The sequence below is a fragment of the Carassius gibelio genome, chromosome B1 (assembly GCF_023724105.1).
Source record: "Carassius gibelio isolate Cgi1373 ecotype wild population from Czech Republic chromosome B1, carGib1.2-hapl.c, whole genome shotgun sequence".
Taxonomy (NCBI): Eukaryota; Metazoa; Chordata; class Actinopteri; order Cypriniformes; family Cyprinidae; genus Carassius; species Carassius gibelio.
Window position 1 is genome coordinate 15868949 of NC_068396.1, and position 144179 is coordinate 16013127.

General features: G+C 38.8%; 4 protein-coding genes and 1 pseudogene across 6 annotated transcripts in view; 3 read left to right on the forward strand and 2 right to left on the reverse strand.

Moving 5' to 3' along the window:
* Nucleotides 1–10502: 10502 nt before the first annotated feature.
* On the reverse strand, nt 10503–17816 carry LOC127949070 (fibrinogen gamma chain-like; annotated as a pseudogene).
* Nucleotides 17817–42689: 24873 nt separating this feature from the next.
* LOC127949611 (lecithin retinol acyltransferase-like) lies at nt 42690–44599 on the forward strand. The gene is made up of 2 exons (XM_052547047.1): nt 42690–43223; nt 44389–44599. Exons 1-2 carry the CDS (start codon nt 42705–42707, stop codon nt 44539–44541), a joined length of 672 nt encoding a protein of 223 aa, XP_052403007.1. The 5' UTR covers nt 42690–42704; the 3' UTR covers nt 44542–44599.
* A 5353-nt stretch (nt 44600–49952) lies between these two features.
* Nucleotides 49953–90168, reverse strand: LOC127949634 (microtubule-associated protein 9). 2 transcript variants are annotated; one of them, XM_052547069.1, is made up of 14 exons: nt 90038–90168; nt 89862–89945; nt 89602–89689; nt 88847–89437; nt 88380–88579; nt 87754–87850; nt 87549–87604; nt 86024–86094; nt 85244–85400; nt 57760–57849; nt 57515–57676; nt 53582–53727; nt 53226–53361; nt 49953–51250 (listed from the first exon to the last, which is right to left on the reverse strand). In XM_052547069.1, exons 2-14 carry the CDS (start codon nt 89934–89936, stop codon nt 51131–51133), a joined length of 1989 nt encoding a protein of 662 aa, XP_052403029.1. In that variant the 5' UTR covers nt 89937–89945; nt 90038–90168; the 3' UTR covers nt 49953–51130. The 2 variants fall into 2 exon arrangements, with proteins under 2 accessions (XP_052403029.1, XP_052403028.1); XM_052547068.1 differs by having other exon boundaries at nt 90028–90148.
* Nucleotides 90169–106556: 16388 nt separating this feature from the next.
* Nucleotides 106557–114830, forward strand: LOC127948466 (guanylate cyclase soluble subunit alpha-1-like). Its single transcript, XM_052544905.1, has 8 exons — nt 106557–107190; nt 107453–107511; nt 107926–108014; nt 108101–108816; nt 111155–111640; nt 112764–112907; nt 113546–113700; nt 114113–114830. The coding sequence occupies exons 1-8, from the start codon at nt 106957–106959 to the stop codon at nt 114267–114269; spliced, it is 2040 nt and encodes a 679-aa protein (XP_052400865.1). The 5' UTR covers nt 106557–106956; the 3' UTR covers nt 114270–114830.
* An 881-nt stretch (nt 114831–115711) lies between these two features.
* The window catches only part of LOC127949598 (guanylate cyclase soluble subunit beta-1), a 34162-nt gene continuing 5694 nt past the window's right edge, over nt 115712–144179 (forward strand). Inside the window, exons 1-12 of one of the 2 annotated variants that reach the window (XM_052547027.1) lie at nt 115712–115943; nt 116388–116461; nt 118506–118606; nt 118867–118985; nt 119489–119686; nt 121703–121933; nt 122041–122157; nt 122378–122511; nt 123441–123638; nt 135899–136136; nt 137877–138017; nt 143453–143636. In XM_052547027.1, coding sequence (XP_052402987.1) covers nt 115941–115943; nt 116388–116461; nt 118506–118606; nt 118867–118985; nt 119489–119686; nt 121703–121933; nt 122041–122157; nt 122378–122511; nt 123441–123638; nt 135899–136136; nt 137877–138017; nt 143453–143632 — 1734 coding nt within the window. In that variant the 5' untranslated portion in view covers nt 115712–115940 and the 3' untranslated portion in view covers nt 143633–143636. Of the gene's footprint in view, nt 115944–116387; nt 116462–118505; nt 118607–118866; nt 118986–119488; nt 119687–121702; nt 121934–122040; nt 122158–122377; nt 122512–123440; nt 123639–135898; nt 136137–137876; nt 138018–143452; nt 143637–144179 lie in introns of those variants that run through there. The other variant, XM_052547026.1, reaches the window with a different exon arrangement.

Here is a 144179-nt window from a genome sequence, read left to right on the forward strand (position 1 = left end):
ATGAACTCACTTATTTTCCATATAAAGCACAAGCTATTTTGAATATGAATATATGCAAACCTATCCAATTGTGGCTGAAAGTTTCCTGTGTGTTCGATTGTAGTTACACAATTGTATTATGACCTCGCATTTGAGTTAGAATGTTAATTGTTATTGATCATTTATAGGATAATTTATTAAGACATCTGATTAATCTGTTCATTCTTTAATATTATTGTACTCGTTCATTCGGGTGCTCATATCGCTCAAAGATATCGATTCAGCTTTTGTCACATTCTCGTCAGGTTATTACAGACAGAGGTAACTGAGTAATACTTTAGAGCTGGGTAGTTTACACCTCAATGGGAATAGAAGGTAATTTGCATGAAAGACCCTGGGAGAGGGTACAGCCATCACGGTAAGCAAAATATCTCTAAATTTTTCACATCTTTATGACCTTTTAGTTAACTTCTGTAGAAAATGAGACCATCGTTCCAGTCGCACTGAGACATTTAAAATGATACCAGACATGACTGTTAGTTCATTTGCATTGGCATTTTCATGTAATCATTTTGAGCAGGTTTAGTAGAAGGAACCGACCAGAAGGGAAGGAAGCTTCCTGCACTTCCACTCCGTGGGGCGCCTCGAAGATGCCTATGCTTGTTTGTATTCTGTTTCTCAGGAGATCAAGGTATCTGGTGTTCTTTTTTTGTCTTAACCATTTTAAAATATTGTGTGACCTGGGAGGTGGGCTGAGACCCCTAGTGCTTCCTGGCCCTCTGGTTTAGAAAGCTGATTAATTAATTATTGTATGTAGGAGAATGTAAACTGATGCTGACCTCACCTCACTGCTGTGATAATTCCTCCTCACCACTCCACCTCCACCTGCATTAAGTCTTTTAAGGAAATATCTCTAGGAGGCCACTTTTCCCCCAATAACTGGATTAAAATGATCAAAACATGCTATACTTAATATTTAAATAGAATATTTAGTTTTTATGAATTAACACTGAAAGTAAACTAGCATTTCATTAGCAGACCAGGGGTTTAAAAAAAACAGGTTAATAACCCCTTTGCTAATATAGATAGATAGATAGATAGATAGATAGATAGATAGATAGATAGATAGATAGATAGATAGATAGATAGATAGATAGATAGATAGATAGATTTTCACAACTAAACAATTGCTGCTCAAAAGTAGCCCCAAACTAGTCAAACTGCATTTCGAGGGGGGGTCCCCAGGTAAAAAACGTGCTCTGGGGGTAAAATACGCGTCTTTTGGCAGGGTTACTTGGTAAAAATATCCTTCGATATCCTTGCAATGCTCATTGCAGTTTACATTAGAACTGCACAATCAATTGTCAAACACCCACGCAAACTTATTCCTGAATGACAATGATTCATCTACATTTATTACAACTGTTTCACATTGCAAGTGTCAGTGGATCGTGAGAAGCAAGTTTTGTCACTGCCCATGTTAATGAATCATTCGTGATGCTGCTGATCCACAAAGTGCAACGCAAAAAGTCTTTTCAATCAATATAATCATTATTTCTGTGTGACAGGCATTTAAATGACAGAAGTACTGAGATAGAAGTTTATAGTTTGGGTATTAAAAAGGTATTCTTTACAGTAGCGATCAAAATGAAAGCATCTTAACCAGGGCCATTGCAAGTGTGTGTATGATAGATTGTGATGCTGTGCTCTGACATGCTTGCGCACAAATCATGGTCACACACATGCTCATAAGGATCTACTGCATAATAATAATATGAATAATAAAGTAATTAAATAGACTGCTAAAATGAGTTCTATTGGCTTGTAGACAGCTATATATGAAGAGTTCCAATGCAAAAGCCTCTAAGTGGCATCCAACATTTTCTTTAACATTATTTTATCATGTTCCTATGTTTATGTTCAGTTATTTTACTTTAATGGGAAAGAAAAGAAACTATTTACACTATTTGAAAATAACATTTTATTTTAATATGTGCAATCTCACTTTTGTATTCGTATGTGATTACACAAACGTCTATTGTCACATTTATTTATGATTTACATGAATCATTAGCCTATCGCATATTTTCAATTCAAAATTGTGAAATTTCATAAAAGGTTGAGTAGTTTGTATCACTAAATTGTCTATTACTGTCAGTCACTAAACATTTCTATCGTAAACCTTTCCTCTAATACAGTAGGCTACTTACATCTTTCCACAAACTCTTGTTGCATTGTGACACTGACGGTAAGACCCACATTCTTTGATTTGATTGGCCATCTTGATAATTTTGACAGTGACAAGTGCTGTTGGACCACTGAGGCAGACCAGCCTAGACCCCTGCATGGGCCTCAAATTTAAGCCCTCTCCCAAGATGCTCAGGCCTTAGCCCGGGACATGTCCGACATCTTATCAGAATTACCGGCCCGAGCCAATCTTTTTCTGCCCTTTTCCCAAAACAGCTAATACTACTGTTTCAGCTATTAAAATAATTACGTTTTTATGTAATGGTAAAGTGATTATATTTTGTTAAGTTATTTTTTTATTAATTAAAAAAAAAACCTTTTTTTTGTTTGTTAAATATAAGTTTTAGTTTTTTTTTAATGACCAAGTGGCCAGTGCCAGACAGTGAGCCTCTGTTTGATCAATTTAGCCTTCTCAAATCATCATGACTTGCCTGAAATAAAATCTATATATATAAAAAGTTTGTGCATGTTTAAACATTAAGATAAATGTGCTCACAAAACATTGTGCTTTTATAAAATAAAAAAATAATCATGATGCGATTTCTGTTGTCGTCTTGAAAAGGAGCACTTCAAAAAAATGAACTGAAACTCAGTTAATACATGCCTCATAGACATGACAAATATATCTATAGAAAGCTTTAAATGACTAACTAACAAAATAAAACAAATTTTTGAAAAAAACATTTTTCATTATAATCATAATCCGTAAATATGTACTTCTCTCTAAAGGCGTGTTGATGAAGAGGTGGCGAGTCAGGATCGGTAACTTCAACCTTGCAACACCGACTAACTATTTATTAGTAAATAATTCAAATATCTCCTTCCTATTTCCCCCTGACTCATTTATGGTATTTACTTTTGCCAATGCTTTGTGGCAAGTTTAAGCCTATTGCTTGCATTTGAATGCGAAACTGTTCGGCTGCACTGCCGGTGCACTGCCACTGCGGGACAATAAACACTGTCGAATCGCTCTTGACAGTCACATAGCATGGTCTCGTGTTGTTTCCACCAGCATGGCAATTTTTTCATCACTAATTGATGGATGTCTAAATTCTAAAAATAAGGAGAAGCCTAAAACTGACCCGAGGCCTGGCCCGCGTCTGAACTATGAAGTGAAAACCATTCCAGGGGCCTGTACCATGAAGCTGGATAAGGTGGCTAGCCAGCTATGTTTCAGCTTAGTTTCCACCAACCCTGGGTTTTAGGTACTATGAAAGTAGCTCGGCTTTAATCAGTGTTCATTGCCATGGTATCTTATGCTGCATGGCTAACCTGTGTTACGGATCACTCGGGAAACTGAGGAGTAACAGGGGAAGATGTTTATTAAGAGACACAATCAGAGGAGCAGGTAGTGAGGAGTGAATGGGAGTTTGGATCCGTGCAGGTAAGGCTGTGACTTCTTGAGGGAATGGTGAACCACACACACGCACTTCGGGGAATTGAGTCCTTCGGAGATAATCCTTAGAACTAGAGAGTAGAAGAGGAGTTAATCCTAATAGTAAGCATACACGAATGATCTTGTCGCGAACGTGACTGGATAATGAGTCCGTGTGTGTGGCTTTTATGGTGCAGCACTGATGAGAGGGAGATGAGGAACAGGTGGTGGTGATCTAGTATTCAGGTGAGGGTGTGTGCTGTGATTGTGTGGAGTAGTGTTGTCACGATACAAAAATTATTGTTTCGATACTGATACCTAGTCAAGAATTGCGATTTCGCTACTTTTTTGATACTTTTCCTTAAAAGGGAAGATACACTCAAATATCATTGATGTGCTTTATTTTAAAACCGGGACAACATTCTAATCATATAACACACTAATAAATGAACATATGAACAGCAGACATATTAAACATTTGAACAAAATATAAAATATAAAAAAATTAAATAGAGCAATGACATTCAAGGTAAAGAATAAATTTAGCAGCATTATCTCAGTTATCATAAGAAACGAGAGTAATACATTTATATTGATTCTGAACTTTGAATAAAAATATTAACAGCGATTATATTAAACAATGTTTAGGAACTAAGAAGATTAAATGTCAAAAGATAAATAATATCAATTTAAGCAATGGCATTCAAGTAAAAAAAATAAAATAAAATAAAATTTAGCAGCAATATCTCAGATATTGTAACTTATTCTGTCAGTTGTGTAAACTTTTCTTTCAGAGAAGAAAACTCAGCCAGTGAGCTTTAATGAGCGTCATCTTTATTGAGTGTCAACTTTTTCTACAGTCGTGGACTGGCGGCCACAGTATATCACTTGTGCTCGCACATGAAGCATAGTGATGCACGGGTCGGGGTTTTTTTTTTTTTTTTTTTAACCCGCGGGTCCCGCTTTTATGAAATTATTTGGCCCACCCCAGCCCGCAAATAAAGTAAAATTTTCTTTACCCACCCTACCCGCGCATCGGGGACATCACGGAAGATACGTTGCTACTAGACTCATATTTCTTGTTCACTGAAGTTCCTCCCTCCAGTCCACAGCAGCGCAGCGTAGCAACCTAGCTCGGTGCTATTGAGAATGAGAAGTTGTTGTCATAGCACAAAGCCCCTCCCTCGATATCAAGGTCTCCGCCATGTTGGAAGGATACCGGCGGCGAAACAGGATTATTTACATGTGTTGTTAAGAGTGCAGTTCTGCACTGTTTTACCATGCCTGGAAGTTACTGCTGCGTTAAAAACTGCTGCAGTACCTCACACGATACATATGGAAAACATAGGAACAATGGAATACAGGTTTTTTTTAGGTTACACCAAGCGCAAAAGAGCGGTATTTGGAGAAGCTCTCAAGCGGCACAGAGACCTGGACCATTTACCTCCATGCACACATATGGGCATTGGGAATTATATATTTTTTAGTTTAAGTTACTACACAATGCAGGAGTTTAAAAGCCACAAGTCTTTGGAAAGTTACGAGGCTTTCTGCTGTGGCTGGGTGAAGAAAACAGTGTTGTACTGGCCAAAGTAAGTTTATTCACATGCGTTATAGCGTATTGTAATTACATTGCATTTAGAATGCACTTCTTGACCAAAATGACAAAGTAATTAACTGCGACTGAACACTAGATTGTAACGAGATGTTCAATGTATACGAACGTTTCCAACATGTTTTGATGTAGGCTAAAGCTGTGTATGTTTAGTTATAATTTGATTTTAACCCAATGACACATACTGTACCAGGTTTTTTTGTTGGGGGCTGTAAAGTGGACAAACCAGTTCTGGGTTAGCTAGGGTAGTTAAATGTGTGATTGCGAGATGTAAATGTCCGGGTTAGATTAAAGCCATTAACAGCGTGAATGCAAAGTGACTTACATTGTAAACAATATAATTCCCAATGTCCATATGTGTGCACTGAGGTAAATTGTTTAGGTCTCTGTGCCACTGCAGGGAACTGCCTGAGAGCTTCTCCAAACACCGCTGTTTTGCGCTTGGTGTGAGCTTGTTCCTGTAAGGTCCCCTTTCTTTCGCCTTATGTTTTTGCATTGCTTTACTTTCTTCCTTTTCTTTCGCGTATTCGTAGATCCGTCTCGATCTGTTCCGCTGACAAAATAAATGCGCAAAAATGAAAGCGCTCTGAAATGTTTAGTCGCGCCTCAGTGAAGTTCTGAAGGCATTGCCCCTGGCAACAGATAGCGTATCCTGCCATCAGGGCTGACCGGCTCAGACCCCTCCCAAATCAACCCAAATCGGCACGTGACTCCTCAATCTCAATTAGCAGCGCGTGAGCAGCTCGTGAACAGCTCTGTGAACTGTTTAATCCTTTCAAAGAGTTACTCAAGATGTGACGGAGCATGTTATTTGTTGAATGTAGTGAACAAATCCGCCCTTCACTGAACGAGATCGCGAGATATTCTCATTCGTGAAGTTGAATGAACTGATCTCGTTCGTGAATGAAATGAATGCTATACAGGGTCAGTGAGCCAAGCATGTAAATCTCGATCAGCAATCAGCAGATACAAAGCGCAGCTATAGGTGCTGTGCAGATACGCTCGTTTTCATATTTAGCATACCCGATTAATTCCCGATTAATGTGAATATTTATAATGTTTTAATCCAAAATTGCTATAAAATTAAAGCCATATGTCTAAATAAGTTGTGTTCCAAATTTGAAGTTGATATAAAAAAAATGTAGGTTCATATGCAATTTTGTTTAGGCGTTATACCACAAAAAGCCACCGGGTGTCATTGAAACTCCATTGAATTTTTTGGATGCATTTGTTTGTCACAAATGTATCAATTTCTCTCTCAATATTATGTCTATGACACAATAACCACCAAATATGGAATCTTGAGACTCCGACCTTTCCAACGATATGTATTTTGTCAAGATTATGAAAAGTTTTGATTCTAAAAGACCATAATATATTTGGAATATGACCCCTCCCACTAAGGGGGAGGACCACGCTAAAATATTTTAAAGTACGATTTCCATGGTAACGCAGTGTCCGATATCAAAATGGTTTTCATAAGATGAATTTGGAGTATATAAGCTTTCAAATGATATATAATTTATGATGATTACTAAAACATGTGATAGGGGAAAAGGAAGCGGAGTAGATTTTTTGTGACAAAGGTCAGAACTCCTGTTATGATGTATATGTTTTGAGGTGCACTCTTTTTATAAATTAATCTTTTACTGTTCCTCCATAATTTTTAACAACAAAACGTGGTCAAATATCTATTTAGGAGTCTTAGACCTTTCCAACGATATATAGTTTGTCATGATTAGATTAGGATATAATTGTAATATATTGAAGTAAATTTAGGGGTCCCGTATACAGTGACATTTAACAGGTTAAAATGTTAATTATGCTAGAAAACCTCGTGCTTTGTTCATTTGAACAATTTATTTAAACTATTTAATGCAATTATGCACACATTTTAGTAAAGCCAAATCAGTTTAGTAAAGCCACTAATAACAGCCATCTCGCTGTTGTGCTTTTTTGCTGCGTGAAGAGAAAACACACAGACGTCCATAGGGAGGCACTGGAAGCATGCGTTGCACACACCAACATGAAATACATCTCTTTCAAATCTGGAACGCGGTCATTCTTTGAAGTATCGATACTAATAAATTTAGGAATCGTGACGTTTTTAATTTCCGAGAATCGCGATACTTTTGAAGTATCGGTGCACAGTGCAACACTAGTGTGGAGGTGGAACCTGGTGTGTTTGTTACAGTACCCCCCTCCCCAGGGCCCACTCCTGATGGAAGCTGGAGTTTATAAGTGACCGGATTTATCTGGTGGGTGATGGTGAACGGGCCAATGAATCTGGGACTGAGCTTGCGGCAAGGTAGACGCAGCTGGTACATCCACTCACGTACTTTCTGACATCCGAGGCCATGTTGGGCCACCAGAAGCGTTCCCGTAGCAACGAGAGGGTTTCATTGACCGCCGGGTGACCAGTGACAAGTGATGTATGTGTGGAGTGGATAAGTGGGGTGCGCCGTGTCCTGGGGATATACAAGTGTCCTGGTGGGCAACCCCATGGGGTGAAGTTAGGAGGTTCGGTAGGAGGAAGAGTCTCAGCTGACCAGGTAATAGGACTATGACCTTGTCCTGGAGGATGGGTTCTGGGTTTTCTGACTTTTCTTCGGGGGCGTAACATCTGGACAGAGCATCGGCCTTCACGTTTTTTACCCCTGAGCGGTAGGAGATAGTAAATTGGAAGCGGGTGAAGAATAACACCCAGCGGGCCTGTCTGGGGTTGAATCTCTTGGTAGCTCTAAGGTATTCCAGGTTCTTGTGGTCAGTGAGAACTTGAAACGGATGTTTGGCTCCCTCTAGCCAATGTCTCCATTCCTCCAGGGCAAGTTTGATGGCTAGTAACTCCCAATTCCTGATGTCATAGTTTACCTCCGCCGGGTTGAGTTTCCTGGAGAAGAAGGCACATGGATGGAGGCGGGTGGGAGTCCCCTGCTGCTGTGAAAGGACTGCTCCCACTCCGGTGGTTGAGGCGTCCACTTCCACTACAAATGGTTGATCGGGGTCCGGATGTACGAGGAGTGGGGTGGTCGTGAAGGCTTGCTTGAGGGCTTGGAAGGCTTCAGTGGCGGTGGGAGTCCAGGAGAGAGATTTGGGTTTCTGGCGGAGAAGGTCGATGGTATACCCAAGGAACTGCACTGAGGGCTGATGGAATGAACACTTCTCTGCTTTAAGATAGAGCTGGTAGTCCCTCAGGCGTTGCAGGACCTCCGCAACGTGGCACTGATGTTCTACCAGGCTGCGGGAGTAAATCAGGATGTCATCTATGTAAACTAGGACGGGCTTGTGGAGGAAATCCCGGAGCACCTCATGAATGAAATCCTGGAATACGGAGGGGGCGTTAACAAGCCCATTTGGCATGACGCAGTACTCATAGTGGCCAGTAGGGGTGATGAAGGTGGTCTTCCACTCGTCCCCCTCACATATCCGGATAAGGTTATACGCGCTGCGGAGGTCCAACTTGGTGAATACAGTGGCACCACGGAGATGTTCCAGGGCCGCTGGGACGAGGGGAAGTGGATACCGGAACTTTAGGGTTATTTTATTTAATGCTCTGTAATCGATGCATGGTCGCAAACCTCCATCCTTTTTAGCCACAAAGAAGAAGCTGGAAGCAGCAGGGGAGGTAGATGGGCGAATGTATCCTTGTGCCAGCGCTTCCTTGATGTAGTCCTCCATGGCCTTCTCCTCAGGGATGGATAGGGGATATATCCGTCCCTTTGGCACTGGTTCACCCAGCAGCAGATCAATAGCACAGCCCCACAGCCGGTGTGGAGGCAGCTTGGAGGCCCGCTTAGGGAAGAAAACATCACTGAAGGGGGCGTAGCACTGAGGAATGGTGATGGATTGGTTCTCGACAGGGCTCTCGATAGATGTGGAGTAGACTGGTAGTGGTTCGGGGGGATGTTCCACTGCGACAGGACAACCAGAGATACAAGATTGAAAACAAACCTCGCCCCACTTCAGGATCTCTCCTGTCTTCCAGGAGATAACGGGGTTATGCTGCTCCAACCATGGGCGCCCTAGGATGACGTCAGCGGTGGAGTCCTCCAGAACCAGCAGATGGATTTCCTCATGGTGCAGAAGTCCTGTTTGGAGGGAGATGGGACCCACACAGTGACGTTTGTAATTCTTGCTCAGCGGCTTGCCAGTGATTGTGTGGACCTGGTAAGCGGCCGGCGTGGCCGTGGTAGGGAGCTTGAGCTGACGGCAGAGGGCGCCGGAGATGAAGTTGCCGGCTGACCCAGAATCGAGCAGGGCGGAAACTGGAAGAGATAAATCAGCGTCAGTAAGTGTCACAACAGTGGTGAGTGGTTTCATTTGGTATCGTGAAGGGAGAATGGCACTCACCATGGGACGATCACGGGTACCTGCGGGAACCTGGGGGTAGGACAGACGAGGCGAGAGAAAAGGAGATGGAAGGTGGAGCGACAGAGACGAGAGAGGGGAGAGAGAAAAAAACAATTCCGGTTCCCAGACGCACTGCTGCTCGGCCCTCCACCAGCTGGGTGATCTCCTCCGCGGTGCCTGGCGGTGGTACAGGACGGCCCTTGGCGGACGGCACGACACTCCTCTGCCGCCCGGCTCCTCCGGTTTTGGGCAGTGGCAGGAGTCCCCCGTTCCCTGCTCCTCCGGATTCCTCCACAGCGGCGAGGGATCTTCAGCAGTGCGTCCCTCCTTCTCCCTGGCTTTGGCACCACTGCAATAATAATACGCTCCATAATCATCCGGAAGAAGGAGGCGGGAACCGGCGCACGATCAAAATTAAACTTTAATAATCCCAAAATAAACAAACCAGCGCATCAGCCCCTCACGGACGACTGATGCGCGCAAATAAAAAGCAAAACATAAAATATAGCCCAGGCCTGGTCCTCTCTCGTCCTTCACGGTCGTCGCTCCAGTTTTATATCCTTCCATCTCCTACGTGGGACTCGAAACCGGTGGTGGGTCGCATAAATAAATAAATACATGGGGTAAAAATACAGTACTAACAAGAAGGCACTTTGCTGTGTCGAAATAGCTGGCTTTGTATTTGATTAATGCACGACAGTACAGATTATGAAATCCTCTTACATCAGGAAACTTGGAGTGCAGATAACCCCCATGGCAATGTTCTATCATGATAGTGGGGCAATATTGGCTTACTGACCATGTGGTCCACAACTCCTAAACAGAGGTTTACACAACCACACTAAACCTGAATAAAAACACTGATGCACACCCACTCTCACATTTTTAATGGGGTGGATGTTTATATATTTTTATAATAAAAATCCTTAAAATTTTTTATTATAATAATGTTTCTCACTTCTATTTGACTACTTTGATCTATCAGATTGTAAGGAATTGTGCTAGTGGGCAAATAAAAGGCATGAAATAGAATTAATACCTTTTCTTTATTTATTTTTGTAACCAGATGATTTTAGAACTTTTATTTTTTTCCCTTTTTGGGCTTTTTATTTTTATTATTATTATTTTTTTTAGTTTATTTTTGTTAAAGTGTATTACAAAAATGAGCACTGGGATTTATTTAACTTATTGGAATTTCATTAATTTACTTACTATAGATTTTATGATGTTAGCTGGTTGAAGTTATGCATAATTTATTACTATAGTTATTTCTAAATGTAACCTGTGTAACAAGTAAACATTAAAATAAAGTGTTACCCAGTTTACCCAATTTATGAAGGTCTCATTACCAGTTCTCACAATAATTAAGTAAAGAAGACTACAGAATACCTTTTAGTTACAAAAGACAGGGAATTTTATTCATTCCGTGACAATGCAATATGTAAGACCAGTTGCAGTATAAGTAAGTTGATCATTAAAAAAATAAATAAAAAAAGACCCAATAAATTTTCCATAATGAATAGGCGTAAAATGGAAAATACCAGAAAAAAATGCCTTGCCCATGTCATGTACTTTTAGCTTCAAAATAACAAAATGATAGCTCAGAACAATGTGGGGAGCTTTGGTGAGGTCTTTATATGTCTCCCAGGCCTCCAAACTGCTTGGCACCACTATGCTGACCATCGGTTGATATTCTGTTGATGGGAATGATCTTCATGGTGGTCTCCTTCAGAGAATACCAGCGACTGTGCCATGTGGCCTAGATAATGCCATTGTCATATCCATTCTGTGTGTCCTTCTCTGTGTACTTGCCACCTGTGAAGACAGAAATAATACATCAGCAAAGAGACTCCTGCATGTATAGTACACTATCAGATACAAAAGCTGTCATTGGGGCAGTACCTTTTCAAAAGGTACACTTTGCACCTTTTAGGTACTAATATGGACTGTTTAGGTACAAAGGAGTGCCTTTTGAAATGGTACCACCCCAGTGACAGCTTTTGTACCTTTTTTTTCCTGAGAGTGTATAGACTGAATTTGTGAAGTCAGAATAGCTTACCCTGGTAGTATTTTCCGTTAAGATTAGCAGCATGGCAGCGGTTCATCCACCAGCCAGACCCTTCCTGGAAGTCACAGTTTTCATGGAACTTGTCGTTGTCTTTGTCAGGTGTACTGAACTGTATGCCATTGTGAGATGTGTAGAATTTGTCACTGGGATCATCACCAAAGTCATAACCATCAAAGGCATCACCAGCATCTCCACCAAAGTAATAAGAATAGGTCAAATGGTATGAATCAATTTCTGGTCCAAGTTTGAAAGTGGCATAGTCGGCATACCTAAGAAACAAGTTTAACAACATAAATTTAAGACAAACACTCCTGTTGATTGAGGTGCGCCCTGATGTTCAGCAGCATGTTTGATCTGACTGAAAATGTTATGCATTGTGAATTGGTAAGAATTAATTTTGTTTGCAAAAAAACAAAGTTCTGTTTGGTGACTGCAGATAAGGAAAACTTCTGCTTTGGGACTTCATGGATAATTCTTGCTCAGGTTTAACACCAAACGCATCCTTGTAAGTCAAGCCATAGAGCATAGTGCTAGAAAAGCTAAAGTCATGGATTCCCAGTAAATATATTTACTCATGAGAAGTATAACTTTGAAACCAATGCAAGTCAGTTTGTATAAAAGTGTCTACCACAAGGGTGCCAAATCCTGTTCCTGAAAATCTATCTTTCTTTTCAATGCTAACCCTGTTTCAACAAACCTGTCTGTAATTGCAAGTCTGCAAGTGTTCCTGAAGATAATAATTAGTAGGTCCGGGTGCATTTGATTATGGTTGGAGATGCACTTTAGAGGAAGGAAGAGGATTGAGCACCCCTGGTCTACCAAGTGTGTGAACGTAAAAATAGGTGATTTGTGAGCTCCCTTTGTGAAATTAAAACCTAAAATGTACAATATTAGGCAGAAATGTGTGTGAGAGTAAGGAAATCAGTTTTCCATGGTTCATTACTTTTTGTTGCCGTCCCAATCGACCATCTCAATTCTCAGTACATAAGGCACACTTGACTGAACAGACAGCAGATGTATCTTCTTATTCCCCAGCCAGAACTCTGTTCTGTCATCTGGTGAGAGGTACCCAAAACCTTCCTTATACTGCATCCATTTTTGTTGAAGTCAACACTGCCATCACGTCTCTGAAAAACATACAATCAATTTTGATCAATAAAGCTGCAACACCTTTGTAATTGCTTCTACTCACACAGTTCTGAGCAGTTTTCGAACAGGTAGCATAACAAGGACGTTAAAGATCATAGTCAGTCTTTAGTGACACCTTGATGTTAGGGTAGTGAAGTTTACCTAAACAGCTCTTACTAGCTGGACTACATTATACTCACCCTCCCTAAACCCCACTCCCATCTGAGTCACGGCACCAACATAATGTTCTTACGTGCACTTGTCTGAGCAGGATTTAAGCTAGCATCAGCCAGCACAAGAGGCTTCTTTTTTTTCTTAGTAATGCACTGATACCAAAAAGGCTGATATGATAATTCTTTAATATTTTCATATTATTATTACTCTCGGATAAATGGCTAAATACAAATGAATGAATGAATGAATAAATAAATAAATGATTTGATAAAATACATTATTAAATTATTTATTAAAATGAAAACTACAATCAATTGTTTTAAAAACTTTTTTCAAAAATATATATTTATCTCACGTAAATATTTGATTGTTCTTCATGAGCTATATGTAAGGTGGCCTTTTAGACCAAGTTCACACATACTCTGTTTGCAGTGGATATACAGTCCATGTGTGCACCACTTGGTAAGCGGTGCAGAGGCAGCACAGACTACAGTCTACTAATGATCCATGGATGTTTACTACAAACACAATATTTATCCGTTATTTTGATTTCAAATCCAAACATTGTTACTTGAAATGCTTTTTTTAGCATTGTGATTCTTTTCTTACACAGTACAGGAATACAATATTTTATAGATGTGTTTAAACACAATAAATATAAGAAACTCAAGAAAGCAAGTGGCTAGCTTGCTCAAGCAAGTGGCATACTGTTTAAACTACTTTTCTAATGTTATCACAACCATTAAAACTTACCTTTGACAGAAACAGTCAGCTCTACTGACTTTTATTTTGCATTTAAATCTTCATTACAACCAATCCTGTGGTTCATGATTTTTTTTTCCCTTTCCTCCACGAGTGCCATCTATGATTGCCTTGTTTATCGAAAAGTGCTCCATTCCTTTAAAACTAGACCAAAAGCCATGTTGACTGAGAAACACAGTAGACTTTAACAGAGTGGGGGAACTATGATGTCACTTCGTATGTGGATAAGTTGTTAGCATGACATGGATTATCGCAAAAAAAAACTCTGTGTTCAACCATAGTTCATGAAACTTACACATTTGTCCATCAAACTAATCTTCACAAAATAATATAACTTTGATTAATTTTGCCTAAATAAATGCGCCAGAACTTTAAAAGCTAAACCTATAACAAGGCTATAACAAACTGCAGCACCATTGTTGCTCGCCTTCGGCATCACCACGCTTCCCACAACTTTTCAAACTAATTTTTAATGTGTTCAGTGAAAAGGGTTTACTCTGAATATTAATTTTAATCCATGCTACATGAACCTTTTCATATAAACTGGAATAAATACAAATATAGAGCCAAACTAAAACTGAAATGAGACATTAATAATAAATAGTATAGTGAATAAATTAAATGATCATAAATAAAGGACATATGAAAGCACATACTTCTGTAAATGTCGAAATAAGGTGCATTAAAAGTCAATAAAACATTGCTAATATGAATATTTTAATTAAAATCGTGTCTCCATGTACTATTCAGTAAAATTCAAATGCATTTAATCTAATGTACTAAATAACAGCAGAGTGAGCATGTTTTTGGATTTGGTGTTATGTGTGTGTGCTGCGAGTGTGCATGAGTGCACATCTCCAGGAGAATGTGCCAGTGCTGGACAGTTAAACACTGGCAAGAATTAAAAATAAATTGCACTTTATTAACTTTAGTGACGATGCAACACTGTTTCGATTGTGCAAGTGACAATTGTGTCAACTGTGAAGCGTGCAGCTTGCTTATAGTGCAGACACTATGTGATTTGAAGTGAAGCCATTATAAAGAGAGAGCATGTGCGGTTGTTCACATTGCATTGTTTGTGAAATGATGTCTAACAGAAAGTTTATAAGTAACTTTATGAGTAATTTAATGAAGAAATATGAATTATACCTCACCTTCAGCATTATAATTATTTCACCTGTGCCAGAAAAAGACTTAGAAGATGCCTGTGACTGTCTGAATCTCCACAGTGTCTTTGCAGGGCTCTTTGCACATCTGGTCCAGCTGGACAGACATCTGCTTCAAATCGGTTATTCTTTTCTCATTAGCCTGTAGGATTGACTGCAGTTGACTGGGGAGGAAAAAATAAAACAATAATATATTAAAAAAGGCTATAAATGTCTATAGCCTAATGACATTTATTAAGCTATGACCATATTTAAGTGGTATAAAAAAGAAGAAAAATGCTCACTATATTTCATCTTCCTGAGCGAGAATACTCTTCTCAAATCGCGTTATATCATCAAGCATGCTTGTAGATTTTTTGATGTATGTGTCTGACAAAAAATGGTGGAGTTTCACATTTACTTTTCCACATATATACAAAGGCTGACATACAAAGACATACAAAGTCTTGAATATGCCCATTCAATGATAAGCATGTTTTACTTTTTGTTTTAAAATAAATTTTAACATGTTTTGGGAGGTATAAAAAGTTAATGGTGAAACAACTGTCCTGATATCATAATGAAGAAGCCTCTATAAGTATATTATCTTATTGTTTTCTTATATGGTCTTGTGGTGTGATCAACTTTCAGAACTACCCCCACCCCCTGAAAACGATATATATTAGAGAAGACCACCTCAGACCCTCATGACTGTGTGTCAAAGTCAATAAGTGTCTTAAAATAAAAGATAATTTTAGGTCATGAAATGTCACTCGCATAATCGTAATTTTTTGAATGACTAATTACTGAGCGTAAAATAAATAAATAAATAAATAACCTTTAAAATTATATTTTAAATAATATTAATATTAATGAGATCTTCCAAGACTACTGTAACCTCTGTACGTATTTTGCATTAAATAATTTTTAAATCCATAATTAATGATAAATTGCACTACCTGGTGATTGTTTTTGTGTTTGTGTTTCTGAGTCTTTCAAGTAGACCACTTTGTCCTGTGCTCCTCTGGTAAGGTTGACGATATCCTCCAAATCCTGTTCCAATTGACCCAGCTGTCTGTCCATATCAGGCATGTATCTCTGTAGGTAATCAGCAACTCCACATGTGGTTGGGCAGTATATCCCCTGAGGAAGAGAGAATGGAATGTTAATGTTAAAATAGTGACTGACCATAAAGCTTCTTAATTTAAAATATGTTAACCAGAGCAGATAGTCTATACTTACAAACCCATCATTCAGGTTACATATATCTTGTGCTGATGAACTGCCCCCTCTCATTTGCCTAAGATAATAAAAGGGAGAAAAGACAATTAGTAAAAAAAAATATATATATATAAAAATAAAATTGCTATTACAATAAAATAACACTTTTATGTTGCTCACCACTGATGTTAATGTGGACAGCAGCAGGATGGAAACAGCCACATGTATGTAAGAGGCCATGTTGGACCTGCAATCAGTCTGGTCCCTTGAGATTGTGAGTGACTGCTGACTGCTGCAGGATATTTATCCGATCAAGGTCCTGCTCAGAGATGGTGATAACGGTCCAGTATACAAATAAGAGCTACCACTCATTGTGTGACTCAGATCTAACCGTAAATTAACAGAGATTGATCAACATGTCCATTTTAATGCTGAGAACATGGTAATGAACATACATAAATGGGCATGAGACAATATATAAAATATTACAAGTAAATATTTAATTGCTTTGAATATTAATACTGTTGCTCAATACTTCTGTTTTCAGTGCCACAAACACCAGTACCAAAGGTAATCGACTTTGAACATGTTTTTACCAACTTAACCACTAGGGGATGTTGCACATCAAAAGTATAACATGGTCCTGATTTTTGTTACCAGAGAAGCAGTACACACATCAGCAACTGTTAAAAATATGACTTATACTTGACAATCAAATAAATGGGTAGAATTAATTAGTTTCACTAAGCTAACGTGGGTTCTGGATTTAGGGGTGGGAGAAGGTTTAAGCAGAAATGATTCAGCCTCATAACAAAATAAGCATCATTGTCTCAATGCAGAACTGAATGAAACAGAAACTGTTTAGTGTTCAGACAGAACTTGAATTCTCAGGGGCCCCATGGCCTAAAAATATTTTAAAAAAATGTAAATACCACAACAGAAAATCTAAGTTTGAACACTAAACGTTTATGAAAAATACAGTTGTTGTTGTGGTTTTTTTTTTTTTTTTGGTTTTCTAATAGAAATGGACACATATTTTTTTAAACCTGTAACCTATATGCTTAAATGAATGTTACTGTTTTACTAACAAAAGTATTGCTGCATGAAGGGTTTGGTGACAGACATCCAGCTGATCATCAAGCAAAGGCCAGCTCTGTTTTTCTTCTTAAACATCAGTAGCAGTAAAAGACATCTGAAACAAGACTGATCTAAATTTGAAAGTTCTGTTTATATATATATATAACTGCTGGATTCAGTGTCTGTGAATAAAAGGCTTAAAAAGAAAAAAGAAAACTAATCCAGAGTTGACCCAAGTAGGACCTGGAATTAAAGCTTCCTTCACTCAGATGAGTTTACTGGGGCAGTGGGTCTAGAGACTGACAAGACATTTTCTTCATTCTGTTTATTTTATGCTTATGTGTATCATGGAGCCCTGACTCTGCCAATAACATCATTAATGTGGCCAGGCTGTGATCTGATTTTATGGTGTGAAACCATATTGAACATGGTAGATGACAGATATAAGGCATGGCTGACCTGAGAGTCAACTTCTCTGTCTGTGAACTCAAATAACTCTGAACTCTGCCTGAACCATCTCTAAAAACCTGATGGAGAGCTGCTTCCATTTCACAAGTCTCCCAAACAATAGATAAGAAATGTCACCACTATTGAAGTGATCATGGGAGGTCGTTGACGTCTAAGCTGTACTGAAATGGAAAGTCGTAGGTCATTTTGAGGTTATGTACTAAAAAGACCTGAACTGAGATCTCTCCTCTTGTATACATACACCACAATAAAGTAAAGCTAACAGATATTCCTCGTTAATATGTTTGTGGGTTTTATTGTCTTGTATAGAATTATTGTATTGTGATGATTATCAGACCTTGTGGTGTAGAGCTAAACAGTAGCTCAGCAATACCCTATCAAGATCCAAACAACTATAATATTTTTAAAGTTTACAAATGTAGTAGTTTACATGGGGCCTTTACATAAGTGGAACAGGATGGATTAGATGAACACAGCTTCAGAAATGTTTGCAAGTGCATTTAGAAAAAATGGCTGGTGTAAATGCTATCTATCTGACACATCATATATGACACACAAAGTTTGAAAAACCTGTTGTACCCAGCCCAATGCATTTGTCATCTGAATGATAGTCTACACATTTTTTTAGCAAGTATATTATTAGTTTTAGAAAACATTTTCAAATGTCCCTCTTTTAGTACATACTGTATGTCTTGAACTGATATTTATAAAGGAAACACACACACACGCACGCACACACACACACACACACACACACACACACACACACACACACATATATATATATATATATATATATATATATATCAAGATAAACAATTACTAGTCTGAAGCAACTTACTGTAGTTTATATACGTTTTTGAAAAATGTATTTTAAAATATGAGCATTAAAGGGATAGTTCACCAAAAAAGAAAATTTGATGTTTATCTGCTTACCCCCAGGGCATCCAAGATGTAGGTGACTTTGTTTCTTCAGTAGAACACAAACAGAGATGTTGAACTCAAACCCTTGCAGTCTATCACTCTTATAATGGAAGTAAATGGGAATCATGGCTTTGTGAGTCCAAAGAGATACACAAATAAACACAAACACAAATAAAACCAAATTAAACACTGCAGCTCAAGACCGCATAGACAATTAATGTGTGAAGACACAAAACAATCGGTCTGTTAAGGAACTGAACAGTATTTATATTGTTCTCTGATTTTTATCGCAATGTCTGAACTGTCTGTCCTGAGTGCATTCTGAGTACGTTTTTTTTTTTTTTCAACAGACACCTGACCCGTCTTCCTCTTCTTCTTGCTTTACGGCAGATCACAGACTTATAAGTGCATTACCGCCACCTATCTCTCAAATGGAGCATTGACACTTCTAATTGAGATTGTAGATAGAGTGTCAATGGTTCATTTGAGAGATATTGAAGGACATTGCGGTGAAAATCAGAGGTAAAAAATAATATAAATACTGTTCAGTTTCTTCCACAGGCCAATGGTTTTGTGTCTTTGCACTTCAATGTATCATCATGAGCCTCAGTGTTTAATTTGGTTTTGACTGCAACGGTTTGAGTTCAAAATCTCTGTTTGTGTTCTACTGAAGAAACAAAGTCACCTACATCTTGGATGATCTGGGGGTAAGTGGATTAACTTTGTTCATAAATTGCATTTTATGTAAACCATCTGATCTACTATTATAAAGAGTTCACTCATTACATTTCAAGAATAATCAGTTTCATCTTACTTTTTAGCCATATAAATATAACAGCAGCTGCACCAAATTGAATATTTATGCTTATTTGGGGTTTTCTTAATACATTTGAAGCGCTCATTATTCTCCTGTTTCATGCTAAATGAGCTATTTTTCTTGAATTTGACTTTTCTAATTATTATTTCAGGCTCTACAATGTAAAAAATATAGATATATAATGCTTCTCATTGAAAATGTTAAATGTTTATGTGCATAGTCATGCTAAGCATCTCCTGTGATTAATTTCCTGAAGTCCTCTACTCTGTTCTCAACATTAAGGCACTCTGCTGATCCTTTTTTTTCATCAAGGTTGTAGCATTTGGACCTATCACACACAAACACACAATTGTTCATTAGATTGAATAATTGTAATTTATCATAATTTATTGTAATTATTTATATACATTGCTCTTTTGAGCTAATTTTCTACAAGCTTCTCAACAAAAAGTTTGTAAAAATGATTGGAAGAAACTAGCAATGAGAAAAAATAAAAATAAATGAATGCACAAAAACATCAGAGTTAAGTATAGTGCATTTCTCAAGAGTACTCTTATCTGGCATCCTGTAAATATGATCATATTGAATTTGTAAGTGGGAAGATTACAGCGAGGGCAGTGTAAGTTCAGCGGCCATCACTTCAAGTGTGGAACTGCAATGACCAGAGTTTCACATCTGCCCTTCTGACCTTAAAAACTGCCTGTTGATCCCAGCTGCAAAATATTCAACACAAAATAAATGGCTTTGAAAGTCACCATAGTGATTTCATAATAATTATTTATGCTACACAAAAGCCTTTTACAAATGAGTAAACAATGTAATTTAGACAGAAGACACTGAACGTGATCACAAATGCGTACATATTTTTATATAATGCATGTCCATTTTATTCCATCACAGGGCACTCTATTTTTTTTCCACTGATGTTTTAAAGGGGTCATATGATGTTGCTAAAAATGACATTATTTTGTGTATTTGGTGTAATGAAATGTGTTTATGTGGTTTAAGGTTCAAAAAACACATTATTTTCCACATAATGTACATTATTGTTTCTCCTCTATGACCCGCCTTTCTGAAACGCATAGTTTTTTACAAAGTTCATCATTCTGAAAAGCGAGGTGTGCTCTGATTGGCCAGCTATCCAGTGCGCTGTGATCGGCCACCTGCACAAACACAAAATACACAAAAATACACAAACTAGCTGGGGACTATCATCAGGTGCTGCGTAATATCACTGTGCCTGCTGCACTCATGGTACGGCAGCCAAGTTCCTTGATTATTACACCGGAATGAGAGTATAGTTTCTAGCCATATCAGCCAAGAAAATCGCAACTTTCCATTTTCTGTCGGTCTTAGTACACGATGTAACTACAGCAGAGTCAAGCTTTAAATAGGAAAAGTATTGTAACTGTTTGGTCATGTTAATGGTCTAATCAGATTCAATTACCTATCTTAGCTAAAAGTACTACCGCCAGACCCAGAGATCAGCTGAATGGATTCAAAAACGGTAAAACTGTTCAACTCTAAGGGGATTTGGAAAATTAGCCTAATTTCAGTGGAGTGTTCCTTTAATGAAATTAGCTTAAATGAAGAGTTATCACAGCAAACACCCTGTAGTAATAACACTAAACATACAGCACCTTTAAATCTGTTTTAGGGGCGATGACACATGTCCAGTTTTAGCTCAACAAGAAAAAACAAAGCTGGCCTATAATCAGCTACAGATACCTTAATAGATTTATGGAACCCTCCCTGATGTTACCATCTGTCCATATACTTTAGACCTTGTGATTACTTTATTATAGATACCTTCACATCTCCCAGTTTGTCAACTCAACTGGTAGCAGTCTTCCACAAAGTCAACAGTGTATCCATATAGGCAGACTTTGTGTGCTGAAATACAGCTGATTTAAAATTATGTTTAAATAATTTTATGCTGATGCTTAAAGGAATAGTTTGCTCATAAATGAAAATTTACTGAAAGTTTACTCTCAGGCAATTTAAAAGTATAGTTTGTAGGACATGCCATTAGAGGGCGCACTACCAAAACAATAACAACCGCGTGGCTTGATGAGCATGGAATGATGGGATGTGTTGTCTTCTAACACAATAATTGGGCATACAAAGCAAACTCGAGTTCAACGATTTGCATGAGTAGATTACATACAAAGTCAATGCAAAGACGCGATCAGACGCAATGCCCTGTCGTTTGGCGTGTATGCCCAATAATACTAATCTTGTTGATCAATATAATAGCTTTCAGTAAAGATATGAATCAAAACAACTAACCTGACGATTAAAACACAACTGAGATCAGCATCTCTTTCTAGTTGAAGTTTGTCGCAAAGCTCTCTCCATCTAGAAAATGCAACACCGATACTGATCCTCGCTCTTTCTCTCCTCTTGTCCCAAACCCTTCTTGGGTCGTTTGGTTGGACCATACGCTTACGTTTACGGGAGCTGTCCTTGTTGACAGAACCAGCGGCAGACAGTAAATAGTAATTATGTTCCATATATAAGTAACACAATCCACCATAAAACGTGCAAGAAGTAAATAAGGAACTGCTTGAAACAAGCTAATGGTTTGCTGGACACTAGACACTACTTCCACCTTTATCCACGACACTGTTGTCATGTGGTTTCTACATCAGTAAAGGCGGAAACAAAGGGTAACGTCATTGACAGGTGACTGCACTGCCATGTGTCACTGTTTAGAATGGGAATTTTTCTCATGATTTATAAGTAGTTGAAAACAAAAAGATATTAAATAAAGATATTGTTAGCAATCAGCTGGAAAAAATATATAACACTAGCCTAGTGGTTTTTGGATATTTTACTGCAAATTGTACCGTTAAGATTGTAGATGAAATTATTTCTTTTTCAGAACAGATTTTGAGAAATGTAGCATTATATCACTTGAGGAAAACAGGGGACTTTTACACTGGAGTATGCATTATTATGGATTATGTACTGATATTTTGGCCAAAAATGACTTTGAAAATGCCTTGATGGATTTGTTTATTACAGAAATGCAGCTTTTCACTTAAAGGGGTCATATGATGCGATTTCAATTTTTCCTTTCTCTTTGGAGTGTTACAAGCTCTTGGTGCGTAAAGAAGATCTGTAAAGTTACAAAGACTAAAGTCTCAACTGAAGAGATATTCAGTTAAGACTCAACCACAGCCTCCTAAAACGGCTTGTTCTAACCCGCTCCCTTCTGTCTACGTCATAATGTGTGAAGTTTGCATTATGCCACCCAAATGTTTACGCAAAGAAAGGAGTAACTTTGGTTCTCGCTGTACTATTGTTGCTGCCACCGCTGCAGTTGTGGAGATGGTGTGTGTCTCACTGTGAAAGCGAAACTACTTTGTTTAGCCTTTCAAAAGAGGACGATATCCACTTCATCATGCCTGGAGCTGACCGTGCTGGTCGCTGAGGAAATACATCAACTTCGCGCTGTGAAACACCCAATCGGCTTTCACCATGGACAAAGTCCAGCAGGGTTGCCCCCCAGGGACTCCTTCGTTAAATCCATCAGCCGCACCATTCTCAAGCCCACCGGCTGCCCCTCACTCAGCCCACATTCCTCAGTCTAGGCCGCAAGCCTAATTTCTCCAGACATGGCTTTATGTTTATGCAGCGCAATATGCAATGTGTAAAAAGACAGTATAAGTTATTATAATCAGTAATTATGTCACTAGAGCTGTAAACGAGTCAGTCTATTGTTTGTTATCTGGCTTGGCTTTTCAGTTATCTCTTCACAGCCGTTCGGTCACTGTACAGTTTGAGTACGTGAATTACTCCGGTATGCAGGATTGTTTTAACTCATAGGGAGTGTCAGCCACATAAAAAAGTTAACAGCTTAAGTCATTTGTGGATTAATGCTTATTGGAGACGTGAACCGTTTAAAACGATTCAGTACGATTTGGTGAACTGGTTCAAAAAGATCTGGTTACATTGAATGATTCGTTTGCGAACCGGATATCACTACACTGTTGTGTTTTGAACTCTCTCTCACAACAGACACGATAAGTCGTAGTTTTTGCTATTTTTGGACCAAAATGTATTTTCAGTGCTTCAAAAAATCTAACTGACCCTCTGATGTCACATGGACTACTTTGATGATGTTTTTCTTACCTTTCTGAACAGTATACCGTTCACACAGCTTCAATGGTGGGACTGAGACCTCTCGAACTAAATCTAAAATATCTTAAACTGTATTCCAAAGATAAACGGAGGTCTTACGGGTTTGGAACATGAGGGTAAGTTATTAATGACATAATTTTTATATTTGGCTGAACTAACCTTTAACATATCAGCAATCTAAATAGACATAGGCTCATTTGGCCTATATAGACTAACGCACCAATAAAAACAAGTTGTTTTTTTTTACAAATTAAATTGAGATAAAATTTAAATTAAGATGGGTATTTGGCAATAACGAAATTAAGATACAGGCTCCGCCGGATTTGCTTTACCACTAGAAGCTGACATTTAATAAAAGAATAATGCCAACATTAGCGTAAATACTCTGTCCACGTTATGCATTTAAGACTCAATGAATATTTAGTTATCATTTGAAAATCCTTTACTCATAGAGATTGGGCTGAGCCTACATGTTTTTGTGGAGGAACATTATTGTTCCACTGTAGATGTCTTTAGCTTGTTCCTGCGCACACTGATGGTGCGTCATTATTCACTCATTATTCTCATTATAAACATGGTCAAAACATTTCCACACCTTAGACTTTGCTTTAGTGGTGCAACCAAAATGTAATCACCAGAGGCAAGCCTCCGTTACACCTACTCAGCATCTTTTCGCATCTTTCTCGCGCTAATCGAAACACATCACATGACCACTGGTTTACCTCGCAAACCAGAGCGAAAGATTATATAAATTTGAGCTGTTTAGTTTATTTGAGCTGTTCAGAATCATGGTTGTTACAGAAGTCGTAAACTTACACAGTAATGGAAGCTCAAAAGGAGTAGGCTGAAGCAAGGAAGCTTATATGCGCCTACCCCTATGTGCAATACTCTCAGTACCCATGGATTTCCATTTGTATTCCCAAATGTAACTCAATAAATAACACTGCATTTAACAATATATATTACATTGATAAGGTTACCATAAAATGTGCAAAATTCAAGTATATAATTTTCATACCCAGGCACACATTACCACGAGCGTACACCTGTTTATGAGTTACATTTCCAACCATACTATCAGTAATATCGACGTTACAAATTGCAGCATTAGAAATGGTTAGAGCTTGTAGCTACATTCCACATCCAATGTATATTGTCACAAGCATATAGGGATAACTGTACAAACTGTGTTTGAGTTACAGGATACATCTATTGTGTCGTTATGTCATGAAGGATAACATTAATACCGAATCCTGTATACTACTAGAAAGTTTATACCCACTGTTAGCAAAAAACAATCATAACTGGCACAACTGACATGTCCAGTCTCCACATTATTCACTTCTTTCAATTATTATTATTATTATAGTAATTTTTGGTTAACCATATGTTCATTATAATTTTTATCAATTCTATAATTCAAGTATTAGAGTCAATAGTATCACATCACTAACACTATTGCGTAGAAACACTTTTTCTTGTACATATTTTGTCTTGTTATTACCTTGTTATAATTATCATCTCCATAGCAACTGGGTGTATGTCACGGGGTGACTTTGTAAGGGCGGAACGGAAAAAAAAACGACGGAGATTGGTTCCGCCCGGACCGTAATCCTCAAACACCGGATACTTCCGGGAAATCCGGGAAAAGAAATTAGGGGTTTATCGCTCGCAGGTGGTTAGATGAGCGGCGCGATCGCGGATTGGGCAGTATGAAGAGCAGGAGGAGGATAAAGAGGGCCTCAGAAACTGCAGAGAGGAGGTCTTTTATTCCAGCCGTTTCGGTGAGTGAGTTGGAGTGTTTGGGCGAGGGCAGCAGGGAGAAGGCGGAGGATATTGTTGGCTGGTGAAGACGGAGACAAGGATTCGTCAGAAACAGAAACTGGGCTGAGTATATTGGGATGTCTACTTAACTGTGAAATACTTTATGGACATGTGTAACAAACTTTGAGTGGTTGGAAACAGGAAGACTCACTGGAAGTAGCGCCGAAGGAGGCCCTTTCGACGGGTTATGTGACAGCTGGAGGAGTATCCAAGAGCTGGGAAGCAGCGGGGAAAAGAGGCCTCGTGTTAATAACGGTGTGAGTACCCTAAACCATCGTACAGCAACAATATCTTTTGGAGTGAACTATCTGTGAGCCTTCTTGTGAGTTTGTGGCATAGTGATTGTGCGGCCCCACTGTGGGTGAGGATTGTGGGTGAGCCGGGACCAGTGAGCGAAAGCAAGAATTTGGGGTGTCGTGTCGGTGACGCTTTAAAGGAATATTCGTTGCATCAGTCCTCTACGATTTCCAGGACGAGTCTAGAGTCAGATGGGGTTGTGACCCTAAATTCACCAAGAGTGTGTGGAGTGCAGTGGGTGAGTCTCTGTCCGTTGCTGTGAGTGTATGCACTGGAAAATTGCAGTGTGGTGCTGTATTTGTGTCGTCAACAACCACCTTTCAGGCCTGACGAAACCCTGTAAAAGAAGAGAGTGCCGAGGCGGGTGAAGAAAACATCTCAAATTATATGCCGTCGACGACACCTTACCTTTCTTCCCTACGTGGCAGTGGTGAGAAACAATTTCAAGTAAAAAAAAGTGGATGTAGTGGAAGTACTATCGTTGAGGAGTTGGTTGCTGTAGGATGAAATCAGCTGTGTGTGTGTGTATATTCTGCTGTGGAGTTCTTTAAAGGTTCGCCCCTGTCTAGACCTGTGCCCTGTTGGTTGGGAGAAAGAGGAGGAAAGCGTTCGACTCCCCAGTGTAACACGCCCCGGAGGAAACGATTTGCCTGTGTGTGTGATACCAGCGGAGGCCGTGTTCGGCCCGGCGCAGCAGCAGCTGCCTATTCACATTCCTATCAGCAGTTGGTTGAATCCTCAGAACAGGAACGCCTGACGTCTTTTCCTCAAGTGTCTGTGAGTTACACTCTCTTCCCGTTTCCCTGCAGATTCACCGTAAGCCTTATGCCCGAAGCTAAAGCCAGCATATTGTGTTGTACACCCGCCTGTATGCCCAAGTGAGGCCCCAGTTACCTTGATGTACTTACCTTATGCCCGAAGCTAAAGCCAGCATATTGTGTTGTACACCCGCCTGTATGCCCAAGTGAGGCCCCAGTTACCTTGATGTACTTACCTTATGCCCGAAGCTAAAGCCAGCATATTGTGTTGTACACCCGCCTGTATGCCCATGTGAAGCCCCAGTTACCTTTGATGTACTTACCTTATGCCCAAAGCTAAAGCCAGCATATTGTGTTGTATACCCGCCTGTATGCCCAAGAGAAGCCCCAGCTGTCTTGTCTATAGACTTACCTGTGTCCTGAGTAAAGAACCAGCGGCCCCTCTGTCCACAGTCTGTGCCCAAGTCCTGTTATATCTACCTGTATGTTCTTGTGCAAAACTAGTGGGGCCCTTTGAAGCATCTACCCACACGTTGACCCGGCACTCAGGATACGGAAACCGCGGAGCTTCCCCGTACGCTTCCCAGTACGGTGTCAGCTGGATCCCGTCAGCCATTGTACGCTCCACTTTCATCGGGACGACCGGGAGTCCAAATCCGCTGGGCCGACTCAGAGTTGTCGCGAGTAGCAGCAGGTATCCGCCGTGCATTCAAATCTCAAATACTGACCACTTGTTTGTCACGTCCAGGAAAGGAGGGGGCCCTGGACAGTCGCCCTGTAAGCCAGAACAAGGGACACTGGTGAATAAGCTGATTGTTGATATAGCCCAAAGGAAAAAGGAGTGAAGGGCTCACCTGAGATCTTCCGTGACGGAGCTTAAGAGACCCGAGACTGTTATTCCCCAAATCGGAGAATTGGATTTTAGCTTCCCTTCCCCCTTCCACAATAACCTTTTTTTAGTAATTTAATAAAGTGGTTTTAAGATTTAATTACTGGCGTTCTTGTGTGTCTGGTCATTGGGGTGTTCTTGGGACCTCCTCGAGGTGGAAACAAGGAAGGGGCGTGACTCACGACACCTGTGGTCCGCTCCGACCTGTGACATGTACATTTACAGCATTCATTTTGATGATGATGATGATGTGTACCCTGTCTTGTGTTCTGCATTAAAAAGCCAGGGCATGGGCTCGTTGGAAGTGGATCTCGGCCCCATCCACAGCAGGCCCGCCCAGCTACCCTAAATAATTGTCTTAGCGGGCAATGTTTATAACCTTTGCTTTGTGATGTCCTGCTTCGTCAATAAACAAGCTACAGGTAGTCCAAAATGCAGCAGCTAGAGTCCTTACGAGGTCAAGAAAATATGATCATATTACCCCAATTTTACAGTCTCTGCACTGGCTACCTATTAAGTTCCGTATCAGTTACAAATTATCATTACTTATAAGGCCCTAAATGGTTTAGCTCCTGCGTACCTAACTAGCCTTCTACCACGTTACAACCCATCACGCTCCCTAAGGTCACAAAACGCTGGACTTTTGGTAGTTCCTAGGATAGCAAAGTCCACTAAAGGAGGTAGAGCTTTCTCACATTTGGCTCCCAAACTCTGGAATAGCCTTCCTGATAATGTTCGGGGTTCAGACACTCTCTCTCTGTTTAAATCTAGATTAAAAACACATATCTTTCGCCAAGCACTCGAATAATGTATCTTTTATTTGTGAGTGTAGTTGCATCTGATCAAAGGTGCATTTTTATTCATTAGCTTGGGTTAAACTAATTTTACTTTGTTGGATCAGCAGCTATGCTAATGATGTCTCTATTTTGTTTCTATGTTTCGCCACGGTATTCACATCCCGTGGTAACTAGGATTTACACAAGCTCCAGTCTGGATCCAGAACACCTGAGAAGAGATGATGCTGACCCTCAGAGGACCTCAGATGATGCTAACCCTGAATCAACAAACAGAACTAACAATTATTGCTAAATGTGTGACTGAATCATATAATAACTTAATTAATAATATTGATAGTTCATCGTCTAGCTGACTACGTCTTGTATTATTATTATTATTTTTATTTTTTCTAAAATCCTGTCAAATGTGCACAAACTACTAGCTACTACTAAATATTGTAGAAACATAATTTTCTGTAAAGTTGCTTTGTAACGATTTGTTTTGTAAAAAGCGCTATACAAATAAACTTGAATTGAATTGAATTGATCCATTTAAAAAGACGATGTTTCATGAGCCAGTCTGGAGGAGGGAGCCCTTCACCCGACGGGTCCACGTCTCGTCTTCCCTAATTCTCTTTTGTCTATCGTGTGTCGTGATAGTAATGACAATGGTAATAAACAGCATTATTTTAACTCAATTTCCTCATTTTAATTATGACAGATCATGTGGAGACATTGGTGACAGTAGTTGTATCAGCACGATATGACATATTATACTCATTTTAATAGATAGTGACAGAAATCCTGCTTAGTGATTACTTCTGACATATTGCCTTAGGATACTTATCTTAAATAGTTTTTTGAATTGATGAACATTTACAGCACTTTTTAATTCATCCTTTAAATTTGCACCTGCACCTTAAAATTAAGCGTTCCCCGCAAATTATATCCGCCTTCTCTGTTGGTGAATAAATGTTGGATGTTGCTAGGAAGTTGGTTAGCTCTAGCTTTAAATACAATTAAAAGCACTTTGGGCCCTATTTTAACGATCTGAAACGCAAGTGTCAAAGCGCGAAGCGCAAGTAACTTTGTGGGCAGGTCTCGGCGCTGTTGCTATTTTCCCGGCGGGATAAATGGCTCTTGCGCCCGGTGCAAATCTAAAATGGGTTGGTCTGAAGTAGCTTCATTATTCATAGGTGTGGTTTGGGCGTAACGTGAAATAAACCAATCAGAACTTCATCCAACATTCCCTTTAAAAGCAGGTGCGCAAGTTCCATTATGGATTGCTATTATTATGGCGTATTTACCAGGTGCACGCCAGGAGAGGTTCACAGCCGAGGAGACTGATGTTCTTGTAAGAGCAGTGAAAGACAGAGAAGTTGTGCTGTATGGGGATGGGAGAAACCCACCCAAAATAGCGTCGGTTAAACAGGCGTGGGAGGAAATAGCCACAATTTGTCAGATGTCCTTATATACACATATGTCTTGCCACTATTTGGCCAATAGGTCTGATCCTTAATTACTACAATTAGCCTGAATAATTTGTAAGCTAGATTTATGCCTATTTTTTCACATCTTCGTGGCACACCACAATGATTTCCGTCATCTCACGTGTTAATATTTTTTAGTGTAACAATTTATGATTTGCAAAAATAACTGTTGCATCTGTGTAGATTACATGAGCAAAGTGTATGCGCGTTGTGCACGCTATACATTATGGTCAAGCATGCGCCCTTAAAATAGCATGATGAACAACGCGCAACGCGCCACTGACTTTAGACTAGGTTTTTTATGGTCAGTGGCGCAATTGTTTAATGGAACAGCAAAATAGCACCAGGGATTGTTTGCGCCGGAACACGCCTCCTTCAAGTTTTAGAAGGTTAGATTTTATAAACAGTGTGTTGGTATGGTCCCTGAAATCAACGTTGTGCACTATCCTAATAGCTTTTTTTTGTAGTTTAAATACGGTCTCTAGATGGCTACTGTAGGTATTTCCCCAAATCTCCGTGCAGTAACTGAGGTAAGGTAGTATAAGCGAATAGTACAAGATAAGGAGAGCTTGTTGGTCCAATAGATATCTACACTTGCCCATAATAGCAATATTTTTTGCTCATTTAGTACGTATGCTGTTTATTTGTGGTCTCCAGCTAATATTGTGTCTAAGAATCTAAGAATTGTGTCCAAGAATTTATACTCTTTTACTCTTTCTATTTCAACTTTATTAATTTTGATTTGAAAAGGAGGATACTGTACATCCTCCTTACGTTTACCAAATAACATCACTTTTGTTTTCATTATATTTAATGATAATTTGTTTTGATTGAACCATTTTTTAAGTTTTTCTAACTCCACTGTGATCTCATTCACAATTAGCTGAAGATTTTTGCCTGAGTATAAGATTGTGGTGTCGTCGGCAAATAATATAAATTTAAGTTTAGGCGATACATAGCACAGACCATTAATGTACAACAGGAGCAATATTGGTCCCAGTACCGAACCCTGGGGGACTCCATAAGTAATGCTCCTACACAGGGGCGGTGTTAGGGGTGGGCTAAGGGGGCTGGACCCCCGAATGTTTTTATAACCACCATGCCATCAATGAGTTTCATGCCCAATAAAGTAATTTATATTAGATTTTAAATAAATAAATAAATAAGTATCTCTTGACTACAGCGTCTGTCAATTTACGCGTTGTCATTCGCACCCGACGAAAACCGCCCACTAAGGCTAGTGCTTCTGACTGACATGGAAACTGGCCAACCATCGATGAGCTTCTGTACGATCCAGCCAATGAAATTAGATCTTTTGGAGGTAGGCGGTTTGTTGGCGTGTAGTATTTTACTAGATAAGTTTATTTGGAAATTAAAATGGATAATTAAAAATTCTTAAAAAATAAATAAATAAGTAAAACACCCCCAGTCAACACTTGAACGCCAAGATACAACAGCTTCAGGTATCTGTAAATTTGAATCATACTATTATATTTCTTTTTCGGTTTTAAATTGTGTCTGATTTAACGTTACATTTTGAACATCTAACAGTTAACGGTTACGCAGCAGTCTTTAGGACACACACACACACACAGAGCGGTTTTAAAGTTTGGTTAGCAGGGTATGTGACATACTTTTCGTGTCAGGGCAACAATGCAATAAACAAGATAATAAAAAAAGACATATTTCACAAAGGAAATGGTTCTGTGCTCTGCAGCAACACACAGCGATGTTTACTGAATAAATTTGCTTGAGTAAATGATTCACTGACCCATTCATAAAAACGGTTGCTTACTTTTTTTCCTGAATGAATCATCCATTATTAACGAATCCATTTATTAAATGACTGACCGACTCTTTAAGGCAGTGGCATGCCGCCACCTAGTGGCAAAGTACCATTCAATTTTTTTTCATAATTTCATATTTCTGTATTCCAAATTTTATATTTGATGGATTTTTCTGGGCTAAGCCCCGGATCTCCACTCGCCCTAGAACCGGCCCTGCTCCTACATCTTGACCTTTGCTTACCTACCTGTACAAATTGCTGTCTATCAGTTAAGTAAGACTTCACTCAGTTATATGCAATACCTCTTATCCCATTTTGTTGTAGTTTCTGTAAAAGTATTTCATGGTCTATAGTATCGAACGCTTTTTGGAGATCAATGAATATACACAGAGTACACTTTGCTGTCAATTTTGTCACTTATATATTCTATTAGATCAATTAATGCATGAGCAGTTTACCTATTTTTTCTAAAACCATATTGACTATCGTGAAGTAAACTATGGCTGCTAATAAAGCCATTCAGGCGTGCAACAAAAAGTTTTTCCAATATTTTTGATAATTGAGAAAGTATAGAAATAGGTCGATAGTTTGTGAACTGATGACTATTCCCGTTTTTGTAAATTGGAATGAACTTGCGATTTTCATGAGCTGAGGAACTTCTCCATTTAGAAAAGATGTGTTGCAGATATAGGTTAGAGGTGTTGCTATATTACATATTACTTTCTTAATTATGGCCATATCAAGGTCATTCCAATCTGTAGACTTTTTATTTTTACAATCATTGACTATCTTGATGATTTCATTCTCATTTGTTGCAGTCAAAAACATTGAGTGTGCAATTTTATTTGTGCAGCCAGCATAATTATAATCTGAGGTGACAATCTTTGATGCAAGTTCTGGGGCGATGTTAACAAAAAAATCATTAAATATGTTAACAAGTTTATCCATATTTGTTACTTTTTGGTCATTTTTTATCATGTAATCAGGAAACATGGCATATTTATAATCTTTATTAATTACATTATTCAATACTCCCCAAAGACTTTTCATATTATTTTTATTTTTCTCAATCAGATTTCTGTAGTACAGTTTCTTACAAGTTTTTATAATACTTATTAATTTATTTTTGTACTTTTTATATTTTACTTCCGACTCTTTCGTCCTTTTCCGTATAAAATTTGTATATATGTTTTTTTTTTTTTTACACGCATTTAACAATCCCTTTGTCATCCATGGACTTGTTTTATTCATCTGCGTATATGTATATGTTTTTACAGGGCAGTGTTGATCATATAAGTTATTAAATGTATTAACAAAATTATAATATGCTTTGTTTACATCATTTTCTCCAAGAACATCATCCCAATTTTGTTTGGACAGGCTTTGGTTAAGAGTATTTATTGACTGTTCAGATCTTAGTCTAATTTTCTTTGTTATTGTTTTACTCATCTTTTTTGTTTTTATTCTTTTTTCATAGGATATAAAAATTGGTAAGTGATCACTGATATCATTAACCAGCAATCTACTTAATATGTTAGTATTCTGAATATTTGTGAATATGTTATCAATTAAGGTAGCGCAGTGTGTAGTAATCCTTTTGGGGCGCGTAATTGTTGGATATAAAGAAAGACTGTACATAGTATCTATGAATTTTCCAGTGGGTCTATGCAATTTTGCTTTTAATAAATCTATGTTGAAATCCCCACATATAATTAGATCTTTATGATTCCTATTTATAAATAACCTTTCCATGTGATCAATAAACACTTCCATGTCTGCACCCGGAGCTTTGTAAATACAGGATATAAGCATTTTTTTCATTTTATCAGAAATTATCTCAACCGTGACACATTCAAACACATGATCTATTTCCATAGTCATACAATCAACCTTCTTAGCTTTCAATTCTTTTTGCACATAAAGTGCAACCCCCCCACCAGCTTTATGGTGTCTGTTCTGATTGTACATTTGAAGTTTAAAATTCCCATATTTGTTTTCATTTATCCATGTCTCTGATAGTGCAACTACATTGAATTTGACATCTAGTTTGTTCAAATATTCTTTAACATATTCAAAGTTTGCGTATAAACTGCAGCAGTTTAGGTGCTTTATTGACATACGATCTGCCTTATTTAATGTTTTAATTTGTTTGTCGCGATAATTTTTACATTTATGAGAGATAGAATTATAAAAATGTATATCAGGATCCACATTATTTAGCATATTCATTGGTTTGTGCTCCCCATTTGAAAATATTTCTAACTCTGAGTCCTGAATATCACTTGTATCTTCATTGTCAGATGAGGACGAGTCGTTAATTAGAATGTCTGTCATGGTGAATGAAAGTTTGGTTATCTGTTACCTTATCTGTACTGGTCCAGTTCAGAGCATTCCTTAATCAGCAGAACTTTAGCTTGTTCAGGAGATCCATTCAATTTGATGAACACCCTGCAATTGGATGTCCATGTTGCCTGGATCTTGTTTTCTTTGCGAAGTTGCCGTATGTGGCGAGTGGGGCGGGGCTGAGAGGCGTGGGAACGAGGAGTGAGGCCAAGTGTAGTGACTGAAGATAAGCTGCACCTGCGCCCCACCGCCAGTATCGAGTCCCACGTAGGAGATGGAAGGATATAAAACTGGAGCGACGACCATGAAGGACGAGAGAGGACCAGGCCTGGGACATTATTTTATGTGTTTGCTTTTTATTGTAAGGGAAACAGGTCAATTTAGCTCAAAGGGAATCATTTAAGATTTTAAAGGGAATTTGAACAGAATCACTGTTTCACGGCTGCTCACGGAGACGCGCCTGCGGTTCAGTGAACGAGCCGTTTAACATCAAATCTGCGCTGGATACTAATATCCAAACTATAGTGAAAACACTATCAATTAGCACAGTAACAAGATCGACAGTTTAAGACATTAACTTGTAAGCACAAAACACAAGATACTTCTCTTTTCAATATGAATAAGGCTTTATTAGATAAATCTAAGACATATAAACTAATCTAACACATAAACGCACGCACACACACATTCACACAAGTTGCAGGAAGGTCAAAAGTTAGGGAAAGATGAGTTTAAGAGAATGGAAATATGGAATCCCAAGTTAACAGCAATACGTTAAATTGCATAAACATGAACAACCATCAATCACGTAATTAGCGCTCGCATTGAGTTCCTCAATGAGGTTAAAATTATATTAGATACACCAGTAAAGGTCACAGTCTGGAGGTAAAGTTACTTGCATCTCCTGTGAAGAAGGAGCCTCGGTGAAAGGGCTATCCCGAGGTCGTTGATTGGCTGGAAGTTCAGTCTCTGAAGTGATGTCTTGGGAAGCCCGTGGTTGTTGGGCGTTGGCTGAAAGTGCAGAGTCGTGTTCGCTGGTTGAAGTTGAATGGACGTTACAAAACTTAACTCAGAACACGAAACTCTCAAACGGAAAAGAAAAGAAATAAAGTTTGACGAGACTAGGTTGTGTTCCTTCTCATAGTAGCAGCAGGCAGGCACGCTGGAACCGCGCTCAAAGAACAATGATGACTACCGCATGGCTAGATGCTACAAGCTAAAGCTAGGTAGCAAAGCTACAAGCTAAAAGCTAAGAGCAGGCATGACTGATAGCACAAGCAATGCTAGAACTAAAAGCCGACATGGCTAATAGCAGCAGCTAGACTAGAACTAAAAGCAGACTAAAAAAACAAGGCATGACTGATAGCACAAGCGATGCTAGGACTAAAAGCCGACATGGCTAATAGCAGCAGCTAGACTAGAACTAAAAGCCGACTAAAAGCAAAATTTCATGGGGTCCAAAGTATTTAAAACGTCCTTGTTGGCCACCCCTCGAATGTTGCCTTGACCAATCAGATATGTTCTTGGGGTGGGTATCATAAATCATTTGTTTATCTTACCAAGCATGTGGTTCTTGCCTCACAGGGTCTAATTTTGGACATGATTCCTATAACATGATTATGATATATTTTACAAATAAATGATTGTCAGGACAATATCAAGCAAGAAAATGCGATTATTTGAATACTAGACATGACTAGGTATCCTATAGTTATCAAAAGACATACACAATAAGTGATTATACATGATAGTCAAATGTGTGGGTTACACATAAATGAATATGGAGTTAAGCAATGGAATGATTCATTCATAAGTCTTTTTTGAGTTCATTCTGGTCCATATATAATGTATAAAAAGGGTTTCTTTGCCATTCTCTGGCAAAGGACTTTTCTGTGAAGACAAAGGTTTAAAGCCCTTCCCCCTTAGGAATTTCAGTCTGGTTTCACTGGCTGGGGGGGGAAGTCAATGCAAGTATTTAACTTGATCTCCTGGGTTTACATGTGATGTCCAGCGTTGCATTCCAATCACGAACAATACATTTGACAATCTCTTCTTCGAATTAAAATTGTCAATAATTGTTCTATTGGTGTTAATGTTGAAAGCTGTTGTGTGAACAAGTTGGTTGGTTGGTTATCTTGCTTGGTTCTTGTGGCACTAGAACTGATTTATGACTTCCTGAGGAATTCAGCTCATGTTTCAATGCACACAGCTCTGATAGACTCTTTGATTTGTCTGATTTGACTCATTTCTGCTACATTATTTATGCGCACCAGTCGTCCGTGAGGGGCTGGTGCGCCGTTTTGTGTTTATTTTGAATATTAAAAATTATGTTTTGATTGTGCGCCGGTTCCCGCCTCCTTCTTCCCGATGTATATGGAGTTTTTAATTGCGTTACAGTGGTGCCGAAACCCGGGAGAAGGAGGGACGCGCTGCTGAAGATCCCTCACCGCTGTGGTGAATCCGCGGTGCCCTCGAGCAGGCGAAGTATGTGCCGCCATGGACGCTCGAGGCGGTGGGCTGTAGCGAGTTGCCGGGGACGGGCGAGCTCGCTGCCGGCCGCCCACGATATGGAGGGGCGGCTGCCGTCCGTGAGGGAGCGGAGGATTTGGCGCCGTTCGCCAGGGGGCCGGAGCCTGCCGCCTCCGTGATGGAATCCGGAGGGGCAGGGAACGGGGGACTCCTGCCACTGCCCAAAATCGGAGGAGCCGAGGGCCGTCCAGTGCCACTGCCAGGCACCGCGGAGGAGATCACCCAGCTGGTGGAGGACCGAGCAGCAGTGCGTCTGGGAACCGGAATATTTTTTTTTTTCCTCTCTCCCCTCTCTCGTCCTTGTCGCTCCTCCTTCCATCTCCTTTTCTCATGCCTCGTCTGTCCTACCCCCAGGTTCCCGCAGGTCCCCGTGAGCGGCCCCCCCCGGAGGGAGGGAGGGGTGGGGGGTGGGAGTAGAGCGCAGTCTCGGGACTACCCCCCGGCCTGCGAGGGGCGATGGGGGTATGTGCGAGTGGGGCGGGGCCGAGAGGCGTGGGAACGAGGAGTGAGGCCAGGTGTAGTGACTGAAGATCAGCTGCACCTGCGCCCCACCGCCAGTATCGAGTCCCACGTAGGAGATGGAAGGATATAAAACTGGAGCGACGACCATGAAGGACGAGAGAGGACCAGGCCTGGGACATTATTTTATGCGCACCAGTCGTTCGTGAGGGGCTGGTGTGCCGTTTTGTGTTTATTTTGAATATTAAAAATTATGTTTTGATTGTGCGCTGGTTCCCGCCTCCTTCTTCCCGATGTATATGGAGTTTTTAATTGCGTTACACCGTGCTTGTCTGTTTTTCTTTCTCAAATGTTCGTTGATGTACACATTTGTCCCTTTCAGGTTTCTTCCTTGCTTGAGTAGTGCGATTTTTTGTTTCCTAGTTGCCAATCTCAGTATTATGCTTGGTTTGACTTGTTTGTCCCTGCGAGGCAGCGGGTGGCAGGCCTCAATATCCTTACTGTCCAAGACAATCCCTTTGCTATTCATGAACCGTACCACTTGTTGCTCCACTGACTCTAAGTCTTGGTCAGTTGGTTCGCCTCCACCTGACGCTACTGCTCTGGCATAGGAGCGCGGCTTGACATCCAGACCCCATATGATGAGGTCATTAATTCGTGTGTATTGCTCCAAATCCGCCAGTCGGTTTTCCAGGGTAATTATTTTTTGTTTTTTTTCTTTGTTTTGTTTTTTTTAATTCTTTCACTTCAAGCATCAATTCCATTATGGTCGTTTATTGCATTGAATTTTTTTGCATCTCAGCTGTCAAGGTGTTCAGAGAGATTTTTATGTTTTCCAATTCCTCCTCCATTATTGCGCTATTAGTTTTCCTCGGCATATCTCCGCATCGGGGGTATTGTACCCGGGACGACAGCGTTGTTGTTGTTATTACAGCCACCTATGTAGAAGGTACCGTAGTAGCACGAAGATCGCGCAGAGTAGTATGAGTTGTACAAGTTGGTTGAGTGCCTGTGATGAGTTGGGAATTTGTAAGTGTCCGTGTTATATCCACATTAAAAATCCCCAGGAAATGAAAATAATAATGTCCAAGCAAACGTAGAAAAGAGGCACGGTAGACGCTACGCAAACAACAAACAAAACAAAACAAAAAGTGCTAGCGAGACACGCGCAGCGTGCAACTTACTCTTAAGCCCGAACCAAACAAATCCGTTGGGTCCCATCGGGTTTGGGCAAAGATCTTCAGCTCTATATGTCACCACTGGATGCAACAAATGCATTGTATATAATGTGTTTTATTGTTTTTGTCATGTCGAGCCAGGCATCACACAGTATGTTAAGATACAAGGCATCAGTATATTATACAGTATATTAATGGGTGAACATTTCCGTCACATGCTTGAGGTATTCAGCCAATCACAACGCACTGGATAGCTGGCCAATCAGTGTATACCTCGCTTATCAGAACGATGAGAACGATGAGATTTGTAAACATCGACTCGTTTCAGAAAGGCAGTGCATAGAGGACCAACAATAATTACAATAAAGTACATTTTTTGGATAATATTGTTTTTTGAACCTTAAACCGCATAAACACACTGCATTACTACAAATACACAACATTATGTTCTTTTTAGCAATGTCATATGACCCCTTTAACAAGGTCTCAAAAAATGTTAACAAGAAATTAATCATGAGCGAGTAATATTTCTCCAAATGTTTTCTGATAAAGAAACAAACTCACCTTCATCTTGGATGGTCTGAGGATGGTAACATTTTCAATTAATTATGAATTCACTAGTTCACCCTTACATCTAATCTGAAGGCGAATAGTAGGCATATTTTGGCATGCTGTCCTGGGGGAGGGTTTCCGGGCCCGGAGCATAGTCCGAACCCAAATAACTCCCCCTATCCCTAATTTGGGATATATAGATTAGAAGTGAGGAGTTGGGGTGGAGGAGGGATGCCGAAAAACTGTCGTGGGACAGGAGGTAGGAAGATTGGATTTATATACATGCTTGTGTGCTAGTTAAGATGATTAGCTAAACGAGATGCACCTGTGCCAAATTGGATGATTACCTGATCGTGCTCCTCCCGAACTTTGTTAATAAAACCACATTTCACTGCTGCACCGGAAGGGAGAGTCTCTCTAGTGGCTGAGTACGTGGCGCGGTTTGGTGCATCTGATGGAGGGCTCCCGCTGCGACTGAAGGGAGCCAGCGGCTGTACTCCATCGGGAGGGAGATCCCTGGCCGCCATCGAGTATGCAACATAACTCGTACCGGGGGTTCACACTGTGACTGAAGGGAACAGTGGGTCTGCTGCACCTTAAGGGAGAGCCCCGTCAGATGCTGCATAGGCAATGAGATTCGAGCCGCGGTTTGGCGCATCGGATGAAGGGCTCCTAATGCAACCGAAGGGAGCCAGCGGCTGTACCCCATTGGGAGGGAGATCCCTAGCCACCGTTCAGCATGCAACATAACTCAGATGGGGGGTTCACACTGCGTCCGAAGGGAGCCGTTGGTCTGCTGCACCGGAAAAGGCGCCCTAGTCCGATGCTTAGAAGGCAAAGAGATGCGACTGATGGAGGGACTCCCGCTGCATCCGAAGGGAGCTGCGGATCTGCTGCACTGGAAGGGGGAGTCCCCCATAGCGGGTAAATGTGAGGCATGGTTTTACGTCTCGGAGGGTTCTCCCAGCCTCCGTAGGGGGTCCGCAACTCTGCATCGGGAGTGCTGCCCCGGAGGGGAGAGCCTTGATTGATGATAACTGAAATACGACTTTTGGAGGGACTGCTGCGTCCGAAGGGAACTGCGGCTCTGCGGCACCAGAAAGGCAAGTCCCCCTTGCGATGCTAGGCTTTGATGTGGTTTGATGTGTCTGATGGAGGGCTCTCACTGCGACCGAAGGGAGCCAGCGGCTCTATTCCCCCGGGAGGGAGAACCCTGCCCGCCCTTGAGCATGCAACATAACTCAGACGGGGGGATTCACCCTGCGACCGAAGGGAACCGTGGGTCTGCTGCACCGGAAGGGAGAGCCCTGTCAGATGCAGAATAGGCAAGAAGATTCGAGGCACAGTTTGATGCATCGGATGGAGGGCGCCTGCTGCGACCAAAGGGAGCCAGCGGCTCTATTCCCCCGGGAGGAAGATCCCTGTCCGCCGTTGAGCATGCAACATAACTCAGACGGGGGGTTCACCCTGTGACCGAAGGGAGCAGTGGGTCTGCTGTACCGGTAGGGGGGCCCCGTCCGAAGCAGAGTAGACAAGAAGACGCGACAGATGGAGGGACTCTCACTGCATCCAAAGGGAGCTGCGGCTCTGCTGCACTGGAAGGGAGAGTCCCTGTTGTGACTGGATATGAGGCATGATTTTAAGCATCAGATGGAGGGCTCTCATAGCGACCAAAGGGGGCCACGTTCCTGCTGAAGGGAGAGCCCTGTCCGATCCTGAACAAGCAGAAAAACGCAACAGATGGAGGGACTCTTGCTGCGTCCGAAGGGAGCTGCGGCTCTGCTGCACCGGAGGGGAGAGGCCGCCTTTCGACTGAATAAGAGGCCTGGTTTGATGCATCGGATGGAGGGCTCCCACTGTGACCGAAGGGAGCCAACGGCTCTGCTGCACTGGGAGGGAGATCCCCCGTCCACCGCCAAGCATGCATCATACTCAGTACGACAGACTGAAGAATGACCCTGCAACCGAAGGGAGCCGATGGGTCTGCTGCACCGGGAGGGGAGCCCCGTCCGATGCGGAGTAGGCAATGAAACATGACTGATGGAGGGACTCTCGCTGCGTCCAAAGGGAGCTGCGGCTCTGATGCACCGGAAGGGAGAGTCCCCCTTGTGACTGTGTACGAGGCGTGACTTTGATGCATCGGATGGGTGGGATGGATGGTGAAGCCGATGCAAATGATGATGATGGTGATTGAATTGGCTGTCTCGATGGTGGAGGTTAACGGAGACTTCGAGGCTTAGTTGTGTGCGTATCAGGCCTTGTTCGTCTTTGCCCGTGCGCTGAGGCCTGGGGCTCTCCGCTGCATCCGGGTTGAGAAGGAGGTGCCATGGGGCCAGCAGAGGAACGTGCTTTAGAGCCGGTGGCTTGCTGGGGAGCTTCTAGCTCATTGTCCGAAGGGAAAAGTTCGATTTCTGACATCAGGCAGACGAGTGAATGCCGAAAAACTGTCGTGGGAAAGGAGGTAGGAAGATTGGATATATATGCACGCTTATGTGCTAGTTAAGATGATTAGCTAAACGAGATGCTCTTGTACCAAATTGGATGATTACCTGAATGTGCTCCTCCCGAACTTTGATAATAAAACCACATTTATTCTAAACTAATTACATTACTTGATTTTATATTATAAACTTATACATATTATAAAGTGGTAACAATTGTAAATGCAATATAATTAAGTTTCTTGAATGAAAAAAAATACATTCACATTGTAAAAAAGAATAGGCTAGTGTTAATTGTTGTGGATAAAAATTCTCATAATGTTTTTTTTAAGGTGGCTTCTTTTCCTTTTTTCCTTGATTAGCCGCTGATATGTAGGTTAAATAGTACTTGGAACCAAAATTGTGGAGGAAGAATAGTGATTCTGATTTCATGCACTAGACTGGGCAAATGGTTCTAATGATTAAAAAATAAAGTGTGTCTGGACAAATCTGGCTACAAAATATTTCAAGATTATCCAATGACCTGATTATGGGAAAGAACTGCTATTACACACCACTGCTAATTAAGACCACTTCTTCTATTGACGCTTGCAGAAATCTTTTGGGTGATTAGGAGAGGCCTGGGAAGCCTGGGAAGACCAGTGTGTATGAGAACAGCAATTGTTATTGTTAGAGGATAATCAGCCCCTGACTCTAATTAAGGGGCTCATGTTTCACAGACTAGACTACAAAATCAGCTCAAATGGGACTTCAAAACATGTTTTGAGCAGAGAGGAATATGGTTCCGGATAAGCTTCTTCACATGTTTTGAAACTCAAAATCATACATAGACATGTAGTCTATGAAAACGTTTGTACTATTTAGTTGCCACAAAATATATGGATTTGAAAGCCTTTTTAATCAGTGATACATACAAATGTTTGATTTCTTTAGAATGTTCATTTACACTCACACAGTTGAGTTATGTGCAAAAAAATAAAATAAAATAAAAAGACAAAGCATTTTTATATACAGTCATGGACAACATTTTTGGCAGTGACACAAATGTAGTTTTTTGCAAAGTTTGTATAATAAGATGTTGTGGTTTTCCTTCTCATTGTTTCTATAGTATTGGTTAGAGTGATCAGATGCATTTATAAAAAAAAAAAAAACAAAAAAAAAACTCTCTGGATCTCGATCCCAAAGAGAACCTGTGGTCAGTCCTCAAAAGACAAGTGGACAAGCAGAAGCCCACAAATTGTGATCAACTCAGAGAACTAATAAGACAAGAATGGAATGCATCATTCAGGATTTGGCCAAGAAGCTTGTATCCAGCATGCCAGAGCGAATTACAGAGGTTATGAAGAACAAGGGTCAACACTGTACATTTTACATTTACATTACATTTAATCATTTATCAGACACTTTTATCCAAAGCGACTTACAAATGAGAACAATAGGAACAATCAGACCAACAAGAGAACAACAACAGTATACAAGTGCCATGACAAGTCTCAGTAAGTCTATCGCAGTAAAGATAGAAAAGGTTTGCATATATATATATATATATAGAGAGAGAGAGAGAGAGAGAGAGAGAGAGAGAGAGAGAGAGAGAGAGAGAGAGAGAGAGAGAGAGAATAGAAAATAATACATAATCTGTACATATTGAATCCTTATTGTTTTTATTATTATTGTTTGTTTGTTTTTTGCCAATAAAAGCTTTTAAACCTTAAGATATGATAACCATTTATTTTCAGTGTAATCAAGTGTTCAGCATTAAAGTGGTTTAGTGTGGGAATGTAACTTCCAGCCAATCAAAATGCAAGGACCTCCTTGGTCCTGAAGCACATGCTATATATAAATTCTCCATCAACTGTGAAGTCTGTGAAATCTACAAGTCATAAAAAATGCTAGACTCGCTGACGCTTCTATTTGAGAAATTCTTTCTTTTCTCAAACTTTAATATTTTTAAAAGTCTATGGCAGGAGGAGTCGGAGCGCGCGGTGAAATGGCCAGTGCTCAGGAGAGGAGATCTTCTGGGAGTGCAGCGCACTCTCTTCATTCATTACGGCATCTATTTGGGGGATAACAGGGTGGCGCACCTGATGCCTGATATCATGCCAGTATTAACCAAAAACAAGCAGCTGATCAAACCAGTCGTCACTAACAAAAGACTTATATTAGGCTGTATTTACCGAAACGCGAGTATACGTGTAGATTCAGCTGAAGATTTCGCGTATGGAGCTCAGATTATGGTTAATGATATGGATATGAAAATTAAGTGTCAAGCACTGGTGAGCGAAGTAGTCGCGAGGAGAGCAGAGAAACTGGTCGGCGACATTCCGTACAGTTTATTATGGAATAACTGTGAACATTTCGTGACATATTGCAGGTACGGGACACCTGTGAGCCATCAGACAGAGAAGGTGAGTGCGTCAAAAAAATGTTAACATAATTTTTTTTAATATCATAATACCCTACAAACTATGCTCTATTAAAATATCACAGAATTATTATTGGTAACAAAATATTGTAGGATTAATACAATGTTATGAAAATGTTAATATTGCTGTGCTATTTTAGGTTTTGATGCCATATGAAAACTGGGTTCAAACCCTTTCCAAAACTGTTTTTATTTTGTCCGTAGCTCGAACGTAACAAGTTATGGCTGAAGTTGGCTCATAGGCCTAGGAATTACATTTTGAGAATAATGGATTTAAAGCGACGAGTTTCACTTTCACTTCACGGGTTTAAGGAGAGCAGTCCATCAACGCTATACTGCATCTTTACACAAACACGTTACCCTGAAGAGGAAAGCTTCCCGTTGTTTACCATGGGCATACATTTCGATCACCCCTTGAATGTTTAGGTAGCATGAATACTGTAACTTGTAGTTTACATTTAGAAAGGCGAGCACAGCGCAAATGTTTCGCGCACCTATGCATAGACTTTTTCTCTTTACTAACTTCATCATCCGATCCTTCATCTCTGGATTTTAAAGTCCATATAACATCGTTTAGGGCACTGGCATCACCGAAATTGAGCATACAGAGACGAGCGAGATCGTGACAGCTACTTCAGACTGTGTAGTTTTCTTGCGCTCAGCCGATAATAAACAAATAGCTAAATAAATAAACACCTTGTGTGCCATAGTTTACACAGGACTTGCGGGAAATGTGCATTGATACACCTTTATTATATATATTACATGATTTATTTTGATAGGTTAACTGTTTTGTGATGTTAAGAGAAAGCTCCTCCGCAGCAGGTTCTTAAGAAAAAAATACAGTCTACTTGCTGCAGTAAATAGCTATTTTTCTGCACTAAACAAGTACATTTTGCCCAGAATAATTTCAGAAATGATAGACAAGATGTTACAGAATAATAATTCAATGAAAAAATAATTTTGACAAAATTACATTCAAACTATATTTCGGATTTCCTGAAGACGTCCCAGCGCGACAAAATATGCAATTTTCCCAGAAAGCATCACGAATAAATAAGCCTAGCCTATATCCTTTAAAAAACAATATTTTGGTTTTACTTGGACAAGGTCTGTTAATGATATGCTTAATGTATTTTCTTTTGCAGTTTTGTGACTGTCTGAAAACCATCATTCGGGACCAGAGAAGTGTGGCCTTAACTGTTGGAATAGGAGTGATGTACATCCTGTGCTTTGGCCTGGCACCTTCAACTACATTACCCACAATCCTTATTCCCTTCATCCTGTGGATGGCTGGCTGAGAGACACATTCACTACATCACATTAAACAACAAAGCACAGTTTTAAAGGGGACAAGTACACCACAATGCAATGCATCAGTGCAGCAGTTCGAAAACATGCAACATCTGATTATGGAGTCAAACAATGTTTAAGCATAATTTGTTTTTAGTTTTCTTCGATATATGTTAAAAGATAAGTTCTTTCATTTAAATAATTCATGACAAGCTGTTAACTCCGCTTTTACAGCAACACTGTATATTTTTCATCTTAAACCATATACCTAAAGTATATATATATATATATATATATATATATATATATATACCAATATTGCTGTAGCTTAAAGTTACAGATTGCATGTACTGTTCACTAAAGGTGCCTTATATTTGTATTAAGCAGAAGTGTTTATGATCACTGATATGGAATTTAATTGATATGATCAATTTTAATGTACCATGAACTGTTTTAATACATAACATGTATAAGTAGGCCTATACCTGTAGTTTTTTTTTTTAATGTTATTATTAAGCTCTGACGATGCTTGATTGTGAATTTGTACAGTTTAAATTTAATTTGTATATTAATACATTTCTGAATGAGAACCAGAACAAGAATAATTATGCAGACAGAACAACTTGATGAATGTTGGCATTATGAATAAATACAATATTTTTTTCTGGTTACTGCTGTGAATAGTTGATTGGATTTATTACACTATTTTCATTAAAATAAAGTGTGTCTGACCTTTAGCTGAGCTTGTAGAATTTGTGCAAGGCCGGTTGCATAAAAGGTTAAGACTATAATTAGTTCATTAAAGTTAGTGAGCTTTTTTTTTTCTAGAGTGTTCATATGCAGTACAGACCAAAAGTTTGGACACACCTTCTCATTCAAAGAGTTTTCTTTATTTTCATGACTATGAAAATTGTAGAGTCACACTGAAGGAGATTCTCATCAAGAGAATGCCAAGAGTGTGCAAAGCAGTAATCAAAGCAAAAGGTGGCTACTTTGAAGAACTTAGAATATGACATATTTTCATTTTTATATTTTTGTTACATATATATTTCCATATATAATTCCACGTGTTAATTCATAGTTTTGATGCCTTCTTGCTGTCTGTACTGTACATCGCTTCCAAAATAAATACTTTAAAGTAATCTCTTCCTCCTTGGCTGTAGACTAATGGGGTGCTGATAGTTTCTAAGCGTAATATATATATTTTTTTCAATCATTATATCAAGTAATGATAAAGAAGGCTGAATCACTTATGTCGTTTCCCTAAATAATACTAAATAAGCTTTTATGTCTGTATATGCACCTATGGAGAGCGATTTATCTTTTTAAAAATAATTATTACATTTATTTGTGAGTTTAGAGGACTGTCTTGTGGTGATAGGGGGTGATTTCAATGCTGTGTTGGATCGATATACAGGAGACTTGGTTAACTATGATCATTCAGGTTTTCTAAGGGGGAGATTTTCTACAGACAATGTACATGGCTTCTTCATATTTTTCAACAACCAGACTCATATACAGCTTCCTCTGCAATCCTTTCTCTGGATGCAGAAAAAGCATTCGACAGAACTGAGTGGAGCTTTTAATAGTCTGTTCTAGAGCATTCTTGGTTTGGCTCCTTTTTCCTACAAGCAGTCAAAACTATTAATTCTGAATGCTCAGCCAAGATTAAGAGTGAATGCTCAGATTAAGAGTGATCTTCTGTGTTGGTCTCCATTCTGTTTGACTCATCCACTGTTAAGATGAATATACTTCCGGGGCTAAGCTTTTTATTTTCAGTATTACCTCTGACACCACCTACTGGCATTTTAATGAGATCAATACAGCAGTATCAAAATTCTTGTGGAATAGAATAGTGGCCTAGAACTCACCTTAAATCTATGCACAGGTTAAAACCTCATGGTGGCTTATCCCGAACAGATTTTTGGTCCTATTATTAAGCATATCAGATGAGACCACTTCGGACATGGCTAGACGTTGACTCCCCTGTCCCATGGTGGGCTTTAGAAACTAATATTATTTACCCATTGCGTCTACAGGATATACCCTTTACTGGAATATCAAAGAATGTTCTGGAAAAGTTTGGTCCAATTATATGCCATTCTATCAAAACCCGGAAAGCAGCAGAAAAGATTATGGGAGCTTCAGATTCTTACAGTGACTCATTTGGCATAATAATAATCTTTGTACTGGTAACAAACCGTTTGTTTCCAAATGCTGGCTTGAATATGGTATTTACACTTTAAAAGACCTGTACAATGATTAATGATTATTAAGTCCTTTCAAATCTTAAAGGATGAGTTTTCTCTCGCAGGATTCTCCTTTTTCCTGTACTTAAGATTTAGATCTGCACTAAAGCGCAAGGTTGGGGGTTCAATTCCCCGCAAACATATGATAGGTAAAAACTGATAGCCTGAATGCACTGTAAGTCGCTTTGGATAAAAGCGTCTGCTAAATGCATACATTTATTTATTTTATCTTCTGAAGACTCAGATCCAAAAGGACCCACTGCTCTTTCTTTTGCTGGATGATTCTATGCTGTCATTGTCTGTTAATCAAAAAATTATTCTGTTTGCTTCACTGACCGCTGCTAAAAAGGTTATCTTAAAATTGTTGTTGGATCCATCTACCCCAATTAGACTGAGGTGGATGTCATACTTGCTGGTCATTGCCCTTTTGGAATGTACCAAAGCCAAAATACATGGTGCCACCAGAAAGACAATACAATTTTGGTTGGACCTAATTGATACGTTATCAGATTTATTGAAATCCTGAGATATACTCGTTATCCCGCTAATACCCCCCCCCCCCCCCCCAACCTCTAAAAAGTTATACCTAAAAAATGTTTGTTTAAAAAAAATAGTATTCGGATCTTCATTAAGTAGGGTTGGGTATTGTTAGAAATTTTCAGATTTCGGTTCCATTTACAATAACTATTATTATTATGTTTTTTTTTTTTTTTTTTTTTTTTTGCTGTTTTACCTTCACTGAATGTATGTTGAGTAATGCTAGCCCATCAGTCAGCATGTGCTGCAAAGTTGACTTTTCAAGCAGGAATAAGCTGGTTGGCCAAATTCTCCCTTGAGGGCTAGTACACTTGTTAATTTCCCTAAATCAATTGTTATACTTATAACCATGTATACACACACTCCATAAAGCCCCTATATTTTATAAATAATAATGCAGTCAGGAGATGGTGTGATGCAATGAGTGGTTCCCACATTTTTATACATATAAAATGCATGAAAACAACCTGCACAGTTATCAAAGGCGCGAGTGCGCGTACAGTCGTGGGAAATTATGTGTTCGGCAGTTAAAGATGCATCTGTGGAATGTGCGTTATTGGAATCAATGTGCTCAGTAATTAAAGAGGCAGGGCAGCATTTCTGTTATTTGATTTGTGACATCCTTTATGGCAAACGACGAATTGTGAGAACACCAAGGAAGGCTGCTCACAGCGCTTGGTCATGTGTCGCACCAGAAACATTTTCGGAAACGGAACCTAGAAATTGCTTACGGTTCCAATTCTTATGTTGACCTGTACCAACACTGCAAAAGGGCAAACTACAAGGCAGCCAGAATGAGACGGTGAACTGGATGACTACAAATCTTGCCCCTGAAAGTGTGTTGCTTGTAGTCCACTGCATTTGCAAGCAAGGTAAATGTGAGACTGAAAGATGTTCCTGTATGTCTCTAGGACTGTGTTGTACTGATTTATGTCAGTTAAGGTGACCACACTTGCCACTTCCCAGGGACATGTTCTGCAAAGGATTTCTACATTTCCTATAAATAACCAGGTATTTGTGCTGTGTACAGTAATCATTATATGACAAGAAAGTGCATGTCCCCGAGAATTGGCACATATGGTCAGTCAGTACAAATATTGTGCAAATGTTTCCCAGAAAACAGAGCAAATGCATGATTGGGATGAAGCTCTGATGAGAGTGATAAGGATGATACTGCTGAGTAAAGATGTGCTGTCACATTTTAGGCTGATGTTGTGCTAAAATGAATCTAATGTAGAGTTGTACATTTTTGGCATCATTGAAAATTAAAGGGGGAGGGGTAGCATTTTTATTAAATTCAGCCAACTTGGGCCAAATTGTATTGTACTTTTTTGTATCTTTCTGTGATTACACAGTGCCTACTGAAAACGTTAATGTATAAGACGTCACAGTTTTAAATTTACAATGTGTATCAATTATGCTTAGTGATATTCTGTGAAGTTGAAGTGTTTTTTTCTATGAATTTTCCATATTTCATTGTCTGCATTCTCACTTCAGTATGCTAATGCACCAATACTGGTCTCAGATATTTAGGTACATGTATAAATGTCATTTTAAGAGATATTTTGTGTTGCTAAAATGAATATAAATAAAGTCACAAGCAAAACCAGCAGTATAAGATTTTCGTTTTTTGTTGTTGTTGTTTTATTCACAATTATATACAATTAAAAGTTACATATAACTTTCTAGCCACTTTTTCCTAGTTCACCACATTTTCCTAGTTCACCTATCACATAATAAACAAATAACAACAGGTTTAATAATAAGCCTATTAACCTATTTAACAGTCTTTTCACAATGGGTCAAATAAGAATAAACTTAACATTAGTCCTACTTCTCTGTGGATAGCCAATTTTTCTCGAATGTTAAAATAATAGCTCACCCAAAATGAAATTTCATGAAAAAACCCTTAGGCCATTCAAAATGATAATGTAAATGATTTTGTTTCTTTATCAGAACAAATTCAGAAAATTTAGCCTTACATCACTTGCTCACTAGTAGATCCTCTGCAGTGAACATGTGCTGTCAAAGAGAGTCCAAACAGCTGATTTACCCATCACAATAATCCACAAGTAATCCATGCAACTGCAGACTTGTATTTTGGCCAGATGCAACAATTTAAAGTTAAAATTCCCTAATGATGGATTTGTTTCTTACAAACAAACATTTTCTACATTTTCTACAATCTAAAGACATTACTTGATGGACTGGAGTGGTTTACGGTGTAAATTTTTATCAGCTTTTTTTGATGGCACCCATTCACTGCAGAGAATCCATTGGTAAGTAATGCTATTTATCCAAGTCTGTTCTGATGAAGAAACAAAGTCATCTTGGATGACCTGTGACTGAGCAAATTTTCCTTTAAGGTCCTTGCTGCTGCTGCAAAATTGCAATTTTCCCTTCTACATTGATAAATAAAGGTTATTATACTATACTATCTATAGCTGGATATTGATTGGTAGGGTGAATGTGCTAGTTTGTTCCTAGATTTACCCATGAGTGGTTTAAACATTATAGCCCCTTTTGTGAAGGTGATTACTTTTGGTGACTACCTTTAAAGAACTCTCACTTAAGCAAAGTATAAGGACCCTGCTTGACTCAGAAGGCAGAAAAACTGGAGCTGGAGAAGTAATACAAGACACTGATGATTAACAAGATATGTTTTATAGGAAAAAAGAACCCAAGTTTATCATCAGAACAAACAATAAAAGGTCCAAACTTGTGAATATAAGTTAATAAAAAGCAATTGAGCACATTATTACAAAAACAATTAAACACATTTATTTTAAACAAAAGGTTTGTCATATAATGCAATGCTATAGACAGCACTGATTTAACTTTAGTTGCTATGTTTATGACCAGCTTTGTGATATTTATACAAATATCTTAAAATTGCTTTTATAATTTAAAGACATCTTAATGAAAATTTAATGTAGTGTCACAGTACTCCTGTGAAGCCTGTGATATATGAAAACACATTCAGAAAAGTCTTACACAAATTACTTTATGGAATCTCAAAATTTTCCATATTTTGTGGCATTTCATGGCTCACATTGTATGATATAGGAGAGTATGGAACAAATAGTTGAGGAGAAAAACACCTCAATTTTATTAAAATGCCCAAACTGAGGAAAATATGCAATTTTGTGCAGTTGCTGATACTATATTTATATATGGCCAAAGAGTATAACAACAGATATTTGCTTATATAAAATGCACATTAATATCACTTACCAATCTATATCTCCCAATAAAAAAGTCTTAGTAAGAGGGTATTTGAATGTTTTGTAGGTTTTATCATTAAAGCTCTGTCAATTTTATTGTGGGGGCAAAACATATAATGCAATGCAATACAATGATTGACAGCTTTACAAGCCTTTTCTATCATATTTGATCAATTTAAAAGAATTATTAAAAAAAAATAAAAAAATAAAATGATTTATGGACAAACAAATAAACCCAAGTTACTTCAGTCCAGTAAGTGTTCATACTGAAAAATTATGTAATTCTTATGTTTACCTTATGAACACTGATAAAGGGGGACATTATTAGAATTATAGTAAAAAGCCTTAAACTTGCTTTAAAAATAACAATGAAGGCACACAGAATATTGTGTACAACATGCTTTTTTTCAGTAAAGGTTTTTATCATGTTGATAATTTAAAAGGCCTTAGAAATTCGCATATCAAATATGATACAATATAGGCTTTATAGGGTTAAAGGTATTTTGATTTATTTATGTTTGAGTCTTTCTGAAATGTAGTGATATCAAATGTCAAAGAACAGGTTAAAAATAAAAATTAAATAACGCTCATTTACCAAATGGAATAGTTTTATTAGGTGGGCTCCAGGGTGGAGGGGGCTCATCCTGAAGAATAGCCTGTATCCTCTTTTCTTTTCTCTCTCTTTTTTGTTTAAACTCTTTCCTTTTCTGTAATAAAAAGAGCAGGACAATATAAAGTCAACATCAATCTAACAAAGGAAAACAAGCAAAAGATTGTGTTCACATTATGTTCATTGACAACTAATGTATTTTTTTTTAAAAGCACATGTTATAATAATAATAATAATAATAATAATAATAATAATAATAATAATAATAATAATAATCTGTATAATGAAAACAATTAATTGGCAAATGATGTTTGACAGGTGATTTAGTTAGTTTGATCTTTCAGCTTAAAGGGTTAGTTCGCCCAAAAATGAAAATTATGTCATTAATAACTCACCCTTATGCTGTTCCAAACATGTAAGACCTCCTTTTATCTTCGGAACACAGTTTAAGATATTTTAGATTTAGTCCGAGAGCTTTCAGTCCCTCCATTGGAGCTGTGTGTACGGTATACTGTCCATGTCCAGAAAGGTAAGAAAAACACCATCAAAGTAGTCCATGAGACATCAGAGGGTCTGTTGGAATTTTTTGAAGCATCGAAAATACATTTTGGTCCACAAATAGCAAAAAAACGACGACTTTATTCAGCATTGTCTTCTCTTCCGTGTCTGTTGTGAGAGAGAGTTCAAATCAAAGCAGTCTAGATATCCGGTTCGCGAACGAATCATTCAGTTCACCAAATCGAACTGAATCGTTTTAAACGATTCTCATCTCTAATACGCATTAATCCACAAATGACTTAAGATGTTAACTTTTTTTTAATGTGGCTGACACTCCCTCTGAGTTCAAACAAACCAATATCCCGGAGTAATGCATGCACTCAAACAGTACACTGACTGATCTGCTGTGAAGATGAACACTGAGCCGAGCCAGATAACGAACAATAGACTGACTCGTTCACGAGTGAAGAACCGGTTGCATCAGTGTTCGGATCACCAGTAGTTCTTTCGGACAGTTCGATTCAATAAACCGGTTGAAGAAAACGGTTCACCAGTTCTTTTGCGCTCGACGTAATGGCATCATTTGCGATGATTGCCCTTGATTCAAGCCTTCGGTTTACCCGCGCTCATAACACTAGCACAGAATCAGTTCAGAATCTATCACCACAAAGAATCAGTTCAGTTCAAACGCTCTGGGTGTTGGTCTGCTTCACGCTGCATCACACATGCGCAGTATCATCAGCTCCTCGGTTCACGAATCAGACGGATCTGACAGAAACGGTTCTTGACTCGTGAACGAGTCAATGTTTTGTTTGTTAACTGGCTCGGCTCGGTGTTCATCTTCAGTTCTCTCTTCACAGCAGTTCAGTCAATGTACTGTTTGAGTACATGACTTACTCCGGGATATTGGTTTGTTTGAACTTAGAGGGAGTGTCAGTCACATAAAAAAGTTAACAGCTCAAGTCATTTGTGGATTAATGCGTATTAGAGATTTGAATCGTTTAAAACAATTCAGTTCGATTTGGTGTACTGAATGATTTGTTCGTAAACCGGATATCCAGACTGCTTTGATTTGAACTCTCTCTCACACAGACACGGAGGAGAAGACAATGCTGAATAAAGTCATTGTTTTTGCTATTTTTGGACCAAAATGTATTTTCGATGCTTCAAAAAATTCTAACTGACCCTCTGATGTCACATGGACTACTTTGATGATGTTTTTCTAACCTTTCTGGACATGGACAGTATACCGTACACACAGCTTCAATGGAGGGACTGAGAGCTCTCGGACTAAATCTAAAATATCTTAAACTGTGTCCCTAAGATAAAAGGAGGTCTTACATGCTTGGAACAGCATAAGGGTGAGTTATTAATGACATAATTTTCATTTTTGGGTGAAATAACCCTTTAAGAAGAACAACTTTTTAAGCATAAACAGCAATTTCATGGATATGTATTATTTTCTAAATCTTTTTTTACAGAGCATATTGATACTTTTTAATGGAAAAATAGCATGTACATTTTAAGGCAGGTTGTCTATTCATTAACTTGTGCAGAAATTTGCTGTAACATACCAGCCATTTCTCATACATCTCCAAGGCCATTTTTTCTTTTTCCTCCTTTTCATAGTTCTCTTCCACTTCCTTTATCTTCTCCTTCCTGCGTTCTGCCCTTATCTTCTTTTCAATAACTTCCTTCTTTTGGTCACTCCTGTAATATGTAAAGCAATTAACGAAAGTCAAGTTCTGCACAACAGCACAGTTATTAATGTCAGTCTGTAACCTGAGGCTTTAGAAAGAGAGCACATTTACATTTTAATCAATACAATACAATACATAATGGCTTGAGTGACTTGAGCATGACTAAATGTGCTAATTATAAAAATAAAATAGTGTCATGTATGTAATAAAACGTACTGTATCTTTCTTACCATTCAGCGAATGCAGAGATGGAGTCCATCTTCTTCTCTTCTTTCTCTTTGACCTGCTGTAGTTTCTGTCTTCTCTCAGTCTGTATCTTTTGCCTTACTCTGTCTTTAAGGATACTGTCATGCTCCTCTTTCCACTTCTCAAAAACCTGATTTTCATAATGTTCAGAGTGTGATATATTTATGCGCAAGATGGCACCAATATTGCATTTAGCAGTACAGTATATATTATATCCACCCTAGTTAAAAATATATATACAAAAATGTATTTGAAATACATTTATTTTATTCTAAGTATACTAAAAATACATTTACATATATATGCACTTAATAAATATACTCTGCAATTGTACTTTAGGTATATACTTACTGGTATACTTAAAGTCTCCTAAACTGGAACAAGTAATTTTGTACTTTGAAATTGAATTGTGTGGAAGTAGTGCTGAGGTCCAACTAAATAGATACTGAATTATATTTGATTGTGCTAAAGTGTAGATATTGCAAGTATACATACACTTCAAATATCTTGCATTAAAGGATTAATTCACACAAACATAAAAATTAGGCTGCGTTTTATGAACCCCCGAGGCATCCTAGGTTTATATGACTTTCTTCTTTCAGACGAATCCAGTCGGAGTTATATCAAATATTGTCCTTATTCTTTCAAGCTCTATCATTGCACTCAATGGGTGTTGCATTCCTTCAGTCCAAAGGAAGTTTTCAAAATGTAATAATCACTTTAATCTAGCTTGCACCAACAGTTGTACACATAAAACAGTTCTGGGAGGATGACGTATGGGGTCAATGTTGCACATGCGCCCGTGAGTCTTGTGAAAACCAATGTTTGTTTACAGGATCAAAAGAAGCAAAAGAAGTTTCCTTACTTTAGCAAAGTAAAACCAGTTTCCTCTTGGCTTATATCAAAATCCTCCAAAATTCTTCTTTACAAATCCTCGTTTTGTACTAATTAGTGACTAATTGGTGACTGTTGTTTTGTTTTGATCTCTCCACTGCGTTTCCGTGTGCAGTGGAGAGCGGTTCTGAGCGGCGCATGCGCAAAGCTGCCCTCCCCGGAACTGCTTCCCATTTACAACAGTGAGCACAAACTAGATTCAAGTGATTATTATGTTATCTGGCTATCTGGCCCTTCCCCTTACCCCTACCCCTCCAACCAAAACAGAATCAAGAAACCCTTACCTCTTTTTACACAGCAGCTTTTATGGTTAGAGAACCATAGGTAAAAAAAAATAAAAAAATACACCTTAAACTTAAATGCTTGTTTAATGATGCTACATGGCTTACGTAAAAATGTATAGAAGCCAATGACTTATCCACAAATGCCACCTCAGCGTACTTAATGCCCAGACACGTGAGGCAGTGATCATGACCATCACCCATAATGACCGCACCCAGAAATGCACCGGTGAAACTGCATCTTTAAAAAGTCGATCCATTATCTTTACAAAGACACACCCGTGGAGCTCTTTTAGAGAACATTGCTCTTTAGCAAATGCTCTTTTACAACTGAGGTGCATAGGGGAGATGGCTGCTTGCAACACAACAGGGGGTAGTGCAGCCTAAAATGCACAACCCAATCGACTCTGGAACAACCACCACACAAAGCTTCCAAGAGCATACTGAAATCCTAGTACTCAAAGAAACAGTAGAGCAGAATGATATTGCTGCTCGGCTCCGAAGCGAAAAGCTGGTATGCATTGCACCTACTGCCTTATTATAACTTATGCTGTGATCAGCAGCACCTGGATGCAATAATTGCATGCCAATGTGCATTGGCTTGTTGAGTTCACAATCAAAGTAGATTGGTCTATCGAAGCAATATCCCAATATGTTGGGAGAGTGACTGACTGAATGGGAACTCCAAATACGCCTCACAGAAGAAACGCAGGAAATGCCTAATAGCGGTAGCTGATAAACACATGATTTAACTGCTTTCATTGATTCAACCTGACTAATAAACACAGAACTTCAACAATATATGGTCTATATTCTTATTATTATAATTTTCATTAAAATAAAGTATATTTATAAAGCAATGCCTTTAACACTGCTTAGAATACTATGAAATATGTGGTGTGTCTTATTCTGTGTAAGAAGCCATATCATCTCACAGAAGGATTTATTTCAAACACTCGACTGACATTATGGAGTGAATTTGGAGTAAAAATTGTATTAAATGTGGTATTTTCACATGCTTTCAGAGATGAAGGAGGGACGGACTGGGAATAAAAAATGGCCCTGGACTTTGACTAAACCCGGCCCAAAGCAATCGGAATGTGGAAACTCGACAACAGTCTGTCTGCGCCATCTTTGTGTATTGTTGATTTAAACACTCAGTTTAAACACTCTCTGTACTGTCAGGTATTTTGTCTTCTTCTGAGGGTGGTTTGACAAAAAAAAAAACTCTAGGATGTGACTACCTGACTTGGGGTGCTAATTTAAAGTTGAGCTGGAGTCTTTCTCTGCTCTTGGTCTAAGCTCAACCTGAATAAACAAATGATGAAATGGATAAAAAAAAAAAAAAAAAGATAGCATGGAATAGATTATATAATTAATCTTACTGCACAAATAATAATATCACATCTAAATGAAAATACACCATTACAAATGTAACTTCTGTATTAGAAATCTTCAAAGTTTGTAAGCATTAACTGTAACGTTACCAACATTTTTTTAAAGTAAAAGCACAAAATATTTCTTAATATTAGCTACTGCATGTGGCATTTTACAGCTAAAATGTTGAAGTTTAGCTGTTTTAACTACTGTAATCATTAGAAATGTAGCAACCTGAATATCACTTCCTAACATCATCCCTAGCAAGTAACTCTCCTCTCATGTTCCATACTAACTATATTTTCTGGACTATAAGTCACACTTTTTATTTCATAGTTTGGCTGGTCCTGCAACTTATAGTCAGGTGCGACTTATTTATCAAAATTAATTTGACATGAACCGAGAGAAATGAACCAAGAGAAAACATTACCGTCTACAGCTGCGAAAGGGCGCACTATGCTGCTCAGTGCTCCTGTAGCCTACCACTGAAAAAAATAGAGCGCCCCTTCTCGCCGCTGTAGATGGTAATGTTTTCTATTGGTTCTTGCTTCTAAAGAAATGCGACTTACAATCCAGTGCGATTTATGTTTTTTTCCTCATCATGACGTATTTCTGGATTGATGCGACTTATACTAAGTTGCGACTTATAGTCTGAATGAGGTGATGACTGCGTGCGTGGTGGGTGGCCCGCCAGCCGTCCTGGAGTACTGGCCGTTCTGTGATTCTCCAGATCACACAGATGGCCAGTCTGCCCCTGCCAGAGCCATATTCATTGAGAAGCGTTGCAAACAGCTGTCATCATTGTGAACGATTTCTTTGATTTTATAATCATGCAATAAAATCGTTTTGCAATAATCGCGTTCAATTAATCATACAGCCCTAGTAAGACGCAATATGAAGCAAAAATGTATGGCTTGCACCTGCTGCCTAGTTATACTTGCGCTAAAATTGCTAAAATGCTGAATCTAAAATGTTTTGAAACAAAATATCCAGTTTAGTAATGGTGTGATTTAAGCAGAGATGCTAGTTCAAATAGAAGTGAGTGAACTGAATATCTCCACAAGTGTCTGTTTCATAAGACTTTTAGTAAAGGTTTCACAAGGATGGAGTGCAGTTTACTATCCAGTACAACAAACCACATTTGCAAACATAAAATAATCTGTTCTAAATTTGTGGACCTTGTGCAGTTGATAAATGGAAAAAAAATTCTTAATGATAATATCAAATCCCTAATATTTTTTATATATTAAAATATTGACTGTAATTCTAAAATGAAAAAAAAAATTCTAAAACAACAAAACATGCTGCATCCTATTTTCTTGCTAATAAACCAAATTTGAATTACTATCAATGAAAAATACTGACCTGTTTAGCTGTTTCCTTTTTTTCTTGCTTTTTATCCATTTCCTTTTGTTGTTGCCTGATTGCCTCCTGGTTTTCTTTTAATTTCTTTTTGATGACTTCAATTTTTTTCTCTTTCCAGGCATCATAAGAGGCCTTAGCATCTGCAATTTTAGCAAGCTTTTCCTAGAAGAGAAATTATAAATATAGAATAAATAATTCCAGGATTGTTTACTAAAGAATTCAATTAAGCATTTGATTTATCTTACCTCCTGCATCTTCTCCTCTTTTAATTTCTCTTCCTGCTTTTTTGCCTTCATTTTTGTTTTTAAAGTTTCTTCTTTCTTTTTTAGCCATTCCTTTTTAGATACATCAAGAGTTTCTTAATAAATCACAGGTCAGTCTCGATATAACTTAATTCTTAAAGGGATACTCCACCCCAAAATAAATTGTTTGTCATTAATCACTTACCCCCATGTCGTTCCAAACCTGTAAAAGCGTCATTCTTCGGAACACAATTTAAGATATTTTGAATGAAAACTGGGAGGCTTGGGACCGTCTCATTGACTGCCAAGTAAATTATTCTGTCAAGGGTCCAGAAAAATATGAAAGACATCGTCAGAATGTAATATCTGCTAGACACAAGCAGCGTACGCTCTACTGTGTCAGCAATGCTGTACGGATGTGCATTCGTGATTCGTTCAAATCAAAGCGTAAATTAGCACGATATGCATGATATATCAAAATTATCGAAATATCACAAATATAAATATTAGAAATATATGCATATTGCAATGGCGTGCAAAATCAAGATCATTTTAAAGAGCAGGTCATATGGTATTTTAAAATGTCCTAGTATTGTGTTAGCTAATATTGAGTCCCCAACCAGAGGTTTAAATGCATCTAACATTGTAATTTTCTCAGAATATACATTAAATATTAGAGTAATTTGATTTTAGAGCCAATGATTTTGAAACGATTTGTTCCAAGCAAGTTCAGAGCAAACCCCTCCCTTCCATAAGGCTACTCTGCTCTGACTGGTCAGCTGGCCAGGCCTGTTGTGATTGGCACAGAGAGAGGTCCTTGAGCCAGTTAGCGATTGCTACCATTGGCAAAGCACCTTTGCATAAAACAATACTATAGTGCTCCAATCTGTTCTATAACAATGACATAAAATACAGAAACACTTATGCAAGCTAATTGTGCCCACAGCAAAAATTTAGCTGGTAAACTTTGAACACTTAAAACAATAATGGTGGATATGTTGGCCGAGTGCTAACGTAACTGTGATGAAACAATACAGCTTGAAAACCAAAAAATGTCAACTGTGCCTAATGTTTAAAGAAACGACAGGCAAAAGATGTTGTCTTAACTTTTAATCAGAAAGCAGAACAGCTGTATCACAGGAGCACCAGCCTGATAACTTGTTCGTCTCTCCTGCATTAACCTTATAACTGTCACAGTCAGAATAACGACAGTCTACATTAATCAACACATTTTTTAGGAAATAGTGGGTTCACAGTTAATAATCAGAACTACTTCAGTAAGTAATATTGTGCTTTAATTGGAAACTTAAAGCTGCACTAGGTATATATTAGCACAAAAACATAGGTATTATGTTTACTTGATATTTTGAGCACTTACTTGAAAATGTACACATAACATATCAATCATACTTACAGCTTGTGGTTAGGATTGCTTGTTAGTCCAAATAAATAAGATTAGAAGCCAACAAAGATAAAAGCCGAGATTAGAGAAGCAGTCCTTGGTAAAATGATATGCACACAACAAAAGGTCTGAATTGTATTTCTGTGGTATCCTTGAACACAGCGCCTTTCCAACATGGTTCCGGTTCTTCGTACATCGCTAAATCAGATTTGATTGTTGATGATCTGGTATTATCTTGGATTGGTTGGTTCTTCGAAGCTCATCCTGGTGTTGCTGTCATAGCAACAGCTCAATAAACTCAAACCTACTCTGGTTTATTTCATGTAAACAGGATTAGATTGCATCTTTTAAAATAGAACTGATACTTCTACCACCGCTACTTTATTAGTAGAGTATCCTACTGATACAGGGATAATCATTTAAAATAATAATCATTTAAAAATTCATTTAAAGATAATATAATAATGTTAAGTAGTCTGTAATAGGCTACTACAGGGTTTATACAGAGATTCTTAAATTGAATTTACTACCTTTTTACCACCTATTTTACTACCATCACAATATTTTTACTACCAACACGGCTTCAAACTTCAACTGTAGCAGTGTTTAAATGTTAAGTAAAGTGACAAGTAAAGACATGAAATATCTTTCCAAAATTAATTAATAACATATTTATTCACAATTTAATGAGGCAATTATAACTTAATTTCAACACTGGGAGGGAGAGATAGAGAACCAGAGAGAGCGAGAAAGAGAAAGTCAGGAGAGGTTCTGTAGGTGTATGTGAGTGTGCATGTGTGTTAGGGCAAGTGAGTGAGCTACATTCAAGTAAGAGGGAACTCTACCATAGGACTTGGATTAATCAAGATATCACAACAGGCCTTGATCCATAGGATTTACTCAATATTTCAAAGAGTAACAATTACATAAAAATTAGAAGACAGACTGGACCTTTAGAATGAACAGCTACACAATGTGTAATAATAAAGTGCAATTGTACACTATAATAACAGTATTTTATTCATAAACAAATAACTTCAACACTGGACACAAGCCAAGCACTGTCCAACACACACACACACAGAGAAATAGAGAGAGAGAGAGAGAGAGAGAGAGAGAGAGAGAGAGAGAGAAAAGAGAGAAAACATCAAACAGAAAACACAAAGCCTCTTTTTGAAACAAATTTAGTTTTGCATTAATTTTATATTAATTTTAATCCATGTTTCATTATTTTGTATAAATCACAACACGTTCAGACATGAACCGAAACTCAGCGTATAGGTAGCCTAGGCTACTCGCCTCACAGACCTAAACAAATTAGAAATATCCTATAGCTATTATCTACAGAAAGCTTGAAATTTCTACTTTTAAACAGAACCATTCAAAACTACCGTATTTTCCGGACTATAAGTCGCACTTTTTTTCATAGTTTGGCTGGTCCTGTGACTTATAGTCAGGTGCGACTTATTTATCAAAATTAATTTGACATGAACCGAGAGAAATGAACTAAGAAACATGAACCAAGAGAAAGCATTACTGTCTCCAGCCGCGAGAGGGCGCTCTATACTGCTCAGTGCTCCTGTAGTCTCCACTGAAGACATAGAGCGCCCTCTCGTGGCTGTAGACGGTAATGTTTTCTCTTGTTTCTAAATAAATGCGACTTATAGTCCAGTGCGACTTATATGTTTTTTTCCTCATCATGACATATTTTTGGACTGTTGCGACTTATACTCAGTTGCGACTTATAGTCCAAAAAATATGGTAAATAAAAGTAGGCTATAGGCTAATCCGTAAGAAATGCATTTTTCTCCGGCGCGTTCACTACTGCAAAGATCGCGAGTCAGTGTCAGCTTAATCTTTGCAGCTGACACAGAAACACTTGATTATTAATAAACAATTAAAATGTCATAATATTCTTTTTACAGCGTTTAGGTGCCGTTTATATGAACGCGTCACCACTGCATGAGAGAGAGACACACACACACGCAAGGTCTCTCCCTCTCTGCCGTGCACTCGCTACACGGTTTGCATGCGCGCTTTTGCTCGCTCGCTTGCTCTAGATTCGCAAAAGATTTGAACTAATTTCCAGGCATCATAACATTACAAAAGGCTTATTTGGTATGATGAACATTCACCCGCCAGTGTGGCGGAGAGCCTTTTGTGATTTACTCGCCAAATGGAAAATCTAACCGCACTTGGCGCTTGGCGGGTGTTAATTTCGGACCCTGGCGACCCTACCGCGGGCCGTAGTTTGGACACCCATGATATAGACCCAGTTAGATGGGGCTTCGAAAATTTACTACCTCGTCAGATGACGTTTACTACTTTTTACTACTTTTTACTGGCCTTAATTTGGCTTAATTTAATTTACTACCTTTTACTACCTTTTACAACCCCGCATAAACCCTGTACTAAAGACACAGCCAGTTTTACTCACTGAAAGATTTATTCATCATAAAATAATTACTTCATAATTGTATTACCATAATTAGAGTCTTACACACAGATAATGTAGAGTCGTGCATTAATCTGAGTGATGACGGCTATTATGAGAGTGGCTTGATGGAGCACAGGAGATGCAGAGAACATGATCTTGACCCTTAAGAAACTTTAATTAATGCTGTCACGTTACAAATATAAAATTTTATTTGAAATATGACTTGCTAATTATTACATTGAAAAAAAATTAAAGTCTGTACAAATATTAGAAGTCGTGAATTTAAATAATAATAATAAAAAAAAACAGTCAATTTCATTTATCTATTATAACATTTATGTAGCTTTGTTCTCTTGGCTGTTTCCTTAAAAAAGTCCAGAAATTTGTCAAGCTTTTCGTCAGGTGTCTTTTTTAATTATATAATGTCATTACGTTGCTGTCTTGCCACCAGCCAATCACTGCACTGCTGATCATGGTTTCAAGTATCGATACATAGACCTTTTTAAACCAAATTATAAATGCGCAATTATCTCAGATAACTCAATCCAGCCATGCTAATCATCAACAAGGTGTGTTTGAAGAACCGAATTAGCCAGATCCCAATTATCGCAATTATATAATCTTGGATGTGACATTTCATCGTAATAAGCGTAAGGATGTAATAAGCGAAGTATAAAGAACGGACCCATGATGTAAACAAGCTAACATGCAGAATTGTTTGTGGGCAGGTCAGACTGGCCCCCTGACTGAGGCTGGTTTCTCCCAAGGTTTTTTCTCCATTATGTCAGCGATGGACTTTTGGTTCCTTGCCGCTGTCGCCTCTGGCTTGCTTAGTTGGGGACACTTAATTTACTTTGATATCGTTTACTTGATTGCAAATGATTGCACAGATACTATTTAAACTGAACCAAGATGATGACATCACTGAATTCAATAATGAACTGCCTTATTGACACACTGTTCTCCTAATTAATGTTGTTCAGCTGCTTTGACACAATCTTTTTTGTTTAAGTGCTTTATAAATAACAGTGACTCGACCACGTAAAATTTTAGGATGAAATTTTCTTTCACACATACATTCGGTATCTCACTATGGGAATCGCCTCGGGCTTGACCAATCCTGGAAGCACCAATTACACCACGTCTGTCGGTTGACAGACCAATTATGACATTGATGAGGGAGTCCCGCCTCCACAATATATACCACTGCATAACGGTCCCCACCTCATTCTTGTACCAAGTTTTTCCGCGCCTCCCACGGAAATGAATGAGGTTGATCCAGGGGCTCAGTACAGCTGGGGAGAATTAATGGACGAGATATCTCTGGAAGTTCCACCGGAACTGTGTCATTGCAGATCTCAACCTGCATTCATCAAGGAGAGCAGTCCAGAGCTACGGCCGCAGCATGGGCCTGGCCGTGGTGGGTGAAAGAGCTCTATGGTTGGGCCTGACAGGCTTATCAGAAAGGGAGAATGCAGATTTCCTTGATGCCCCAGTGGAGCCGAAAGCCCTTTTTGGGACTGCAGTGACAAATATGTGTCAGCAGTGCGACTTGCGCAAGAAGGATGGGGAAGTTTTTGAAACATACCTTCCCAGGAAGCTGACTGCTCGGCCACCCCAACCCATATGTCCAGGGGGGAGTCAGTCAGGGTACAGAAAGGACGGAAGTTCTCTTGTTGGATAGTTGGCACCAGTTCACCCAGTGCCCTGTTGTTTCTCCCCTCTCCACCCACAGGATTATGCAAGAGAGAGGACGAAAGTTTACACTTGAAAGAAATAAAAATGTTTCCTGTGCATCCAGGCAGTAGGCCAAGGGCACAGACTTGAGTGAAAATAAAAACAAAAATATCTGTCTGTCATCCCGTTGGGACTGTTACGGATGAGAGAGTTTCAGTGCTGGGTTGCAGCACAGCGCTTATGTCCGAAGCGTATATAAACTTCTTGGAACTGTTAACAGTGTTTCTAGCATTGAAACATTTCGTGCAGTCCCTACGGAATGTCCACGTTTTGGTCAGATCGGACAACACAACGGCGGTGACATATATAAATCGCCAAGGGGGAACACGTTCTACCCAGCTTCACAGTCTAGCACGATGACTCATTGTGTGGGGCTTGAAGCATTTTAATTTATTACGAGTGACTCATGTATCGGGAATAATGAATGTGGGGGCAGATCTCCTGTCCAGGGGGAATCCTCGGTACGGAGAATGGACTCTCCACCCTAAGGTAGTGAACCAGTTGTAGGAGAGGTTCTGCCGAGCTGCCATAGATCTATTCGCCTCGCACGAAAATAACCATTGCCTCCTATACTTTTCTCTGGCGAGAGAAGGTGCACCGATGGGTGTGGATGCTTTGGCTCACCCGTGGCCAAACGTACTGCTTTACGCGTTTCCTCCTCTAAGTCTGATCGTACCAACTCTAAAAGGAGTAAGAGAGTGCGGTCACTCATTAATTCTGATCGCGCCAAACTGGTCAAGGAAGTTGTGGCTGACGGAGATAATCCAGCTCCTGAGCGATCAACCATGGCCTCTCCCCTTAGCTGAGACCTCCTGTCAAAAACTCGCGGAGAGAGCTTTCATCCGGCACCGGACAAAGTGGCTCTTTGGGCCTGGCCCGTGAGAGGTTGAATTTGAGTGTTACGGGTTTGCCTCCGAGGGTGACAACAATTCAAAATGCGAGAGCGGCTTCGACGCGCTCTGCATATGATAGGAAATGGAATGTATTTGAATTGTGGTGCGTGCAAAGGCAAACTGTATCTTTTCAATGTTCAGTGGCAGAGGTGTTGAGTTTTCGTCAAACAATTTTTAGATAAGGGGAGAGCCTTCTCTACTGTTAAGGTTTACTTGCAATTTCGGATTGCAATTTCTGATTGGCATGTGGGGATTGACAGGAATACTATAGGTCAACATCCGCTTGTGTGCAGGTTTATGAAGGGTGTGCGGCATCTGAACACAACTTCAAAGCCACTGATTCCACCGTAGGATCTGTCCATGGTCCTTAACACACTCTCTCAGTCACCTTTTGAGCCGATAGATAATATCAATTTGAAGCTCCTTTCGCTAAAGTTTGCTTTGATATTGGCTCTGATGACCACGAAACGAGTTAGTGAACTTAGTGAACTTAGTTAGTGAACTCATGTCGGTTCATAACTCTTGTATGGTATTTGCTGCGGATTTCTCGCAAATATTTCTCAAGACTAACCCAGCGTTTGTGCCTAAAGTGAGCCAGTCAACTTTCGGCTGTAGACAGGTGGATTTATTGGCTTTTCATCACCCACCTTTTTCCTCGCCGGAAGTCGAGCGGCTTCATCATTTGTGCCCATCATTTGTGCCCATCATGCGTTGTGTCACTATGTGGACAATACGAAGGGATTAAGAAAGAGTAATCAGTTATTTGTTTCATGGGCTGATTTTCATAAGTGTAAACCTATTTCTCATCAGCGCCTGTCCCACTGGCTGGTGAAAGCTATTATATGTTGTTATAATAGCATAGGTCTAAGTAATGTTGTCACGGTACCAAAATTTCAGTATTCGGTACCGATACCAGTGAAAATCCATGGTTCTTGGTACCAATTTCGGTACCAAAGCAAAACACAAAAATATTCTAATTAAAAAAACAAATTACTTTTTAGCACTAAAAATAAAAGCACTGCCATTCTTTATACTTATTTACAATTGTGTTTAAAGTTTTTCTACAAGTTATATAATTATGAAAAACAGTAAACAAGTTTCACCCAAATTGTATTTGTCTTTAAATTTATGAAATTTAAACGGATTTGCTATTAAAATTAAAATATGGAAGAAAATTGCGCTTTAAAAAATAAAGTCTTATCAATTTTTTCAACAGTAGTAGCAGTATCACATACATTTTACTAAATTATAGTAATATTTCTGGCACAATGCCTTTTTGTAAAAATTAACTTTTAGGCCTAATGAATGCATATTTTTCATTTTAACTGAACTTAAGACTGGTGGTGATGCTTAAGATATTTCTGGTCATTGAGGGTTTCTGTTAAAAAAATAGTAATAGATCATATTAATTATTATTAAAAGATAATACTACTACTAATTCTACTATCATACTAATGTATATACAATGCACTATGAATTGATGAGCTGCTGGGTTCATGAATATTAATCACGTTGTCTGTGTTCGGTCAAACTGATTTGCTGAAATCAAAACAGGGACGGTACTAAAGCAGCACTCATTTGCGCATTAGCTCCGCCCACTACCGGAGAAACCGGTATGTCTTCTGCTTGTTCGAAAATGAATATGAATAATTCTAAATTAACTCCATTATTTTGACAGGAGAAGACAACAAGGAATAGTTTACATATTGCGTGGTGATTCAGCGTGGTAAGACTCTCGATCTCTCTCTCTTTGCATTTGTGAGAAACAGCGCTATCAGTAAAGCGACGGTGAGTCGTGCGCCTTCACAAAGAGTTTACAGAGCATCAAAAACAGGTGCGCTGTGCGTCCATTTACATGAATCGGAAAGTACAGATTGGTTGATGAAGAGAGAACTCTGAAGCTCAGATGCTGAAATTAATGCAAGCGTCATGCGCTTCAGTCTATGTAGTAAACAAACCCGCACGTCTTTGCCATTCATTAATTCACACAGAGATGCGCAGAACACGGATTCATATTTCAAACAACTTTCGTGGCTTAACATTTACAGATACTGGTCCATATGGAGATTTGATTTGATTAATTTATGCTAACTTTGACAAATTACATGACTGTCCATATTAAAATGTAAGTTTCATTTTCATGACTGGATTTTGAGATTCCGTCCTCATTTTCTGCTTCGCGGAAATCATAGCATTGAACCGGGTTTGAACGGGACCTCGGTACTACCAGTACTTAAAGAAACCTGGTACCATCACATTTAATTTTTTTTAGTACCGACTTACCAGGTCTTTTGACAACACTAGGTCTAAGTCCTCCAGAGGGCCTTAAGGCTCATAGTGCCCATGGGTTAGCCGCCTCTTGGGCGTGGTTTAAGGGCGTATCAATGCAGGACATTTGTGCAGCGGTGAGTTGGGCTTCGCTACACACTTTTGTCAGGTTTTATAGGCTGGATGTTACAGAGCCTTCGTTGGCTCATTCTGTCCTAAGTTTGTAAAAAAAAAAAAATGTTGTTTTTATTTCACAAGTCTCCATCCTATTCTGTGAATAATACATGGAGGGCTTGTGTTATTGTTTTCACACATTACTGAGTTGGGTTGGCATGCCTGCTTCGGAAAGCATATCTACAATATGGGAGTTGTCTATATCCCATAGTGAGATACCGAACAAATGTTTGAAAGAGAACTTTAGGTTATTCTGATAACCCCGGTTCTCTGATAACATGAGTGAGGTATCTCACCACACTTGCCTCCTTGCAGTAGCATGGGAAAGAGATATGCTGAGAATAAGGTGAGGACCATTATGCAGTGTTATATATTGGGGAGGCGGGACTCTCATCACTGTCGTGATGGCCTGTCAACCGACAGACATGGTGTAATTGGTGCTTCCAGGATTGGTCACGCCTGAGGCGATTCCCATAGTGAGATACCTCACTCATGTTATCAGAGAACCGGGGTTACGAGAGTAACCTAACGTTTCTCTTTAATAATACGCTACTTAAATCAAAATGTTGCAAAAGGTCAGAATTTTAGTTCAATGTATATAGCAGAGAATTGCTTGAAGTTAAAAAGAGATAAGTGTATCTTCAGTTATGCTGCACGTGTGCAAGGCGCACGCATACATACAGAGACCATTTGAGACAGCGCACGAACAGAGTTGATTCGTCTTTTCGCATCTCCTCATGTTTGAACATACAAATAAACACAGAATTATGTCAATAGTACCCATCTTGATGATCATTCTCGAAAAATGCAGTCAGTTATGTTTTAACCCTCTGGCCCTCTTCAGTCATTTTTTAGATTAGATTAGATTAGATTAGATTCAACTTTATTGTCACTGCACATGTAAGGTACAAGGCAACGAAATGCAGTTAGCATTTAACCAGAAGTGCAATAAGCAGTAAGTACAGAATATACAAGGTCTACAATATGTACAATAACTATACAGATAAGTATTATGGACATAATTTACAGATTTTAAATCCTATTAGCATTATATACAGATAGGTGTGCTATGAGCATACTATACAGGTGGATTATGTAAAAGTGTATGTACACTATAGGCAGAACTATGAACATATGAACATAATTACACTATTGCAATGGACAGTAAAGTTCATAGAAAATATTTCAGTGTTCCTGGATGAACAGAAAGTAGTGCAAGTAATAAGTTACTGTTTTTTTTTTTGTTTTTTTTTGCTTGTTGTAAATAAATAAATCAGTCAGATGTAGTGTTGAAGAGGGGGAGGAGTCTGTGTGTGTGGTGTGCGGGGGTGGGGGGGGGGTTTGAGGGGTGTCAGAGGGCAGAGTTCAGCAAGGAGACAGCTTTAGGTCAAAAGCTGTTCCTGAGTCTTTTGGTCCTTGACCAGAGGCTTCTGAAGCGCCTCCCATGGTCAGGGCGAGAGGAGTCCTTGAGAATGCTGCGAGCTCGTCGTAGACAGCGTTTCCTCTGGATGTCCTCAAGAACAGGAAGTTGTGTCCCTGTGATGCGCTGGGCAGTTTTCACCACCCTCTGCAGTGCCTTGCGGTCAGCCACTGAGCAGTTCCCATACCAGACTGTGATGCAACTGGTCAGGATGCTCTCAATCGCACACCGGTAGAAGTTCACCAGGATGGATGAAGACAGCTGGTTCTTCTTCAGTGTCCTGAGGAAGAAAAGGCGCTGGTGAGCCTTCTTGACCAGGCTGGAGGTGTTTGTGACCCAGGACAGTTCCTCCAAGATGGTGATTCCCAGAAACTTGAAGCTGGAGACAGGTTCAACAACCATCCCGTTAATGTGGATGAGGTCATGCGTGCTTCCTTTCTTCTTCATGAAGTCCACAATGAGCTCCTTAGTCTTATTGGTGTTAAGGAGCAGGTTATTGTCAGCGCACCATGTGGCCAGGTGCTGTACCTCTTCCCTGTAGGCAGTCTCATCGTTGTCTCATTGTTGGCAATCACCGTGGTGTCGTCTGCAAACTTAATGATGGAGTTGGATCCATGCACAGGCTTGCAGTCGTGGGTGTAAAGGGAGTAAAGGAATGGGCTCAGCACACAGCCTTGTGGTACGCTAGTGTTATGTGGGAGTGTTTTAATTTGTGTTTGATTGCAGTTTCCCTGGTCCCTCTCCTGCAATTAATAGGTTAATTGGATCCACCTGAAGGGAGTCACTTTAAATCTAGGACACATTCTCTTGCTCTCTCTCTCTCTCTCATTTTGCAGCCAACACTGCGGTAGCAGTGTTTCTGTTTCTCCAGTCCTTTCTTTTTTTCCCCCTTTTGTTATTAAAATAAACTTATTTTGATTGGCATACTTGTTGTGTCCTTTATGTTGCATCCCTAGAGGCAGGGTTGTAACATAATGGGGGCTCGTCCAATTTGGTTTGTAAAAAGCATTGGTTTCTTTTGATATTTTGGGGACTGGTTTTGTTCATTCCCTTTGGTTGAGAGCATTTGGTGAGTATGGTTGTTTGAGTATTTTTGAATAAAGTGTGCATGAGTTTTCCCGGTTAGGTAGGGTGAGAGTTCCAGCTGGATTGATAATTCAGTCCTTCCATCGGTTCACTCTTTTGTTATTTTTCCTTTTTTATTTTCGAGGTTATTCTGGGTGGAGACTTGTTCTCTGTTGGGGGTAAGCATTTCAGAACTGTGACCAGTGATTAATTGGTTCACAGTTGCTGAGTTTCTGCTTTTAAAGTCGCCTCGTGCCCGGTACACCTCAGAAGATAGATAGGATTTAGAAGTGTTAGGCAGGAATCCGGGTGTATCTCATGCGTTTCGTTATGTTTTGGGCTCAGCAACCATGCTCACTTTGTATTGGAAGAGGGATGTGTAAGTTAGGTGAGTTAAGCATTTTGAGGCACTTTTGTGTTTAGTTGGTCCATGATCCTAACTTTAGAGTGTTAGCAGTGTTTATGAGAAGTTCCTTTGTGGACTTTAGTGTAGACTAATGCCCAGTATATCGCCTTTAGATATTTGTGATTGCTTGGGGTAAGTCATCTTCTGTGTTTGGGTTAGTTCAAATGTTGTTGAAAGCTTTAAAAGCGTTGTTTGAGTATTTTTGCTGCTATTTGTTACTTTTGTAGCTGTGTGCTATTGGACCTGTTGTGTTGGTTGAACTTCTGTGTAGGAAGTAGTTACTACGTAAGGTAGTTAGTGTTGAGTTAGTAATGGCTGCTTTAGAAGACTTCCTAAAGGAACCATCAGAAGAGTTACTTGAGGTTTTTACAAAGGATCAACTTTTGCAGTTGTCTTCTCATTATGATATTCCCATCACAAGTAGTGAGAAGCGACTGAAGGATAGTGTGAAGGAAATCATTAGAAGTGTTTTGATTGACAATGGTGTCTTAAAAGTTAAGCGGGTTTCCCCACAATCCATGACTGCTCCTTTGCCTGAAGCTGCAACTGAGCTTAGGCTCAGAGAGCTAGCTTTTCAGGAGAAGCAGCTAGATGTTAATATAAAAATAAGAGGGAAGGAAATGCATCTAGCACATGAACTGGCTCTTAAAGAGTTGGAATTAAAAGCTGCTGCTTTAACTCAAAGAGGTGATACCTCTCCGTTTGATGTTGGTAGACATATTAAGTAAGTACCTCCTTTTTCTGAGAAAGATGTTGAGAGATGTGGTGTACATCTCAGAAGGTGGAAAGTAAGGAACATCTTAGACAACTCATTTTGCTTGAGGAATTTAAAAACTGTCTGCCTGAGGTTGTTTCTGTTTATTTGAATGAGCAGAAGGCAGTGACTTTAGAACAAGCTGCAATCTTAGCAGATGAGTTTATCTTGACCCATAAGGTAAAGTTTGGTGACAAACACTCTGAGGTTCAGGACCAGAGTAAGCATAAAAGGTCTCAGTTTGTAAAGTCTGTGCCCTCTGGCTCATCACCTGCTAATAAAATGACTAAGGATGGTTTGATTTCAGAAAGGGCCTGTTTTTATTTTAAGAGACTATGTCATCTTATCGCAGATTGTCCTGTTCTAAGTAAGAAACATAAATCTGCAAAGACTGTAGCATTCGTAAGCCCTGTATCAAGTCTTCCTCTGGCATCTTCAGTTGCTAATGTTGCATGCAAGAATCGTGAGTTAGCTGGATCATCATCATTTTTGATGGACGGTTGTGTGTGTCTATCTTCTGACCCTGAAAACAGGCAAGCCGTTAAGATCTGGAGAGATACAGGAGCTTTTCAATCTGTGATTCTATATGATGTCCTGTCCTTCAATGAAAAGTCAGCTCAAGGTTCAGAGGTAATTGTTAAAGGTTTTGGTGGAGGATTTTTGTCTATGCCTTTACATAGCATTAATCTCCAATCAGATTTAGTCTCTGGGGATGTTGTTGTTGCACTTTGTTCCCAGATTCCCATAGATGGTGTGTCCTTTATTCCAGGGAATGATTTAGCTGGTGGGAAAGTGCTAGCTGTCCCTGAAGTAATCTCTACTGTCCTTAAATCAGACGGTCCAGATGAACTTGAATTGGCATTTTCAGAAACTTTTCCTGTTTGTGCAACTACTCGGGCAATGTCGGCTAAGAGGCATGTTGAAGACAAATCTTCTAACAGTGAATTGGTGATACCGCTTTATGATACTTTCATGGTCCTAGGTGACATGAACTTGTCAGCGAGTGGAAAGATGTTTCCATCTCGTGAACAGTTAATACTTGAGTCACCCATGTTTGAAGATTTAGTGTCTGATGAAGTACTACCAAATGTTGCGTCAGGCTATTTTGTTAGTGATGGTGTTTTGATGAGAAAGTGGACCGATCGGAAAATATCACGTGAGGATGACTGGAGTAGTGTGTTTCAAGTGGTGGTTCCAGAAGTCTATCGATCTGACGTATTGTATCTTGCTCATGATCATTGTCTGTCTGGCCACTTGGGGGTCAGGAAAACCTTGGATCGTGTGTTAAGGCATTTTTACTGGCCTGGGGTGAGGTCCGATGTGGCTCAGTATTGCAGATCCTGTCATGTTTGTCAGGTTGTAGGCAAACCTAACCAGTCTATTCCTGCAGCTCCACTACATCCTATTCCTGCCATCGGAGAGCCATTTGAACATGTTTTGATTGATTGTGTTGGGCCTCTTCCCTGTACCAAGTCAGGTAATCAATATCTTCTCACAATTATGTGTGCCACCACAAGGTTTCCTGAAGCTGTTCCTTTGCGCAAGATTACTGCCCCTGCCATTTCCAAAGCCCTTATTAAGTTTTTCACAGTGTTTGGACTACCAAGAGTTGTTCAGTCTGATCAAGGGTCTAATTTTATGTCTCGCCTTTTCTCTCAGCTGTTAAAGCAGTTTTCTATTCAGCATAATGTCTCATCTGCATATCATCCAGAGTCTCAAGGTGCACTTGAAAGATTCCATCAAACTCTTAACACTATGCTGAAGACCTACTGCAAAGAGTTTGAGAGAGACTGGGATGATGGCGTTCCATTACTCCTTTTTGCAGTTAGAGAGGTGGTTCAGGAGTCCCTTGGTTTCAGTCCGGCTGAACTTGTGTTTGGCCACACTGTGAGGGGGCCCTTGAAATTGGTTAAGGAGAAGTGGTTAGATGTTGAGCGTTCTACTCCTACTAACCTCTTGGACTATGTTTCTAACTTTCGTTTCAGACTTAGTAGAGTCTGTGAACTGGCCAAAGAAAATTTGAAAGCAGCTCAGGAGAAGATGAAGACTTGGTATGATCGAAAGGCTAAACATTGTGTGTTTTGTTCAGGAGACCAAGTGCTGGTGCTCTTACCAATACTGGGTTCTGCGTTGCAGGCTCAATATAGTGGTCCGTATACCATTGATCGGAAAGTTGGTGAGTGTAACTACTTGGTTAAGACTCCAAATCTTAAAAGGAAAACCCGAATGTGCCATGTGAGTTTACTCAAGCCTTACTTTGACCGTAATCTAACTGCGTCTACCGAGGTCAAGGCCTTGGCTGCACTGAATGCTCCAACTACTGAGAACGTAGAAGGGGTTGCTGTCTATGAGATTGCTCAGAGTAGATTGCCAAATTCTGAGATTCTGGCTAAGTTAGACTTTCATTTGTCGTACTTAAATCTTTCTGAGCGCTCGGATCTAATTCAGTTAATTTATCAATATTCTGCCTTGTTTTCTGATGTTCCATCTTGTACCAATGTCCTAGAGCATGACATTGATGTAGGTCAAGTTAACCCTATTAAGCAACACCCAGATAGGGTAAATCCTGTTAAACGCCAGCTTTTGCGCAAAGAGGTAGAGTATATGTTAGAACATAACATAGCTGAACCGACTTGTAGTGCTTGGAGTTCACCATGTTTATTGGTTGAAAAGCATGATGGTTCGTTTCGGTTTTGTACCGATTTTCGTAAAGTAAATGCCATCACGAAACCTGACTCTTTTCCTCTTCCGCGGTTAGATGATTGCATTGACCAAGTTGGTTCTGCATCCTTTGTTTCAAAGTTAGATCTTTTGAAAGGCTACTGGCAGGTCCCACTTAGCCAGCGACCCTGTGAGATCTCTGCTTTTGTGACACCAGATAACTTCTGCCAATATAATGTTATGGCATTCGGTATGAAAAATGCACCTGCCACTTTCCAGCGTCTGGTTAATAAGGTGTTAGAAGGAGTTGCAGGATGTGAGGCTTACCTTGATGATGTGGTCATTTATAGTTCTACCTGGTCTCAACATTTGGCCCAGCTTGGGGATGTGTTCAAGAGGTTAAAGGCTGCGTACTTGACCCTGAACCTCTCCAAGTGTGAGTTTGGGCAGGCCACAGTTGGGTAAAGTTGTTGGCCATGGACATGTGTCTCTGGTACGAGCAAAAGTGGAGGCCATTGTGAATTTTGCTGTACCATCATCTCGGCGGGAACTAAAACGTTTCCTAGGTATGGCAGGATACTATAGGAGTTTTTGCAGAAATTTTGCCACTATTGCTACACCTTTGACTAACCTGCTTAGCCCTAAGGTTCTTTTTGTTTGGACTGAGTTATGTCAGGTTGCCTTTGACAATCTGAAGGCATTGTTGAGCAGTTCCCCTGTTCTTGCTGCCCCTGATTTTAACAGACCTTTCAAGTTAGCTGTGGACGCTAGTGATTTTGGGGTGGGTGCTATTCTCCTCCAAGATGATTCAGTGGGAGTGGAGCATCCTGTGTGCTATTTTTCAAAGAAATTTGATATCCACCAGAAGCATTATTCTACAATTGAAAAGGAAGCTTTGGCCCTTATTCTGGCTCTGAATCATTTTGATGTGTATGTTTCATCCAGTGTTTCACTTGTTGTGTACACTGATCATAATCCTCTAGTGTTCCTTCACAGCATGAGAAATTCTAACCAGCGCTTAATGCGATGGAGCCTGTTTTTGCAGGGATATGATCTTACAGTCCGCCACATCCGTGGGAAGGATAACGTTTTGGCGGATGCTCTGTCAAGGTCGTAAGTGCTGGTGTTTGTCCATCGTTTTGTACTTGTTGACTTTGCCATCGGTTATTATATAGCAATGTTTTAAGGGTGGAAGTGTTATGTGGGAGTGTTTTAATTTGTGTTTGATTGCAGTTTCCCTGGTCCCTCTCCTGCAATTAACAGGTTAATTGGATCCACCTGAAGGGAGTCACTTTAAACCTAGGACACATGCTCTTTCTCTCTCTCTCTCATTTTGCCGCCAACACTGCGGTAGCAGTGTTTCTGTTTCTCCAGTCCTTTCTTTTTTTTCCCCTTTTGTTATTAAAATAAACTTATTTTGATTGGCATACTTTTTGTGTCCTTTATGTTGCATCCCTAGAGCCAGGGTTGTAACAGCTAGTGTTAAGTGTGATGGTGGTGGAGTGGGTGTGGCCTGACCAAACATGCTGAGGCCTGTTGGAAAAAAAGTCCATAATCCAGTTGCAGAGAGAGGTGTTAATGTCCAGGTCTCCACGTTTTGTGGTCAACTTGGAGGGAATGACAGTGTTAAATGCTGAATTGAAGTCAACAAACAACATCCTAACATATGTGTTGTTATGGTCCAGGTGTGTGAGTCCGGAGTGCAGCACTGTGCATACTGCATCTTCTGTGCTCCCATTCCTACGGTAGGCAAATTGGTGTGGGTCCAGTATGTGTGGGAGGCAGTATTTGAGGTGTGCTAGGACCAGTCGCTCGAAGCACTTCATAATGATGGGTGTGAGTGCTATGGGGCGATAGTCATTCAGGCACATTGGGGAGGAGTGTTACGGTACTGGCACAATGGATGTGGACTTAAAACATGTTGGCACAGTTGCTTGGGTGAGGGACAGGTTGAAAATGTCTGTGAAGACCCCTGCAAGCTGCTCTGCACATGCCCTAAGCACACGTCCAGGAATGCCATCCGGGCCAGCAGCCTCGTGTGCGTTGATCCGGCTCAATGCAGTGTGGACATCTGTGGAGGTAAGTTTGAGGGGTTGGTGGTCTGCTGAGTGTGTAATTTTGGTGGCCATCTCCTTGCTGTCGCTGTTGAAGCGAGCATAAATGTCAGTTAGCTCGTTAAGGAAGGAGACGTCCGTGACCGTTGGAGTGGAGTTGCTTGACTTGTAGTCACTGATGATCTGGATGCCCTGCCAAATTCAGAGTCAGAGTTGGAAAAGTGGAAAAGTGTACCTTCAGCTTTTAGCAGTACTTGGCCCTTTTGATGACCCTTTTCAGGTAAGCCCTGGATTTACTGTAGACCTGAGCGTCATCTGACTTGAAGGCAGTGCTGCGGGCTATCAGCAGAAGTCGCACCTTCTTGTTCATCCATGGCTTCTGATTAGGGTATTTTGTTATCTGTTTTTCTGTCGTAAACTGTCAATGGTGGTGTTGATGTGATCCAGTACAGAGGAGGTGTAGATATCATTGTCTGTGTGAGAGCCACAGGCAGCCTGAGAAGCAAACATACTCCAGTCAGTGTGTTGAAACCTGTCTTGAAGTAAAGAGAGTCTTCTCCAGTTGGCCACACTTTGATGGTCTTCACTGATGGCTTAACACGGTTGATGAGGGGTGAATACTTAGGGGTGAGAAACAAAGAAAGGTGATCAGACTGTCCGAGATGGGGGGAGGGGGGGTCGCTATGTAAGCTCCATTAATGTTTGTGTAAACATGATCCAAAGTTTTGTCTCCTCTGGTGTGGCAGGAAACATGCTGGTAAAATTTGGGGAGCACAATCCACCACCTCTAGTCTTGCCGGAGTCATCTGCCGTTCTATCTGCCCGGAACGTGTAGCGTCCAGCTAGCTCAATAGCATTATTGGGTACGTCGCGGTGTAGCCATGTTTCTGTGAAAATCATGACATTGCAGTCCAAAAGTCTCTTTCTGTGGGTGATGCGGAGTCGTAACTCATTCATTTTGTTCACCAGTGACTGCACATTAGAGAGGAAAATACTGGGTAAAGAGAGCCGGAGCAGTGTTAGCTTTAGCTTGACTCTTAGACCTCCGCGCTTCCCCCGCCTTTATTTACGATCTCGAACACATTTGCCTTCTAGGCTAGTGACAAATGGTCAAAAAGTGCTTTAGTTTTTGAGATACCACTACCAGAGGTAGAACTAAACCCAACAATGTTTTTCTTCATCTCTAAGGTCTCCCATATATGAAATGGATTCTTGGCTAAAAATATTTTACTGCTAAGATTGTTAAATTAACAGATATTGTTATACACCACAAAACCAATAAAGGACTAAAATATAGCCTGTCCGTATGGGAGTTAAGGCATATAAACTAATGCAGATCAATCACACAGGCTCTGAGAGCTTTGAAACTTGACATGTTTGTAGTCAGGAAGTTGATTTAACTACTAGAAAAGACTGGATGTGAATATCTTGATGTATGGAATAAATAGACACATGTAAACACATATCTAAAATAAGCGGACATGCACACATTTAATATCTATGCAGAATGTTTTCATTTACTTTGTGCTTGCTTTGCCTGGCATTATCATAGAAACACATATGATGGCTTGTTGGAAAGGTGGGGTTGTGAATCCAGCAATACCAAATATGTAAATATATAATAAAAGAGAAGTGTTCTGTCACTCAATGTATGAGGTGTTCAAAATGAAAGAACGCTGGAAAAAATAGCCTCAAGTCCAAATCACATTATCAGTGGTGAGAAGAATATTGACAAATTCATGGTTACTGCAAAGTAACTTACATTAGGTAAGTGCTGATCTATATTTATGATACATTTAATAATGATACATTTCATAAGGCACAGTATACTATACAATTCATATGAACCACAGATCCAATTGAATCAGGTTAACATTGGAATGGAAAACCTTTATTAAAATATCGTCACTGACGGGCAGAATCCTCGCATATCCAAATTTTGTCTATTTGATATTTTTTCACAATTCAATGCTATTGGTCAAACCCCACGTGGTAAACAATCTAAAGTGTTGAAAATAGATTGAGAGCAAATCTCTTAACTCCATTGGACACTTCAACTGTCTGAGAATCCTCGTAACGCCACCTCTTCTTCACTCCGCGGCAGGAGTTCCACGCCTTTTTGTGTCCTCAGGATTTAAAGTCGCAACGATTGAGAAATCCTCGTCGAGCAACACATAAAGAAAGCCTTAACTCTGATTTTATCTATTTTAAACTATGATCAGTTATTGATGTATTTTAAATGTCTACTTATTACTAGGCAAGGCAAGGCAAGTTTATTTATATAGCACATTTCATACACAATGGTAATTCAAAGTGCTTTACATAAAATAAAGTAAAATAATCATGAATAAAAATAATAAAAATAAACACAAGCAATTTTAAAACTTTTAAAATTATGAAAAAAACTACTTAACTAAAATGAATTTAAAAACTGTTAGAAAATGATTTTACATAAAAAAAGTGAAAATATAGTGCAATCAGTTCGGACATTGCACAGTGCTCATTTAATAAATGCACAGCTAAAAAGATGCGTTTTGAGTCTAGATTTAAATGTGACTAGTGTTTTAGCACATCTGATCTCTTCTGGAAGCTGATTCCAACTGCGGGCAGCATAGTAACTAAAGGAGGACTCCCCTTGTTTTGTGTGAACCCTTAGTATTTCTAACTGACTCGATCCTAATGATCTGAGTGCTCTGTTAGGTTTATATTCAGTGAGCATATCTGCAATATATTTCGGTCCTAGGTCATTTAGTGACTTATATACACGAGTAAAAGTACTTTAAAATCAATCCTATATTTAACTGGAAGCCAGTGTAAGGACCTGAGGACTGGTGTGATATGCTCAGATTTTCTGGTTCTAGTCAGAATCCTGGCAGCAGCGTTCTGCATGAGCTGCAGCTGTCTAATGGTCTTTTTGGGAAGGCCGGTGAGGAGCCCATTACAATAGTCCACCCTGCTGGTGATAAAGGCATGAACAAGTTTCTCCATGTCTTGGCTGGAAACGAAACCTCTAATTCTTGCAATGTTTTTGAGATGATAGTATGCTGATTTAGCTACTGCTTTGACATGACTACTGAAACTCAGACTGGTCTCCAGAATCACACCAAGATTCCTGACATGATTTTTAGTTGTTTGACCCCTAGAGTCAAGGTATGCATTCACCTTGAACACTTCATGTTTGTTTCCAAATGCAATGACTTCAGATTTTTCCTTGTTTAGCTGAAGAAAGCTCTGGCACATCCAACTATTAATTTTATCAATGCATTGGCAGAGGGAGTCAATAGGCGGATCTTTTGTGACGTCATTGTTTATGTTTGTCGCGTTGCATCATGGGAATCGTGTGGCAGGAAACACCGCTAGATACCTGTAATTTGATTGTTTTGCACGTTTGGAGGAGGATTTAGAGAAGAGGATGGTTCACTCTTGCTGTGTGGTCGATTGTACGGTTAGTTGGGGGCCTGATAAAAAGTTTTTTCGAATTCCCTCCGAAAAGGATAGCGAAAAATGAAAGAAATGGTTGCGTGCAATTAGGCGATTGAACCTGGACGTTCCGAAGAAAGCCTGCAGCTTCTGATCGAGTTTGTGAGGCACATTTTGTTCATGGTAAGTCTTAGTGACTATGTATTTATAGAAGATTGAATAAAAATAAATAAAACTGAGTCAAATCAACCGAGTCTTATGTTTTCGCTTTCTGATTCAGGTGTCCCAAACGCAATCCACAGCACCCAGACTATGTTCCTCACATCATTCTGTAGCTGTGCTTTGCTGCAAGCCTCACTAGTACATGCAGCATTTGTAAGTCCTATCCTGACAGCTGCTTCTACTTTAAACATTAAAGCTGCTACACAACTGTTTCTCCAAGACTGGATTTGAAAGAAGGAGAAATGTGTAAGCTGTGATATACAATTTTTCACCATTAGTACAGAAACCATTGAAAGTCTCACACTGAAAACAATTGAAATGGTACAACAGTCACTACATTTTCAGTAAATAAATAAGTAAATAAGAACACTGATCAATGAAGACTTACCCGGCTTTGCAGTCGCAGTGAGCAGTGATTATTTCGCCGTTCTCTTTGGCGATCACCCACGGGAGATGCGAATCATGCTGTGACTCTGCTTGGCCAGGTCTAACCTCTGCTTTTAGCACGATCACTGCTTTCTGTTTGGCAGAAAAGATTGGCCCAACTTTTCGAGAAACAAAATAATCATAGGCCTTCAGACTTTTGAAAGCCTTTAATCTTTCATGAGTGAAGGGTCCAGGGGTTTCTATTAAATAAGAATAAATGTCTCCCCAGCAGATTGGTGGCCAAGACACGGGCGAGTCGGACCAACGTTTTTTGTCATCCCAGATCTCATATGGGCTTTGAATAGCTTCGATTTTGTCACCAATACAAATTTTGAGCTTCTCTCCAAACCTCCTCCGGTCTTCAGATGTTAAAGTGCTTATATATTGAGGATTTTGCCCGCTTAAGGCCCGTTCACACCAAGCACGATAACGATAAAGATAACGATAAAGATATAGTTCTAAAAATCGTTCTTAATATTAAAGAATAGCAGAGTCCACAACATAACTATAACGATAAAGGCACAGAGAAATGATATCGTTGGAATCACTTTCAGAACGATTTTTTTCCCCCTGATGAATGATAAAACATTGCCAACCAATCAGAATCAATCCTGCTGTAATGAGCTCGAGAATTTAAAGCAGCAGACGTGCCGCGTCCGCTTAAAATACACAGACAATATCGTTCGCTGGTGTGGACGCTAATATCGTTATCTTTATAGTTATCTTTATAGTTATCGGGCTTGGTGTGAACGGGCCTTAACTCACTTGAAAGTGCTTGTTGCGTCTTTACAGCCCGCCATACTGTTTGTTTTGTTGCCACACAACCACTCGCGTATGCATACAAAGATGTCATCAAAGATCCTCCTATTGGGCTGTAGTAATTTGGAGATAAGGCTAGGTAAATCTGGGTATCATCAGCATAGCTGTGATAGGCAATTTGGTTCTTTCTCATTATTTTACTTAGTGGAAGCATATACAGGCTAAACAAGAGCGGTGCAAGAATTGACCCTTGTGGCACTCCACATGTCATGGACGTCCACTTAGACTTATGCTCTCCTAGACTCACATAATAGCCTCTCCCTTCTAAGTATGACCTGAACCATTTGAGTACCATCCCAGAAAGCCCAACCCAGTTTTCCAGTCTCTGTAGAAGTATGTTATGATCGATAGTACTAGGGTTGTTATTTCTAGGCGTATTATACATGTGCATTGAAGTTTTAAAATGTATTTAATTTCTAATTCTACTTGTATTGGATTAAATGTTTTGGATACCAGCATTAAATTATTGTTTTTATTATTATTTTACTGACTCAAAGTTGGCACTGTGCATGTAAAATGCCCCAAGTAGGCTAACAGGTTTTATTTATGGGAGAAAAAAGGTCTGTCTACTGGCGCCAAGTAAGCCTATCTTTGCAAACCCTTGGTTTGTCCCCTCTATCTCCGCTGTGCTCTATCTCCACTGCGCATTTTTCAAATATTGCCAGTGGGTGGAGTCAGGCTCTGACCAGGGGTTTAGTTACCCCTTAAAGCCTTATCTCTTGTCAAAAGGCTCGACACGACCGCAGACTTTGATGAACACTGCAGGCAGCAGCGACGTCTGTATCTGTATCATTCTTATCAATGAGTGCATAACCTCGTATCTCCCCGCTCCCAAGTCATAGAAATCTCGTATCTCAGATTAAACATGATTTTGTCCCACCCTCTTTGTTTTTTGATGATGGAAGCATAAAGAAGACAACAGCAGCTGCCAAGTGTAAAAGAACCATTCTACTTGTATTGGATTAAATGTTTTGGATACCAGCATTAAATTATTGTTTTTATTATTATTTTACTGACTCAAAGTTGGCACTGTGCATGTAAAATGCCCCAAGTAGGCTAACAGGTTTTATTTATGGGAGAAAAAAGGTCTGTCTACTGGCGCCAAGTAAGCCTATCTTTGCAAACCCTTGGTTTGTCCCCTCTATCTCCGCTGTGCTCTATCTCCACTGCGCATTTTTCAAATATTGCCAGTGGGTGGAGTCAGGCTCTGACCAGGGGTTTAGTTACCCCTTAAAGCCTTATCTCTTGTCAAAAGGCTCGACACGACCGCAGACTTTGATGAACACTGCTGGCAGCAGCGACGTCTGTATCTGTATCATTCTTATCAATGAGTGCATAACCTCGTATCTCCCCGCTCCCAAGTCATAGAAATCTCGTATCTCAGATTAAACATGATTTTGTCCCACCCTCTTTGTTTTTTGATGATGGAAGCATAAAGAAGACAACAGCAGCTGCCAAGTGTAAAAGAACCATCAGCATATATCATTGATGGCATGGATCTTCTTCAAATGCTCAATGATTCAGCCTTTCAAACATACAATGACCTGGGTGAGTGTGTCTGGAAAAGATCGCAACTTTAATGGGAAAGGAAGGTAACAGCTGTGTCGTTATAGTTTTTGATAGATATGACCACCAACACTCAATCAAAGATCTTGAAAGACAAAAAAGAGGCACCAAGATAGGCATCCTGGCACCAACCTGGATGAGCTGAGGTGTCAGCAGCAAATCTACCCCCAACAGAAGATGGCTTCCAGCAACATGTGCTGAGAGCCATGTACCAAACAGCAGTGCGGTGTCACAGCCACCTGGCCAAAACTCTTCTCTGGAACCCAGTTGGTGGAGGATGGAGGCTCAGAGAAGGTGGCTGCATTTAATCTGTGATGTTCCAGAAGGCACCAGCACCTAAAGGAGTTAGAGACCTCACCCACCTCTACTGTAAAGACGGAAACTGCACCGATGCCACCAAATGCCAGTGTCTTTCTGTGGGCTTGACCTGCACAGGGTTTTGCTCTTGCCCTGACTGTCCAAATATGACCCACTTTGTCACTGATGACAATGTGGATGAGTGGTGTGTTGCAGTTGTAACATCAGGGGGGGTTGACCCCAGAATGGTCCAAGAGAGTCTGGCTGCAGGCTTGTACTTGCACTCTCAGACTTGTACTCTCAGACATTTGCACTTCCGCTAGTGACATCACTTGCAGTCTTTATTTTTTATTTTGTTTATTTTTTTTATTACTTTTCGTTTGAATTTCCCAACATTTTATAAAGCCAGGTGGTGAAGACAAGAAAAAAGAAACTAAATTACAATGTCACTTGCAATTGCTACTTGAACTCTCCGCTACCTGTGACGTCACTTGCAATCAACACAAATCGTGCATGTTGCCAATGGAGACAAGACGCTGTGGTGGTGATTAAATTATTAAAACTAATTTAGTACTATAACATACAGGGTCCTGCAAGAAAAAGACAAGATCGGCAAATCCATGGCCAGAACAGCAGAATATGAACATTTGCACAAAGTCTCTAGCTAAGCGTAGAAAAAAAACACTTAACATGGCTTAATATATTAAGATGCTATTAAAATATCAAATTAAATGTACAGTTCATTAATATAAGGAATATGTATATAGTATTTTCCTCACATACCGCAAAATGTGGCATAATGGACATAGATGAGAAAGGCCAAACTCATGCTTCTCTACTTTATTAAAATACATAACTAATATGTACAGGCAAGCAGGTGAGCCCAGAATAAACGCAACGCAAAGTTTCACATTAAGCTTTTTTCCATATAGAATAAACTGTCTACAACTTGTTTATATCACTGTCTTTGTCCATTAACCTACATTATGTGTTTTATTTATAATGATTTTCTATAGGAGGAAAACATTTAATGTACAATTTAATGCACTGCGTTCTGTACTCGTCTGCTTGCCTGTACGGAGTTGATCCTTTTAAAATTACTTAATGCATAATGCCCATTCATATTAGCTGGTCTGTATATACTTGGAGTCAACAACAAGACATATAGGCTAGGCCTACTAAATTGTCTTTATCATCTTAGTCAGTTATTAGGCCACATTAAGCGTTATGTTGTATGGGAGGACAAAGTTTGCACATCGTGTTCATAGCCATCTGCGTGCCTTGCAGTACATTGAATAATAACTATATATCGAATTTGATCTTTTAATTGAACTTAATGTGTCTGAATACATTATGCCACATTAAGTGTTAGTTTTTTTCTACAGGAGGAAAACGCTTAACGAAAGACTTTGTGCATTGCGTTCATATTCTGCTGTTCTGTGGCCAAGGTCTGTGCTTGTCTTTTTCTTGCAGGACCCTGTACGTTATAGTACTAAATTAGTTTTAATCGTTTAATCACAACCACAGCGTCTTGTCTCCAGTGGCAACATGCACGAATTGTGTTGATTGCAAGTGAAGTCACAGGTAGCGGAGAGTGCAAGTAGCGATTGCAAATGACATTGTAATTTTGTTTATTTTTTCTTGTCTTCGCCACATGGCAACTGTTATAAAATGTTGGGAAATTCAAACAAAAAGTTATCAATAAATAGAACAAAATAAAAAATAAAGACTGCAAGTGACGTCGCTAGCAGAAGCAGTGTCTGAGAGTGCAAGTGCAAGTCTGCAGCCAGACCCTTCTCCAATGGTTACCAAAAGCAGTTGATGTTCCAAATGGTTGCTGCTAGAAAATAAACTAAACAGCCTGAGAAGACAGGGCTCATTTCCCCGAAGAGTGTTTGTTTCTTTAGTTAGATTGCCATTTGTTTTATTTAAGACAGTAATTTAAGTTGTATTGTGTGCAGTTAAGTTATAGTTTTATTAAAAAGTTCATAAGTTAAAACTCCTGGTCTCCTGTTTGTGCTATGGTAAGGTGTTATCTTTCGATTTCAATCTTTGTTTCCATATAGTACAAGGTGCCATATTAAATATTTTTTGATGTCTCTTATATTTGAATTTCTCAACATTCTTCTCACCACTGATAATGAATGATAATGAATGGGTTTGGACTCAATTATGTTCCATTTTCATTCATTTTGGACACCTCATACATTGAGTGACAGAACACATCTCTTTTGTCATATATTTACATATTTGGTATTGCTAGATTCAGCACAACCCCACCTTTCCAACAAGCCATCATATGTGTTTCTATGATAATGCCAGGCAAAGCAAGCACAAAGTAAATGAAAACATTCTGCATAGATATTAAATTTGTGCATGTCCGCTTATTTTAGATATGTGTTTACATGTGTCTATTTATTCCATACATCAAGATATTCACATCCAGTCTTTTCTAGTAGTTAAATCAACTTCCTGACTACAAACATGTCAAGTTTCAAAGCTCTCAGAGCTTGTGTGATTGATCTGCATTAGTTTATATGCCTTAACTCCCATACGGACAGGCTATATTTTAGTCCTTTATTGGTTTTGGGGTGTATAACAATATCTGTTAATTTAACAATCTTAGCAGTAAAATATTTTTAGCCAAGAATCCATTTCATATATGGGAGACCTTAGAGATGAAGAAAAACATTGTTGAGTTTAGTTCTACCTCCGGTAGGGGTATCTCGAAAATTCAGGGGCATTGTCACTAGCCTATTCAGTCCTATTTTAACTTTCTCAGATTATAGTTTTGCTGTGGTATATGAAGAAGTACGTATGTGTATGGAAAACAGAGTTACAATTATATAAAATTAGTGTCATAATTTTTGTTTGTTTGTATGTTCACACTGATGTTAAAATAACATTTTCTGATTTGTGACATTTCTTTTTATTTAATGCTAAAAACACTGCTGGTCACTTTCAGAATTTATTGGGATGCTTTCACACAGCTCTAGCGTAAATAGACATAGAAACATATCCTTGTGGGGCGGCTGACATGGAAAAGCGTACGCAGTTTGTGTTCAGCAGGTATTCTCCAAAATGGTGCTACAGTGAAGCAGAGTGACACATTGTTAAATAGAGTCGTTATTTTTGTTTTCTTCACGTACAAAAAGTATTGTCTTCATTTCATTACGTTACGGTTGAACCACTGATAGCAGATGGACTATTCTCACAATGTCTTTCGTAATTTTCTGGACCTTGACACGGTGTAATTTACTAGGCAGTCAATGGGACATGCACAACTTTGGTTTTCATCCAAAATATCTTACATTGTGTTTCAAAGACGAACAAAGCTTTAATGGGCTTGGAATGACGTGGGGGTAAGTGATTAATGACAAAATTTTAATTTTGGGGTGGAGTAACCCTTTAACTTAATATGATTTAATTCCTTAAATATTACGATTACAGTAAATGATTGACTAACCTGGTACACAGCAGCTCTTAGTGAATCTGCTGCTTCTGGAACCTCTTGGGTGTCATGTGTCCTCTGATCCAAAACCTTCAATGTTCCCAGGTATTTAGACTCTGCTGTATAGGAGCACTTGGATTTTCTGGAACTGGATGACCGAGAGCTTGAAGGTCTAATGTCCAGAAGACATTGATCTTTGAGTTCTTAATGTTTGATGCATTTAAGTAACACTTTTAAGTTAACTGTGCGCTAAGTGATGTTTTACTCATTAAAGCATGAAAAATGACAGATATGATTAGATGTTGATCATGAACACGCATACCAGTGACCAAGTAAAAAATATTTTATTATTTAAAAAATATGTACCTCCAAGAAGGCAAGACAGAAAAAGCTTAACTTGAGAAAATAGTTAACAAAAGTGATAAGAAATGCAGTAACATGGGGAGATTTTCATGACCCAGTTTGAATTCATGTAATGTTCCTTAAAAAAATGAAACCTCACTAAATTTATATGGATTTTAGAAAGCTCAGAAATCTCTCAGGTTTCATAACAAATATCTTTAATTGTGTTTCGATGAGGAACGTAAGTTTCGAACAGCATGAGGATGAGTAAACAATGACATTTTTTTTGTGAACTCTTCCTTTAAGTATGCTGTAACATTCTCATCCAAAAATGGTGTAAACATCAATTGGAACATGATTTTACACTTTAAAAAAAGAGAGGAGACTTTGCCTCCTTCAGAAGTCCACCACATGCACATAATACAGCATGAGGTATTAAACAAATTCACTTACCTGTCTGTTAATTTTCTAGACATTCGGCTTAGTGTAGCTGACGTGTGGTCAAGATCACCCTGGGAACTCTCCTGATTGGAAAATTGTGAAGACAGATTTAATTAAGAATTACATTAGCATTTAAATTTAACATGGCATTGAGATTGACCTTAATTTGTAGTGTACTGCTTCCTTTAGTAACATGTTTCAGAAGTTGTGTAATGCTGACACTGGATGCCATTTAATCTTTTAGATTAAAGCGGTCATATGATGCGATTTCAAGTTTTCCTTTCTCTTTGGAGTGTAACAAGCTCTTGGTGCATAAAGTAGAGCTGTACAGTAGCAAAGAATAAAGTCTCAAATCCAGAGATATTCTTTATAAAAGTTAAGACTCATCCACATCCTCCTAAAACTGCTCGTTTTACTACGCCCCCACATGTCTACATCAAGAAGTGGGAAGATTTGCATAACGCTTCCCAAATGTTCATGCAAAAAAAAAAGGAGTAACTTTTATTCTCGCCATGTTGTGGAGACACTGTATTTTTCTTTGTAAAAAAGCGAAACTACTTTGTTTGGCCTTCCAAAAGAGGACACAACTAGAAATCAGTGGATAAGTTGTATTTACAACACTGTTCCAGAACAGTTCAACCCAAATATGTGTGCAACGCATTTTACGGAGGATGAGGACTGTTTCCTGTGAAAGTAGCCTACAATGTGATGTTTTATTAACAAATTTCGAGAGGAACACGCGCAAATAATCAACAGCCAATTCACCATCAGTAATCACATCATCTATCCAACCACCACAAGAGAGAACCAGTATAAATAATCATAGCAGCCTTACCTTCATTCTCTCTAGTGTTTCAGCATCCCTCCACCACCCCGACTCCTCACGGTTGACCCATTCCTGGGCCGATGCTAAGCTCGGAGCCCTCTCCCTGGGCAGCACGCTAAGTATGCATGCTATTCTTCTAGCTTTATTATCTGCAAGGTGAACTCGTGAAACCGGTGTCTGTTTCTATGAAGTGGGACACTTCCATATTTAAAAGGACAGTCTGGCCCTTCTGACTAACTGTATGTAAGTCAAACACGAGATTTGAGCAGATCACGAATGCAGACACAGTTGTATGTTTACGCAACACGATGCGCAACACAATGCGTAATAAGACAATGTAAGTCAAAATAACCAGTATTCATGTCCCCCAATGGATGCAACAAATTCCACGTTTGTGGGGAGTTTATTGTTTTTGTCTTGTCATGCCAGGACACACATCATCACAGTATGGTGAGAGGTGTAACATTTCAGTCACATGATTGAGGCATTCAGCCAATCACAACACACTGGATAGCTGGCCAATCAGAGCATACCTCGCTTTTCAGACTGATGAGCTTTGTAAAAAACGATGAGTTTCAGAAAGGTGGGGCATAGAGGAAAAACAATTATGTACAGTATGTGGAAAATACACAAAATAATGTTCTTTTTAGCAACATCATATGACCCCTTTAATTGATAAGAACAAGATATTTCACTTGTAATCTCACTTACATGCTTTTCTTCAAAGGATGTTGAGTAATTTCTCTCTTTGTTCTCTTCTGAGGCAGCTAGAATGAAAAAGACATATTTAAAATGATTAATAACCACTTAACTATAATTTACTTTAAACTATTTTGGTATTAAACTACCAAAATGTAATCTCATTACTACAGAATCTTGGAACACTGAAACAGTCTAAATTAATTTCTGCACATACCACTGCCTACAGTGTCTGGAACCTCAGACATTTGCTCTGCTGTTGAACAAGACTGTGTCTTGGACTTTTCTGACATGGTCTGGTCTTCATCTGGACTCTGTATAAAACATAAGGTTGAAAAACAAAACAAGAGTCTTTCAAAACATCTCCTGGATTTAGAACTGGTCAGCAAGTTTCTGTTGTGAGACGTAATCTACCACTGGATGATAACAACAGATTCTACTCTCTTAAAAAAGGAGGGGATTTTCATCAATGCCTATATGTCTACATTTTAGTGAACAATTCTTAAAAGAATACTTTTTCTTAGTGTGAAGGACATTTTAATAACCCAAAGAACCATTTTACGCTACAAAACACTTTTTGTGCAAAGTTTTGTATAAAGCTTCCATGGATGTTAAATGTTCTTCATGAAAGAATTGGTAGACAAATGCTGCCAAAAAAATAATAATAATAATAATAAATAAATTATATATATACACAAATTTTTAATACTGAACATGTCTCCACTAAATTCATACTTTTAATTAAAAAAGGTAACATCTCTAAGCTTCGGTTTTAGCATTTACGTTGTTTAAATTGGTTTTCTGCTGACACTTTTTGTCTTTCTACTATTAAGGGATTCTCACCAGAACACTATCATTGGTAGAGATTAGACTCTTCTCAGTAGAGAATGTGTTGGAGAGGTCTATAGACATAGAAGATGTGGCTGTTCTGCTGCAAGCAGTGGTCTCTTCTTGTGTTTCCTCTCCTAACTGACCGATGTCACACATGTTTACTGTCCTCTGCCTGGGTTTGGGTCTGGGTGACATGTCTTGAGCAAGACAACCTGTTTACATTAAAGAAAGTGTATTTTAGTTTCTGACACTTCTTAAGCAGATTTTATAGACAGAATAAAAATCAAACCCAGCTCTGGAAACCTTTCAGAAGTTAATAATTTAAAAGTTAATAATAAGAACATGGTCACTTGGAAGCAACCATTAAAATTAAAATTAAAGATGTAAATACAAAGCAAGTAGTAGTAGTATTATTGGCAACTGGTCTTGCAAAGATAACAGATCTTAGACAACTGTACACATGCAAAAACTGCACTGACCTGTGGAGAGTTTTGGTTTAACACTTCTCTCCCTGGGTTGAGGAATGGGTAGTTCACCATCTTCACCAATCATTTGGTTATCATCATTTTTTTCTGAAGGCAATGGCAAAGGACTGTCCCACTGTGAACCATCTGATGTAAGCGGGACGGAAGATTCCCATTGGCTATTCTCAGAGTTTAGTGGCAATGGAGATTCTGACAGGCTCTTCCTCAACTTTGTTACTGATTTTGACTGTTCATCCTTCTGGAGTGAAGTGGATTCTGATTGAAACTTATCAGATAGAGACGAAAAGGGGGAATCTGTCTGTTGGTTTTTCTCTGGACTGTAATAATTGCTTGGACTTTGAGAAGTATTCCTGGACTGTGTGGAATGGAAAGAACTGGGTTGGTCATCTGCACTTCCTATGGTGTTCAGCTGATCAAAGAGCACAGGTGAGCTGGTCCTTTTTGTTTTCATAAAAGACACTTTTTTGGGTTTGGCATTTTCCTCTTCATCATCTGAAAGCTTGAAATTGATGATTTTGCCTTTTGTCTTCGCAGCTTTAAATCTCTCTTTCTTCTGTTTTTGTATTTTAAGGAGTTGAAGTATGTCTGCAGAATTCAAGTATAAAGGTAAAGAACAATAGGAAAAACTAAATCACAAACATTGCTAAGAAAATAAACTGATTCAAGGTAAGGTCTGTAGATCGGAGTATACCAGTAGTATACAAATACAGTGAACATATTTTATATAAACATGGCATTGTAAAACCTACCGTCATCATCATCATCATCACCGTCGTCAAAGTCATCAGAGTAACCATGCCTGTTGCCTCTAGCAGACACAGCTTTCTTTAGCTCATCCTGAAATTCAACAACATGCACGTGTCATTGAGAGTAACGCGCCATAACTGTTTAGAAAAGATGGGCAGCTCAATACACTTTGATACCGAAACTGGTGTGTCTGACAACAATCTAAATAATTATTTAACATTGGAGCACACAAATGATTTGACACTAAAAACGTTAACGTTACCTGAAAAGTTGTTCTTCTGGATGCTTTAGGGCTTTTCGTGTATGCAAGCGTTGTAGAAATAGGCTCGTCATCCATCTCTGTTTACTGTTTAAACACAATAATGTATTATACAAACAAATCGTTTTAGAAATATAATTTGCCCATTAAACGTTCAGACTATTAATACCTAACGTTACCGTAGCTTCGAAACAAACGAGCGTTGTTTAGATCCCCTTGGACGCCATTTGTTTACGCAAGTAACCAAAGCAACTACCGGATAAGAACGTACGAATCCTACTATGACGATGGCTTGGCGTGGTGACGTTGCATGCCGTAGCATACTATGGCAAATGCTTTTCACATTGAATGTCCTAAGCTTTACCAGTTTATTTGTATCTTAAAAACGGAACAGCTCCAGTTCAAGACAGATGTAGAACGTAGATGTAGAACCTTTTGGATCACACACACAGCTTATGAAGCTTGTATCACACACAGTCTCTGTGAGTTAACGAAAATTTAACATGAAAACACAAGGTTCTGGTGTTCTGGAAATTTGATTATACATGCCTGTCCTGTTTCGTGGTGAATCATAAAACAACATTTGTAATTTTTTTAATCAATGAGAATTCTTATTATTTTGTCTTGAAGAACAGTATTCTACTAATTATAATTATTAATTAATAATTATTCAGCTTTTTGAGCATCAATGAATGTTTGCATCTTTTGTAAAAAAAAAAAAATAAAAAAAATAAAAATAAAAAAAAAAGGATCCCAAAATTATATCTGTTGGATAGAGGTAAAACATGTAGAAGATGCTGGAAAACCAATGAAAGTGCAGGACCTGGAAGATATTTATAAGAACAGTGGGCAGAACTGCAGATAAACATTAGAACAGTCACATATCATCTGTAACAACAAAAAGTGTTACTTACAAATCAGACTACTTTTATTTTACTTTTGACCAATCTTGTATTTCCAAATTGATTTAAATAGGATAATCTTTTACCATATTGATATAAAACAATACAAATAGTAAGAAAATATATTCCATTTGTTGTAAACAACAACATGAAGTACATTAAACATTATATTACACCAAGGGTTCCCAAGATGGATTTGTGAAGGAACTGTAGTTTTTTTTTTTTTTTTTTTTTTTTCTGCATGTCATCATGTGACCGTACAATGTTTCAGAGAACCATGAACATGCAAATGTGATAGGCTACTTAATTCTTAAAATATTTATTTTAAAATTTCAGGGGAACTTGAAAATACAGTAGGGGAAAGAGGATCCGATGAAAAAAAAAATTGGTTTATTTTTGTTGTTGTTGTTTTTTGTGCATTTTAATGAAATGCTTTCCAAAGTAATACATAATAAAATAACCTATTGAGGGATAATACAAAAAAAAGTTTGTGTGCTTATCACAACACACGATTGCAAAATGAATGCTATTGTGTAAACAATAATATTAAGAAATGTAATCCATATAAAAGAGGCTAACATTCAGAGGCTAACCAGAGGCATGATGAGAGACCACAGTGGTGGAGGACTGGATGCAATGCAGACAGATTACCTTATGCCCCAGTAACCGGTGAGAAAACATTACAGTATAAAGCACTTCATATTACAATAATAATGCCTTCCTTTTCTAACTTGGTCTGTAGTAGCATAATGGAACGATGTGTCATGTCTGTGCGAAAGTTGCGTGAGGGTATGCAAATACATACATTGACAGGTGGTAAAAAAGGCTATCATTGCCCTTGAACTTAGGGTCAAGGGATATGTCTGAATGAACATTTTAAAGTCCTATGCCTTCCATCCAGACCATATAAATAGATTTAGACCACTTACAGTAACTTGGTGATTGCTACCAGGATGTGAAGAGACTTTCAACCCAACCAGCATAACAAAAAATGTTTTAGAACTAAATCACCTACCCTGCCTTTAAGAATCAATAGTAAGCCTATGTAAACGTCTGAACTGGATCATGTGTAAATCTAGCCAATATTTTATATTTTGGACTTTATGTAAACTCCTACTATGTACAATAGCTTAGGGCAGTGCACATTTTGCATATTCTAAAAGGTGATTTTATCTGTTGCACAATTGTTTTGGGTGTCTGGCTGGGTGCCTCCTTGACATGTCTGGACCAATCGCTGAATACAACCAGAGACTAAAGGACTTTGATACAATAAAAAATATATAATACCATGTATTCCCACCAGGGGGAGGTAGACATCGTAAAATATTCCTGCACTTATAAACAGCTGCATCTGTGAGTTAAATGATCTAGGTCACGGACAATGGAAAAGAGGTGACAACAGAGTAATATTTGTCTGATATGATTGTTTTTTTACATTGCAGTGATCTTTTAATCACTGAAATACAGCAGAAATTACGATAATGAAAAGGCATTTTAAGAAAACTCTTTTCTTGCAATTGTTAATGTCAGTTAGCAGTGTTAAGTAGTTTTTTAGGCCTACATGTATTCTGGATTGCAAAGTCAGATTCTAAAAATACTACTGTGTCATACTATTTAGCTTTGATTAATTACACAACATTTATGAATAGAAATTTGCAAACCATGCTGTTGAATTTGTGGGTAAAAGCACCTCTCAAGCAATTAGACCATGTATGAAACAAAAAATTATGCAAGTTACTAAACGCTGGTGACGTACAGCTGTAAAACAATATGTCAACATCCAGATACCTGCAGTAATTGTTGTTTCTGGAAGTATGAACAGAAATATCTACAGTATTGTTCAAAAAAATAGCAGTACAATGTGACTAACCAGAATAATCAAGGTTTTTCGTATATTTTTTTATTGCTACGTGGCAAACAAGTTACCAGTAGGTTCAGTAGATTCTCAGAAAACAAATGAGACCCAGCATTCATGATATGCACGCTCTTAAGGCTGTGCAATTGGGCAATTAGTTGAAAGGGGTGTGTTCAAAAAAATAGCAGTGTGGCATTCAATCACTGAGGTCATCAATTTTGTGAAGAAACAGGTGTGAATCAGGCGGCCCCTATTTAAGGATGAAGCCAACACTTGTTGAACATGCATTTGAAAGCTGAGGAAAATGGGTCGTTCAAGACATTGTTCAGAAGAACAGCGTACTTTGATTAAAAAGTTGATTAGAGAGGGGAAAACCTATAAAGAGGTGCAAAAAATGATAGGCTGTTCAGCTAAAATGATCTCCAATGCCTTAAAATGGAGAGCAAAACCAGAGAGACGTGGAAGAAAACGGAAGACAACCATCAAAATGGATAGAAGAATAACCAGAATGGCAAAGGCTCAGCCAATGATCACCTCCAGGATGATCAAAGACAGTCTGGAGTTACCTGTAAGTACTGTGACAGTTAGAAGCTAATCTATTTTCAAGAATCCCCCGCAAAGTCCCTCTGTTAAAAAAAAGGCATGTGCAGAAGAGGTTACAATTTGCCAAAGAACACATCAACTGGCCTAAAGAGAAATGGAGGAACATTTTGTGGACTGATGAGAGTAAAATTGTTCTTTTTGGGTCCAAGGGCCACAGGCAGTTGGTGAGACGACCCCCAAACTCTGAATTCAAGCCACAGTACACAGTGAAGACAGTGAAGCATGGAGGTGCAAGCATCATGATATGGGCATGTTTCTCCTACTATGGTGTTGGGCCTATTTATCGCATACCAGGGATCATGGATCAGTTTGCATATGTTAAAATACTTGAAGAGGTCATGTTGCCCTATGCTGAAGAGGACATGCCCTTGAAATGGTTGTTTCAACAAGACAATGACCCAAAACACACTAGTAAACGGGCAAAGTCTTGGTTCCAAACCAACAAAATTAATGTTATGGAGTGGCCAGCCCAATCTCCAGACCTTAATCCAATTGAGAACTTGTGGGGTGATATCAAAAATGCTGTTTCTGAAGCAAAACCAAGAAATGTGAATGAATTGTGGAATGTTGTTAAAGAATCATGGAGTGGAATAACAGCTGAGAGGTGCCACAAGTTGGTTGACTCCATGCCACACAGATGTCAAGCAGTTTTAAAAAAACTGTGGTCATACAACTAAATATTAGTTTAGTGATTCACAGGATTGCTAAATCCCAGAAAAAAAAAATGTTTGTACAAAATAGTTTTGAGTTTGTACAGTCAAAGGTAGACACTGCTATTTTTTTGAACACACCCCTTTCAACTAATTGCCCAATTGCACAGCCTTAAGAGCGTGCATATCATGAATGCTGGGTCTTGTTTGTTTTCTGACAATCTACTGAACCTACTGGTAACTTGTTTGCCATGTAGCAATAAAAAATATACTAAAAACCTTGATTATTCTGGTTAGTCACATTGTACTGCTATTATTTTGAACAATACTGTACAACCTGCAGCCTTTGGGCATGTAATTTCATTGTTATTTCCATGTTTATTAATATTTGTTAATATAATGCAGGTATTCCCAAATTCCTTCGTATTAATACTGTACATGGGGTCTTTAATGTACTTTTCTTATTGTGTATGTTTGTCTCAGAAAAAGCAATGTGATCTTTCCAGCCATGTTTTCCAGTCTATGTTTCTCTTTTTGTATCTTTTTTTAACAACCTGCAATCACCACAAATGTCTTCTTAATGAGATCTTGACCTCTGGATGACACTATCTATTTCTCCATCACATTCTTATTTTTTCTTTCCTGGTCCTTTCCCTCTGGCTTTTTTTTTTGTTTTTTGAGAAGAATTGTCTGTGATTATTCACTCCACTCTCATCAGCTGTGTTTGGACAGCAGCTGTTTACATTATATCACTTCCATAAACTGTATTTGTCATGACAACTCTCAGATAATTTAGCATGGTAATATACTGTACATGGCAATGTTAATGTGTTTGGTTTTAGCTGGATAAATCTGCTACACTGTTGCTGTGGCAGAGCAAGTACAGAGACTTGCTACTGCCAATACATCCAAAAATATAATGCTGTGAGCATGTGAGAATACTGATGCTGCTGCACATATAACATACAGTATATTAAATAATCCCCACATACATTAAACCCTCCTATAGCAGGTCTACACAGGTGGAGCTGGGGAAGGTGGAGGGTTTCTGAAGTGCGTTGCAACTGCTAAATACTCTAGCTAAATATGTGAAAGTTGAGCAGCAAGCTCAATGGCTGCTGATACACAAAGAAACCAGTCAACTGTGCCATGTGTCATTATGTCAGACTGAGTTACTGTAGAACATCAGCCAGCGCCATCTAGAGTTTCATGAACTTTTGAATGTGTTTGTATTATTTCATAATGACTTCCATTAATACATCATTAACATTATTAGTTTCTGTCTTATTAGAACATTTCAAACGGCCAAGACAACTTTAGAGTAGAATCATATATAAATATTTATTTTTGAATTTATAGTCAAATTTATCAAAGGGACAAGTAAAGTAATACTAGTCAAATCACTTAGCAACTTCACAGTTTTGGAAAAATAGTCTTATATTTCAGGTTTAATACCAGTTAAGCTTAAAGCAATTATTAAATGTTGTTGATTATCACAAACATTTATTTCAATCAGTCCCTAAAAAATATAAATATGGGTCACTGTGAGATCCTTAATGGAAGTGAATTGGACCAGTGCTCACATGTCAATATTTATTTATTGTTTGTTTGTTTGTATGTAGTCTGTGTGAGTCTGCTATTGGACCTTAGGTCTGACAATAAAATTGGACTGAAACAATATGCTAAATAAAATTATCTATGTTTGAATAAAATGCTTATCAACATTTTTGTATGAAGATATAGTATTTGTTGCAATGATAATGTCTTGTATGCCATAAACTAAACATACAATAATATAATCAACTTCACCTTTTGTGCTTTTAAAAATGTTTTTAACTGCACATGTATGCTCTTAAATAAGGTAAATATCAGAGTGTGTTGTAAGCAATATGCTACAAAATATGGTGATTGAACTTAACTTTTACACTGAACCTGGACTATCCCTTCTGTCTTTGCTCTTATTTGTTCTAAAGTGCATAGAGAATGACTGTGTATTGCCATTCTGTAATCATTTTTATATGGAAGGTAAAGTGCATATACAGAGAGCATCAGTGGCCTAAGGCACCATAGATGAACCACACTTACACCATCTACTTACTCTGGTCAGCTGTACCCATCAGCTGTTACACAAAGTATAAAAAGAAAAATCATTGTGGTTATGCAATATCTGAATCTTACACCAGCCTCAACCTGTCCTCTAATAATTCCTTCATATCTTTATACTGTTTGTTATAGGTATTGAGTTTTTTATATAGCCTATAATACAATGAGACTATTCCATTTGTCAGTATCCTTTACAAACATGTTTGCATGTTCTGATTAAACTAGTAAAATGACTTAAAAGAATTATGTGTACAAATTAACCTGCTCCAAAAGTTCTGTGGACCTTAGGTCTGTAGAAGAGCCAACCTTGTCCTTTCAGAGAACTTAAAAAAAATAATCAAGCAATAGCAGTGTGAACCAGAACCAGCCAAATACCAGCCATAAATATTTACAATTCAGCAATAGATTTATGTACTAGTTGTCAGGTTTAAAATACCTGTTTATGTCAGTGGAACCAGTAGGTTTTATGAAGTTACTTTTACAGATAAAACTTGGAAGTTTTATATGCACCAGCTGGTTCTATAACAAATGTAGAGGTTCCTTATTAAGAGGAAGTGATTTTTTTAAATGCCTGTGTGGTTTGTTTGAGTTGTAAGCTGCTTGCTGGTTTGTGTCAAACAGAAAAAGGGGGGTGACGGTGAAAGATCAGGTTGCTGGAAGATGCCTTGCAGCACCAACAAAGCCTGAATGGCTTTTGTCAATGAAATATAAAGCTATAAATAATACTGGTCCTGGAAATGGAGAGAGAAGGAAATAAGATGCAATAAAATGGAATTCAATAAACGAACTGTTAAAACCATTTGGATTTCTGGTGTTCTGTAGTTTGGGTTGCAAATTCTGAAAGTGTGCTTATCTCATTTCCTAAATGTTGTAAGAGAAAGAAAACATGCTTTCCATAAATAATAAAAAGTGATTTGTTGACAATATGATAAATGTGTGATTTATATTGTTGGTCATATTTGTTTGTTTGGTTAGTTTCATTCTTTTCAGTTTCTTTTTTTCATTTTTTTGCTGATGCTGACTTTTTTATCTTTCTGCTGGTCTTTCATTCCATGTAATACAAAATATTTTATATAAACTCTAGCTTCTATAAATTCTAGTTTGTGTCATATAAATACATCTAATAAAATGACCCAGTGGAACCTGGATGTCAGTGTGAGCAAAGATAGAAGAATAGGAGATATAAAATAGCTAATTACATTTGAATGTTTTTTATATGCATGTGTTTGCAAGGGAGCAGGTCTGAAAGTATTAAAGAAATCATTCAAATAAACATCATAGCAGTTATTAGCAATTACCTTTTCAGGACACACATTTTTCAACTCTTCAGACTAAAAGAAATTTCCACTTAAACTCTGTCTCAAAATATTTGAAATTATTTGCAATGATTGGCAATTAAATTTAGATGATATTCCAACCACTTTACCTGACTTCATCTGCTCCCTACTACAGAACATGGTGCATCCATCCCTTCTCCTGCTTTGAAATTGACTGAATTCATCAGTGATGACAAGCTCCCAGCAGTCTTGCCATTTATAAATGGTAATTCCTAAAGAGATAAAGAGAATCCAGCCTGGGCAGATTGAGGATTCATTGAACAGCACTGACTAGAATATCAATGTCCTTACTACTTGCAGAGTAGATATCAGTGCCAATTTGTCCACAGCTTTTAGAACATTGGTTCCTAACTCCAGTCACACTTTTGTATGTCTCATTTTGTATGCCTTATTTAACACACTTGATTCAGGTCATCACGCTCTGTGAACTCTAATGAGTGTGTCAGATAAGAGAGACATACAAAATGTGCAGAGCAGTAGGTTCCCAGGTCCAGAGTTGAGAAGAACCGTTCTGCATTCCTCTCGATTGCTTCGCCATAGGTTGAACCCTATTTTAAACCAGTGGTATGTGATGTGTTCTCTATGTGTCATTGTTTAGAAGTAAATAAATGTCAAAACTGAAACTTACACTCAGAGTGATTGGTGTGAACAGCCATAAAGTTTTGATAATCATTAGATAGCGATAGCGCACAAACTGGAAAGTAGCCACCACAGTCATAACAATATTGACAAAGAAGTACAGTATCATTGGAATCATAATTTTTTAAGGATTTTTCCAGGTTGATAAATGTTAAAACATTAATCAAAATTAGCCTGACTTGACCTTTTAATATTGGCAGATGGCTAAACTTTGGTGTGTGCTTATAGTAAACTATCTCTTCATCCATTGGTGTGGATACTATATAGCCTAATTATCTTCACAGTCATTGTTCTTGTTGTGAATGGGTCTTACAGTATATAGACGCAGATATTCTAACACTTCCTGTAATTTCCCATAAAAAAGTTGTTTATAAGGCACCCAAAGTCACATCGAGCCTTTTTCAGATAAATGTCTTGCTGTGAAAAAAGACAAAGTATTATATCTCTTTGACTGTCAATCTTTTACTCAACATGTTTTGATGTGTCTGTGTTATGGAATAGAGATAATTATTGCAATTTAAAAATCAGGTTGTAATAGTCTGTCACCTCCAAAAGTCAAAATGGGAAAAAAAAAAAAAATTATGACAATGCATTCAACTGACAAATGCAATTTCCTCTCTAAAAAGACAAAACTAAACTAAAATTAAATATTTTTCTGTTCTGTGGCTCTCCTTAGGACCATATGGCACCTCGCAGTTTGCTGGACAAACACTTGTCGTATTTGTGCTTCTAGAGACAGCTGTGTCCACACATAGACTCAGACCATCATGTTTTTTTTTTTTTTTCCTCTCCTGATGTGCAGCCTTGGATCTCAGGTTGCTATTTGGATGTGTAGTTGTCACTCTCCATGTGGTTCCCTTTGCCCTTCTCCTCCATGTAAACACAGCATCAGTGCTCCAGTCTAAAAAGGTCTGGTCATGGACTGAACGCTGAGGGAAACCTGAGATTGTTTATCATGGCTACCTTTTAAGAGCAGAGGCTGGCAGTTGTGGGCCTTTTTTTTCTTTCTTTCTTTTTTGTAAACGCATGACGTGGGGTTGTAACCTGGTGAAACGAAACTGTAATAAATCCCTCTTCTATATGTGTAAATATGTCATGGCATAGTAACAGCAGACCTGTACCATTGTAAAAGGGGGAATTAGCTTACACAAGGTTTGGTTTATGTTTGAAATGTGTTGCAACTCATAAATGGTGCCTACATCATGTAGCTGATTTGTTAGCTGGAAATGTGTGGTAAAGTAAGCATCATCTGATATATTGATATGCCTCTTCACTGCTTAGTACATTCTTCCATGCTAAGCCCAGGATGACCATATTAGGAGCCAAATGATACAATGTGGTTTATTCCTATGTTTAAACTTTGCTCAATTTATTAGAAAACACTAGGTTTTAATTTGTGAATCTTTTACATGCAGTGGAGGTGTACATTTATTTTAGCTGGCCTGAGAAAAGAAAAAGAACATAAAAGATTGTTTGCAATTGGCTCATTTCTCGTTTCTGCTAAACGCTACAGAGAATACTTTTAATGAATGTAGGTAATTATTTATTGTCATTGGTTTTGAGAAGGTTTTAAATATTAATAAAAAGGTTGAAGCTACAGTTGCAATATCAAATCTTTTTTTTTTTTCTTTTTTTTTTTTTTTTAATCTAATTTATGTTCTGGACTCAGCGTATTTTAATCAAATTTGACCTCGAGTCCAACTTGGCCCATTTTGAACCCAGACTTGGACTCAAAATCTAAATTTGGTTATTTTTTCTCTGTTCCAGGATTTTATTAAAAAGGCCATAAAATGGAGAAAGAGCCACTCTGGTCCCCTTCCTCAACTCCTTCTATTATTTAAGCTTTTAAATGTGCTTGTGATGTTTCAGAATTAGGATGCTCTAGAGGAATGTTTCCTGTGGTGCTCACTGCCAAATGCCCACACGTTAACTTCTGGGCTTGCAACTACACTGTAAAAATGCTTTTTTGAAGCTGTAAATAAAACAAATATCATTGTAATTTTGCAAAAGAAAAAGAGTCATTTTACTTACAGATTCTAAAATCCCACTCTTAATTCATTGTGTAGCTTGCCATTTCTTTGTAATTATTTGTGCAATTACTTTGTTTCTACACCAGCTGTTTTTCAGTGCACTGTACAGTCATTTGTATATGGTTTACATTTTCAGCACTTTGACTTGGCATTGCAATAAAATGGTTTGGTTAAATTATCGAGTAATTTGAGAACTCTACAATGTGAGGGCACGCATGTATGTGTGCTTAGACAGAGCTACTTTTACCACTACTACTGGTGCTAAAAATAATAACAGCAATCACACTGGTGTTATAAGCAACTGAGCTGTCAGGGGCCAGACTGCCTAAAGCACATTAATTAATGTCTTCATCATGCTACATTTTCTGTTCTGAAGAATAAATGAGCTCTTGTAAAACTGATTGCAGCAAGGGGCCCATAAACAGGATCAAAATCATTTAAAGGTATGTGGCAATATTTTAAAACATCAGTGTGCGATATGTAACATTGTGCCTTGCCTACATTTGCACTTTCAAAGATGTGGTCAATCCATGCATTTTTTCGTCATTCCAGCAAACATATCATCATATAAGAAGGGGGAAAATTAGAGAGAAAATATTTCCTCTGAGAAAGAATATTTCAGTCACGTTATTGGACTCAGTTAAACATTTCTCCTGGTGGATGGTGTGTTGCTATGGCATTGAGCTATGACATTCTAGTCGCACACATACACAGACTCCCAGTGCTGCTCGAAACCATCATTGCGTTCATAAATGCGTGACAGGATTACATAAGGATTCGGGCTCTCTCCCTGGATATTGCAGAGACTAATCTTGTGGAAGAGTGGAAGCCTGTAAATAACAGTTTTGCTCTCTGTTAGTAAAGTTCATCCACTGTACACAAACCTCTGATTAATTCTTTGAATAGTTGTTGGTGCTAAAGAGCAAAATACTGACATCAATACAAACTACAGTAATCAATAAGATTTGTGTAACATTCATTATTTTGTTTATTATTGTTGCTCTGTTATTTCTACAATCATTTCACCTCCAGAGAAGAGCACTAAATATCATTTTATGCCACAGACTGTATTCATTTCATTCCATGCTTTCACACAATTTCTAGTCCAAGGTCAAAAACACTGTGTTGTGTGCCTGCCTGTGAAATCCACTGCTCAGTTTGTGGCTCATTCTCAAGAAGAGATGAAATGAATGAATAAGCATGCTGTGTTGGTTTGGAGTACCATTCAGAGTGCTTCATGTCCAGTATTGTTTTCTGTGTCATTATGGGCTCCTAATGGCAAAGACCCCTTTCGACATAAGTCCTGCTCAGCCATCCACATGAATTTGGATTATGAGATTAAAACAATCAGTCAGAACAAACATCCTTTATGGCTACAAGGACCCTTCGCAGAATGGAACTGGGAATTGAGGGAGAGAGTGTCGTGTCATTTGGTTTGTTGGAAAACAAGTTCAAGGGACTGTGTGAACACCTATGATGTTCTTTGAATAAATTCAGAAGCGGCAGACCATGCCAGAGGGTTACTGAGGTAAATAATGCATGGAAGTTTTTTTTTTCTTGCTTACTTACTTTTTTTTTTCTTATTAATATTTTTACTCAAGTATGCATTAAATTGATCAAAAGGCACAGTAAATGTTACAAAAGATTTATATTTTGAATACATTTAGATTCTTTTTGTTCATTAAATAATCCAGAAAAATATTATGGTTTCCACAAAAATATTAAATAGCTGATTTGCACATTGATGAAAAAAAAACTTTCTTGAGCACTAGATCAAAATATAAACAACCCCTAAAACAAGATATTTTAGGTCTTTTGTAATTTGCAATCAGTCCACAATAAGCAATCAATAATGATTGGTTGTGAAAGGGGCATCTCAGTCTTTGCCAGAAAAGATTCAATTCAATTCAAGTTTATTTGTATAGCGTTTTTTACGATACAAATCATTACAAAGCAACTTTACAGAAAATTACGTTTCTACAATATTTAGTAGTAACTAATAAGTGGTGACTGTCAGTTTGTGTGCATATGACAGGATTTTTCAGAAACATTAATACAAGACGTAGACGATGAACATTTTTAACAGCAATTATTATATGATGCAATCACACTTGTAGCAATATTTGTTAGTTCTGTTTGTTGATTCAGGGTTAGCATCATCTGGGGTCCTCTGAGGGTCAGCGTCATCTCTTCTCAGGTGTTCTGGATCCAGACTGGAGCTTGTGTATATCCTAGTTACAAAACAGAGAAACAAATAGAGACATCATTAGCATAGCTGCTGTTCCAACAAAGTAAAATTAATTATAATTGAATAAGAATGCACATTTGATCAGATGCAACTGCAGTCACAATTTATGAGATGCATTATTCGAATGCTTGGTGAAAGAGATGCGTTTTTAATCAAGATTTAAACAAAGAGAGTGTGTCTGAACCCCGAACATTATCAGGAAGGCTATTCCACAGTTTGGGAGCCAAATGTGAAAAAGCTCTAACTCCTTTAGTGGACTTTGCTATCCTTTGCTACCAAAAGTCCAGGGTTTTGTGACCTTAGGGAGCGTGATGGATTGTAACGTGGTATAAGGCTAGTTAGGTACGCAGGAGCTAAACCATTTAGGGCCTCATAGGTAAGTAATGATAATTTGTAACTTAATAGGTAGCCAGTGCAGAGACTGTAAAATTGGGGTAATATGATCATATTTTCCTGACCTGGTAAGGACTCTAAAAAAATAAATAATAAAATTCATGAGAGAATTGTCAGAAAAAAAAGAAAAACAAATCTCAATGCATAATTGCTAATAATTTAGATATTTCAGCATAAACATTCATATATTGTGAAACTTAGTATATACATAGGGCCAGGCATGACAACTCGAATGTGTGACCATTGAGGCCTCAGATGCATTAGAAACCGTCCTGCTGTGAAATATAGCCCCATGGGCATCAGAGTACTATGGAAAACTGTGGTGTATGGATTTCCTACTATGGAAATCTATACATCAATTCTAGGGAGAGACGCCAGCAAGATCTCTGGGCCTGAGCTCATCTTAGATTGTCCAAAAGATAATGAATATGTGTGCTGTGGTAAGATGAGTCCACATTTCTGCTCATTTTTGGGGAAAATGGAAATCAAATTATCAGTCCCAAAGATCAGTTACAGAATGAGTTACAGAAGCAAAAGAAAACGTTTGTCATGGTATATGGGTGCATCAGTGAAAACGGTTGGTGACTTGGTGACTTGCATATGTGTGAAGGTACCATTGACATGGAGGCACATACTGTATATTGGGATTTGTATACTGCCATCAAGATTATGTCTTTCTCGGGAAGCCCATGTTCATTTGATTAGGATAATTCCTCTCATTCTGCATGTGCCACAACTGTGTTCCATAGACACATGTGGATACGGCTGACTGGCCAGCAGATCTGTCTCCTATTGGAAATGTATGACCAGTCGTTAAAAGGAGAATCAGACATCAACTATGAACTAAATCTTAGCCTGTAGAATGATTTCTGGAGGATCATGTAACACTGAAAACTGGAATAATTGCTGATTCAAATGGAAAATTCAGCTTTTGCATCACAGGTGACAAAACATCTTATTATTGAATGACATGTTATTTTAAATTGAAACATTACCATTTTCTTTTCAATCAAATAAATGCAGGTAAGCGTAAGAGACAACCACAAACTTTTGAACCATGGTTCTGTACATACAACCATATTATACTGTATACTTTATACATTATGTTATGTTACATTATATACATATAAATATATGCCCCCACTATGTTTCCATTTTGTATGCTTATCTTTTGAATGGACAAATAACATAAAGACACATACCCGCTATTATTGTTCTGCTGACCATCTCAGCTGTAGTGTTGTTTGTTTCACCAGTTACAGGGAGGTTTGCTCCCTTTGCCACCTCCGAGGAATAATTCACACTGCCTTACACAAGATTCTGAACTTGATGCATTGCAAACATAAAATCAATTATATCGCTCTATTACATCAGGCACAGATCTAGCAATGATTCCAGTTCTGTTCTGTATATGTCTCACAGTACCCATGGAATTGAAATTATTCATGCCTGGCATCACTGGGAATACAAACAACTTCTACCAAACATGACATACGCTAACAAATTGATGGCATGATTAAATGAGTATTGCTTGTAACAGACATGAAGATCGGATACTTTATTTAGTGACATTCTGTGCTAAAATATTTGTACAGTGTATTCATGTGTCAGAGCCCATTGTAATTACATACAATCCATCGTTTCAGCTGCAGCTACATTAACATTTATTGAAAAGAAAGGTGTATAATACATTTGTTTGACAATAAAACTCCTACTGTGACACATAATCATATTACTGCTATCATGAGGCAAAGAGAAGTCAAATCAAACCAGATCTGGTGCGAAACTGGGTCAAATATGTGAACAGAGGTTTGAATTGCCAGGATAAAAAAAAATCACTGTTTTGTTCCAAACTTTAATGGTTTTAAAAGCAATGAAATTTTAATGCTGTGCTATTTTAGCATGAGACTGAATATTTGTCAGGTTTATGCATGGTCAGAGAGAGAAAGAGAGAGATTAGAAGACTGAGATGATTATACCTGGTGCTTTATGGCTTTTCTTCAAGCATGTGGGCACAAATAGAGTCAAAGCTTGGCATCATGCAACCAAGAAGTGCTATCGAATACAAATGAGGATGAAACTAACAAACTAAGAAGGAAACAAATATCACACTTCCTATTTCTCTGTGCTTGGGTTTCATGTTGGCAGCTTTAAGCCAAACTCTTTTCCTTTTTTAATTCTGACGAGCAGCCAGTGTTTATATTATGATCACATAGATATGATCAAGGCAAATGTCATATATACATACAGTATGTACATAGAAAACATAAACAACCACATAAAAAAAAAACTGAAAGCATATGCATAGCTCTAAAACAACAACCACATAATGTGTTGACACATCTGTGACAATCAGGCAGCCATTAATGTAAATCAGAGGAATGATCACTTCACTCTGCAGTATAGCTGCCCATGTGATTCCTCTTGTTTGTTAATCCATGAGCTCTTATGGAGCAATTTGAGTTCCATGAACTGATGATGGATTCAGCATCTGCAGCCTCCAATACATGCTGTCTTTTCCTATTCTTATTTTCAAATTAAAGTGTTTATTAAACTGAGGTAATGTCATGGAAGTTGTGCATGTTTAAGGAGTTGTCCTCCTTAATTTAAAGATGTCCTCCTAATTTGATTTGAATGTGAAAAGAGTGCAATATTGCAAGATACATAATATCACTATACAGTCATTTTTCATTGATTCCTAAATATTAAGAGCAAAGTGGACTAAGAAAACCTCAGTAATTTGAGAGAAAAAAAAATTGTAGCTTGTTGTTTACGCATCTGTCCAAGGATTATGCGGCCACGTAACTTTATTGAAAGCTCTGCAGATTTCCATAGAAATGTTAAATCCCATCATTCAAAATCCTGCAGATCCCAGATCCCAGGTGCAAATAAATTATTATTATTATTATTATTATTATTATTATTATTATTATTATTATCACATACAAGATTCAGTTATTTCGTCACAGGAGAAATTAAAAAATAAATCTAGCACAAGTAGGTTAACATCTCCCCATTTAATTACACAGATGTCTAGAAGCAATGAGATGTTACAGAGATAACTTTTTTTTTTTAATTTCCTGTGCACAAACAACAAATTTCAAATTAAATACAATTATTTATGACATTCAAACTTGCCAAAAATGCAAGGTGATCATGAAGTTAGGGTGATCTCTGAGTCCCTTTTATTATAAATTATTTCAGAGACATGTCATTGACAAAGACCAGTGCTGAACAAAATAATTGAATAGTGAGTGATTTCAAGTTTTCTTCGATCTGTGTACGTTATTGATCTGTTTTGCACAAGAATCTCTCCAGCTCTTGCAAGTGTCGTAGTGGCTGCAAAACACTGCTACATCAAAAACAAGTCATTGTCACCCAGCAAAAATGAATGCCTGTATAATAGTTTGGAATTTATTGTGAGGTTTATTTTTTTATATATATAGGCTAATTATAATAAAATCATAATTAAAATCCAAATTAGCCTCATTCAACTGGATTCCTAGTGTGATCTCGTGGACTCGATGCTCCTCATTAGACTGACAAGTCCTGGCTGGCTGTCTGTTCATGGCAAATACACCCATTAAAGAATGCAAAGCCTTGAGACCCTTATATAACATCTCTTCGCGCCTTTAATGAGTTGCATTGCAATTTATTCATTTTTACATTTGGGTGGCTCAAAGCTCAGCATGTGTCCGAATATGATACGTGACAGATTCAAGCGAGATGTTGAGAGCGTCTCCATTTGCGCATCGTATCATTCAGAATCCGAATAAAAGAAAACGTGGTGTTGCTTAAGTAGCCTATCCACGTTAGGGTTAGATTAGCTATACCCTATACGACATTTAAATATTTGCTAGACGTCACCGAAAGTATACATAATAAGCTGAGGATCGAGCAAGCATTCGGTGCAAAACGGAAATCCTCTAAAATCAAAAGCAAGTTCACTGGATGATGAACAGGGTACACAGCATCTCCAGGAGAACATCACGCACCTCCAGACGAACATAATGCATCTTTAAGGAGCTCTGTCTGCCGGTGCATCCATTGGCTAGCCGGAGGTTGCACTGGGTCCTGTGATTGGCCATACTTAATGATCCTTGGTTTATCATTTGCCCCTGTAATTTACTATGAATATTGTATACAGGCGGAAAAGCTGCTGGTAAGTTTGAAATAGCTTAGTCCTGGGTAAGACGTGTGTGTGCGGGGAAATTATATTTTCCATCATCTAGTGGAAATGCTTCTATCCTGGATTCGGATGGGTAGGAATTGTCTCAGTCGGATATTCAGCATGTAGATATTTCTGCTGGACGTTTGGAGAGGACTATTACGCAAAGAATGTTTTGCGCTAAACTGAAGGATCTCAAGATCGCGGGTGAATGCCCGTTTTCTATGGTCGTTGGAAATGAGGAACCCGCGGACTTTGAGGAAAACAGTGCGGTGAATGCTTTGCCAGTATCCAGAGAGGTGCAGGGCACAAACACAAACATTCTGCCCAGACGCAAAATAAGCCGGAGCAAAGTTAATCTGCATTCACTGGGTGAGAGCATCCGAAAGCTGGTGTGCCCGGAGGTAAATTAATATGTTCGATGTGTCTAATTCACCTGATTATATTTTGCAGCAAATTCTTGTTCATTGCATTGGAAAAAAAAATGTTTTATATCTGCGTTGTGTCCAGAGTACACAACGCGCGCAAATGGAATTGTAATTAATATATATATATATATATATATATATATATATATATATATATATATATATATATATATATATATATATATATATATATAAACACATGTTCTTCTATGTTTAATATATTTTCTTTTTCTTTTAGTTCGAAAAATTACGAAATGCATTGATCAGAGTTATGAAACAGCAGCTAGACATGAGTTGGTAAGCTGTTATTTTTCATTATGTCATCTTACATCTGTGAGAATGTATATTGTCCTTTAATCACATTTAAAATTTTGTCGGTCATTTACAATTTCCATACAGAATTATTGTGTTATTGTGTTCATTCTCATGACTGAATTGGGTATATTATAATATAGATTATACTGCATCAGTATTATGCCTCATTGTTTTATGCATTACATTACATACAAATGATTAAATTATATAGCCTATAATGCCAGTGTGAATTATTACACAGCCTATATGAGATTATTTTAATATTGTATATGCTGAAATGCAGCCTCTGTATTTGTTTCCTAGTTCAACTCAAATTCAAAAGTGTTCGAATGTTGTTCTCGTTATTCCATTCTAGGTATTAATTTATTGACTATGGTTTAATATATGTGTTCAAAGCCCTGTAGCCTGCAGTTCTCATTTGTCTCAGACAATGGACAATGCTGAACAATTATCAGATGTCATGAAAAACTTCGCCCTTAAAACAGGTATGAAGAGGCATTAAAAATTATTTATATAATCTTAATATTCGTAAAATAATATTTTTTAATGAATTGTACTGATTAAATTCCAGATATCCCCATGGATACGCTAAAGATTTCTCTGGGTCTGGAGGTGTTTCGGGACTGTTATGAGGAGGACGGTCATATTCTTCATGTGGTGGGGGGAGCTCTCCATGATTTTCTAAACAGCTTCAATGTTCTCTTAAAGCAGAGCACACCACCCACCCCAGAAGTTCAGCGTTACATCCACCAAGCCTCTATCCTCTGCCTGGACAAAGACCCAGGACTCCTAACCGTCTATTTCTTCAATCCCCTCCCCACCACTGAGCTCTTCTTCTCGGGTGTCATCCAGGCAGCAGCGTGTTTGCTCTACTGCACACGGGTGGAAGTCAGAATGGATGTTGGGGGTAAAGACAGTAGTGCTCTACAGGCCAGTCATCAGCCTCATCTGCTGTACTCAGTAGTAGTGAGAGACGGCAGAAGCCTCACACCAAGCCCCATGAGGACGCACTCATCTGGAGACATTCCCCTCTCACTGCTCTACTCTACTTTTCCCTTCCACATTCTCTTAGATCAGGAAATGAGCCTGATGCAGATTGGAGACGGTTTGAGGAGGAGGCTCGGACGATGCAGAGATGGGCAAAGGAGAACTTTTTTCAACGAGCACTTTGCTATTGTTTCACCTGAGATACGAGCCAGCTTCCAGGATATTTTAACCATGCTAAACACCCAGTTTGTGCTACGGGTGAAACAGCATGGAGCGAGCTCTGCTGACAGACCTGGAAAGGTATTTTTTGTTTTACCATTTTGTTTCTCCCTCTGCAATAAGGTTTCCCTTGTGTCCTATGTATTGAAATGCTGATGGTGACAACAGGCCACCTGTTACGCGTGAAACTGCTTACTTGGGAAATTTTAAAACATCAAGCTTATTGCTTAGCTAAGACAAGTCAAATAGAGTGAGGGGGGGAGGCACTTAATTTTGCAGCTGTGAATGTGTTCGTATGCTGGTGTGTATTTGAAATGTGAACTTCTGAAGGTCTATGTGTCATTTTAACACCGACATCAAAGAGAAAGAGGAATCAAAGATTGCTTTGGGTTTCATGTTGATTAGACAATTAAAAAGCGCAACGTGATTCAACTAATCAGTGCAAAGTAATTAGTAGGATTTTTACTCATAGGTTTATCTTCGTGCAGATGTGAGATGAGTTTTTATGAGGTGGTCGAGGGGAATTTTTAATGGCAAGTCTTAGTTTCTTGGGTTGAAGATGATCAGTATAATAAGAGCAATGCAATAAAGCCATGTACATCGCAGATGATGAAATTAACATGGCGGCAAATGTCAAGACGTGGAAGGCCCCTCAAAGCCTCTACTAATGAGATCTAACCATACGCTCACACAAAAGGAATAGCAAAGCAACCTCATACAGTATCTAGATTCATTTAGGAAACATACAGTACACACAGTATATATTATTAGTACAGATGCATTATTATGAGTTTGTGCATACATATGGTTCATGTAGAGTCTTATGTTCATTCCTTTATTAGTGTTAAAGTGTCCTTTTAACAAGTTTTTCTATTGCCAATTTAAAGATTTGGCTGATATAATCCTAGTGAAAAATAAATATACTAAAGTTTATTTGAAACACATTTATTTCATGCTTAGTATACTACAAATACATTTACATATTATGTATTTACTGTAATACCGTGCAATTATACTGTTGGTATACTGTACTAAACAGGTATACTTCAAGTCTGCTAAATTAACTAATTCTGGGCTTAATTCACTTTAATTGTGAGGAAGTATTGCTGAGGTCCAACTAAAGATATTCTTAAGTATATATATTTGATTGTGCTAGAGTGGAACTATTGAGAGTATACTTTAGGTATACTTTAAATGTCTTGCATTTGTGACCTTGGACCATAAAACCATGCAGTCTTAAGTATCAGTTTTTCCAAACTGAGAATGTACATCATCTGAATGCTCAATAAAAAAAAGATATTCATTGATGTATGGTTTGTTTGGATAAGACAATATTTGGCTGAGATAGAATTATTTGGAAATCTGGAATCTGTCGGTGCAAAATAAATCTAAATATTGAGAAAATTGCCTTTAAAGTTGTCCAAATAAAGTTCTTAGGAATGCATATTACTTATCAAAAATGAAGTTTTTATATATTTACAGAAGGAAATTTACAAAATATATTCATGGAACATGATCTTTACTTAATATCCTGATGATTTTTGGCATAAAAGAAAAATCTATAATTTTGCCCCATACAGTGTATTTTTGGCTATTGCTACAAATATATCCCTTAGCGACTTAAGACTGGTTTTGTGGTCCAGGGTCACATTTAAAGACCGTCATTATTCAAAGATCATACAATCCTCATCAATAGTGACATTAAAAGACATTTTAGGTTTAATGTTAAGAAATGTGGATCGTGTAGTAGTACTCCAAATAAAGTGAAGTAAAATGTCAGTAAATATGTTAATAGATTTGAACTATACTTAGAATAAAAATAAATGTATTTTAAATATATTACTTTGGAAAGCACATGGACATCAGTCAGCAAAGAAAATATTTCCAATTAAATTTATAAAGAAAACTATGAACTCAAGCAAGGTGGTAGGGTTAGGACGATTTGATATATTGATATATTCTGTAGCATACTTCAACATCAGCGTGCAAGCTAAGTGCATATTGAATACCTTTGAGCAAGATGAATGATATGGTCATATTCAGAGTGATCTCATGAGAAAACTATTTCACATTTTGGGAAATTGGTTGCAAATTTGTATGAAAATGTAGCCCCATGCCTAAAACAAACCTTCAATGTGGCAAAAGCAGATAGTATGAAAACATGTGAAAAAGATTTAAGAAATTAAGAAATTCCCATGAATTTAGCAAAATAGAACATTTTTAGAAACTGCCATGAGAGTGTTAATATAATATTATATAATATTATATTATATATTATATTCCAAAAACTATATTAACGTAACCTATATTATAATATATATATATATATATATAAGTTTTCTACATTTGTCTAATTTATAACAAACTAGTCCAAAACTAAACTGAATTAATTCCCATTCTTCCAACCCTCTCATTGTAGCATATGGACCTGAAGGGGCAGATGATCTTCATGTCAGAAATGAGTGCTCTCCTCTTCCTCGGCTCTCCGTGTGTAGATAAGCTGGAGGAGTTGACAGGCCGGGGCCTCTACCTCTCTGACATCCCCATCCACAATGCGTTACGAGATGTTGTTCTGGTTGGGGAGCAGACCAAGGCCCAAGATGGACTAAAAAAACGTCTGGGTAAAGCCAAAGCTGCCCTGGAACAGGCACATCAAGCCCTTGAAGAAGAGAAGAGGCGAACAGTAGAGCTGCTCTTCACAATATTCCCAGGGAATGTTGCTCAGCGTTTGTGGCAGGGACTTCCTGTGCAGGCAAAAAAATTTGATCATGTCACCATGCTGTTCTCAGATATCGTGGGCTTCACTGCGACATGCTCACGATGTACACCCATGCAGGTGGTGAACATGCTCAGTGAGCTCTACACAAGGTTTGATCACCACTGCGGTGAGCTGGATGTGTATAAGGTGGGTAAAATTGCTGTATAACTGTTAGCTCCAAACAAATAAATCTATGTAGAACATTTCACTGCCACTCACTGATGATAAGTGTTAAATTCCTCTTCAATTAATAGTGTTGTTTTTGGTACAGTACACAGTATTCCTTTTTAGGTATTTCAGCTTTAAACTAGATTAAAAAAAATCTATAAATGGTAAATAAAATGGGGCTGTATTTTTTCACAGATTGCAAAAATATTCTCCTTAATCTTAAGGCCCTTGGGATTTTTAAATGATCATTCACAAGAAATCGTTAAACCAAACAATAATTAATTTAATCATTTTTGACATGCTGGCTCATAAACCGCTGAGAGGTTCGCTAATGTAATCTGAAGCCGAATTTCCCATACACATGCAGCAGAGAAGAATTTCATGTAAAAGACGGTGGAGGTAAAGTTTAGCTTAGTGTCTGGCTTTGCTTACATTCTTACAGACAGCTATATCCTAAAATAGATTCCACTCTTGTCTTCTCCCAACATATCTCAGCTGGTTCATGATGTGTGTCTCAAACAACTCCAAACTGGATGTGCAATAACAGGGAATTAATGTCTCTCAAGCTGTCAAGATGTACTATTTTGTTAACGTAAAGTTTGTTTGTTATAGCTGGCTTCAAAATAGCAGATTTTTGTGGAATTATATAAATAGTCAGTTAACGTACTGTAAACTGGTGCATAGATGGGAATGCACTGGTGAGCTTTTAGTATTATGCATAAAATATAATCAAATAAAGTATAGTATAATATAAAATAAGTATTGAATATTAATTAATATTTAATTATTTAATTAAAACTGCTAAGGGTGTGTTTGTCTGTGCACTTGGATGGGTCAAATGTAGAGCACAAATTCCAAGTATGGGACACCATAGCGACACATCACATCACATCACTTTTTCACTTTAAATTAAATATTAATTAAAATTGTTGCGCAAATGCAGATCTCTTTTATTAACTGGTTTTAGTTAACACATGGATGTCACATGAGAGGCAAATCAGAAAATTACTGCATGCACCTCGATCATACCCAGAGGTGTGTTATAAAATATTTAGCACTCTGCTCTCGTAACCTTTTATATGTCCTCATTTGTGCATTCAAGGTGGAAACCATTGGAGACGCGTACTGTGTAGCTGGAGGCTTACACAAAGAGAGTCCGACCCATGCTGTCCAGATTGCTCTCATGGCTCTAAAGATGATGGAATTGTCTGATGAGGTCACGACTCCCATGGGGGAGGTTATCAAGGTTAGTGTTACATCAGGTTTTTCTACATTTTGTGTAGTTATAGCATGAATATAAAATCTTTCCTCATTAGTCATGCAAACCTTTGCTAGACTGCTGATTTGAAACAAAATAATGTTTCAACAGTGTTGTTTGTTAGTAAAATAAGAAATTTTCTATTTAAAACAAACGCTTCACTGAGAAGTTTATATATGTTATATATATTTATATCCTTATATATTTCATGCAAACAAACTCCCACTACAAAGGGTAAATAATTTTTGAAAGATCACATCTAATGTCTCCTATTTTAGACTTTTTTCCTTAACAGTGCAATAGTGAAGTGGAATTAGTTATCAGATTTAGAATTAGATCATGAATACTGCTGCTTTAGATCAAAACTGTGATACTTTTATATAACAAACATTCATTTTGGAGAAAGGTATTTATGTTTGTTTATGATTCAGTTTGAGCTTCTGAATTTCGTTGTTTAAATGCTAAATATATTTTGACAAACATTAGACATCAGGAGACTAAAATTTGCTCAGAAATGTTAATATTACATATGGCTTGCAATAAAAAAAATATAAAAAGAATATTGGAAAAGAAATATGTGAAGAAAATGTTTTTTAAAGGGAGTCTTTGCTTTGTTTTATTCTCAGATGCGTATCGGGATCCACTCTGGCTCGGTTTTGGCTGGTGTAGTCGGTGTTAAAATGCCCCGTTACTGCCTTTTTGGCAATAACGTCACATTAGCCAACAAGTTTGAGTCCTGTAGCCTGCCAAGAAAGATTAACGTCAGTCCCACCACATACAGGTATAAGCAGAGACAACTAGTTTGTTTATTTTGTATTTAGAGCTTAATAGTAAGTGTGATTCACTAAATGTTTATTTTATTATTTTACAGTTTTAAAATTTTAAATTAGGGTAAATTTATTTTACATGTTATCGAGAGCAACAATATGTCAGATTTTGTACAATAAGGTGTGACAAAAACAACTACATTAATTTTAAATGAACAAAGAACAGGAACATTTCACCATGTTTTATATGTTTAAGAAAGAATAACACTTGAAGATCTTCCTTATTAAATCATATCTGGATGAGCCAAAACAAGTACAAGTATTTTAAGTATATTCCATTCTGTCAGAGGTGATTTAGCACTAACAGTTTTACTCTGTACCTGCATTTGGGTTTTAGGATAATTTGTTATTTCCCTCTCATTTCAGATTGTTAAAAGATTGTCCAGAGTTCACTCTCATCCCCCGGACAAGAGAGGATCTTCCACCCAACTTCCCTGCCGACATCCCTGGAGTTTGTTACTTCCTCCAGGCTCGCGATCAAATGACTAGTGCTGCTTCAGACGAAACTCAACCCAGTGGATAAAAAAACATAAAATCTTTAAGACACAAATCCTGGAAACATTGGGTTAATATTAACTGTCACTCTGTGTATATTTATAGTTGAGCCAGAGGTAGTTTATCATCCAAATGTTGAATGTTGGCAAAAAGCTATCAAATAACATTCATTAGAAGGGTTTCACTGTGCACAGTTTTTGTTCACAGTAGTGTTGGATTAAAGCCTCAGATTTTTGTTTGGCAGAACATCTTCTTTTTTATATAAATATATATGTAGAGTATTTAGTATATTTTTAATTCCCGACCATATAACAAAAATCTAAAAAGCAAAGAATGCTATCCACATTAGTATTTATAATTACTATTTCTCTACAGAACCTATGTGAATCATTTATTCTGTATGAGGCAATTAGTATCAATTCAATAGTCTGAATAGAGCACATTTCATTGTAGTGCACCACACAGTAAAGGGGAAGAAAAGCACACAGTAAAGGTTCACATTAGTAGAGCCCGACCACAGTCATCCTTAAAGTAAACATTGTGACTTTTTTGTATTGTAATAAATCTATAATAAACATGCTTTACTCAAGGTTTGGATTGTTTAATGTCTATGTTTCAATGTGACCTAGTATTTCATGAAAAGAGTGAAAGGGTGACCACAAAAAGATAACACTTGCATTATTCTACATTTTGTTCAGATTTCACATAACATTGTTCTTCATAAAACACTAACAGTGTCCAAACAGTGTTTTAACTTGTTATTAAACAGAACAGTGGCCATGTGTGTGTGTGTGTGTGTGTGTGTGTTTGGTTGGTTGGTTTTTTTTTTTTTAATCTACCAAGATTAACATGCTTCATGAAAAGTAATATGGTAATGTATCAGAAGCGCAATACAAAAAAGTTATGATAAACATGTTTGTGCCTAAAATACCACCCCATAGTGAATTTCATTCAGCTGTGCTATTTATCACTACATATTATTTAATATAAAAAGCATAACAAATTAGAGATAAATCTGAAATAAATAAATCAAAGAAATAATAGGCTAATATCTTGATATCAAATTGACTAAGAATATAGTGAAAGCTTTTTAAAAATGTAAACCTCTTCATGAAGTAAAAATCGATAGGGTATGAAAATACGAATTCATTTTCTTAATTTGATAATTTTTAAATTAATTAGACTGATTACAATATTATGATATATTTAAACCATCCAACGATAACATCTGACAGCATTCCCCTTGCTTGGTCGATGAATATTAATAAGGTCATGTTGGCGTTGCTTGGTAACCTTCACGGAGCTTACAAGACGTAACCTAATTAATATTCATGACACAGGCCTCAACCAAGTAGGAATCGTTAATTCGCCAGTTAATTAGCGCCCACCTACTAGCGTCTCTTCGCGGCCAATCAGGTAGGAATTCTGGACAAACGTCATGTTGCGTAATGAATATTCATGAGCCAATCCTTCAACGTAGTACAATTCCTGAATCCGGGATCCAGTAAAACGCAAATAGCGAGAACCAGCTGTGTGTAGTACTTTTGCATCCCTGCGTTCTCGTTGGCTGCATCCTCTGTCAATAACAATGAGCTCGTTTCAGGAATGGTGGTTTCACTCGTAACAGCTGTACGGTTTTTCAGTGCTGGTGTTTAGTGATAAGCTATCACAAACAGAGGACTGGCGAATTAATCCAAACATGGTAACGTTATGTAGCAATAATATGAATGCGATTTTACATTTCTTTTACATTTCTGTTTTTATTCTGTAATCCTTATTCACGTTAATATTTGCTCTGCAGCTTACGGTATCATTGGTGATATAAAAACGATGGAAATACGGTTTTACTCAAATATGTATTTTTGTAATATAGTAGTAACGTTATATATGTATATATGTAGCCTATACATATAAACACAGTGAGGTATGTATTGCCTCACTGTGTGACAAGATACACCAATGTTCGTTACAGATCACGTCCTTACGCACAACAAAAGCACTAACGTACAACATGTTTGTATAAATGGCACATTTGAATATGTAAACAATGAAAGGCAAATAATGCATTACAGTGCATGTAGTGTATAAACATATAATTATATCATGCATAAATTTCACAACTTTATATTTCACTCTTTTTTGGCAGTACGGTTTTGTGAACCATGCACTAGAACTTCTGGTGCTGAGAAATTATGGTCCAGATGTGTGGGAGGACATCAAGTGAGTTCATGTGGACTTCTCTATTACATCATGGACAATCTTATATTGTCATTTTTTTTTTTATTTTTATAATTTATTATAATTTTTTGCATTTATGTGCAATGTATTTATATTTGAAAATATGTGTCTGTACATATAATAGATGTTCTCAGATATAAATTCAAATGACTTAAGGAGAGGCGTGTGTGTAGCTATGACACTTACTAAACTATGGTTTGAAATCTAAATCAAATTTCAGCAAATGCTATTTTATTCTTAACACTTTTTCATAATGTCTTAAAAATACAATTAATGATATCTAGAGCTAAGTATATTGTAATTGGCAAGTCTTTACCACCATATGCTCTTTTTCTTTAATTCGTAACATAAGAAATCACGTATAACATGTCATGGGGTTAAGTCACATGCATAACAATTTTTTCCTCTTGCACAAACAGTTCAGCTTTATTTAACTTCCTCCATCTCTTTAACATGACTTTTAAGAGCAGTCTTTTCAAGTCACAGCTGTGCTTAATGTAAACACATGTTTTAGGGCCTGTTTAGGCTTAAGTTGTGAGCTTGAGTCTCACTTGATTTTCTGGCAACATTAAAACAGTTGGAATCAGTTATTGCAGCATTTTTTTTCTGCAAGGTTCAGTATTATCACAAGGTTAGCATCTCACATTGCACTGTCCAAGACATGATTAACTATGTTTCTATTTCTATTTTTAGGTTTTGTTTACCTTTGTTGATACTATTGTGACTTTTTGGCTGGACTTTTCTTTTGTCATCATTCTTAGTCAAAGGTTTTTTTTTTTGTTTTTTTTAGCTCAGTTTAGTAATATGTCCAGGCAAAGCACATTTTGACCTGACTCTAACAATCTTCATGCTTTTATTAAATATTCCTTTTCATTTAATTATGTAATTCATTTCATGTAATTACCTTGGAGCCCAAAATTTCTAATGAAACACACACACACACACACACACACACACACACACACACACACACACACACACACACACAGACACACACACACACACACACACACATATATATATTGTAAAACTTTCTATAAAGCATGTATTTATAATACATTATAAGGATATTCTTAAGGCATTATAATTAATAAACGTATAATATGTTGTATCATTATAATAAAACGTATAATATGTTATATCATTTCATGAATATTTATAAGAACAGTTATTATTAAAATATTATACTATTTACTTATTTGTGATTATAGCTTTTAAGAGTATGATGATTTATAACACAGTGAACACATTGCATCCACTTTTACAATGGATTATATATCTCATAGTTATAATGTGTTTTAAGTCTCATTTTGTTGCCATTTTTCTGATGCTACTTTACTTAAAGTGGTCAAAGACCACTTATAAGTATTAATAATAATAATAATAATTTTGTGATGTTAAACCAACAGATAAAATGACTATAAGTGTCTTTGCAAGTACGTCAACTTTAGATTCTACTATTCTTAAGTATACTAATACTCTAATGAGAGTTAGTTGGCATGTAGTTGCAAAGTTGCTTAAGTCGATTGATTAAGGGTACCATAAAAATAAAATGTAACCATATGAAACATTGCATTTTTTTCAGTTGAAGTATTAATCGCACATCAATTAATGAACATTAGCTCCACAGAAACACTCAAATAACACTCAACCACTCTAACCACTCACAAGCTGTAATAAGATACTGTGCAGATCTTAAACAATGTCAGGATATGATACAGTCCATTAAACTGTAAATGAAGTAGATGTGTCAGAAATAATCATACTCTTAAACTTATAACTACATATACGTAAGTATTATGATGTATTAGAATTGTTGTTATGATTATTCATGAGTTGATATAACATATTATAATTTGTTTTATAATGCATTATGCATTCGTTATAATGCCTTAAGAATACACTTATGGTGTATTATAAATACGGGCTTCATAGAAAGCGTTACCATTTTTTTTTCTTTTAATGTTAATGATGTAATAGTAATAACTTGATGTTTCAAATATTTTATACTATATTTTTATTTTAGGAGAGAGGCTCAGGTTGATGTGGAAGGACAGTTTTTGGTCAGAATTATCTATGAAGATGCCAAAACATATGACCTTGTGGCTGCTGCAAGCAAAGTTCTAAGTAAGGTTTTATTTGTTTTTGTTATTGTTGTAGTTTTGGAAAGATGGAGGAAATAATTTTCTGAAACCTAAATTTATTTATTTATTAAGTTGTTTATAAAATCAAAAGTGGCCTATTATAAATGTTCTATTAGTTCACTGGGTGAAGTGACAGAACTTCATAATGGTTAACTTATACAATGAAATGTAACAAGATTACTTAGTTTAAATGTAAAATTCTTCTTGAATTGCCTGTTGCTTTAAATATGGTTTCTTCTATAGAAATGGATGCCGGAGGCATCTTGCAAATGTTCGGGAAAATGTTTTTTGAGTTCTGTCAGGAATCTGGCTATGACACTATCCTTCGAGTGTTGGGCTCCAATGTCCGTGAATTCTTACAAGTAAGAGGCTACTGTTTTTATCACCAAAAATCAGCAGCAGCAATGTTGAGAAAGTGACGCAAGTAACACTGTTCTCTATTTCACACACTGCATGTACTGTACTTTTAGTGAGGGTGATTTTTAAAATGTTTTAAATAATAATAGTGATAAATAATAATAGTTCTGTGTAAGTGCAGATTATTGATGATAACATCAATGGCTATATTTTTAATAAATCCCTAATGTCCTTTCATTATATATCATGTTTTTTTTTTTAATAATGTTATTTTTTTGCCTTATTTGGTGAAAAATTCCATACGACTGTATCTATAGTAAAATAAAAAATTAGAGAAAAGTTTCCCCAAACTGAAGCTGGTTTCACTAAATATTTTGTAGTATAAAGCTTAGTGATACTAAAATCTAGATACTATTTTCACCCCTTTTCATTGCACTGACTTTGTTTAGCTTAGCAAAAATCTGCTCTTTACATCAGCACATTAATATCAACTTGTTCTCTCTCTCAGAATCTGGACGCATTGCATGACCATCTGGGCACCATCTACCCAGGCATGCGCGCGCCCTCCTTCCGCTGCACGGATGCAGAGAAAGGGAACAACCTCATTTTACACTATTACTCTGAGAGAGAAGGTCTTCAGGACATCGTCATAGGGATCATCAAGACAGTTGCACAGCAGATTCATGGAACTGAGATTGAGATGAAGGTGCTGTGCCTGTGCATTAATTGTCTCCCTTATAGATGTTGCTTTGTTCCTTTAATTGTCTTTAGCTTGGCAGATTCAGACTGGAGGCAAATGGTAGAAGAGAATCATTGCACAAAAAATGTATATCCACAATGACACAAAAATAGATAGATAGATAGATAGATAGATAGATAGATAGATAGATAGATAGATAGATAGATAGATAGATAGATAGATAGATAGATAGATAGATAGATAGATTTTTTAAAATAAATTAAGTACTTTTGTTCAGCAAGGATCCATTCAATTGATCAAAACTTACAGAAAAGACAAAAAATCCTATTTCAAATCATTTCTGTTCATTTTTAAATATCTTATGATAGAAAACCGTACATTTAAACTGTAAAAATATAATTGTAAAATATAAAATAAATTATATATATATATATATATATATATATATATATATATATATATATATATATATATATAATATAATGCTATATTTAAACAAACAGTAATGTAAGTGCTAAATTAGGCAGACCAAGAGCTAATCATCCCCCAGACGGCAGACTGCTCTTTCCATCGCTCTCTCTCTCCATCTGGGCTTAGTGTGAAATGAGGGAGTCCAATCGACAGACCCTCGAAATGCAACACCTGACTTGTCGAAAAAAATGTTAGCCATCGTCGTCATGGTGACGGCAGGGCAAAGAGACAGTGACTTGACGTCAGTAAAATGGGCTCAACTTCAAGCTGAGAGAGAAAAAAAAAAACAACAGCCTCTCTGCATTCAGGCCAGGCTGATATGACGGCTACAATAAGATGGCTTTTAGAGCCATTTTCAGTGATATTGCTGAAGACAAAACGGAGACTGAACTCTTCACTGTCTGCATTGCGTAAACAATTCCAAAAGTTATTCCTGTATTTGACTCATACTTAAATAAACTAAACATTCTCCTTTATTAAACACTCAGACACACTTGAAGCTTTAACTTTCTCTTTGCTTAGTCTACATGCTATACAACGACTACGGAATGAGATCACTGAACCTGGACTCTTAACAGAAGATATTGTTTGGAATCACAAGAGACCATTAGACACTTTTATTTGTGTTCTTTAAAAGAACATTTTGAGTTCAATGTAAGTTATGCTTAGTCAACAGCATTTGTGGCATAATGCTGATTTTATATATATGTTTTATTTATATATATAATGTATATATATATATATATATATATATATAGAGAGAGAGAGAGAGAGAGAGAGAGAGAGAGAGATTATAGTATATATAAAACTAATCCTTCATTTTCAGGTATTATAATGAAAGTAATAGGGTTATTTTGGAGGATTTAAAATGAAATATAATTGAATATTTAGCTTATAAGTTTATAAACACAAGTTTGTCTGCTAAAACTTATTTGAATTTTAAAACGTTTTAAATCATTTAAAGTTGTAAAATTTGATATACAGTAACCTTTTTTGATCACACTAAAACAATGTTAACACACACAGTTATAAAAAGCTTACAGATTGACCTCGTTCACTTAGATTGTAATTGCCTTCCAAGATTATTTTATTTTGCTTAAAATTAATTTTATGAAATAAAAGTGCATACAATAATAAATAACCTCAACCATACCTACTGTATATAGTTTTATTAAGTTTTAGTATATTGAGTTGGTGTTTATTTAGTATTTTAGTACTTCAACTTAAATGAAAGTGAGAAATGTTGCATGGCAACTGGTTAAAACAAAATACATTTAAGATTTTTATGTTTTATTTTATTTCAGTTAATGTTTGTTTTATTTTCTAATACTGAAAAGTTTTTATTTTATTTTATTATTATTATTTTTTTTTTTATGGCTTTAGTTTTAGTTACCAATAATAACCTTGTATTGGTCTGTCTCTTACTTCCATCCTTTCTTCCAGTCATTTCTTTCTTTTTCTTTCACGCTGTGGGTGTCCTCATTTAATGTTTGGAAATGCAATCCCCAAGACCCACGAGACTCTAAATATATATTTGTGGGGGTGTACCAGGTCATTCAGCCGAAGAGTGAGGAATGTGATCACATTAAGTTCTTGATTGAGGAGAAGGACTCAGAGGAGGAGGCGTTTTATGAAGACCTGGATGGTTTCGAGGAGAATGGGACTCAAGAGACACGGATCAGTCCGTATACCTTCTGCAAGGCTTTCCCCTTCCACCTGATGTTTGACAAGGACCTCATGCTCACACAGTGTGGAAATGCCATCTTCAGAGTTCTGCCACAGGTTTGTCTGCTCAAAAATCTATTTTAGAAATGTAAAAGTGGGAGATTTACAAAGTATATTAAAAGTATGATGGAGAAAAATGTCAAGTTATTTGTGTCATCTTCCAGCTGCAGCCTGGCGTCTGTAACCTGTCCTCAGTGTTCTCGCTGGTGCGGCCACACATAGACTTCAGTTTCCATGGCATCCTGTCTCACATCAACACTGTCTTTGTGCTGCGGAGTAAGGTCTGTCTGCCCCAAAACACGTAACATACTGTCTGATATATAACCACCAACACACATTAACTAGATGTTGTTAATAGTTTCTGGAACAAATTGTGATTGTTAGTTCTACAGAACATGTCACACACACATATACAAATACAAGGCTAACCATGTACAGAACGCTATAAAAATATGTAAATGGAAACTAAATTATACAAGGCTTGTTTGTGGTTTTATGTAGGAAGGCCTATTGAATGTAGAGACTGCGGAGAGTGAAGATGAACTCACAGGAACAGAGATTAGCTGCCTGAGACTGAAGGGCCAGATGATCTCACTTCCTGAGACTGAGAACATCCTTTTCCTGTGCTCACCAAGGTTAGATGAATGAGGCTGTGAAATAATCCCAATAAAACTAATTTGGTAATTTTGGTAGCTTAAAATAATTGCATCAGTTTGAAATCGTTCTGCTGCTTTTCACATGAACTTGAGGAGAAGATGGACAACATACTGCAAGTGGTAACATGTAATTGTTACCATAATTACTCATTATTACTTGCTCTAACCCTTAAAATTATTTTCATTTTTGTAACCTAATGTAGTTACATGGATTTAGTCATATCTATTATTATTAGCAAAAAAAAAAAAAAAAAAAAAATTCAAGTTACTGTAGATTATTATTTTTATTTATTTATTTATTTTTAGTGAACATAGTTAACATAAAATGTGCTTCATGTGGTTACATGTGGTAAAATGTAACCACATAGGTAGAAACAGTATTTAATTTGACAGAATCAACCTGACTATATTATGTTACACCAACAAAAGTCACTTACAAAACAAGTACAGTACATTTTGTTCATTGCCTCCTAAATTAAACACAATGTCAGCAATGTTCAACATGAGCTAGACCAGTATCTAATGAATGTTTACATTCCAGTTATTCTGTTGGCCTCTTATAAGCCATATCCTACTAGAAATAGATTTTTTCATTTCAATCACTTTGTGTGTTAATACCTTATCTCTCGCTAGTGCTAGTCTGAGATGAGTTGAATCCTCTTACAATAATATGAAGAGGTCACTTGATTCAGACACTCTTTTCCTTGGAAACACAGCTGTGTCCTTCCCGCTGATTTAGATTGAAAGATGCACACAAAGGCTTAGATAACTTATTATGTGCTAAAAATATTTTCTAATGAGATTGCTATATTGGTATATATTAGGGTTTTATATATATAAATATAAATATTTCAGTTTTTGATATCTTAAATTTATGGGGCTGATTAAGTGTTTTGTCCATATGTCAGTGTTATGAATCTGGATGACCTGACCAGGAGAGGTCTGTACCTGAGTGACATTCCTCTTCATGATGCCACCCGAGACCTTGTGTTACTGGGGGAGCAGTTTCGTGAGGAGTACAAGTTGACCCAGGAGCTGGAGATCCTGACTGACCGTCTACAGCACACACTCCGAGCCCTAGAGGATGAGAAGAAGAAAACAGACAGGTCAGTTCTCCAACGTGCCACATTGTGGAAATATTTAATGAATATTAGCTGATTTGAATGAACACTTATTACCTTGAAAATCCTACATCTTTTTGAAAGCAATGGAATGACACTGTTAACTCTATTATGTTTATGTTTGTAAGGGTTGAAGTTTGTAATAAAATGTAAAAATTATCTTACATGTATGTTATGAAATATATTGAAAGAATATGATGTTTCATTCAAACAGTACTCAAATTCAGTGTTAAAGGTATTCACAGAAATATTTAAACATTTATAGTTTCTTTTGTAATTGATTTGAGGGAACTCTCATCCATAAATAAACCCAGACCAACACCAGACCCCATAAGACCCAAACCCAGACCAAATCTAGATCTCTCAAGACCCTGATCCAGACCAAAATTAGGTCCCTCAAAACCTTGTGTCACAAACACAGCCTCTGTGGCTCCCTCCGGTCACCACCAGAGGGAACCGTCACCCGAGTATTAACCTTCTTCAAACTCCATTTCCCATACACCCCGTACCTGGGGCTGATTACCTGCACAGGTGTCGCTCATCTTCATCCCCTATTTAAGGAACTCTCCCTGTTCACTCAAACGCGAAGTCTTGTTTTGCCCATGCAGACATTACCGAGCGTTTCCCCACTGTTGGATCTTCCGTGTATGACCTGGACTGTTTATTGGACTCTGATTCCCTGCCGCCTACCTTATCGACCTCTGCCTTGTTCTCTCGCCTCTGCCTGCCAGCTGCCAGCCCTGATTCTACGCTCTGTCAAGGTTTATGATTGTGATTTGTCTACGTGGTATCTAACGCCCCTGATTGACCTGTTTCTGTTTACTCTGTGGATTATTGAAATAAAGCTGCTTATGGATCATAACGTCTCTGACTCAGCGTTACAGAAGACTTCGCCAGATATTGATCCAGCGGCTTTCTTCCAGATCACGGCAGAAGTATCCGCTCAAGCCGCGGCGCTGACAGCACATCAGCAGCAGCTGAATCGACTCACCTCTCTCACCGAAGAGATGATCCGAACCCTCCAATCACTCCGTCTGCAAACCCCGGAGGGAAACATTCCAGCAGCACCTCAACCTCAGCAAATGGCCGCCGCCGTGACCACACCTCCCGCTTCAGTAAGCCCGCGCTTGGCGTTCCCAGGAAAATTCGATGGATCACCAGCCAGATGCAAGGGGTTCCTATTACAATGTTCGATGTTCGTTAACCAACAGCCCTCGTTATATCCCACAGAGGACAGCCGAATTTCGTTTGTGTGCTCTTTGCTCACGGGGAGAGCACTAGATTGGGCCACAGCCATCTGGAACGGGGATCGATCAGTTTTCACCACCTTTCCAGCATTTCTACGCCGATTCAGAGAGGTTTTCGAACATCCCGCTGGAGGAAAGGAGGTTGGTGAACAGCTTATTGCACTCCGTCAAGGAGGAGGAACGGCCGCGGATTATGCCCTTTCGTTCCGCACCCTAGCTGCACAAACTGGCTGGCCAGACGACCCTTTACGCCTACACTTCAGGAGGGGACTGGATGCTGAGCTGTAGACCGAACTAGCCTGCCGAGACGAGGGCAAAACTCTCGAACAGCTCATCGATCTGTCCATCAAGGTAGACAATCTGATTCGGGCACGTCGGCCCCGATACCGAACTCCATCATTCACCCCAGTCAACAGCTCAAGCCCGGATCCAGAACCCATGCAAATCGGAGTTACCCGATTAAACGAGGAGGAAAAGTCACGCAGGCGACAGCACAACCTGTGTTTATACTGTGGCTTGGCTGGACATCTACGGGCTTCATGCCCCACTCGACCGCCGCGACATTCAGCTGCGGTGAGTTATCCCTCTAGAACCTCTTCAATGTTGGAGATACCAGTCATGTTATATGTTCAGGGAATTGGCATCGAGGTGAGGGCATTGATTGATTCCGGAGCTGCGGGAAATTTTATTGATACCACTTTCATGGAGACTCATAACATCCCATGTATTCCTTGTACTTCTCATTTGGCAGTGGCAGCCCTAGATGGACGACCGCTGGGCTCCGGTCGCATCCAAACCATCACTGAGGAGTTAGAACTCACCGTCGGGGTCCTCCATTCTGAAAGGATCCACCTCTACAGCTTTCAATCTCCTCATAACCCCATCATCTTGGGACTGCCCTGGCTGGAAAAGCACAATCCAATCATCACCTGGTCAACGAAACAGATTTCCCAATGGTCAGATTATTGCAAAGAACATTGTCTCCATTCCTGCATACGACCCACGATCACTCATACTTCCCCATCGGCCTCTCCACTGCCTCAAGAGTATGACGATCTCCAGGAGGCTTTCAGTAAAACCAAGGCTGCGCAGCTACCTCCTCATCGACCAGGCGATTGCGCCATTGAACTGGTGCCAGGCGCTCAACCACCCAAGGGCCGAGTATTTCCGCTATCTCAACCCGAAGCCACAGCCATGAAGGAGTATATCGAGGAGGAATTAGCCAAGGGATTCATTCGACCTTCCACTTCACCAGCTTCTGCAGGGTTCTTCTTCGTGAAGAAAAAGGATGGAGGCCTCCGCCCTTGTATAGATTACCGTGGCCTCAACGATGTTACGGTGAAGTACCGATATCCCTTACCACTCGTCCCAGCGGCTCTAGAGCAACTACGCCGAGCAAAGTACTTCACTAAGTTGGACCTCCGAAGCGCCTACAACCTGATCCGAATTCGAGAAGGAGATGAGTGGAAGACGGCCTTTTCAACCACCACTGGGCACTACGAATACCGGGTCATGCCGTTCGGCCTTTCCAACAGTCCTTCCGTGTTTCAAGCCTTTGTTAACGACATATTCAGGGATATGTTGAATCGTTGGGTCATAGTCTACATAGACGATATCCTCATCTACTCCGAAACGTATACGGAACATGTGAAGCAAGTCAAAGCCGTCCTCCAACGCCTAATCCAGCACCAACTGTATGCTAAACTGGAGAAATGTGAATTCCACAAACAGACTATCTCCTTCCTGGGGTATGTAATCAGCGCTGGAGGAGTAGCCATGGAGGAGGGGAAGGTTCGCGCTGTAGTCGACTGGCCCCTACCCCAGACTCTCAAGGAACTACAACGCTTCCTGGGTTTCGCTAACTTCTATAGAAGGTTCATCCGCGACTTCAGCTCAATCGCAGCACCAATGACTTCTATGGTTAAGAAGGGCTCTCAACGTCTCCACTGGTCCTCCGCCGCCCTCGACGCCTTCCAGGCCCTCAAGGATAGATTCACCACAGCACCCATCTTACATCATCCTGATCCAGAGCAGGAATTCATTGTGGAAGTCGACGCTTCAAGTTCAGGTCTCGGGGCTATACTCTCACAACGTCAGGGAGATCCACCGAAATTATTCCCATGTGCCTTTTATTCTCGCAAACTAAACGCAGCCGAGAGGAATTATGATGTTGGAGATCGCGAGCTCCTGGCTATGAAAGCGGCATTCGAGGAATGGAGGCATTGGCTAGAGGGGGCTAAACACACCTTCACAGTCCTCACGGATCACCGCAACCTAGAATACCTCCGGTCTGCCAAACGCCTGAATCACAGACAAGCCAGATGGTCACTCTTCTTCACAAGATTTAACTTTCAAGTCACTTATCGTCCGGGCTCTCAGAATACCAAAGCAGACGCACTCTCTCGTCTCTATGAATCCAACAACCAAACCCCAGACCACGAACCCATCATCCCTTCCACGATCATTCTTGGACCCATCCAATGGGACATTATGACTGAGATCATTGAGGCCCAACGCATCGAACCTCCACCTCCTGAGACTCCCCAGAATCGTACATTCGTCCCTCAAACACTGAGACAACGAGTACTACATCAGGTCCACTCTACCCCAAGCTCAGGTCACCCCGGTATAACCGTCACCATCCAGCTCTTATCTAACCGCTTCTGGTGGTCCTCAATGCAAACTGACACCATCAATTACATTAGAAACTGTATCACCTGCAACACTAACAAATCATCCCATCAATTACCCGCTGGTCTTCTTCACCCGTTACCCGTTCCTCAACGTCCTTGGTCCCACATAGCCATCGACTTTGTGACCGATCTGCCTCTCTCACAGGGCAAGACTACAATCCTATCCGTGATCGACCGCTTCTCCAAAGCCTGCCGCTTCATCCCATTACCCAAACTCCCGACTGCCTTCGAAACAGCAGAGGCACTTTGTGAGAATGTGTTCCGGTTCTATGGCCTTCCGGAGGACATTGTCTCTGATAGGGGTCCCCAATTTACCTCCAGATTATGGTCGGCATTCTGCCAACAGTTGGGCATCAATGTTAGTCTCACATCAGGTTACCACCCACAATCCAACGGACAGGTCGAACGCCTGAACCAAGAACTCTCCCGTTTCCTCCGATCCTACTGTAATCAGAATCAAAATGATTGGAGCCGCTTCCTGCTCTGGGCCGAGTACGCACAAAATTCCCTTCAAAAACCTTCCACTGGCATGACTCCCTTCCAATGCATCCTAGGATTCCAACCTCCTCTCTTCCCATGGTCTGGCGAACCATCCGAATTACCTGCAGTGGATGCTTGGCTGAGACGCTGTGAGGAGACTTGGAACAGCGCTCATGTTCACCTTCTCCGAGCAGTTCGTCGGACCAGAGATCAGGCCAACCGACACCGCAGAGCTCATCCAGATTACCAGCCCGGACAATGGGTTTGGCTGTCCACACGGGATCTTCGCCTAAGACTACCATCCAAGAAACTAAGTCCCAGGTACGTGGGTCCTTTCAAAATCCTCCGTCAAATCACCCCAGTATCATTTAGACTATCTCTCCCATCTCATTATCGTATCTCACCCACTTTTCATGTCTCCTTGCTCAAGCCCGCTGGTGGACCGAGAGGAGCGGAGAACCTAGAGGAGGCTGGTGACCAGAGAGCGCCTCCCCTCATCATCGATGGCCAGGAGGCTTATCAGGTACACGAAATCCTGAACTCACGTCGCCGGGGCCGAGTCCTACAGTATCTGGTCGATTGGGAGGGGTACGGTCCGGAGGAAAGGTCCTGGGTCAATGCTGATGACATACTGGATCCCTCTCTTATCACGGACTTCCATCGAGATCACCCAGACAGGCCCGCTCCTAGACCCCGAGGAAGACCCCGGCGACGATCACCTCATCGCGTCAGGAGCCGCTCGCAGGGGGAGGGCTCTGTCACAAACACAGCCTCTGTGGCTCCCTCCGGTCACCACCAGAGGGAACCGTCACCCGAGTATTAACCTTCTTCAAACTCCATTTCCCATACACCCCGTACCTGGGGCTGATTACCTGCACAGGTGTCGCTCATCTTCATCCCCTATTTAAGGAACTCTCCCTGTTCACTCAAACGCGAAGTCTTGTTTTGCCCATGCAGACATTACCGAGCGTTTCCCCACTGTTGGATCTTCCGTGTATGACCTGGACTGTTTATTGGACTCTGATTCCCTGCCGCCTACCTTATCGACCTCTGCCTTGTTCTCTCGCCTCTGCCTGCCAGCCGCCAGCCCTGATTCTACGCTCTGTCAAGGTTTATGATTGTGATTTGTCTACGTGGTATCTAACGCCCCTGATTGACCTGTTTCTGTTTACTCTGTGGATTATTGAAATAAAGCTGCTTACGGATCATAACGTCTCTGACTCAGCGTTACACCTTGATCCAAAACAAACACTGGTTGACGGACAAGACCATCAACCAGGGTAGGACTTGACTTGAGCTCATTGCCCTATTATTATTATATTTAAGTACAATTAGGAATCTCAAAGTTAACTCTAAATGAAAGCATGCCAACCTGATATATTTTCTTTTAGTTAAACCAGGGGATAATACACAGACGTTTCTTGTCCCCTTTTTTATCCCTTGCTTTAACTTAAATAAAATATTATAGAGTGCAGACCAATAACTGTAATTTTTTAACATATTTACAGTTTATTTTGGCACCCAACCAGCTGGAAAAGTGCAGTGAAAACAATGATTACAAATGAGATGTTTAAAACCCTTAATCATGTACAGTATAAGCAAAGGTATCTTACAAGTGAAATAATGTCATTAACCATAATACGTTGCAAAATTAACACAATATAGTTTTGTATGAAAATATGTACATGTAGTTAGAGAACCATTTCTGTAAATTCAGTTGTGATAAATTAATCATGTTCATTATAAAAAAGGTAATGAGATTAATTGAAAATTAATTGAAAATCTCAGGCTATAGAGAGTACCAAACATTCTTAATCATTATATAGTATTATTAGATATCTGACAGGTTTTTTTTTTGTTTTTTTTTGTTTTTTTGCTTCTTCTCTTCCCTGCTTTACTGAATCAGCACATTTGAGAGTCTGTGTGGAGCTTACTGTAATTTCCCGTAGAAATAAAATAAGTGGCTCATTTCCTCCTCTGCGTGTCATCATTACCTTTGTACAGTAATCTGTAAATTACATTACATGTCAATCAGACCATCTCTTCCTGTCTTAATGGGTGGTTACACAAGGCAAACTGTAAATAGACTGCAGTCTTATCCGAGACCATGTGTGAGGATCCAGATCCAGACCAATACACTGAGTAATATGACTAATTTCAATTTTAGGTCTCACAACTAAGGCCTAAACCAGATGGGAATCCAGGCCCTTATAGTCCTGCTATGAGTCTATAGTTTGGCAATACAGTGCTGCATAGACTGTAAGGATGTAATAATAAAAAAAAGCATGATATTGGTTTTTACTTTGTTTCCCCAGCGTACAGCTTTTTTAAGATGGCCGTCTCTTTTCCTGCTTGGAAAATAAGGCTGTATTTGCACTCTCCGTGGGGAGCCAGTCTGCCTCGGTCTGTGAGCTCTGTGTTTGTTTATTAAATCTGGTGGAGAACCTTGAACATCACCAGAGACCATCTCTCTCTTCCACACAGACAATATATACCAGCTAAACCTCCACAACTGCCTGTGTACAAGTTTCAAATTCTAGTCAGAATTTAAAACATGAATGTTGGGAGGAATGGTTTAACAATCTTCAGAGACATTTAAATATGGACTGGGATATTCTCTCATTTGTGTCTTAAATTACATCACTGTGAGTTGCTGACTTGTGGTTATGTCCTTCTAAGCATTTTTTTATTTAATTTCAAATTTACACTCTCGTTTTATTCAGTAGCGTTAGGTGCACATGCATTTCTTAAAACCTGGATGTATGTGACTCATTGATAACGTGAACAAATGGGCCGTATTCTGAATTGCTGAATAGCACAGCCTTATCTTAAATAGCAGGCGTTCTGCACTGGAACTTGGGGCAGTTGCTCAAAATAGGTCACTGAGATGTGACTGTGACATTTTCTTTAAGGTTTATGCATATGATTTTTGAAAGCAGTTTTTATATGCAGATTCTTTCTGTGCTTGTAAGTACGGAAGAGGATTAGGGCCAAGCAATAATTAAAAAATGAAACCATCTCCAGATTAAAGTCATTATGATATGAGATTAAACTTGTTTCATTTCTAGAAAAATTTTAAAATAAAATGTTGATATCAAACTCATTCAATTTCAAGAATAAAGTCTTTATGTTTCGACATAAAGCTCGTTAAATTTTGAGAAAAAAAGTTGAGAATAAAGTCATTAAATGATGAGAAAAATGTCCATAAATATAGAGAAAAAAAGTTAAGATAAAATTTTGGGAACAAAGTCCCAATGAAAAAATTATGATTATGAAAAAATTATGAAAACTCACTTTTCTTCATTTTCTCATCACATATCACATCGGAAAAGTATAAATAAGTTGCTTAACAAGTGTTTAATAATAATGTATTAATTAGGGAGGCTTTTTTTGTCCTAATAAGGCAGCATCTATTTAATAATTTTAATAAATAAAATAATGTACACTCTGTTATTATTGTATCCCGTTTATGGTCAGCAATACTAAATTGCAGATAGTATCTGTCACCATTTATGAGTATAAATAGTATCTAATCAGCTACACTTATTGCAAAGATTTGCTACTTTAACATAACCTGACGTAAATAGAATAGCTATTTTCACTTAGTGTGGCCCACCAATCATAATTTACAAATCATGCAGTTTCTAAATGTCAACACAAGGTGAGAACATTACATTTTAGGCCAGATGTATCAGTAAAACATGAGTGACAAAAACTTGACACAGTAAAATGTGCTGTCTTTAGCGCACTAAATGCGGTACAGTGCTACTTATGCAGTTATGTAGTTTTAATGGTAGTAATAACCTGTAGTATAATAAAGACTTGTAGTAGCAACCACTAAACAGTGCTGTGAGAAGCATTCATGTTTTGAGAAGAGCTCTCCGATACAAACCACAGACTCTGCAGTGATTTAAACACGTTTAAAGGCAGATGAAACAGTGCTGCTATTCTCAAGAACACTGACATGGAAAATGGGAGAAACACTGCAACAACAATCCTATAGGAGTACTTTTCAATCAACAAATCAGAATTTACAATGCATTTACTATAGTAAAACTTAACCTATCTAATTGATACATTACTATTAAACACTTGTTAAGCAATTGATTTCCACTTTTCCGATGTGATATGTCAAGTCAAGTCACCTTTATTTATATAGCGATTTAAACAAAATACATTGTGTCAAAGCAACTGAACAACATTCATTAGGAACACAGTGTGTCAATAATGCAAAATGACAGTTAAAGGCAGTTCATCATTAAATTTAGTGATGTCATCTCTGTTCAGTTAAATAGTGTCTGTGCATTCATTTGCAATCAAGTCAACGATATCACTGTAAATGAAGTGACCCCAACTAACCAAGCCAGAGGCGACAGCGGCAAGGAACCGAAACTCCATCGGTGACAGAATGGAGAAAAAAACCTTGGGAGAAACCAGGCTCAGTTGGGGAGCCAGTTCTCCTCTGACCACACAAAACCAGTAGTTCAATTTCAGGCTGCAGCAAAGTCAGATTGTGCAGAAAAATCATCTGTTTCCTGTGGTCTTGTCCTGGTGGTCTTCTGAGACAAGGTTTTACAGGGGATCTATATCTGATAAGAGAGAAACAGACAAATATTAGCGTAGATGCCATTCTTCTAATGATGTAGCAAGTACATAGAGTGTTAACGGAAGTGTTCCCGGTTCTGGTTTACCTAATTAATGCAGCCTAAAAATATTTTAACGGATTTGAATATTAGAAGCATATTAGTGTGTTATGTTTAAGCAAGGTTAATGAGATGGGTCTTTAATCTAGATTTAAACTGCAAGAGTGTGTCTTCCTCCAGAACATTGTTAGGTAGGTTATTCCAGAGTTTAGGTGCCAAATAGGAAAAGGATCTGCCGCCCGTGGTTTATTTTGTAGGTATTTTTTTGAGAACGCAGCTGACGTGGTGGATTATAATGTAATAGGAGCTCATTCAAATACTAAGGTGCTAAACCATTCAGGGCTTTATAAGTAATAAGCAATATTTTTAAATCTATACAATGTTTGATAGGGAGCCAGTGCAGCATTGACAGGACCGGGCTGATATGGTCATACATACTTCCTGACTCTAGTAAGAACTCTTGCTTGTTTATTAAGCATGCAGAACAACCACTCAATAAAGCATTACAATAATCTAACCTTGAGGTCATAAATACATGGATTAACATTTCTGCATTTGACATTGAGAGCATAGGCCGTAATTTAGATATATTTTTTAGATGGAAAAATGCTAGAAACGTGGCTTTCTAATGAAAGGTTGCGATCAAATAGCACACCTAGGTTCCTTACTGATGACGAAGAATTACCATCAAGTCTTAGACAGTGTTTCTAGGTTATTACATGCAGAGTTTTGAGGTCCTATAATTAACATCTCTGTTTTTTCAGAATTTAGCAGTAAGAAATTACTCGTCATTCAGTTTTTTATATCCACCTCTGAAACATCTAACCTCCTCCACCCCCAAAACACCCCCCAATCTTACCACATCAGAAAACCTGCCTGAAACCGAAACTTTTTTTTTTGTGCAATTCGAAGTGTGCTAAACACAAGTGGGTGGGCCTGTACAAAGCACCTGTAGAAACACACTCTCCTCTATGCACACTAAACACTTTTTACACACACTGTTGTGTGTACATAATTACCAAAAAGAGTAATATGAGTATGTTTACATGCTTATGTACTACAAATCATCTTGCACTGTTCCACAGCCAGCTGCTTGACTTGCGATGTTTGTCTTTGCACATGTACAGTATGTATGTGAAACATTCATATAGTTTGTATTTTTTCATTTATGTATAGGTAAACATTTATATATAGTATATTTATAGTCAAAATCTGTTTGTAGGATGTATGTCTGTAGCACCGTGGTCCTGTGAGATATGACATTTCATTCCACTGTATGTCCACACGTAGCAGAATGACAATAAAGCTAAACTTGACTTGACACACTATTTTCCAGCGAATTACTCTCCAACCTACGCCACTGCAGACACTATTTGACTCTGTCCAACGAGATAAAATGAATGACATGAGTGTTTATTCTTGAATTTTTCTCTAAATTTAACAAGTTTTTTTCTCGAAACACAATTACCTTTTTATTGCAATTTAATGAGTTTATTCTTAACATTTTATCTCGAAATTTTTTTCTCAAAATTTAACAACTTTTTTCTTGTAATTTAACGAGTTTATTCTCAACATTAACGATTTTTAACGATCTAAACGCAAAGTGTAAAGCGCACGGCGCAGGTGCATTCAGATCTTGTCCAAATCCACTTTATCTATTTTAATGACAGAAAAACGGTTGGCGCACCCGGGCGCATTGTCTAAACGGGTTGTCCCTATTCTCTTAATGAGTAATGGGTGTTTTTTGGGCGTAACATGCAATAAACCAATCAGAGTCTCATCTTCCATTCCCTTTAAGAGCCAGTTGCGCTCATGCCGTGACGGATTTGCTATTTACACAGCGGAATTTGGAAAGCGCAACGGAGCTGTTCGTGTGCAAGTAAATAGATTCTGATACATGTGATGACTATCCATTATGACATGTAGGCATATATATATATATATATATATATATATATATATATATATATATATATATATAAAATATAATATATATATAAAATATAATATATATATATATATATATATATATATATATATATATATATATATATATATATATATATATATATATATATATATATATATATATAGCCTACAAAAGAAATCTTATGCATTGCAATCCTTTAATTTTTAATATTTTGCATATTTGTGTGCTTCTGTGCATTCCTGTGTTTAATAAGGGCCCAATGAGTTTAATCTCAACATTTTATTTCAACATTTTTCTTTGATCTTGTATTATAATCACGAGATGGATTTATTTATTTTTTTATTGCTTGGCCTTAATCCTCTTCTTTAAAAAATAGCTGTTTGTTTTGTTTGTTTGTTTGTTTCTTTTGTCCATGTTTTGTATTTACTGTGAATTATGCTGTTTCTTTATTTATTTTTGACTACATACAGAGCCAGCATAGTTTTTATTATTTATGATGTCTGAGTAATAATGTGAAATGTATTTATAAAGAGCCTGTTTTGTATTCTTGTGAGACCATGAGCAGACCAAATCATTGAAATGTGTCTCAACACCAGCAATTTTTATCCATAATTTAACACAGTTAGGAGTTTTGGCCAAAAATCATGCTTGAGGCAGTTACCATGGCAGTGTACAATATGTACATGAGAGAGACATGTTCAGAAATATTTAAGTTACAGAGTGGACTGGGAGTCTGATATGAAGAAAATTTGTTTCCAAAAGCAACCAAATCAAGAAGGGTCACATATACACAGTATATAACTTTTTTATATTTAAACCTATGTTTCATCATGTTGTATAACTGAGAGTTCTAAAATGAGGTTAGTCTTGTGTTTTCCCAAAAGCAATAAAGAATAAAAAATAGAACAGATGGATTGAAATGTCTAAATGTAGAGAGCTAATACTCAAACTGCTCTGTGGATAATTAGCACTCAACCTTCAGGGAAAGTACAATGTCTAAAAGAATGAAATGATACACATTATCCCATGGTCAGTTTAATAGAATTTCACAAAAGGGTTAATTTAGTATTAAATTAAATTATTTAGTTATTTTTAAAAACCTTTCTTAACAAACCGAAGTAAACAATTGTATTGCATTGAATGGTTACAACAACTGCTACAACTTTAAAAAAATATTCTCCAGTGACAAATAAAATGAATGCATGTTGTTGTAGAGTGTACATGATAATGATGATACCTCTTTTTTTTTCAGGTTGCTGTATTCGGTTCTTCCTCCGTCTGTAGCCAATGAGCTTCGGCATAAGCGGCCCGTGCCTGCTAAACGATACGACAATGTGACAATTCTTTTCAGTGGCATTGTTGGGTTCAATGCGTTCTGCAGCAAACATGCATCAGCAGAGGGAGCCATTAAAATTGTCAATCTGCTCAATGACATCTACACTAAATTTGACATTCTCACTGATTCTCGGAAGAATCCTTATGTTTATAAGGTGAGTGTCTTTCAAACTGGAATATGTAATTCAGATCTTTCTGTATATGTGTTTTTGATTTATTAATAGACAGATAAAAATACCTTTATAACCATGCTCACAGACATAAATAGAGATATTTTAGGCCACATCCAGAGATATTCAGCACACACAAAAAACCTCTTGATTGTGACTGCCCTAAAAATATCTTGACAAAAATGACAACTCTTGACAAATAAGTTTGAATGTGCTTGTGAGAAGGCAAGTTATCCACAGTCTAAAGTTAAAGCATTATACAGCAGGTGCAAAATCTGAAAATTTTATTTCAATGATTCTATGAGCAAACTTAAAGTGATAAAGGTGTCACTTTCAACAAAAATAATAAACTTTCCAGCTACAAAGTTCAAAGACAAAAAAGCAAAAACTTTATAAGTCTTTTTTTTATGATGCGTTGTTTTATGATAAATCTTTTATAATGTTCCTAATTAGATCAGTAAATGAATGACTATATTTAGAGCAGGGTGTGAATCTTATATTAGGTCAAGTGCCTGATTGAATCACCTTACATGGGCTGATTTATTAAATCTTGCTGTAGGAAACACAGAGTGTGTATACAATACTGGGATAAAAAAGAAGCACATTAAATTTACTAATTAAATTTACCGGAGGTCTTTAGATTACATGTACATACAGTTTGCAGTTGGTAATTAAGGGAGTATTAATCAAACAACAATACTGATATATTTGATAAATGGGAAAATCAACTCAACAGTTGCATCACTTGCAAATCCATACATGAGTGCATCAGCTATAATATATAGAACTATCTAAAAATAAAATATATTGTATTTTTATAAAAATAGAATATATAAATTGAATGAACTTTCTTGTCTTAACTATTTGTCCCTCATAGTCTGTACTTTTCCAACTACACACCATGTACAAAGCTCTCTTAAAAACAAGGGCATGAGAAAATTTACATCCTAGGCATACAGACAAGAATGCACTTCATGGAGCTTTGCTAACTAAACAAAACGGGTGGGTAGAATTTCAAGGTTGGCTCACCAAAAAAAGCTATATTTACTTAAAGCCATCTGTATCTATGTGGTCCAAAGGTCTCATAAAGGACTGGGCTCTCTCTTTAGAGTTTGTTGTGATATGGTGTAGAAACGTGGCTGGAGAATGAAACACAAGGAGTTGAATTGCTAAGATTTGTGTGCATTGTCAAGAAAACTTTGATGAATCAAAAGTGTTCTAAAATAGGAGGATAGTTCTTCTGATATTTTAATTTTTGTATTTTATTTGGCTGTATAAAATTTATATATATATATATATATATATATATATATATATATATATATATATATATATATATATATATATATGTATTTATATATACTGTATATATAAAAAATGTATACAGCCAAATAAAATACATAAATTCTCTCTCTCTCTCTCTCTCTCTCTCTCTCTCTCTCTCTCTCTCTCTATATATATATATATATATATATATATATATATATATATATATATATATATATATATATATATATTACTCTATATACTCACAGACAGAATCTAAACAGACTTTAAACAGACTATATCTGTTGTGCAGATATTATTACATCAAGTAGGTTAATGTGTTATGGGGTAGGATAATTAAAATATCCAAGTATCCTTTGAGGTTCATCATACCACAGGCACATTAGCTATTATTAGCCGTCTCATCAGTTTCTCAAACATCTCTCTGTTCTTTGCAAGGTGGAGACAGTTGGTGATAAGTACATGACTGTGAGTGGTCTTCCGGAGCCCTGCACCCACCATGCAAAATCCATATGTCATCTGGCCCTGGACATGATGGAGATCGCTGGACAGGTGAAAGTAGACAAGGCTCCTGTGCAGGTGATCACTTTTCTTGACCCAGTTGCAAGTTTAAAGAAAAATAAGATTCTTTTCCCATTTTTATGCATAGCATATGAGGTTATGTTAATGTATTTTGTTCCAGAACATCTTATCAACTCCAGTCTCTGTCTTATCACTTTCGTTCTCTGTCAGAATAGCTAAATTATGTGGAAACAAAATTAGAAAAGTGTTTGCTCAAATCTTATCATAGCCTGCTGATTGTAAGATTGAATACCAGTTCAAGAATACCAGGAGCAGCGCGGCCAACTCGCATTCAAGCTTTCGCTTCAGAGCCGAGCACATTGCTTGCTGCTTTCAGTGTTTACAAGCGAGTCAACTGGTGTTGGAGTGACGGCACAATTCAGCGGCTCACCTGGGTTTCCTGCAGCCCGCTCCTGCGTTCCCCTGAGCACTTCAGCACCACTGAAAGAGCTCTTTCTCTCACTAAAAGAGAAAACAGGTTGAATTTGCGTCTTTTTAAAGTCATTTCGCCCGTGTGTTTCTGGGTGCTGTAGATATATCGATCCTTGTGATGGCCACGATCGCTGTGTCACATATCTGGGCTTTCAGCACGCTGACACTGCATTCATGGATGACTCATGTTCTCATTACGGGGACATGACCATGTCAGTGTTAAGACATTTGCGCAGAAAGGCGGCACGTCTCTGCCCCTAAACCTGCCAAGCGTCAGGCCAAGTGCAATTCCTGAGATGGGCGACCCGAAGTTGGGGATGTCAGCTCATCAGGAGATGGCAGCAGGACCACTCCTTCCCCCTGAGGAGGGCCGGGGGAGAATCCTTTGTTCTCCTTCACTAAAAGAGCTGTTTTCTCTACCTCCAGGTCCCAAGAGGCCGCGAATGACAGTTGGCGATATGCTTCCTGGCCACTCTCGTTCTCCTCTCCCCTTGCCAGTTTCTATGCAGAGCCGGCTCAAGAATGCATTGCCTTCTGACTCTTGGAGTCAGACGAGTGCACGCAATCCACCCCCGCTAAGGGACGCTATGCCTCCCATGCCGGGGCTGTCTGCTCTACCTCGCTGCCCACACCTTGGGTACGCCTGTAGTTCATTTGATCCCTCTGGATCGGTTCCTGGGAGCCTGGCTAGAGCTCCCCAGGCCATCCGAACGATCAGGCTCGGCTACACGATTTAGTTCGCCTGGCATCCCCCGAGGTTTCAGGGTATTCGCACGACAATGGTGGGCAAGAATGCTCCTGTCATGCGCGTGGAGGTCGCGACCCTGCTGGAAAAGGGTGCGATAGAGCCAGCCCGTCCAGCCGACATGAAGTTCACCTTTTACAGCCCCTACTTCATAGTACCTAAGAAAACAGGTGGGTTACGGCCAATCCTGGACTTGCGTGCCTTGAACTGAGCTCTTCACAGACTTCCGTTCAAGATGCTAATGCCCAAGCACATTTTCGAATGCATTTGTCCATTGGATTGGTTTGCAGCAATCGACCTGAAGGACGCATACTTTCAAGTCTCCATTCTTCCTCGACACAGACCGTTTCTACGGTTTGCTTTCGAGGGACAGGCATTTCAGTACAAGGTTCTCCCTTTCAAGTTGGCCCTGTCTCCCTGTGTCTTTACAAAGTCACGGCGGGAGCCCTGGCTCCTCTCAGGGAACGAGGTGTCTATAACCCCAACTAGCTCGATGACTGGTTGATTCTAGCTCGCTCTCGAGCGCGGTTGTGCGAAACTGTTTCAGAGGCTCCTGGGGCATATGGCATCCGAGGCAGCAGTCATCCCGCTTGGGTTACTCCATATGAGACAACTTCAGCACTGGCTTCACGACCAAGTCCCGAGATGGGCATGGCAACAGGGCAAGCTCCAAGTGACCGTCACTCTGGCCTCCCTCCGAGCCTTCACCCCGTGAAGCCCCCATGTGCAACGGGCATGCTGCGTCGGGCTCCTGGACAGGACCCCGACTTCAGTGGCATATCAGTTGCCTCGAGATGCTTGCATTACGGGTTGCTCTGCACTGCTTCAGGGCCCTGCTGAAGAACAAGCATGTTCTGGTCCATATGGACAACACTGCGACCGTAGCATACATCAACCTTCAGGGCAGTCTAAGCTTCCACCGCTTGTCGCAACTCGCTCGCCATCTCCTCTTGTGGAGTCACTAGCATCTGAGGTCACTTTGTGCCATTCACATCCCGGGCAGGCTCAATCGTGCAGCCGACAAGCTCTCACGGCAGTAGTTTGTCCCGGGGAATGGAGACTCCACCCCCCAGTTAGTTCAGCTGATTTGGGAATGCTTCTGAGACACTCTAGTAGACCTGTTTTCTGCTCCAGAAAATTCCCACTGTCAGTTGTTTTACTCCCTGACCGAGGGCACCCTTGGCACAGGTTCTCTGGCACACAGCTGGCCGCTCTGCCTGCGCAAGTATGTGTTTCCCCCAGTGAGCCTTCTTGCACAGACATTGTGCAAGATCAGGGAGGATGAGGAGCAGGTCCTCATGGTTGCGCCTTTTTGGCCCAGTCGGACCTGGTTCCCCGAACTTGTACTTCTTGCGACAGCCCCTCCCTGGCCAATTCCTCTGAGGAAAGACCATCACTATGCTTTGAAGTGGAACCACTTCGTCAATTAGTGTTCTTCACGTTGTGAAGGCCACTGAGAATGCCTGGTCGGGTCAGTGCTTTCCTTTCTTCAGGAAGGGTTGTAACAAAGCCTGTCTCCTTCCACCCTGAAGGTCTATGCGATATCCCATTTGTCAGTCTCTTTCTGACGTAACGTCTCCGTTCCCTCCTTCAGGGAATGAGGGTTACATATGTAACCAAGGCGTTCTCAGTTTTGGTCAATTTATATTCCTAGATTGCTGCTATTTAGTCCAACAGCACTGAACTTCAATGTTTGTATCAAAAAAACGTTTGTCTGATTGTTGAATCATTCACTCAGGATCAATTCACCCAGGAACTAACAGCTGATATAGTTTTGCCTATAATTGGAGCTATTTTAATAGGCCTATTGGGGGTTTCAAAAGATGTGCATTAAGTGTGAATGGTTGTGGATTCAAAGCTTGCTCTACATTTTTATTTTTTTAGTGAATGTCAGTAAATGAATATCCATAATGGCATTTCACATTCTATTTAAAAATTTCACTGGAATGTATATATATATATATATTGTGACGAGCACTCCCAGAGTCCTCCCCCGGCCCCACCCTCTCCCACATTTTGTCGTAGAGAATGGCCTGCTGTATTGTGTCGCCCAGCGTAGGGGGGAGGAGAAAAAGTTACTAGTTGTGCCTCGAGCCAAGACCGAGACGATTCTAGAGCTGGCCCATTCCCACCCCATGGCAGGACACCTCGCGGCAGCCAATACTGCTCAACGCATCCATGACCGCTTCCATTGGCCGGGCCTGGACGCCGAGGTAAAGCGGTTCTGCCAAGCCTGCCCGACCTGTCAGGCCACATCGCCCCAGACTCCTCCCCCCAGCCCGCTCATCCCGCTGCCTGTCATCGAGGTGCCCTTCGAGCGTATTGGAATGGACATAGTGGGGCCATTGCCGAAGTCTGCCCGAGGGCATGAGCACATCCTGGTCATCGTCGACTATGCCACCCGGTACCCAGAAGCAGTCCCCCTGCGGAAGGCCACCGCGAAGTCCATCGCTCAGGAGCTGTTTCTGCTGGCCAGCCGAGTCGGCCTCCCCTCGGAGATCCTGACTGACCAGGGAACCCCCTTCATGTCCCGGCTAATGGCTGACCTCTGCCGGCTGCTGCAGGTGAAGCAGTTGAGGACCACTGTTTATCATCCCCAAACGCATGGCCTCGTAGAGAGATTTAACCAGACCCTCAAGCAAATGCTCAGACATGTGGCGGCGGAGGACAAGCGGGATTGGGACCTCATGATCCCCTACGTGCTCTTTGGGATCTGCAAAGTTCCCCAGGCCTCAACTGGCTTCACCCCCTTCGAGCTCCTGTTTGGCCGTCAACCCCGGGGCTTCTTGGACATGAGAGCAGCAGCCGGCCCCGCATCGTACCGTCATCGAACATGTCCGGCAAATGAGGGAACGGATCGGCCGAGTGATGCCGTTAGTCCGGGAACACCTCACCAGGGCCCAACAAGTGCAGCAACGTCATTACGACCGGGCAGCCCAACCACGGGAGTTCCAACCGGGAGACCGCATCATGGTCCTGGTCCCCAGCTCCGCCTGCAAGTTTTTGGCCTCCTGGAAGGGACCCTACTCGGTCGTGGAGAGGATTGGACCGGTCACTTACCGCCTGAGACAGCCGGGACAACAGCAGGCGGAGCAACTCTACCACATCAACCTCCTAAAGAAATGGGTGGGGACCCGGGACCAAGTAGCTGCCCTGAGCCTCACTGAGCCCGTGGTTGTAGATGTCAACCCCCACCTTTCGGCTGCCCAGAAGATGGAGCTGCAGCACGTGGTCAGTCAGTTCCAGGATGTGTTCTCCTCTCAGCCCGGGCAGACCAACGTGCTTCAACACCACATCAGGACGCCCCCAGGAGTTGTCGTTAGGCAACGGCCCTACCGAGTCCCGGAGGCTCGTCGGCAGGCTATTGAGGAAGAGGTCCAACAGATGCTAAAGTTGGGGGTAATAGAACCATCCCGGAGTCCGTGGTCCAGCCCCATTGTGATGGTCCCAAAGCCGGATGGCACCCTCCGTTTTTGTAATGACTTCCGCTGCCTGAACGAAGTCTCCGAATTCGACGGGTACCCCATGCCTCGGGTGGACAAACTGCTGGACCGGCTAGGAAGGGCCCGGTATATCAGCACCCTAGACCTCACCAAGGGCTATTGGCAGGTACCACTCTCCGAGGCCGCCAAGCCGAAAACCCCCTTCTCCACCCCCAGTGGCCACTGGCAGTACCGGACCCTTCCCTTCGGGCTACATGGGGCCCCAGCGACGTTCCAGTGGATGATGGACATCCTCCTGCGGCCTCACCAAGCTTACGCGGCCGCCTACCTGGATGACGTCGTGGTCCACTCTGAGGTGTGGGACGAACATCTGGATCGTCTGCGGAGGGTGCTCTCATAGCTCTGGCGGGCTGGACTTACCGCCAACCCCCGATAATGCCACCTAGCCCTCTCTGAGGCCAAGTACCTGGGCTACCAAGTCGGCTGAGGACTCATCCAGCCACAAGACAAGAAAGTTGAGGCCATCCACGCCGCCCCAAGACCCGAGACAAAGACCCAGGTACGAGCCTTCTTGGGGTTGGCGGGTTATTACCGTTGTTTTATCCCCAACTTCTCCTCTTTAGCGGCCCCCCTGACAGTGTGATGAGCACTCCCAGTGGAATCAGCGTCGCCCTGGAAACCAAAGCAAAACACCTGCACGTCCTCGTCACCCACTGATCAGTCACAGCTGCTCCCCATCAGCCAGCACATTTAAAAGGAGCACATGTTACACTCAGAAGACGTTCTCGAACCGAATGCAACGCTGGTCTAACCCCTCTCTTCTATCTTCACAGAAGGCAGCGAGTGACCGACAGCCTACACACTGTGGAGCACGTCAGGACACCCACTTTCCCCTTGATTGGCACCGAAGAGCACAGAGAGCACACGGGAAGCACCAACTACCTGAAAGCGGATCAGGACACTTCACCAGGCACCCTTCACTATTCAATAAATCCACCCTCCGGGGCATTTAATTCACGCACCTCTTGTCGAGTGGTTCTTCACCCCGTGACTATATATATATATATATATATATATATATATATATATATATATATATATATACTGATAGCCACCTTAAACCACAGGGGCTAAAGAGAATGATTAATGATTAATCAAAGATTATCACAAATAGCTTTTGCAAAAGCTGAGAGGTAAATAGTAATATATATAAGGTGCACATATATATATGTTTTCACAGTGAATCTCAATTTTTTTTAATATTTGGTCTGAAAGATTTGTTTAATGGCATCTTTCTATGAATTTGTGGGGATAAAATTAAGATTAATAGCCATTCAACATAATTGAAATCCAGGACGAAACTGCAAATTATCTGTTTTATTGATCATGTATTAACAATTACAGAACATAACAAATACACACAAATTTAACTATAATATAACAACCTTCAAGATAACTTAAAACAATATTCACATAAACCCACTATATAATAAATGTAACATTTAGCCACGCCTTTTATAAAATATGCCTTGGCAATGTTTCAGAAAAGACTGTGTTAAA

What these genes read in the sequence shown, in the direction of transcription:
- LOC127949611 (XM_052547047.1), top strand. Translation starts at nt 42,705, where the DNA reads ATGCTAGACTCGCTGACGCTTCTATTTGAGAAATTCTTTCTTTTCTCA. An exon ending in TGAGCCATCAGACAGAGAAG is followed by an intron (nt 43,224 to 44,388) that starts GTGAGTGCGTCA and finishes TTTCTTTTGCAG; the next exon opens with TTTTGTGACTGTCTGAAAAC.
- LOC127949634 (XM_052547069.1), bottom strand. Translation starts at nt 89,936, where the DNA reads ATGGATGACGAGCCTATTTCTACAACGCTTGCATACACGAAAAGCCCT. An exon ending in TAAGAGCTGCTGTGTACCAG is followed by an intron (nt 57,850 to 85,243) that starts GTTAGTCAATCA and finishes GTATCTAAAAAG; the next exon opens with GAATGGCTAAAAAAGAAAGA. An exon ending in AGATGTATGAGAAATGGCTG is followed by an intron (nt 51,251 to 53,225) that starts GTATGTTACAGC and finishes TTTTTATTACAG; the next exon opens with AAAAGGAAAGAGTTTAAACA.
- LOC127948466 (XM_052544905.1), top strand. Translation starts at nt 106,957, where the DNA reads ATGTTTTGCGCTAAACTGAAGGATCTCAAGATCGCGGGTGAATGCCCG. An exon ending in GAAAGCTGGTGTGCCCGGAG is followed by an intron (nt 107,191 to 107,452) that starts GTAAATTAATAT and finishes TTTTTCTTTTAG; the next exon opens with TTCGAAAAATTACGAAATGC. An exon ending in GTGAGCTGGATGTGTATAAG is followed by an intron (nt 111,641 to 112,763) that starts GTGGGTAAAATT and finishes TGTGCATTCAAG; the next exon opens with GTGGAAACCATTGGAGACGC.